General features: G+C 35.4%; 2 protein-coding genes across 2 annotated transcripts; both read right to left on the minus strand.

Moving 5' to 3' along the window:
- Positions 1 to 31,632: 31,632 nt before the first annotated feature.
- On the minus strand, positions 31,633 to 104,670 carry LOC120634562 (tyrosine-protein kinase Dnt). Its single transcript, XM_039905264.1, has 14 exons — positions 104,607 to 104,670; positions 104,155 to 104,384; positions 66,874 to 67,001; positions 62,412 to 62,518; positions 60,474 to 60,604; positions 50,823 to 51,009; positions 46,354 to 46,481; positions 43,755 to 43,870; positions 37,981 to 38,158; positions 37,569 to 37,731; positions 36,423 to 36,566; positions 35,672 to 35,831; positions 35,243 to 35,379; positions 31,633 to 31,798 (listed from the first exon to the last, which is right to left on the minus strand). The coding sequence occupies exons 2-14, from the start codon at positions 104,261 to 104,263 to the stop codon at positions 31,687 to 31,689; spliced, it is 1,800 nt and encodes a 599-aa protein (XP_039761198.1). The 5' UTR covers positions 104,264 to 104,384; positions 104,607 to 104,670; the 3' UTR covers positions 31,633 to 31,686.
- Positions 104,671 to 112,238: 7,568 nt separating this feature from the next.
- LOC120630186 lies at positions 112,239 to 114,027 on the minus strand. The gene is made up of 2 exons (XM_039899329.1): positions 113,184 to 114,027; positions 112,239 to 112,258 (listed from the first exon to the last, which is right to left on the minus strand). Exons 1-2 carry the CDS (start codon positions 114,025 to 114,027, stop codon positions 112,239 to 112,241), a joined length of 864 nt encoding a protein of 287 aa, XP_039755263.1.
- Between the last annotated feature and the right edge of the window lie 30,152 nt (positions 114,028 to 144,179).

Below are 144,179 nucleotides of genomic sequence, written 5' to 3' on the forward strand. Positions count from 1 at the left end.
CATAACACAAGCTACGCTTACTTTGGGGCTAGATGGCGATGTGTGCATTGTCGTAGTATATCTATTTATTTATTTATTATTATGAACTCTCAGATGTACAGGATTCCTCACGATGCTTTCTTTCTTAACGCAAGTGATATTTAAATAAGCTATCAACTAAACCTGAACAATAAACGCAACTGATTAAAACATTGAAATATTAAGTTTAAAACCATTTTAAAAAAATACGTGTGAGCCGTCACGGGACGCCTGGCAGATGTGAAACATCAATTATGTTTTCGGTAAGTTATCGCAGATATTGCACGATGAAAAGATAAAGCATTACAAATTTGTTCCACAAATAAAAAAAAATACACCCAAATGGATAACTACTCCTTTTGACTGTTTTATTCCAAAATTAATTTTCATTTTTTATTGTTACATACGAAATACAAAAATTCAATAATATAACGTGGCGATGCGTCGCCGAGGCCTGTGGCGCCACGCCAAAAACGTTTACCCTCCGCCTATAGATGTTTAACATCAAAACATTGGCTTTCTGATAAATAAATTAAATTAAGTGAAAAAAGATCCATCTCACTTTTCCCTCATTCTGTTGCTAAAAAGAGGAGATCAGACGAAGTCATTATTTTGCCAACAGATGGCAGCACAATCGATTACGACGCCTGGGAACGAGGAGCGCAATTTGCGATCCGATCACCCGTGAAATCTACTGAAATGAATAAAACTATTCGAGAAGACTCGAATAGCTCGATTTTTATCTCCCGATCCTCGAGTCGACGGCTCGCGACGATGATTGATTTCATATATTTTCCGCTGTCAGAATATTTCCAGACGCTGGGTCAAGATTGCTTTTATTGGAAACATGTGTAGGTACTATTGATTGACGCGATATAATTATTGTACGTCCTTTTCTATACTTATTAATTAAATTAATTTACTTTCTTGAAATGGGGATGGGATGAAAGTTTTCGACAATTTTACACTATTTGTCTAATGTTAACCGATCTCAATAATTACTTTTGTATTGTGTAGGTTATAGTTTGGAGATAAAAGCAGAAGGGCAGAAGGGCAGCTGTCCTCAGCGGACAGCAGCAAACCTCTCATTTAAGTTAACGATAATGAATACCACACAAATCTGACATGTGTTGCCACATTTATAAGGAACAGTTGTGCTAGACTATAAAAATGTTAGAAATTTCCTTGGTTTTAACATACGAATCAACTAACAATGCGATTTTGATTCTTCCTTTAACGATTACTATTTCCTGTGTTAGTAAAAGAAGCTGAGAACTGATGGTTACCAAATTATCTTTCAAACACATTCATTTACTGACTTGAGTTAACGTCGCTTACCCAGCGCTATTGACTAATAAGTAGTACTGCATTATTAATTCAGTCATTTGTTAAAGGGAAGTCAAAGTATTTTAAAATAGGCAAATAATATCTTAATAAATGGGAGTAGGTCCTCGGAAGGGGCATTTGCGATTGGCAATGATGACGTGATTGAATGTTTTGCAATAGTGAGAGATAAAAGCTCCAAGATCAAAAACGTCCTCAGTCATTTGATTTAATATGTTGAAATACTATTCGTACTTAATATCTGTAGTTATAGGTTTGTATACTTGTTACTTCTAAGCTAAGACGCCGGCAAACAATTTCCGGCAAAGCCGCAGAGCACATCTAGTTATAAATATCGATAAGGAAGTCCGTCTATTTGTTTGTTTATTTGTAACCTAGGTTCCGCTCAACCAGTTTCTTGATGAGATTTGGCACATACCTACACCTATATAGCTCTTATCTAGTTTACTTTTCTACCGGAATTAATTGGGCAAGGTTCCCGGGGCTATTTTAAAATAGTTTTTTTTACCTTTTTTTGAAATATAAAACTTTTTAATCTCTATTCCGACAAAACTAAGGTTGAAACCTTTTAAAGAGATAAAAATAAATAAATAAAAGAACGACGAAATTGCGTTAAATTGCTATTTAATAAAGTAAGTTGGATGAGGCAGTTCACAGGAAACATTACTGTATTCCATGATCCACATAAGACAACTTCCGAGGAAACTATCTTGAAATATACTAAGTTATTCCGTCCAGGCTTATACTTGCCTTAGCCTTAGGCGATAGAAGCTTTTAAACGCTGACACGACCCATTATAAACTTGGCCGTGTGAATACCTGAGGCGTATGCCGTATCATGTTTAAATGTCAATAGCAAACTTGTTACTTAAGTTTAATGGACTTGGGCGATTAACTAGACTACATTCTCAACTGTAACTATCGAACTTAGGTACAACAATGGGTTCTAAGTATATCTAGTTCGACATCGATAGAGATAGTCTACAGCAGGAACGGCGACATATTGTATAAACTACGAGTCAGCTTTATTAACCCCCGGCTCAAAACGAGTGGTTATACGCTTGACGTATCTGTGTGTGTGTGTGTGTGTGTGTGTGTGTGTGTGTGTGTGTGTGTGTGTTGTGTGTGTGTGTGTGTGTGTGTGTGAGTGTGCGTGAGTGTGCGTGTATTTGTGTGTGTTGGTGCGTATCAGAGGGAAGGGCTTCACTAGTAGAATAATGTAATGAACTGTATTGAAAGTCGTGGGTAAAAACCCTAAATTTAAATACTATTTATGTAATGAGTGTAGACAATACGTCTTGATAAATCAACGAAGCCTAGCGTTTATTTACAACATTTATTTATTAGCAACACTTTATTTATCTTACAAGCTTAACTAATTCTAAAAACAAAGAAAACGAAAACTAATAATTAGCATAACTAATAAATACATAGTTGACTTTTAAACTCACCCAGTGTTAAATATTTTGTCTAGTACATATCCTATTAATCAAAGATTTGTAAGAATAATGAAACCTGAAAATTCGGTAGCACATTTTTATTAAAGTTACATTCAATTAGTACTTAGCGTAATGCGTTTAAAGTCAGTGCAATTTCCTGAACATTAAATTCGCATAAAACAACACGGCGCAATATCGTTTCAATTACGTGTATAGACTACACACCTACCGAGTCCTTTCTATCCAATTAGGATTAGAGGTTTGGTGCTACTACGAGCGGGCGCGTATAACCGCATCGGGTCAGACTATGAACTATTTAGCTCATAATCGATCAATCAATCAATCAATGGCCTGTACGTCCTGAGAGACGGTCCAAACACTGTCTAAGCGACACTTCTTTGTATGACTAAATAAGACGAAGCGCGAGCGACATTTACGGCCGGCGCAATCTGAAGATTCCGTGGTATGCCTTTTATCCTTTTTTGAGCACCAAGCCAAGCTTCCTCGCAGATACGGCATCCCTCATTAATGCTCTTGCGCCATTAATCTTTTCCTTCCGCAAGCCTCTCCCAATGTCTACGGTCGATGTTGAATTCAGTCATGTCCCCCTTGGCGCAGTCTTTTAACCTTAAGCGAGGTCCGCCCACTGGTCTTTTAGCATGCGCCACCTCACCAAGAAGAACCTGCCGAGGCAAACGAGAAGGTTCCATCCGGTGTACATGACCTAACCAGCGCAAGCGTCTTTTTTTTTAGCTCACAAGAAATGGCTCATTTCTGGCATCACCCACGGTGTAATGTATCACAAGAGGTGTAATGTATCGCAAGATTCTTTTTTGCTCTTACACGCATGACCCCAGGTTTTGACCGCAAAGGTAACGCTCTATTAAAGAGGCTTTCTTAGCCTTTCATCGTTTTTAGCCATCTCAGCTGCGGCTTCCAGTCTTGATGATATATCTCCGTGATAATCAATTTAAACTATTTATAAACTAACGTATTAACTTCCTTGTATCTTTAAATATTAAGTGTCAATATTTTGCCTACTACATTATCTGAATGTTAACTTCGTTGTGGTAAAGCTACATATATAAATCCAACTAGCAATCACAATAATTATAATAACTTGGTATATTTTGTACTTTGGCATTTGGAAAGAAGTTTGCTTTTCAATAGCAATAATTTGGCCATTGTTCACTTAACCGTAAAAACCGTCTGTGTAAAATTCTTGATAATAATAATTCTTTCTTGTTTTTCTCATTTCTTCGATATTATAAATTGCGATTAATATAGTATAATGAATTACCTCTGGTACCTATTCATTATGTTTAGCAGTGTTGATTCAACAATTTCACGCGTCTCGTCAGAGCAGCCGACAGCGCAGTGCTCGGGCGGCGCAACCATATATCGCGGCATCTGAGTTCGAATCCTGACGCTTTGTATGAACTTTTTATATTTTTATTTTTCCTTTTTAATTCTCCCGTTTAGTGGAGGTGGAGAGGGGTCACGGTCATTTTAGCGATCAGCTGTCTAATGAGACAGGTCGTGCATATAAGGTACATTCGTACAGGTCGTGCATTGTTTGTGGCCATTTTGTAGTATCAAGTAATAAGGATTGTTATAATTTTGCAATGAGCACATACCTAACACTGTTTTAAGTTCGTGTTCTCCAAAAGGGGGTAAGTTGTACAATATTGTAATTTAGATTAGAATCTTTGATTCAGCTCGGCATAGTTATAATGTTCTTTCTTGTTGTCGTAGCTTGAAGATATGCCCCTTTTAACCATGATTCAATAAATACGTGAGACCCTGAGATCCGCTAGCCGAGGTCCACCGGTTTTGGCAGAGTTCCCAGCCTGGAGCGAATACTCTCCTGGCGTCCAATTAATTAGTTTTACATTACTTATAAGATAGACATAGGTTTAGTTTGTAATTAATTTGTAATTAGTACAATAAAGAAATATTATGGTAACTTGATGTTGAATTTAATAAAAAAAACCCGTAACAAAATAGCGCCCAACGTTAAAACTAAAGGGTTTATTAAATTAAAGTTAGCATTTAATATAACGTTATTAATATTATTGATTGATATACCTACCTACGTACATAACAGCAACGCGTCGGATCGCTTACCCGCGTATAATTGTGTTTACTAGCATTGCGCAATAAAGTACTTTCTTTTAATAAATTATATATATTCATATAATTTTGTAAATTTATTTAAGTTATTTTATAAAATTGTAAGTACCCTAGTAGATATAACTAACAAGCAATTAGTTCTTCGGATATTGAATTCGGATATAAGATTAGCAATTTTACCTAAGATTGCTACGATTGCTATTCAAATCAATAGTGGTTACAGGTGGACATTAATATTGTCACCTAACTTTACTGTTATACCTACTAATTCGTTAATTTTAGTTTAACTTTAGATGTTTTAGGATAAGTATTTTTTGAAATAGGTACCTAGTGCCTCGTTAACTAATTACCTTCTTGCTTGACTAATTTTTTTGTGAATTACATAAATATTCGTCAAGTTACTTAGTAGTTAAGCCAGTAAGACTTTTGTAATTTAAGAAGTTTTCAATTTAGGGTCTTGTCCTTTAAGTTTTTTTTCTCTCTTACTATTACTTCCTCTCGTATTTGTTTTTAGTGACTAAGCTTGTAACCGTGTGATTCCTTTCCACCATGGATCCTCAATTCTTGTTAAAAGATGAAGTAGAATTTGAACTCGCATGTCGGGGTTATACGCAGCCAGGTTTAGTCTCTGCCTTAAAAAATATCCTTAAAAGAATGTTAGAGGCCGAAAGTTTAATGGAAGTTTCTTATGAGGTGAAACCACCTCAGTCATCTGTTAAAAATCCTAGTGCAGAGTTAGATGTGTGTACGGATAAAATAGGCAACATTATGCGTTATGTATCCGAGTTGAATGAGAAACCAGATAAACTACTTTATAAGCGCTTAGTTTCGCGGTTATTTCATTTGGTAAATAGATTGAAATTTGTGACACCTGTAGACCAAATGGGAAAAGATAAGAAAAACGCTCTGCTGGATAATGCCGTCATATTGTTAAAGGATTTAGAGGGAAAGGATGACATAGAAGATAATGAGGATATAACTCCTGAAATGATAGCAGCATTACATAATTCCATAGGTGAAGATAGTAAGAAAATCTTAAGCAGAATAGATGATCAAGCTACTAAAGGGAAAGTAGATTTACCTGCCACTTCTAAAACAATGCATAATACGGACACAGAACAGATTAATGTCACTAAACGTGACGTAGGAGTGAGAAGAGTCAGCTTTGCACAGGATGATTTTGACATCGCCACTTTCCATAATTTAAGATCGTCTCCATCAAAATTATTAAATTCTACCACTATTGAGGAAATTCAGTCGGGACGTAAGCATAAGTTAGTACCAATTAGTCAGTGGGGAGTACACTTTTATGGCGACAATAAGTTTAGTGTCAACGCTTTCATTGAAAGGGTAGAGGAGCTGAGGGATGCTAGAAATGCAACCGATGAGGATTTATGGCGACATGCAATTGACTTTTTTAAAGGTAATGCTTTAATTTGGTTCCGAGCGAATAGAATGTTTGTCGGTAATTGGAATGAATTAGTTTTATTATTAAAGCGAACCTTCCAATCACCCTATTATCAAGAAGAATTACTGACAGAAGCTAAAGCCAGGACACAAGGCAAAAATGAGCCAGTGCTTATCTTCATTGCAGTTATGCAAAATATGTTTAACAGGCTTCCTAACCCAATCTTAGAATCAGAGAAGCTAATGATAATAGTGAAAAACTTACAACCGTACTATCAAAGGGCTGTATGTAGGGATACTTTCACGTCTCTCTTAGACTTAGTTAATGTCCTGCGCATTATTGAAAGAACGAAAGTCAATTGTGACAATTTCCAGGAACCAAAAGTGGTTGTTAACTCACTAGAACCAGATTTAGCGTACAAATCAAATTCAGATATTGCAAGTGAACCAAAAGAGGTGTGTGAACTTAAAAATAAAATGGATATATCTAATATAAACATGAGGTGCTGGAATTGCCGTGAAACAGGTCATTTGTTCCGGTCATGTCCAATACCAAAACAGCGTTTATTTTGCTATCGTTGTGGCCGTTTTGGTATAACGTTGAAAGATTGCTCGTGTAAGGGAAACGCCAGCGGGGAGAGTTCAAAACCTGCCAACTGAACCCATCCCTGAGCAATAAGAGTGAAGAGTGGCAGGAATGGTTGGATTTCGTAAATACTTTCATGTCTAAGGAAGTAGTATCTGCCATGACATTTAAAAAAGAAAATGATAACAGGTCTTATATACGTATAAATATTTTAAATTATCTTTGTAATGGTTTATTAGATTCGGGAGCAACTTGCACCGTCGTAAATCACAAATTTGCTGACACTCTAAAACATCTTGGTGTGAAAATACAGAAAATGAAATCTATGCACATTGCCACGGCAGATGGTGCTAGCCATTGTGTTACGGAGAGTTTTGATGTACCGGTAGTATTTAATGAGCAGTTTCACTATATCAATATGCTCCTCATGCCTAACTTGTCGCAACAATTAATATTAGGTAAAGATTTTTTTGATGTATTTGGTATTTCATTTCAATTTAAAGGAGAAATTTTGAATAGAATGCCAGTAATTAATTCCATTGACGATAAGACGGCGTCATTAATAAGTAAAGAAGAGTTAAATAAAGAAGAACAAGAAAAACTGATAGTCATTATTAATGAAATAAAGAAATGTATAGGTTCAGGTTTGGGTAGAACGAAGATTATCAGACACACTATAGATACAGGTAATAGTAAACCATTACATCAAAAACAGTATAATTTTTCTCCAGTAAAAAAAAAGGAAATAGAACGGGAATTGGACGACATGTTAGAAAAGGATGTGGTTGAACCTTCTCATAGCCCCTGGTGTTCCCCTATCGTAATGGTAAAAAAGGCTGATGGTAGTAATAGACTTTGTTTAGATAGCAGACAACTAAATAAAGTTACTAAACGAGATACGTATCCACTTCCTAGGGTTTCCACTATATTAGACAACCTTCGCAATGCTAGATTTCTCAGTACCATTGACTTGAAATCAGCCTTTTGGCAGGTGGAACTTGAGGATACTAGCAAGGAAAAAACCGCTTTTGCAGTGCCGGGCAGGGGTCTTTTTCACTTCAAAGTAATGCCCTTTGGGTTAGTAAATGCGTCTCAAACCCAACAGAGATTAATGGACATTATATTCCACGTGCTTGATGGGAAAGTTTGGACATACCTTGATGATATTGTCATTTGTTCAGAAACCTTTAAGGAGCATTTAGAAATTTTAAGACAGGTTACGAATATTCTTAAGGATGCCGGTCTAACAATAAATGTAGATAAATGTATGTTTGCGAGATCTAGTTTACGCTTTTTGGGCTTTATTGTTGACAAAGAAGGGTTGCGCACGGATCCTGAGAAGGTTTCGGCTATAATGAACTTTCCAAGACCCAAAAATATTACTGAATTAAAAAGATTTATAGGAATTGCTAGCTGGTACCGAAGGTTTGTCAAAAATTTTTCTCTAATAGCGGCTCCTCTGCATGACCTAACAAAAGGTAAACAAAGAAAAAAGTTTATTTGGTCAAAAGAAGCAGATAAAGCATTTCTTAATCTTAAAACGCTACTCACCTCGACACCGGTAATTTCTTGCCCGGATTTTGACAAACCATTCATCGTACAGTGTGATGCTTCAAGTAAGGGAATCGGGGCGGTTTTATGTCAAAAAGTCAACAATGTTGACCAGCCAATATCTTATTTAAGCAGAAAGTTAAGTGATCGTGAACAAATGTATTCTACGTCAGAACGGGAACTTTTGAGTATAGTCTATGCGATCGAAAAATTTAGACCTTATATAGAGGGCACTCATTTTACTGTTGTTACGGATCACAGTGCACTCAAAACATTAAACAACATGAAAGATCCACATGGTAGATTAGGGCGCTGGGCTATGAAGTTGCAGCAATTTAGTTTTGACATAATTCACAGACCAGGCAAAAGTAACGTTGTGCCAGATGCTTTGTCTAGGGCTGTTAATGCATTGGCAATAACAGATGAAAGTAATATACAAATTTTAGATAAGCATAAGGATGATTGGTATAAAAATAAAATCGCAAGAATCGAAAGCGGGCAGGATGTTAGTCATGACTGGCAGATTAAAGATGGGTTATTGTATAAAAAAATTCGTTTGAAACAATATCCTGACAAAATGAACGATTGGAAATTAGTTATACCAAAGTCTTTGCGAACCGATATTTTAAAATACTATCATGATGATGTTAAATCAGGTCATTTTGGTATACGTAAAACATTATTCAGGATAAAACAACATTATTTTTGGCCCGACATGCTAAGAGAAGTCAGACAATACATCGGGAAGTGTGACACATGCGCGAAGGTGAAAGTATCACAAAGATTACCTTTAGGTCATATGGGTCAACATAGAATAGTTACTGGTCCGTGGCAGGTCATATCTTTGGACTTAATGGGTCCATTTCCTAAAAGTAAAAATTTTAATACGATGCTTTTAGTAATAACGTGTTTATTTAGTAAGTTTACATTATTATTTCCTCTAAGAACGGGCAAAGCGGATAAAATCTGCGAAATTTTAGAGAAACAATTTCTATTATTTGGTCGCGTTTCAGCTATAATTTGCGATAACGGCAAGCAATTTGACTCACATTTATTTAGAGATCTTGCACATAAATATAACAGTCAAATTTGGTACACCCCTAATTATCATCCTCAGAGCAATCCCACGGAACGTGTCAACAGAGTTGTTGGTACTATGATAGCTTCTTACATTAGTTCTAAAAAACATAATGAATGGGATAAACATTTACAAGAATTCGCTCATGCCATACGGACGTCAGTTCATGAAACTACAGAACACACCCCGTCATTTTTATTTTTTGGCCGAGAAACATCATTTCCATTTAAACTTACAAGTTCGGTCTGCACACAATCTCATGTTCATGACATGCCACTCCTCGTTGACACTAAAGAATATCTATCAAAACTGAAGTCTCAACATGAGGTGTATAAAGTGGTGGAACAGAGGCTAAAAACAGCCCATCAGAAAAGTCTCAAGTGTTATAATGAAAAACGTCGAGAAGCAAACTTTAAGGTTGGAGATGTAGTATGGAGAAGGACTAAATTTCTGTCCAAAGCTGGAACGAAATTCATGGCTAAGTTAGCACCGAAATTTGAAAAGGCAATAATAGCTAAGAAATTATCTGATAACGTTTTCCATTTAAATAATGTTTTTGGCAAATCTATTGGTGTTTGGCATGCAAAGGATTTGAAGGCATCGGGACGTGACGACGATGAGAAGAAATAAAAATACATCTTTTATAAGTTATATTTTTTTTCTTCCTTAGGTTGGGGGAATATAATGAATTACCTCTGGTACCTATTCATTATGTTTAGCAGTGTTGATTCAACAATTTCACGCGTCTCGTCAGAGCAGCCGACAGCGCAGTGCTCGGGCGGCGCAACCATATATCGCGGCATCTGAGTTCGAATCCTGACGCTTTGTATGAACTTTTTATATTTTTATTTTTCCTTTTTAATTCTCCCGTTTAGTGGAGGTGGAGAGGGGTCACGGTCATTTTAGCGATCAGCTGTCTAATGAGACAGGTCGTGCATATAAGGTACATTCGTACAGGTCGTGCATTGTTTGTGGCCATTTTGTAGTATCAAGTAATAAGGATTGTTATAATTTTGCAATGAGCACATACCTAACACTGTTTTAAGTTCGTGTTCTCCAAAAGGGGGTAAGTTGTACAATATTGTAATTTAGATTAGAATCTTTGATTCAGCTCGGCATAGTTATAATGTTCTTTCTTGTTGTCGTAGCTTGAAGATATGCCCCTTTTAACCATGATTCAATAAATACGTGAGACCCTGAGATCCGCTAGCCGAGGTCCACCGGTTTTGGCAGAGTTCCCAGCCTGGAGCGAATACTCTCCTGGCGTCCAATTAATTAGTTTTACATTACTTATAAGATAGACATAGGTTTAGTTTGTAATTAATTTGTAATTAGTACAATAAAGAAATATTATGGTAACTTGATGTTGAATTTAATAAAAAAAACCCGTAACAATAGTTAAAAACTCAAAGCTCTCAATCGATTGATCGACGACCTAGAGATTTGCACGTAATAAAGCGCCACACATTAACCTGAGGTGTTAAACCTTATTTTCCTGTAATTAAACCGGCAACCAAGCCCATCACACCTGACCAGGCGACTGGAATAAGCATGGAATAATATCGTTTGCGATATTTTCCGCGAAACCTTGGTGATTGTAGCAGTTGGTTGTACTCAGTGAAAATGAGGACTAAATTTTAGGTCTAAATTCGATTCTTTTTCTTATGCGTTCAGCTTGAAAACGCACCACGCCTCTAATGGGATCCGATCAACAGAATAATGCTCCGTATTAGTGGGCTTTTTGAGAGGTGTCCGTGATTGGTTTTTAATTACTTATTTGTAGGAAGTCGTGCGTGCCGGTCCTGTCGGTACATAGTTTTATAGGGGAGTTTATGGTTTCCACTTTTTCTTGCCATCTTTCATTTATATTACATGATGTAATTAAACTATTACCAGAAAACTGTGCGGTACTAAATTTAGATAACGGTCTTATAAAAGGTCTTTTATAATAGGCACTTATTGATGACTAACTATGACTGCTTTTTGAAAAATAATGAAAATTACGGAAAAGTTGTTAGTATTATTGCGCCAAAATATTCAAACATCTTTTACAAATATTATGTAAGTGACTGGTATAGATAATTTTTTGTAACGCTTCCGTGGGAAATCAGCATCATAAAAATTTATAAAAGCTTACCTTAGTTTAGCCTTGATGTCTAGAAAGACCGAGTATCTTTCATCTTCTAAAGCAAACATTTCAATATTTATTTTCCTTAATTAAATAGCTACAAAAAAATACATTTCCCGAACCTACAACTAACAAACACGAGCAATACATTTAACGGCCTACCCGTTTGTCAAAGGAAACACCCATTGGATTTAATTTGTCGCGTATTTACATAATAAATGAGCGTCTCCGCCTCGATGCGGTGTAATCCGGTTTGGAGCGGCTCAAACTGGTTTAAACCGGTTTTATCCATCATTTAAAGCGACTTGATTCTCGATCGGGACGCAATTTGCATGTAATTCAGGTGTTAAGACGATAATAGTTTGAAAATGAAGTCATTTTAGATGACTTAGCATACTAATACGTTCTTAATACCCGTATTAAGGTTATATTCGTCCTGAATTTACTAGAATTAGTTATTTTAGCATTTAACAAACCAGCTGTTGTTGCTTGCGACTTCGTCTGAGCTTTTTCGGTTTTTGTAAAGTTCCTTTTATTTTCCGGGCTAAAATACTTCTCGTGTCGCCAGTATTTACTGGTGGTTACCATGTTTGACAATGAGCAGTGGAAGTTTGTAACCAGTTGAGTAACATTTTGCACTTGTCTATTGGATTTCAGCTAAGTTACGGTGCAGCTCTTTCTATTCGTCGTTTTTCTACGGTAAATGGTAACGGTGAAAATGGAATATGTAGTTCCTGAGCATAGGCAGACGACCTTGCAATGGTGCTCCAGGCATATTTTTATTCTGTTCTACTTACAGATACTATAAAGATGATAGATATACAATCAGATATCAACTTTTATAGATAACAAGCGTTGCAGCAGGCGTCCTTATATATAAATATAAATATACTACGACGATACACACATCGCCACCTAACCCCAAAGTAAGCGTAGCTAAAGCGTAAGGTGCTTAGATGACTGATGAATATTTTTATGAATAATTTACATAAATACTTATAAAATACAGATAAACGCCCAGACACTGAAAAACATTCATGTTCATCACACAAACATTTTTCACTTGTGGGAATCGAACCCACGGCCTTGGACTCAGAAAGCAGGGTCGCTGCCCACTGCGCCAATATGAGTGAACAAGACAGGCAATTATTACAGAGAAATGCAGACGGATATTCAAACGTGCCACAAACACTAGTAACGACTACAATTGCTTTCCCAAGAGCTATAAGTAAAAAGAAGTGCAAAACGTTATTTTCTCACACAAACACTCATATAAAATAGAACAGTCTACCAAAGAACTTCAACAAGAACTAGTTAAGTAACTTCAGTAACAGAACTAACTTAGCGCTCCTCTAGCTTTTCGAAGTTATGTGCGTTTCAAGCAATCAATATCACGTGCTCTAACGTTGACCTGCATGGTTTGCATTAAGGGACATTATGCAACACTCAAGTCCTTCAATCTGCACTTGGAGAGTATGATGGACTACGGCTTCAACCTTTCTCATTCTGAGAGGAGAGATTGAGTGGGACGGTGATGGGTTGATGGTGATGATGATGATGATGATGAAGTTGGATGATGACTTAATATATAAGTAAGGCACCCAACATTAAGGAGACATTCTGTACTGACACACTTCGACTCATTCTCTAGTAAGACTAGAATTGTTTGGTTTTAGATGGTCATAATTGGAAACTTTGGGATCCTTTCTTTTTGGAAAAGTATCAGCCTAATTAAGCGGTAATAGCGCATTGGGTAGCATGTCGACTTTAGTTTAGGGGGGCCGAGTTCGAATCCCAGTGATTTTTTGTAAAGTGATGTGCGTTTTTTATTTTTTTTTTTATCTCTTTTAAAGAGCTGAGTCACTAAAGCTAAAGCACGTAAGACTATGTAGCTGTTCTTGGTCGACAATAACTACCCTACAAACTAGCTTATTCTACGTCTACCTATATGTATCTTAAATCTATTATATAAATATTTCGCGGCCCCAATACACATCTGCAAACATTTTATTCTGAACCTCGATACGGACACGAACGTTTTAAGTTATTAAAATATTACTTGCTTCAACGGTGAAGGAAAATATCGTGAGGAAACCTGCATAACTATCCTAACTTTACTATATATGTTTGATTTTAAACGCAACCATCTTAAAATAAAACCACACTCATACACATAATGTTTACTTATGGTACCTGAACATGTCCTCACTGCGCTGATCTTTCAGTGCAAAGATAGGGTACATCAGACATATTAGGGCACACGAGCGAAGCCCTTTTTACAATGCAACTAGTGTGAAGTGACCGTAGCCGAAACGGCTAGGGATATTATAGGTTATTCATTTATACTGAATTATGCATTTAAATTAAAGCCAAAACTGTAATTTTTTGCCTGTTTATATCTAGGCCGCACATCGCGCTGAGACAACTGAATGAATTGAAATGAAACTTTGCACGATTTAAGGTCATACTGAATTTAGACTGGGAGGAGTAACTGAAAATATTCTTATTCTATATTTTTAACATGCATCTACTTTAACGCGATAAGACTTTTCACTTGGTTAGAACTTAGAGTTGTTAAAAATCGTAGACGAATGTAATTCATGCCCATTTTCACGATGTTCATAGATGGCATCATTAGTCATTACAAATATCAGCAATGGTCAAAAACTTGTTCGTGCCAATGGAATCTTGGGTACTAATTAATCAACCAAAATTTCGCCCACCCTGCACTTGCACTATATTACAAAGCTTTCAGCCAAACCAATCTCACATAATAGAGAAATCCCAGACTAGAAATCACTGGCGGCACAGTAAACCGAACTCCGTCTTCCCCCGGGCCATGTAAGAAAGTGATAATCGAATCGGGACATTACAGTGCCTATAACAGAATCGTTAAATCCCCATCAAGTTTTGGTTCGCTTCCCGACCCAACACTTACCCGAATTCAATTAAACTTTAACCGAGTACTCGTAAACAAAACTATTATCACGCCAGCAATAAGCAATCAGGGTTTTTCTCTTGAAGGGGAGAAGCTATACGGAACTCATCCGTCCGACAAAGTACCGGACCATCGAATGAAGAAATATATAGAATACAAAATGAATGTGCATCATAGATATATTATTGCGGTATCATATTAACTGATTACTGCTTGTCAGGTTTCGTTAAAATGCTTTCTAAAATATGATTATTTAGTAAGTGCCAGTCAAATTTATATACATTTGTTTTATAAATTTAGTAAACGAAAATGTTACAATAATAAAAGAGTAATTGTAGCACTGTTTCGTGATAAAAAAAAATTGTTTGGCATGTGTATGCCAAACAATTTTTTTTCTCCTGAGCTAAATAATATTTAGTTGGACTTTGAATGCAAGCTTAAAATGAATATTCAGAACATTGGTTTTGACTTTAATATGTGTTGAATTACTGTGATTTAACGATTTCATACTTTTTAATTTATAACTTCTCCATCGTTTATTAATGTATCTTATATTTGAGTATTAAAAAAAGTATATGTGAACAACATTAAGACACATTTAAATATCACAATAATTATATTGTGATATTTAAATGTGTCTTAATAATTGGTATAAACTTTTGAACATTATGTCTTCCACGAGGCGTGCTTCTCAATGCGTGCTGGCGACTTAATCTAAATTCTATTGTTTAGATAATAAAGCGTTATTTGGGACGGTTCTGACGACGATCTCTATTATGGTAAAGTGCTTTATTTTCGTTTCTTTGACAAAAAAAAGTAAACAAGTGTTCTTGCTGGAACTAGTCTTCCTAAAGGACTCTCTCCACTTATACTTAGTTGAGGAAAATCGAATAATGTCGTGTACCTTATTCTACTTCTCACTTATATGTACCTACTAGATTTGCACTTCGCCCCCGTAAAGTACGTCGCAACTTACTGCTACATAGTTTACAAATACCTCAATAAATCAGATACCATACGTAAAGTTTTTTCAAACGTACTGGAAGTGACAAATATACAAACCTATGATATTAAGTACAGATAGTATTTATATATTTAAACAAATGAATAAGAATTGGCGAATAATATTACTGTTTACTCTGTGCACCATACGCTGCGAAGATGGTGCAGAGGGAAAAAAAATATTTTGAATGCAAGTGTGTCTCACCCAGATCTCGCACTTGGATTTCATCTTGCGTTATTCATAAAAAGAAAAACCTTTATTCGAGATAAAGAAAATTATACGATCAAAGAGTGAGAAAAGAGAAAAAGAAGAAAGAAAAAAGAAAAAGTAGTTTAAAAGAGTATTCTTATCATTTAATAAATCTTTGCTTAATATTTTTATTTAAAAAAAATTTAGATAAGGCTATAAGTAGAACGCGTAAAAAATCTAGAACAATAACAATTTTCTTGTATTTCGTTTATCAAATAAAAGAAAATGGGACGAAGCCGCCATCAAACAATAAATTAATGTCGTCGGGTAACGTTACGAAATAAGAGAAGTTTGAGTGTCTATTCTCAAATGTTTGGTGACCTAGCAACGTTTGATCTTGCAGTGCTGAACGATTGCTTTCACGGGGCTTCGAAGAGCGCGATTTGTTTCAAAGATAAGCTTTGCCTGCGGCTGCGCCCGCGTGTCCTATTTGTATGTACCATTTTTCCTTCCTTGCATCCTTGCATCACCTTATTCAGGATGTACATTTGATGGGTTAAATATCGCACCCAATCGGTTAAATAACACTCTTAGGATATATTTCCATTAAAAGGTAAATGTTTGTTGATTTGGCAAATGCCCACCATTTTGAATATTATTGATAGAGCAATGTTTGGCTTAAATATTGAACCGATAAAGTATGACTGAATTTGGCAACACTATATTTTATCCTGTAGCTCGACATAAGTTACTGATTAACCGGTAAAAGTACCTAGGACTTCCGCCAGGATTCAAAAAAATATGATTGTTACGTGCGGATTAAAAAAAATCCATAGGTATACCTTGCATCCTGGAGAAACGCAAAAACTAAAAGGAACGCAGACGAAGTCACGCAATAGTTGGTACTAAATTATTGTAAATATTTTTAAATCCGCTGATTTAAGAACCCCATCAGAAACCTCTCGCAGCCCTCGTTTCAAATGTAGGCATATTACAACGCCTTGGTAACGCATCGATTGTTCTCAGTTACATTGTGTACTCTTATACCTGTATAGAAATCTTTTGTTTTCAAAACATAAAGGTGCCAATAAAAAAAAATGACTTTTAAAATTCAACGCTATCACTTTGGTAAAATTTACTGCTGTGAGAGTGTAAGTGAAATTATAATATAACTACTAACAAATAAAAAAAAGCTTGACGAGAACATCAGTTTCAGATCTATGCCAAATCCACACAAACAATAACACCTTTTATTACTCCGTTGCCTAAATAAAACCTAATTTAGGTTCCAGCTTTTATATCTCCTTATTTGAAACTATTTTAGTCATAATAAAATAATTATTTTACTAAGGGCTCTTGTCTGGCAGTAGGCTTCGGTTGAGGCTGGTTACCTCACTTTCGACAAAGACGAGCCGCAAAATAATTAAGTGTTCTGGTACGATCTCGCACAGAAACTGATTTGGGGTATGTGTATAATATAACTGCCAAAACCCCTACCCCTTTACCATCTTAGACTTCATCATAGTTTATCACCAGGTGAGATTTCAGTCAAAGCCTAGCTTGTAGTGGAATAATAATAAAAAAAAAAAAAACCAAAAACGAAAAAACCCGTGCCTCGTTGGTGTAGTGGTTAGCATGTTGCAGTCAGAACGATCTTGATCGTATCCGAAACCGAAGGGTGCTTTGAAAAGCAGTTAGCTGACGTATCCTATCGTCTCCGCGGGTACTAAAGCAGGCGTTACTTTGCGGAATTCCATGATAGATTATGAAAATTATGCTTCATTTGCTATACTACGCGGAAAGCAGGAGAATCTGTATGCTGTACTTTATAAAAAAATGTTAGGTTTAACATCTCCTGAGGATGCTCCAGTGTCCGAGCGAAACGTGCGTAGAAGTACATTGCCGAAGCTCTGTTTTGTGTGGAGTATAAAGATAGAAGAAATTATAAATGGCACCATACAGATTCACCTGCTTTTCGTGGCTTTTCTCTTGCAATATCTGTTCAGTTTTGACCCGATCATTCACTAGACCTACGAGATAGTTCTAGTAGTTTCTAAAATACGTATCCACGTGTACACAAAGTGTGTTGATTTAGCATCTAAGCGCAACGCGGTTACACAAAGCGTAAAGGCTTTATCGAGCACGGCGTAATTTACGAAGGTAGTTTTTTCCCGTGGTCGCCGGAACGCATCATAAATTCACCATCGACTCTATGAACCGATACGCCCACTATCGTAAAATGCACATTGCACAGTCTGTTTGTCTATAAATTTTACAGTATACCGTGTGTGCTCCTGATTTCAGTCTGGGGTGAAATTGAGGTAAGAGTCATAGGGTTATTATTATGGGGGAGATAATAATAAAACGTACAAACGATGTCTAACAAACACACTATTGGGTAAATAATTTGTTGCAGAATGTGGGGATGGACTTAAATAATACTCTTATTAAGTCCATCCCCACATTCTGCAACTAATGATTTACACAATGTGTGTGTGTGTGTTTGTTTAACCCACACTTTTGCGTTTGTAATATTTGCTATACTTTTAGCACTAAATAAATAAATAAATACTTATACTAAGATAACACAAATGTGTTATGGGTACTAAGATGACTAACGATTTTTTTATGAATAATATAATATATATATACAGGCAGACACTGAAACATATTCATGTTCATCACACAAACATTTTCCAGTTGTGGGAATCGAATCCACAGCGTTGGACGCAGAAATCGGCGTCGCTGCCCACTGCGCCAATCGGCCGTCTATATATTGTGTTATTTAACTATTTACATATAGTCTACCAATCCGCATTTGGCCAGCGTGGTAGATAACGGCCTAAACAGTTCTCATTCTGAGAGTAGACACGTGCCCAGTAGGGTAATGGATTAATGACGATGGTCATATGCCAATATCAACTGTCATATGCTTATTATGTCCTAAATTTTTTATTGATTTACCTAATTATTATCTTTTCCTCTCTTATTAAACTCCTGATCATTGGTTGATATCGCCAGAGACAAGTGTAAATTGTAATGCCCAGATCGTTTCTTGTTCACGTCATTCCTTTTGTAACTGTATAAATAAATACATAAATCGCTGACCCGGCCCGGGAATCGAATCTAAGACTCGTAAAACTTTGAAGTGCATTCACACGTAATATAATCATGTTAGTGAAGCGGTATTAATAACAATGACGATAAATCCCATTTGTGACACATCGAAATGGCGTCACATCTTAAGACAACATGAGCTAATAACGCGTCGCGGTGACAAATGTTCGGTGGCCCGCCATTAAACGTTAAACGGGATTGATGGGCTCGCCTTAGGACGCTCTCATAAATTTTACGACTTGCAAGGGGCAATGACCTCGGAACCATATTGTACGTTAAGTTGGATTTTTTTCATGATATTACTGTAAAAAATGTTGATATACTGTTAGAGTTATTGACTTTTCGTCATTTCAATTTAAGATTAATAATAAAAAATACGTATTGTAAAATGCCCATTAATGGGACCTAATAGGCTTACCGTGATAGTGTTAAATGTCCGATCTCCTTCTACTTCCTTAGAGAGGTAACTAAATTTGTGTTTTTCAATCGTCAACATGCAATCTCTTTTTGCTACATTTGGTCGATATCGGTGCAGCTATTGAACCAAACATAGCATAGGAAAGTAGCTGACACACTTTTTTATTTATAATATTTGTATGCATAACAATCTATGAACAATTTAAAAGCGCTATTCATCTTTCTTCGATCATCGGTCAATTGTTCTAAATTATTTCAATTGTTTGCCAAACATACCTCATAAAACTTTAAAACCAAATTTATACTATCTTTTATAAGCTTGGTTAGCTTTAGATCTTCAGGACACCTACACTCAACATAAGATTATCTACGAGCGACGTAGCTTCTCTACGCACAATTATACATCGGCCTACGAACGCCGTAGCTAATGAGTTGAGATAAACTAGTATTTGAGATATAAGTAGGTCTGAAATAGTAACCTCGCACAATGAGAAGGGGTTAAGGCCGTAGTCCGCCACGCTTAACCACAGCGGATTGGTGGGCTTTGAATAGTAACTCTAAATTAGAGGTTCTAATTTAGAATATAATATATAGAAAACCTCTAATTTAGAAAAGTTAGAACTGAGTGCTTGTGTTCAAACTCTGCCCCCTTACAGTGAAGTCGAAATTTTATCCTCTGTATATCCTCAATACAATAATGTATTTTCATGTCTATTTAAAAAGTTGTGAAATAAATGAAAACTAATTAATTACCAGCAATCAAAATATAGGAGTACAGCTCTTCATTATCTTCCGTGTTTCCTTCAAAGTTTATTTAAGATAATACAACAAAACGCAAACGAACAGACGTAGACGCAAAGACAGAGCTCCCGATGTTTTAATTGTAACTTCGCAACAGTTTCCCAACTTCGTTCTGAACTTCGGAGAGGCAATAATGAAATATTGTGCGAAAGTTTTACAATGAACATGTATCTTTTGTTTACGTATTGTCTGTACGTGTAGAGTATTATATATATTTGTTTTGTCTGTCTCGTTATAAATAATTCTAGTTATTAAATATTACAGCAATGCACCGGGTTTCCAACCTTATTAACTATGCCCTGTCGCACACAAAAATATTAATTTTTTGTGATGAGTGTTTAATCGCTTTTATGGTGTATTACAACAGCGTTGCGTTGGTGGATGTCATAAATCTATCTATTCATCTATATAATAATTAAAAATTTGATAAAACTTAACTAGTCCAAAACGATTTAGTTTTAATCTTCCACATAACCGCGAGCTATTATAAGAATCATTTCCCTACAACATTAGGTAACATATTCAGAGGGCACATTGGTGATCTAATGTTATGAGACAATAATAAATATATTTATTATCTTTCTAACTACCATAATTACTACCAAATTGTACTCTCTTGATTGTATTTATATCTTTGTTACTACTTTTTGTTTCTTTGGTGTACAATAAAAGTGTATTCATTCATTCATTCATTCATAATTATTAGTAAATATTAATTAATGTATTTAAAAAAGTATTACCCACAACAACATTCTATGGTATAGAATGCTTTGTACTGATTACCTTAACGACTCGAGAGACTCTCATTCGACCACCCCAGAGGTGTCAGGGAGTAAAATGCGGGAAGAAAGTTGAAATGTAAGTATCATTCAAGTTCTATCCTTGAAACTTGGTATCTGAGCTTTTGGTTAAAAAATAAAGTTAAATAGTGTTTGAAATTCCGTTATTTTTTAAGATATTTCTCATATTATATCTTTAAAAGTTGGTAGTTTTGCTGTCAATTAAAATAAACAATTGTGTTTGTTGCGCAGTATAAAAATGCCTCCCAACGTTACAATAGAGTATAAAATGTCTAGAGAAAGATGTCTAAAGAAATTATACGCGGATAAGGTTCTGTTCTTTGCTAGTTTTTTTATAAGGTCAGTAATTGCAGATTTGAGTAAATAAAACCACATTACATTGTACGGTTATTCTGTAACTCTATTCCGTAGCTCATAAAGCCACAGTGAAGTCATAAATGCTTTTACGATGGAAACACGAGCGGTCTCGTCGACGAGCTTGCAAGACTCTGTATGTCCACTTTATGGGACGCTATAGCAATATCACGGAAGCTGTGTTAAATTTAACGACGAGAACGTATTGAAAACTAAACTCTATTTTGTTCACATTTCGCTATTTATTGGTGTGTAAAATATAATCTTTTGATAGGAGCAGGGTACTACTGCAGGGTATACTCTCTATTAAATTATTTTAGGGACACATTCTTATCAATTTTTCATGTAAAAATTTAAATGTCTTGCTTGAAAAGATATCAAAGTTTACTCACAAAACACAAAGTCCCAGAAAACGAATTAAGAATTTTGAGTTCTTTGGTCCAGCGGCGTGCACTTCATACATGCACAAAAGCACTGCCTACCCAAAAATTTATAAATAACTAGTACAAGAGAGGATTTTTGCCGTTTTATGCAATTTTCCTGCTGTGTGCATACCCTGGTAAGAAACCCAGTGCACGCCAATGCTTTGGTCCCATAGTGCTTCCTCATAGTTCCAGTTACAATTCTTGGCTAGCGCTTGCTTAACCATACCTATTGATTTATTTGCACTCTCTAGAACTTAATAAGGTTTTTTTTTATAGTAATAATTGACGGAACAAGATGGACCACCTTATGGTAAACGGAATACCATCGCCTTTAAAAAAAACACTTTGCAGGGCATGCAAGGAATAACTTCTACACAGTGCCCTGAAGCGTATGTGTTAAGCCTCATTTTTCAATAACAACGGTGACCATACCATTCACACCGGAATACAGTATTGCAACAACTCTGCTTTGCGATAGAAATAAACATCGGGGAAGTACTTTCCTCTGTGTCACAAAAACCTACATAGTAGCATATTGAATAAACCTAGTTCTTAGGTTAATTACCTATATGATACATCCGACCTTAAGTCAATCTTCATGAGTAATTTATTAACCTTAGTATACTCACCTATGTTCTCCTGGTATGCTATTAAAACTTTAACGAGAAATATACGACTGATTTTGTCGCCAATCGTTACGACTGCGTTTTATGTCACTCCAGTAATGTCACTAAATCTGTGTGCGTGTGTGTACATGTGGTGATGATTGTTGGAACATATAATCAATATACCTGTTCGATATCTTAGTTTTAAACCTTAATTGGAAGTTCAATCCAAAACCGATCTTAATTAAATTTGGCACACATGTAGCTCGCATCCTTGAGATGGGCATTGAGTAGCGTAACATAACTCATATTGCGTCAACCAATGGACCTCCACTCCTGAACATAGGTGTTTTGTAGGGATTTCCAAACACCTGAGCCGCTTGGGTCAAGCGTCTCACTGCGACTCGCTTGATGTCATCTCGTCGGGGGTCTACCAACGCTGCGTTTAAAAGTGCGAGTTTTCCATTCCAGCACCTTAGAATCACAACGTTCAACGGTGATGATAGTTTACTAACATATTATGTTAAGAAATTTCTGTACGAACATGACCTAATTATATTTTATAGTTGTTTAAATATAATTAGGTTAAACCTAACCTAACCTTTCGTTCGCTGAACCTAACACATTTTATTTATACATAACATTGCATACAAAAAACTGTACATAATCAATAACTGAGAAGGTTAAAATATTCTACCACTACTCTTATATTAGCCAAGTTTTAAGTTTAAGTTTGCTTTATGAGTATCAACCTTAGGGTACAGATCAAAGACTGGCCACTGGTATTTGGACATTTTGTATGATTACCAACCAAACTGAGATCAGAGAGACCAAAAAAGGTACTGTTTTAAACGGCAGACCAATCAAAATAATCAGATTACGTGAGCCGCTGAGCGTCACAGCCGAATAAAGCTTTGTCTATATCAATTTAATTAAATTACAATGCGAATTGGACGGGCAAGGGTGACGAGAGAGTTTGATTTGGTTGTTTCCAAATTTTCGCATCGCAACGGGTTATGCGTCTAAATCCGTTTTTCTACTTCGCTTGCTTTTAATTTTATATCCATACTGCATCGTTGGTTTGATTGTTTTTTTATTCCACTTTAGCTTAGCTGTTATTCTTTCCGCAATAAAAGATAATGTATCTGCCAAACAAAATATCCACTACGTATCGCATTTGCAACCCTAGAGCATTGGTGTCTTCTGTGGTCTCTTAAGTGGGAGATTCCGGGTTTAATCTCCAGAAGGAAAAATTTGGTAAGTTATATTTTTAGAATATTCTGTTCTGGTCATTCCGGTGTAGAGCTCCAAATGGGTCAAGTTACTACCCTGCGGTAAAAGTCGATTTAATATCCCACTGATGGGCACAGGGCTCCGGTTCTCTCCTCAATATCAGTAGACGTAGGGTTTTGGAGCTTAGACCTGTTCCGATGCGGGTAGGCTTTCAAGATCATTCACGTTAGTTTTATAATACCCAGGACCGATAGCTTATCACCAAGTTTTTCCTGACCTAGTTCTTGGCTCTACCAGGTAATGGAAGGAATGGATGGAACCCAGTAATCATTAGACCAACGAGGCGGTTTGCAAAAGTGTATGTCGAGTTTTCTTGAATTCTTATTAAAACAGGAACAAATTTTAAGTGAGGCACGCATTTACACTATTTTAGTACGTTTCCATCTTAGACTGCGTGGCCCATCTTAGACTATAGATACTTGTCAACCTATCGACTTTCTTATAATGTATTTTATGTCCTACAAAATTTTCCTTCTGAAGAATAAGGTACGAGTAAGTTAAACAAATACGCTTACCTTTTTACACCTGTCCGTCTAGCATGCATGCTTACAGGCATGTACTTCCTCTTCTTCGTTTACTCTTCATGAGTGTTATTTTTTTTTTAATTGAAAAAGTTTATAAATATTTTTTTATTTATGTAAAAAGTTATTTTTACTTTTTTAAATAACTGTTGTTTAATGATTTTCTTTATTATAATGGGAAACGCAATGAGAGAAAGTCAACCTTATCAAAAAGGTCAAAGAAGAATCTTAGACTATCTAAGTAAACCATTAAACGTGACATCGAAAAAAAAAACTGTCTGGCAAAATCTTATTTATCGTGTAAACGTCTACACTTTTTGCAAACAAGTCGCCCGAGACATTATTTATCTCAACTCACTTAAGAGTCGACCCTCGAAGCGTTGAGGTGAAAGTAATCGCCGTATCAAAGCGAAATTTGTCAAAAACACGGCTCCGGTCGAACTTCCGTCAATTCTCTCCAATTAATAACTCTACTCTATCGCATTTGTGTTAAGGGAAATTGCATATTTCCTTCTCATTCTTGTCCCCTTGTTTGAGGAGCCCCGTCGAGATGGAATATTGCCACTTTGTCGCACGGCCTCCCGCCGGCTGTTTGTACACAGAGAGATTGCAATTTTTCTAGCGTTGACGCAGGAAAATACGTTTTCGGAAATTTTCAAAGTTCCACAAAGCGAAGAAAATAGCTCCTAGCTTAGTGAATTGCTGGTTTAACGAACTTGGCTCGTTGCGAAATTTTCATCGCACTCGTTGTACCAAAGGATATACGCGATTGCTTTTTTCTGCAGCGTTTTAATTCCTTTCACATGTTGAGGGGTTTATGGCCTTTTGCTTATTTTTTTTGGCAAAAAGCGGGCAAGTTAAAAGTAGGTTTAGATAGATTTTGGTGGAAAAGAATTAATATTGGAATGGACTTTTTGACTGGGACACGTACGATGCAAAAGAAAAAAAATCGCAGCTCTAAGCGGAACAAAGTTATATTTTTAGCAAAGATATAAAATTATCTTCATACCTTATTTAACACCAGGGCTTCCACGGTGGAAGCTCTTAACGTCACATTTGAAAAACAATTTATTAAAAAATATATGTATAAGACCCAAACTCAACGAAATTCCAATGGCCTAAATAATATCGAATGAAAGAAGAATCATACAATTTGGCAAAAAAATTGATGTAGGTTAACAAAAACGTATATCTTATTGTGATTCTTCTTATTTAAAAATATACTCTTGTAATAAATCCATGAATCAGCAGTTTATGAGGTCATTCGTATCAAAATATAATGGCATTGAGAGACGATCTTTTACTTAGAATCCATAGGAACGTGTAGGTACGCCATGCTACATCGTTGCCGAAATATTAGAGAATTCTAACTCAAAGTATCCGAACAAGTTACATGGCAAAATTTTTGCTTTTCATAATGTGTATTAAACTGAGTTATAAAATAAATTGAGTTTTGTATTGATAATATAACATACGGGTGTATTCTGTAGCATTGTCTACTTCACGGGAAGCCAGGTCATACTTTATGCAATATCAAATAGTCTGTCTGCGACGTCGCCTCTACGAGACAGCGCCGACATAAAAAGGACCCTTTTTGTAGTTTAATAAAGTAATACAGTTGTTTATGAAGGTACTTTCAGTAGAGGCATTTTCAACAGACCTTCAAAATCGGCGAGTTTTCTTTGTTTTTACTGCGATGGTGTTATACGTTGATACTGTAGATTTTGTAGTTCGACTAGGTGACACTTAAAATAGTCGCAAGTAGCATAAATGATCAAATGTAATTTTATAACAAAAACGTCATTAAAGGAAACCACCCAACAAATATACTCACTTTTGCGTTCATAATAATATTAGTTAGGATCACGTTCTTTAGAATTGAGCTATAAAATGTATTCAAAAGTGTATATTTAAAAAAAAAGAAAATTGCATAGGTGCGTAAATGACAGGTGTCAGGTGTCAGGTGTATATCAAACTTGCAGAACTTTCAATATGCGGAATACTTTCCGCACTTGAATCAAAAAGACCAAGTTTTTTTTTTTTGAAAAAGGTTGGGATAAATGAAACATTTGATTGTAAAATAACATCTTGTTTCATCCTTATAATCCACAGAAGCTATATTGCGTACATAATACATACATTCACTTAATATTTATGATTATAAAATACAGTTAGAACCCGCTTAGCACGATTTTGATTGTTGCATTTATAATATATTAATACTTGATATTTTGTTGATATTAAAGGGGCCATAGCCTTTAATTTAATAGGCAAACGTCTTAGTCAGTTTTTTTCTGAGTTTGAGAATTTTTTTAAAAATTTAAGTTATTCTGAATGTTGTAAAAAAGTATACTTTGGATTACTACTAAAGACTAGTATTTTTCTGCTCACAAGATTTAGTTTAATTGTTTTTTAAGGTTTGAGAACTTTTTCGTTAATTATTTTAACAATAATCAAGCAAAGTTTCTTTAGTCAGAAGAAGCTTATAGAAAAAATGCATATAACATACAATCCATAATATCGTGTTAAGAGAATTCTAAATGTTAGCTTATAGACACGTAACGTATAACATATAATTACAATCATCTGGCACTCACAGTCAAATTGTCGGACATAATATTTATTCTTCACTCACTCCTATCGTTTTCAATTTGAAACGAAACAATTATGTTATTATTACATTAGTTCATTATGATATTAAAATACATTTATTTTTTATTGCAATACGGTAGAATATGCATATATTTGTATACACACAAATAATTCCACGATGCAAATGTTTCAGTAAGATAAACTTTTAAGATTACGGACTACTTACTATCCTGGATATATTACTGACAATTGAGTTTTACCTACCTTAGCCTACCAATAAAATAGTTTGATACAAACACATTCAAAATTAATCAATGAATCAAATTAAAAAATATATTTTATACACATAATAATATGCTATTGAAACCTATATTTTGCACCATATAAAAGATATATTTCACAAAAATATTAATATCTTACGAAATTTATAATTTGGGATACCTTCATTACCTACTTATATTTTATAGAACAATATTATTTTATCATTACCATATTTTAATAGGTAGCATATAGCGCATATTTTCTGGGCATAGTAATAAAATACATAATATGAAATTTCTAGTTAGTTATTTTAGGTAATATTAATATTGGAGACGAATCTACCGCTACTGTCCACCTTCGGAAGGCAAGAGCTAATTAAGTAAACCGGATTCGTGCACTAACCTGACCAGGTCCTGACGGATTTCGTTCATCTGCATAGCACACATTCGCTGGCAACACAAATACACCTCACAAGATCAAACGGGCCCCGCAGCAGCACTCGCGATGTCATCACATCCGAGAAAGTGGCTATTCGCAAACGGACACCGTTGTCGTACGCCCGATCGCGAAAGGGTCCAACAAAAACTCAAACCGCGTTTATAAGAATACTGACGCTTCATAAAAATAGGAGGATAGTTGGATAGTAAATTAAATGGACAGTTGACCGAATTAATTCCAAATAGAAGCCAAAAGTTAGCGTTAAATAATATTTCATTTTCTTATTTTGTTGGCATATAAAGCGAACATGGAACGTAAATAAGAAAATAATACTTCACAATTACTACATTTTAATGTAACCCGTTGTTGACGGTATAAACAAATAAAAAAATACTTTTTATCCGTCTTAAATTAAGATCAAGATATAATCTACCGACACGATGAGTGTTCTAGTTCAGGAGGTCAAATTCTACACATAAAATGGCCACCTACATAAGCTAATAGAAATAATGTAACTGTTTTAGACAGAGATCAAACCAGTTCAAAAATAGAGGAAGGTCTATACAAAGAAGTTATTAAAATACGTGACAGTAGAAAATTCATCAAATCTATATATTGCATAACTTTTATTTATAATACCGGCTGAGTAATGAAATTAGTTCATAAGTAGTAGAATTTAATATTACCGAATTCATTCAATCCATGAATGTTATTGAGCAAGAAATGGTGTAGGTACTTTAATACTATAAGGAATAAACAATGTAAGAACATTGTACAATATCCCTATTGTACCCTTTATTAGGAATTATAATAAAGCTTATGAACAGCAGTATCAATAAGTAGGAAGTTGTATAATATTTGATAAGAGTATTTGATATTGTAACATGAAGTATTCAAATGAAAGTCAATGAATTTAGCTAATGGCTTCAGTGATTATAATAATTCGATATTTTTTTACAAATTGTGATACAAGGTGTATGAAGAAAAAAAGGAATATATAAATATGAATTATAATAAAGAAGACTAAAAGCAACAGTAACATTAATACTTAATTGAAAACACAAAACTTAAGTAGAAACTGAATCCATTATCACTGCTGCGACAGATTATATGTATCTAAGGTGCAAAAGGATTATCTTTAAGGACTTTAAGCGACTCGTGATTTATCTTTGGTATCAATTGATTAGTTTATGATTATATTGACTTAGATTCCTTAACAAAATTGTACTTATGTACTGTACTACTTAATTCTTTGGTTGATACTAATTTTAAACACATTGAATATTAAATAGAACCTAGATTTAGATATAGATAGCGCTTCTAGCGATCTATGGCAAATACTAGATTAAAATATTAAGTAAATAGAGTTTATAGTAGACATGAAAGTACGTACATTTTAAACACCAATTTTACATGAAACATATGTATCTTAAAACTAAAGCGCAGGAGAGCGCAAATAAATAAATTAACCGTTAAAAATAATAGTTCTAACATTCGCATGAAATGCCTAGGAGTTTAACACCCTGTATAATCCATAACGCATTAAAATATGACACGCACGTCCTCAACTCAACTAAAGATTACAGTATTATATATTAGTACGTTTAGTGCTAGCGAAAACATACCGACGCGCGACGATTAGATGATAAATACAAAAGAAGAATTAAAGAGAAAAAATTAAATCCAAAAAACATTTTTGAATGAACATTTAACAAAATATAACACAGTTAATGTCGTAAAGTCTAACAATAATGATAAACACTAAAGTTTCTGTGCATGACTTATTTATTTATTATAAAACATACAGTATTCTCTAAAAAGGTATTATTTTGATGAGCAAACAAAACTTAATGTGCTTAACGAAAAACATATCAGCCTATTGGAGTAAGCGTATAATTATTTCATATTGTATAAATTTATGATAAGATGTTTACTGAAAAACAACCAAAGTTTTTTATTGATTTAGCAGCAGATGAAAAAACAGAGACAGAAATAAAATAACTTTAGAATATGAAGATGAAAGATTACACGCGCTACACATATAAATTCGAAATCGATTGAAAATTAACTTACAACTACCATTCTCCATTATAAAGTTACGAGTCACCGCATGAATCAATAATATTAGATAAAAACGATTTAATTTTAGCAGCAAAATTATTTACAATTTTGTCTACAAAGCACTTTTTAGTTCACAAGAGTTTTATAAAAAAATCGTCCGTATATTTTCAAATGGATGAACTTACTCTCTGTAATTGTAAATAACGTTTAAATTCCAAACGTAATAACATTTGCCACTTATAATGTACTATTAAGTACGAATTACTTTATGTTGAGAGCATTCAATTGATTGTAATTCCGTGCATTGCATTAGTAAACAAATTTTTACCATATTAAGGGTATTGTTGAAATATTTCATAACTCAACAATAAACAGAATTTAAATTACTTTGCTATGTATATAAACTTGTAACATCAAATATTTACAATATTCACTATTTTGTCTGTAGTTCATTTACATAAATACGTAAAATATGACAATATTATTTATTATGCTTATAATCTGTGGTTAATAGACAATTATTTACGATCATGGTTTATATCGAAATATGGTCTTAAGAGATTATTCTATTTCTAACTAAAAATTATGTCTTCTGAAGTAGTAAGTTAAAGATAAGTTTATGAGTTTAATCTGATTAATGATTAGTATATTATATACAATAAGTCAGAAAAGGAAATAAATAATCTATCAAAACCAATTCAACATTCAAACCATGACTAACTACTGTTTTGGTGTTGATCCTTTTGCTGGCCTGGACGGACTTGAATGTCCTCAGGAACTCTAATCTAGCTTATAATTAACTTACTAAATAACATCCTCACTGTATTGACACTATTATATTTAACCCCGTAGTACTTAATCTCTTCAAAAATTAATTCCGTTTGCATCGACTTTGTATGTACATATCGTTAAGTCGCCTTATTATTTATTTTCTACAAATTATATAACTCGTGCCCTTTTCACTAACAACGAACAAAGCAATGCCGAAATAAGTAACGCCTCATCTTAGGATCTTCCGAGGCATACATCTACCTCAAAGCAATAGTTATCACTTAAGTTGGTGACACGTTTTCTTTCATAGACACCGCCTAAATCATTAGGCATTCGATTTAGGTAATTCCTTGGTTTCGTGAAAACGGGCATTAATTAAATAAATGTTGTATGTACACCTACCTATACTTATTAAATAATATTAATCTAGATACTGTAAAAAACAATTAAGATAATAATAAAGCTGTGGGGAATTTCGCTTCTGTGATTTTTATACATAATTAGATATTTTATCTTCTCTTCTCCTCCAATTCATCACTGTTTTCCTAATGCTACAATTTTGATCAAAAACGGTTTTATTGTTTCTTAGAAATTAATCATTGCAATTTTAACTCAGAACTCCATGGACTATTTTTAAGACTTTATTATTATTGCATTTCGTATAAATTATACTTTTTTTTAGCGATTTAGCAGGTAATAAAAAAATTTAAAAGTTTAAATTTTTTCACTTTTGTTTATAGAAAATTCTAAGAATTCATTTGAAATATATAATTTTAACTTCTATCTAATGTAATAAATTTTAGATACGACATCAGTTAAATACTTTTTTATCCTACTTACTTTAACCATCTCACTTTTAAATTTAAAAATACATACATTATCGTGCTCTTAAGAAATTATTTAAACATAATTAATTTCTTTTACACCATTTGACTATCTTGAAACTTTTACTCATTGGTATCAATATTTTATTTTATTGGACGTTAAAAATAATGTTTTCAATTGAAGTAACTTTATGTTCCTCTTTTCTTTTTCTACTTTCAGCTTTCTTTGATTGCTTTTTAAAAGACTACACATCAAAGCATAAAACTGGTACGACGGGCATGTTCAAATACTTTGTCAATAATTGTAAGCTGCTTTTAATCGCCGGCTTTGGCATGTAGTCTTTCTTACATTGTATCATTATGTATAATTAAATGAATTTTATATCATTATAAATAAGTATGGTAGGCACATTGGTATCTTCTAAAATAAGAGGAATAAATATAGTAAAGCAATAAGAAGATAAATTGCCTTTTATAATAGGAAATTACTATAGATCAGTTGTGAAATAGTGAGAGATATGAAATTGAAAAGTCTTGGAAAAAACAGTGAGCGTGCTAAAAATAAAAGGAGAATCGTTAGAAAGTTCTGAGCATTAAATGTATGTACTCAGAGTTTGTCTAAAATCATGGAGAGCAGCCAAAAGTTGTGGAGCAGTTGGCCGGGCTGAGGGAGATGTTGTCCAACACCACGACATTAGTCCATACCTGACAGAATAAGATTGCTTTAATTTTAATGAAAAAAGGTTATATATTATACCATAGAAATATACTAGGGTTAATATACTAATATTATATACATCAGTTATAGCTGTTAAATAAGCATAAAAATCATAGCCTTCAAAAAGTGAGGTATTAAAAGCAGTTAAGATCAGCGTACACAGGGGACATATACAGATTACAATGTTTTGTGAATATAAACTCAATATACACATTCTGTGTATTACTGAGCATTGGCTCACTGGTGCACATCCAGCAGTTATCTTAAGGAATTTCAAAATGTCAAGTGTGTTCTTCAGAAGGACTGCAATTCATGGTGGGTCCTTAATTTTTGTACACAATAATATAACTTGTAAGGAGCGAAAAGACATAGTTAGTCTTTCTGTTGAACGCACTGTAGAACTATCTTGTGTGGAGCTGGAGCGATTTATAAACGTGTGTGTATATCGTCCCCCCTCAGGTGATTTTAGCCTTTTTGAGGATGTAATGGAAGATGTGCTTAAGCGATTGTCTGTATCCACAAAAAAAGCAATATGTAGTATGCGGGGATTTTAATGTTGATATTTTACTTAGTAATGCAACTACGACTAGGTTGCTAAACTTATTTAAATGTTTTAATTTAAATTATGCTTTTAGTGAACCTACTAGAATCACAGCAACCTCAGCATCGTGTTTAGATACTATTTTTCTCAACTGTGATATCTTAGGTAAATCGATAATAACCAACTTAAGATCAGATCATTGTGGCCAACAAATTACTGTTTTGAATAATATAAACAAAGATAAACATATCGTCAAGTGTAGGCCGATAACTAAGAGCAAATTGACGCGATTCAAAGGTGAAATATCATCCAAAATTCCTGCCCTTGTCTTTAAGAACGGTCATCCTGACAGCATTTATGGTACGCTCTTTAATATCATAGAAAATGAATTTAACAAAATATTCAATTTCAAACATATAGATTTCAATAAAAAAATAAAGTTTAGCGATTGGGCAACTATTGGCATATACAAAAGTAGAGATAATTTGTATGAGCTCTATAGTGAAAAACAATATAACCATACTCCAGCTTTCCTACAACACGTAAAAATGTACTCTAAAACGTTTAAGAACGTTTGCTTTCATGCTAAGTCGCTATACTTTAAGGATCAAATCATAAAATCGGATAACAAAGTACAAACAACCTGGAAAATTGTTAATAATGAAACTGGGAAAGCTAAATCTCGCAACGTAAACTTTGAATTAATTATTAATGATAATAAAGTTACCGCTGACAGTGAGGTTGCAAGTACCTTTGAAAACTTTTTTCAGAGTGTTCCTATTTTGTTGACTGATTCACTTAATTCTTCACCTACTGCAGCTCAGAGTTTATTGAGGAACAACGTTAATGAGTGCAACGTTTTATTTAATTTTAAACATATATCTGCATATGATATAATAAAGAATTTTAAGTTGTTGAAACAGAAAAAAACCGGTGATTTATGGGGTATGTCTGTAATGGTAATATCTAACATTATAGACGTTATTGCCCCTTACTTAGCCATACTTTTTAATGAATGTGTTGATAGAGGTACTTTTCCAAATTTAATGAAACATAGTAAACTTATACCTCTATTTAAATCTGGCAATAAAAACGACATTAACAATTACAGACCCATTTCAATCTTACCAGCTCTTAGTAAGGTCTTTGAAAAAATTATATTAAATCAACTTTTGAATCACTTCAATGTAAATAACTTACTACATCCGGAGCAGTACGGTTTTACTAAAGGTCGTAGCACCACGGATGCAGGCGCTAAACTTTTAAAACATGTGTACGATGCCTGGGAACGTTCGCAGAATGCCATTGGTGTTTTTTGTGATCTATCCAAAGCATTCGATTGTGTCGATCATAAAACCTTGCTTCCTAAACTAGCCCATTATGGTATCAAAAACGTTGCACTAAATTTGGTTGCCTCTTATCTCAGTGACAGAACCCAAAGGGTTTGCATAAAAGACATTAAGTCGCAGGGGTCGGCTACGTCAATGGGTGTCCCACAGGGTTCAATCTTGGGTCCCTTTCTATTTTTGGTGTATATAAATGATCTACCACACCATGTCAGTGAAACCTGTGACATTGTACTGTTTGCTGATGATACATCTCTAATTTTTAAAACTGACAGAGGTAGAGACAACTCTGACGATGTAAGCCGTGCTATGTCGCATGTGTCGCACTGGTTTACTGTCAATAATTTACTTTTAAATGCAAAAAAAACTAAGTGTGTGGAATTTATTTTACCAAATGTAAAGAAAGTTAATAAAAATATAATAATAAATGGAGAATCACTAAAAATGGAAGATTCCACAGTTTTTCTGGGCATGACCTTGGATTGTAAGCTTCAGTGGGGTACCCATATATATATATTCAGTGGGGTATATAGATACACTAGCAGGTAAACTAAGCTCGGCTGCCTACGCCGTCAGGAAAATTAGACAGATTACTGACGTAGAAACAGCATGACTTGTTTACTTCGCGTACTTTCATAGTGTGATGTCTTACGGGATCTTATTATGGGGCAAAGCTGCTGATATTGAAACTATATTCATATTGCAGAAAAGAGCTGTACGGTCAATATATAAACTTAAATCACGTGAATCCCTCCGTGAAAAATTTAAAGAAATTGGTATACTTACGGTAGCCTCACAATACATTTATAACAATATAGTATTTGTAAGACAACATATTAGTCTTTATAAACAAAAAGTGGATATAAACAGTCGACTTACAAGAAATGGTCATAAATTAGTGACATCTGCATATCGTCTGCGAAAGGTGCAGAAGTCATTTGTGGGATTGAGTATACGCTTTTATAATATGATTCCTAAGGTAATTTTTGTCTAATTTCTACCAATCCATAAGTTTAAAGAATGTGTTAAAACACATTTATTACAGCGAGGTTATTATACAATTGATGAGTTTCTTAATGACAAGGTTGCTTGGAAGCATCCGGCTCCGCTTTCATCTCTCACAAGATAGAAAAATGAATGTTAAAATATAAACTGAAAATTTTTGATGTTGGAAAAGAGCAACTGCTGAGTTTCTTGCCGGCTTCTTCTCGGTAGAATCTGCCTTCCGAACCGGTGGTAGAGTCACTACACACGGACAGACTTGACGTTTCAAAAGTGCTTGTATTAGGCCTACTTGAAATAAATGAATTTTGAATTTTGAATTTTGAATTTTTGAATTTTGAGATCGGCCCGTGGATCCAGAAAACCCCTTTGATGCCTTCGAACTTTAAACGTTTAAATCTGTATGTTGTTACTACTTGTTAATATGAATTTGGTGAGCATCTTTGACTTTGTCTTGCACTAGCTCTATAGTGATCATTGACCGTTAGTTTTCTATTAAACAAATTTTTGAAGTGTAGAAATCTAGTGGAAGAAAATCTTACAGTTCATCAGGACAATTGTGGGGTTGCGAGGGCCTGTACCCTCCATTCAGGAAGGCTCCAACATCCGCTGCATCCAATTCTGCTAAAGGTGATGCGCCTAGTGTTGCTAGCTCCCACAAGGTTATTCCTAACGACCACTGTACAAATAATGAAAAATTTGGAAACATTGAAAGTAAAACCCAATCATTTATCCAAAAATAAAACTTGATTTAAGATGATTGTAAAACTAAATGCCACATTTGAAATTTATAAAGAGTTTCCAACCTCATTCAAATTTATATATAACATTTTCCATAAAACTAGCAAGGTCATCGTACATTTTGCATAGAATTCTCAATAGATAATCAGAAAAAACACTAATTAAATTTTGGCTGTAACAGAGTAAAAATATAAATCATAGTAACAAAAATAAATCTGGCAATAACTTACTACATCTGACGCGGTCGTGTACTGATTCTGAAGCAAGGATTCGGGAGCCATCCACTTGACTGGTCTGTTCTCATTGTCACCAAGACAGTGGTAGTCATCAGGAAACAGATCTCTTGACAAACCATTATCTGCCACCTTCAGTCTTAATTTCTCGTCCACTCTGTTGTGAGATTGAATTACTTACTTATGTATTTTTGTGTAATATTTTCCGGAAGAATGAAAAAAAAGAACTTTTGCTATGGCCATACACAAAGCATGCCGATAATGCTCCGATATAAACAAACGTTTGATCTGATATGTTCTGTAGGTATAGAATTGCTTTAATTCAGTTATATTATGTAGCTAAATATAAGGTTAATATTTTAATTGATCTCATATTCCACAATAAAGCATATCGTCTGTTTCAGTTAAAGAATAAGTGCTGGTCTTACACTTGAAAAGAGTTCGAGTTCATTACAGAACAAATAAGTAAAAAAGTTGGTCGGTAGATTTGAATTATATGGGAAACTAAGAATATTTTTTTGAGATTTTAATTTCAAATCTAGACCTTCGACCAATTTCAATAAGGCGATATCAGCGACTTCATAACCATCATCATGTTAACACATCACGCTGGCCTAGTGCGGATTACAGTACTTGTGTGAGAACCTGCCAGCTACTTAGTAATAAAATTAATTGGTACTGAAGTTTTATAACAAAAGGTTTACCTACGATTTTCTAAAATCGCTTAATCTTATTATATTCTACTTACATGCAATTTCTGGCTGCAATATCCGCATGCACCAAACGTTGTACGTGTAAATACGCCAGGCCGCAAGCAACTTGTGCACCTAAATCTACCAATTCCCTAGTGGCCGGTGCCGCTTGATGGCCCAGCCGGCATGATGTTAGGAACCTGTATTTATGTGTTTAAATTTTGGATGGATTATTTTCTGCATAAGAGTAAATATATAATCTTAATTTTACTTAAGTAAATTAAATCAAAAATACTCTAATGAGACGGACTGGACTTGCACGAATCCGTCTCTGAAACCTGTTGTACTAGTTTAGGTAGATTTAAAACTAGCTAGCAGTTAAGATATTTTTACTTTAAATTTTCCTACAAAAAAAAATAGAAAAACATTCTACAACATTTAAAAGAATTACGAAATACTGTTGAAGGGTGCATAAGTATATTTCATAAGAAATCACCCTGTAAAAATATTAAGGTCAAAAGAAGCATATTTAAGTCAGAGATAGTGTAATATATAAATAATGTGCCTCTACTGCCTCTGAAGAATTGACTGTACGATTGGGTTTTCAGAAACTGAAAAAAAACTGTAAATTAAGTAACAGCAGAAGTATAATTAGTCCATCTTTTAAATAACACTTTTAATTATAATAATTATTATAGTAAACTAAAATCAAATTAAAAACTTTAAAATGGATACGTCGAAACTTTGGAATAGAGTACTGCATAATTATATTATAATGTGGTCACAGAGTGGTTTTTGTCCATCGCGTACAAATTCTATATCATTACGGGATTTTCGATCAGATTTATAATATTGTTCAGGGACGATGATTTTGCAATTACCACCTCATTTGGTCATTATTTATGGCTTATTGGAATAGCGAAATTAAATGAAATTGTTCGAAATTTAAAAGTACATGAGTACGGTTCGTGTCGTCAACTATTTACGTCCTAAATGCATGTGTGATCGCTGCATGGATAACTACAAAGGTGATTCGTACGTTATCTTCCATTTATTTATAGTCTGCAAATTTGACATCATGGAATTTAATTTTGTTATTCCCTGAGCTCACGAGGTTATTCTAATACCCAGTCTTGTCATTTTCTTTAGGTTTTGATAGATCTTAATATCTGTAAAAGTAATTTGAGTTAGATCTTACTTACCTCTTGAGATTAGATGAATGTGATACACAGCAATACACAAGCAAAGGTTTGCGAGCTTCTTCTGCGCAAGCAGCTATTGGTGCAAGAACATTTGCGTGAATTAAACCACAAAGTCGCAGTCCTTCGGCTACTAGTAATGCTGCTTGCATCGCGGACGCTGCTTCTAAATGTATAATACAAAAAAAAATATAAATTAGAGTAGCATTCATTTTTATTGAAATTTTTAATAATTGCAAAAATAAATACAGATTGTGAGTTGGTTTTAATTAAGTATTCAATTATCTTAGTAACTAAACTATGTTACTCAAGTTCCATTACATCATCATTTTTGATAAATACTTCCAAGTTTTATGAGCTTTCTTAGTAATTATATATATTGTTACACATTCTAAGGTGTAATGTATTGACTCACCTGAAACAGTCTTAACTAAAACTTCTTCATATGTGTCCCCTCGTTTAAAGACCCCCTTGTAGACCCTCCCGAAGGTGCCTTCATGAACCAAGATCTCAAGGCGAATGTTCGACCTTGTTGTATTGAGGTAACGGAGCTGTTCCGCTGGATCTGTGATCCGATCCTTGGGCACAGTTTGCTTGTGGAAAAACATAATTAAAAATTACTAAAATTTCCAATAAAACATCAGTCATTAATCTTGTCGCACCATACCAAAATACATATCATCGGTAAGTATTTTGATCTTTGGCTAGGCTTTGGCAGTGGCTAAGTTACCGCCATACCAAGACTTGCCTTGGATAGCCCAGCAACAACCAAGCGTCTATGATTTAACGCTTGATTCAGAAAGTCAATGATTTTGATGAATTAATTAATTGATTTATATTTATTGTTTTTCTATAACAAATTAATTTATTACGGCATTCACTATTAAGGAGATATTCCGGTTTACTGGCTACGGCACATTTTAAAACTGCAGCTGTTTATAGACTCAAGAGACCCACGGCAATGCAGTTTTCTGGACTTATGCCAGAGTCAATTTCATTGCGCTGAGGTTTTTATTTTTTGTTCTATCTAACGATAAAATGTATAATATAATAACGGTTAACCACTGGTAATTTCCCAAATAAATTTATTTTTTGTCAAAAAATTATTTCACGCTTTTTAGTACCCTCCCAAAAGTACCCACTTATGCAATTATCTAAATTATAATAGGCAAATATCAACTGCTCACAACCTTTTGCAAGATATTGCTTTTCCCGAGGGTGTCAATGGTTGAGGAGTTCTCCCAGCACTTCACCATCAGCTTTTTATTGTAATCAGCATAAATTGCGTAGCAGGCATACACCATAATAGCAAAAAAAGCGCAACCCGTCTTATACTAATTATTGTACTTTTTGAAAGAAGATGCATGAGTTACAAAATACTCGAATTGGTATAGGTATACCTTTAATATTTGAAGAGTTCCCTCGATTATTCCAGAATACCTCCAATAAATGATCACGAAATTAAAAAGGGACCACCTCTGAAGTACGTAGACTACGTACGAAACAAAAAAGAATAGCCATACGAAATTGTTTTTAAGTATTTTGTGTTTCTCATTTTTAAACTTTACATTACTATTTTTACAACAACAAAGCAAGAAACTGAAAGGAGTAGTTTTTATAATGGTCCAACGAGTGGTAAAGGTTTAAAGTATTAGTAGGTATGATAGTTCAATTAGAACTTAACTAATTTAAAAGGGCTAAAAGTAGTGCTATTTTTAAAAAGGTTGGATGAAACTATTTGTAAGCCCGTTAAATTTATTTTGTTGAGAGGTATAAGAACATAGAAAACAAATTAGCACCAATATAATTTTTTTTAAATTTTATTTTCAATAAAAGTCCAATTAATAAGAAGCAAATGGCAAGAAAAGGGTATCCATTTACACTCTCTACGTTCGTTAAAGTCCTGTCTAAAGGACACTAATTCATATTTCCTGAAGACTTTCAACGACGCGATAAATTTACGAACAAAAGGGGTTGCAAATTAAAAATGCCGCTCCTTGCCATGCCTAATAATCAAAAGACATCAATATGCTAGAAGAGACCAGGAAATAAATAATGTGAGCTAAAAAATTTGTAAGCGGTGATAGCTATTTATGCCTGTAAAACTAGTTTCGTGGACAGACTGACAAGATAAGAAATCTTCAAGCTCCATGAAATGATTTAACTGTTGGACTATTTTGACTAAAATAAGCGATTCGGACAAGATTTCCAATGTAAATAAAAATATTCTTAAATATAAGTAAACATACCACAACAATACACACATCGCCATCTAGCCCCAAAGAAAGCGTAGCATGTGTTATGGGTACTAAGATGGCTCATGAATATTTTTAGGAATAATATACATAAATTCAAATAATATACAGATAAACATTCATGTTAATAACACAAATCTGCGCCAATCGGCCGTCATATATAATTATTAAATAATTATGATCAACGCTTTAACGGCCCGGGTTTTACTTCCACAATCAATAGGGTTAACGCCGCAGTCCACAATAATAGCCATGAGTGGATTGATAGATTTTACGAGCCTTTGAGAACATTATGGGGAACTCTCAGGAGTGCAGGTTTCCTCACGATGTGCCCTTTCACCGTCGAAGTTAGAGGTGCATTGGCCCATCCAGTTTATTTACTTTAATAAAAACGCACATTACTCCGAAAATTCAAAGTTGCATGCTGGGGTTCGAACTCAATCGTACCAAAAGCGAGGCCGCCTACCACTAGGCCACTGGTTGGAAGGAATTTGCAATATTAACGAGTATTAAAAAAAAATTTTAACGAAAATCTTAATCCTTCCAGTATATTTTGAGAGCAAGGCCAAGAAGATTGCTAATTGCATTACGTTTGTATCACCTGAAGGGGTGGCTGCATCTCGCTCAAATTGGATCCCTAATGAGGTAAAGGGCTCATTTTCTGCGCAATTCAATCTTGCACGGCGCTCAAAAAGTTTCAAGAAATTGGCCTTTGCTGGATAAAAGATACAAAAATGTCTATTCCAGAAATATAATATGCTACAATTGCCATTTACAATAGTTTTTGTATGACGAAGATTGTTGTAAAATAATTACACTAAATTAATTTAAACATAGTTTAAACCTTGTGATTTATGCCACGTGGTGACGGCAGATCAGAATGCAGTGGTCACCACCCCTCCTCTTCCCACGAGTTTGGGTTGAGACGGCTATGGGAATATAACGGAGTACGGGCAGCAGCGTTTTCTGTGCTACTACTAAAATCTACTACGATCAACAACCCAAGCCCAGTGGGATTTTGATGATGAGATATTTATAATTTAGTTCGTGGCTATAACCCATAAATCGGCCTGCACAGATCTTTAAAAAAAATGGTTCAGAAAAAGATTGCATTAATTCTGCACGCGGTGAAAGCAATCGGGAATCGTTTCTGCGGACGTTACCAATGTTGGGCATTATACCAAAACCGATTTTTTTGGGACAGAAAACAATTATATATTACAACAATAGCTCTTAAATTTAACAAAAAGAAAAAAAATGAGGTTAATATGTAATCCACAACACTATCCACATTATATTAGGAGCAGTAGGGCGATACGATGTAGATACAAGTAACACTTACTATGACAGATAATATTAATTGTAGGTACCTAAAGTACGTAATCAAATATTTAAATTAGCTCTTGTAGCTATTAGCATTAACTTGATGCAAAAAATCTATAGTGCTACTAAAGAAGAAACAAAACAAAAAAAAAACAACAACGGAATAAAAAACCAATTGATTGATTGATATAAAAGAAAGGAAAGAAAGAGAACACACATTTAACTTAGAAGACTAAATGACTAATCAGAGAAAATAATAATATTAATAAATATTATTAATTTGATTTGGACAATCCTTTTTATAATTTTTCTTATTCATTTGGTTTTTCATAGATCCTGAATTCTGGGGACAGTTATAGGGTACTCTGTAGCAAAACAACATTCGATTCCCGTTTAAAAAAAACTGAAAACATGTAGACGAAGTTGACGAAGTTTCGAACAACAGCTTGTCCTTCTTGTTGTTTGCTTTATGCAAAACAGACAGAAGCCGCATAATTGATAATCCAGCCTAAGGTAAAGCGCACTCGCCTGGAAGATGCTTTCCGAATGGAGGATATTATTTGAATAATAAGTGCAGGGGAAACTGGTAGCAAATTCTAGATGATTCAGCGGAGCGAAGAATTTGTACGTGTTCGTGAAATAAGTACTTCGCAGATCTGACCCACGGCTCCTGATTTAAATTCGCGCAATATTTAATTTTCCCTGACATTACGATATTGATAACTGAAAAATATTGTGATATTCTTGACGTTGAATAATCTAAATATTAATTACAGGTTCACAAAACGTCGTACCGCAGTCTAGAACTCTAAGGAAACCCTTAGATGAGTAAAAGATCTAATGATTTTTGTTTGTTATTCTTACTGTTTACAAACCAAATTCTAAACTTCCTCGATTCGGAAATTTCATTTGGCCTGGAACATAATATACCTACTCCTTATCAATATCGCTTCACTTTATACTCTTTATTAGTTTCTAGATATAAAGTGATTATTTTTTATTAAATATAATAAATAATATAATAATAAATATAATAAATATACTACGACAATACACACATCGCCATCTAGCCCCAAAGTAAGCGTAGCTTGTGTTATAGGTACTAAGATGCCTGATGAATATTTTTATGAATTATATATATATAAATACTTAGAATAATACATATTAACACCCAGACACTGAAAAACATTCATGCTCATCACACAAACATTTTCCAGTAGTGGGAATCGAACCTTGGAACACGGCCTTGGACTCAGAAAGCAGGGTCGCTGCAAACTGCGCCAATCGGCCGTCAAAAAAATATTAAATTAATAGTAAATGTCTTGTTGATAAAAAAATCATGTACATACGTTTATCACAATAATATAGTTAGTTATGTTGTAGCATGTCTTCAGTTACCACAGACTATGTGGTTCAATTTATTTGCGTCGATCTACATCAGACAGAAGTAGGTTGTAATTTATTACAGGAATAGAGGAAAGCTTGGTCGGTAATTGTGGCTCTTAAAGTACCTGTTTTTGTAGGTTGGACATAACTCAGGAACCAGATTAATTAAGGTAACTTATAATGTTGTTCGGAATAGTTAACGGATTCATTTTCATTTTGGAGATCGCGGGTGTTGATCGACACCTTCCAAATCCCGAAATCCGAAATCTAAACTAACAAGGAACAGTGAACTAAAAAGTAGTCAAAAGAGCTCCTCATATTTAGCTCCTTTGGCTACGTTTTAGTTCATTGTTATAAAAGATAAAGCATTATCAGCCTCAACGTTAGTCTAGACTTTAGCTTACTAGACTACGAATCCCGATTCGTGTGTAGTGATTAAATAAACATTCTCAGATCTAGTCCGGAGTTACGAAGTTGGTACTGTCTATCCCCATACGTCTAACCTAGAAGCTGTGTTTCTTCCTTTTTTCTTGCGAAACGGTGATCGTAAAAAAATCTTGGTCTTACTATTTAGCTATTTTATTTGCTCTGTTTTGTGCATTTCCATCTACTATTACAAGGCATCCTTTATAAATGTTTTAATAATATAATATTATTTTTTAATATAGTAACCTGACACACTCATTAATTCATTACTTTTACTTTGCATCTAAAATTATATTTATACTATAACTGTTTTATACTGGCGTTTGGTTGCTTTGCTAGGGCCTGAATAAAGGACGATATTTGGTTTTAAAATATTAATGTTCCTGTAAACCACTTTTTTGGATTTCATGCTTTTCGATAACCAAACAAATTAACACCCTTTTGCATTAAAATATTAGTATGGAAGTATTAGTTTAAGTAATTAAAATATCACGCGCTTGAAGCACGCGGTAAAGGAAAACATCGTGAGGAAACGTGCGTGCCTGAGAGTTTTCAGTTATGATCAGAAAGGTGTGTGAAGTCCACCAATCCGTACTGGGCCAGCGTGGTGGACTACGGCCTTTACTCCTTTTAATTGGGAGGAGACTCGAGCCCTGTATTTGGCTGTTATCAAGATGATAATGGAACTATGAATAGTACTAAAAGTTATGTTTTTCTTTTTGTGCTTATAGTAATTGTTTTTTAGTATTTTAATGTTTTTTTTTACAATAGGCTTATATATTTGGTGATTTCTACTAACCTGTGAAACGTGTGTTAAATTAGAAGCTGCGTAGTAAGAAACTCTTGATTCTGGTTTGGCGTAGATGTGCTCACCGATGTGTGTCGTTGCGTACGGCGACGGTGACCTTCTACTCCCTAAAATAAAATATTATTTTAAAATGGATTTCCAATAGCAAAATTGTAATGCGGGCTCCATTATAACCTACTATACTGCTAACTAAATTCCCATTGATACAAAACATTACCTTTGAATTACGCTGATTATAAAAGTTACTAGTATCATTATAGAACGTAAGAACCTAAGACCGCCATCCGAATCCTTCTTCAGATCAGCTAAACAATACCATATTACTACATTATCACCATTGTCACGGAAGTATGCCATATTTCAACACCAGGTGCAAATTTCAGGTATAGTAGATTATGCATCAAGTTTGGTTTTATTGCATTTTACAGTCGAGGGTATAAGACGGGTGAGCTTAAAGCGAACGCGCTAAGAAGGTACGCGTTTTATATATATTGTATATTGTATAGAAGTTTTTATAAATAAGTCTCAAATATATTGTTCGGTTAGATTAAAATAGGTCCATCTTCATACATATAACTTGCAGTAAGGTACAAAGTTAGCTTAATCGAGACATCATAAATAAAACACAGGTGTGGTAATGTTAAATTAAACACGAGTGTCTAATATCTCGGATTATAAGCATTGCATTTTTAGTTTTCTAAACCCTTACGTATTTCCCAATCTAAGGCAACGTTCAGGATATTAAGTGGGTCGAAATACAATTTTCACTTTAAAATGGTTACACGTATATTTCTCGGTATCTTTTTAGTTCATCAATATAACAAGGCAATAGTAGTGTAATATTGTGCATTTATTCCAACATTACACACATTTTTAATGTAATTTATTCGTAGATATGGAAAAAGTAAGGAATTTATGAAAAATAGAATAGAATAGAAAATTTATTGCAACACAACACAATAGGAAAATTACAAGGGAAACAGTAATAGTACTTAGTGCTAGGGTGCAAAGGCGGCCTTGTCACTAAAAGCGATCTTTCAAAGGCAACCTGAGCGTACGAAGCCGATAAAAACGTGGAAAGTGGTTGGTAGTATGTGACAAAAAAATTAAATTAACTTACATGAACATACATACTATATTTACATAATAACTACAAAAATACCGATATAAATTTATATATACTATAAGAGATATTTATGATATATATTTATGCTATTATAAACGTACATAATACTCAATTACATCTAATAAGTGATAATTTTTTAAACGATGATTAAACAGGTTAATAAAGGAATGGTTTCGGAAAAATATTATGGAACCTACATATATTTAATTCTGCTATCTGCTTTAACCACACAAATAAACTACTGTACAAATGAAAATAGATTATTTCGACTGAAATTGTTCTCAAATGAATAATAGACCGAACTACGCTGTTGGAAGCGATAAAGGGGCAATACAAAAATTTAATTCGTACCCGTTTTAATATCGATAAAAGGATAGTCCGGAGGCATATTGTGCAATCATTCATTATTCATAATCAGCTTTTTGAATTGCGCTAGTGAAAATTCTCTCTTTCATGACGATTTAAAAAAAAATATTAAAATGGTAAAATTTCGAATAACTTTAAAGTTGATTGAAACGCATACAATTATTATTATATTGATATATTTTTGGCTGCAGCTTAACTTGCGTAACGGTTTCAATAATATAATTTCCCATTTATATGTGTACTTATATTTGTTTCAAAGAGAGGAATTCAAAATATATATATGACAATTTTTCAATCCATTCAAAGTAGGTTACAGTCTTTGGACTTAAGTCCAAATAGATTATTCAAATGAGCACTTCCAGCTTTTCTTTTAACAAATTTAAATTTTGAAGCAATTTAACGACTCAGCGAAAGCATCAGTCTATTTATATTCCAAATAAATAAATATACTACAAAAATAGCGTAGCTTGTGTTATGGGAACTAAGATGAGTAATGAATATTTTTATGAATAATATACACAAATACTTAGAATATACACATAAAAACCCAGCACTGAAAAACATTCATGCTCATTACACAAAAATTTTGCAGTAGTGGGAATCGAATACGCCCTGGACTCAGAAAGCATGGTCGCTGCAAACTGCGCCAATCGACCGTTCACCATTCAAGTCACTGCAAGGCTGGGTACAGGAAAGGTTGGTCTAAAACCATATATCAACCATACTGCTCCAATGCGAGTGTTTCGGCTTAGTCAATAAATATTAAATGCGTATCATACGTATACCCACCTACCATAAGCAAAGCGTCAAACATTAATAATAGGCACAACAGTGTAAAAAAATAAACTCAAACTTCGCTAAATAAAATCTAAAGCTATCAGGATTTCGATTTTGAATGCATCTGGTTTCATAGAATGCCCATAACAAACTTAGCCAGTAATTATTTTTGTTATCACCATCTCAGTGTCACTTAATTGTATTAAAACTATGAAAGATGGACCTAGTTAGAGTAATAACTCATATAAAAGCTTTTGAATCGTTTCTGGAATGCTTTAACAATGATAGATTTAAAAATTTAAAAAGATATTAGGTACTTACCAAATGGAAACTTGTGTAAACTGGCTATAGTGGCGTAGGATCCTGTGGAGCTGGGCGGCCGGCCAAGGGTGTCTAGACGTAACAGCACGTTCTGATGGCTACCATATGCCGCGGTTGTATATGATGTACTGAAAAAAGGGATCGGTGATAGCGCATTGGGTAGGAGCTCGACCGCACTTTCAGGGGGGGTGAGTTCGAATCCCAGTACGCAAATCTAACTTTTCTAAGTATTGTGCGTTTTAAGCCATTAAAATATCACTTGCTTTAACGGTGAAGGAAAACGTCGTGAGGAAACCTGCATACCTGAGAGTTCTCCATAATGTCCACCAATCCGCACTGGGCCAGCGTGGTGGACTACGGCCTTAACCAGTTCTCATTTTGGGTAGAGACTTGTGCCCTGTACTGGGCCATTAATGGGTTGATATGATGACGATGATAATGACACTTATTGGGTAGAAGTACAAAGACTTCGGTCAGGAACCTTATAAGAAAGCTCAAGGAAAATAATTGGCCGGCCTAGGAGAGTTCTAAACACGATCTCTACGTCATCATCACTGACCCATTGCTGGCCTACAGGACACGCCTCCTCTCTCAGAATGAAAAACTGTTTCGCCGTAGTCCACCACGCTGGCCAGGTAGGGATTGGTATACGCATATACCGATATTGGTGTATGGGTATTGGTAGGGGTTAGATTTCCAAACTAGAAAGCGTCTTAAATTTTCCCTCAGGATGTCTGATTTCTGATTTCTTTGCAAAAAAGTCTACAACAATAAAGATAAATAGCTCATGCTCAAGTAAGAAATACATTTATTTTAATTAAGAGAGAGCGGTAATTAGTTGGTCCTGAGATATGAAGTACCTAACTGGTTGCAAGTTATAAATGTGTCAAATTCGTAAAAATCGGTGTAGTAGTGAATTTAATATCGGTAACAAACAAAAAAACTTTGTCATTTATAGTATTAGTAGTTTATAGCAATGGAAGTAGAATTAAGGTATGTGTAAATATATATTTTACAATATTAAACACGAAATATAATATCTTTAACCACGGATATACCTACGCGAATTTTTTTTTAAGTAGCGTGCAAAAGAAAAACGATACGCGAAACCTTTTAAGGTTTGAGATTAGATTCCAAATCCAGACAAGCCACCGCAGAGGTTTGGTATTGCGCTATCGCTAGGTATGGAAATAAAAAGGAATAGCCCGTCTATAATATATTGCTTTGTGTAAATTTTTACTTTAAATTTTTTTGTTAAATGCGACTTTGTTGGCTTACTTTTAGTTAATTGTAGAACTACGGTCAATTTCGATAAAAAACATTATTAAAATTTGGTCAAACACATACTTGTCCAAATTATAAACTCTTCCATTTCATCCCAACATATTCTCTTTCCAAGATTTTGGTAAGCAAATACTAAAAATAATAAAAGAGTATTTTTCGCTTCTTGCATAATTTTAAAGGCATTTATTTACTCTCTTATTTTTAAGTGATAAAAAAATAACTTGTTTTAGCGATCTTAATTTAGTAAAACCTTAATCAGGATGAAGATCCTAATGTTACCTTTCTTTGTTTTTTATTTTATTTTATTTTAACCTTATTAAACCAAAAACTGTTAAGCCTGTGTGGAATGGTGCCATAAATGTTTTCTGGCGACACAAGGGCTGCCTCATTTTTTACGTAAAGTAACATTTATAAGATAAGAAATATTAGAACTCAATAAAGTTTTTTAATTTATACATAGAATTATAGGCACAAGTTATTAAAACACCAAAAGTTTGCTTATCCGATTATTGAGTGTCTACAAACCATTTTTCATTGCGGAACACTAAAGCGGTGCGCAATTAAACGTCACACGATAATTTATTATCTATCGATAGAGCCTTTAGTATCATCCATCAAGCAGAGTCGACCAATAATGGTTATACCGGTAATACCAACCGTATGTTATACGATATTATAATGTTTCACCGAACTTTACTCGGTTAGTTTACCGACTATTTCCTCAATTAACCAAATAAAGCGACCTTAGTACTAAGTTATATAAAAGATAAGACTGTAAGCTTAGTAAAGTAAGCTCATTTTCAGAGTAGGGCGCATTTAGAATCCTCGTAGCGTGTTAAGAAGTCGTTTTTCGTTAGTATCACTAACATGTGAAAAGCCACCATTGCGTAATGGAGCAGCATGGTGGTTCGATTTCTTTTTTGAAAAAGGCCTGTGCAAGATTAATTGGATTGGGTCGGAAAGTGTCCGACTTTCTCCAAGAGTTAGCATCAACTTTTGTGTTTTTGATAATTTGAAGTAAACATATGTTATACGCTATGAAAATTAAGCTTAATTTGCTGTACTCAACGAACAGCAGGAGAATCTGTATGGTGTAATTTATAATTTCTTCAATCCGTATACTCCACACCAAACAGATCCTCGGTAATGTACCCTCTACGCACGTTTCGCTCCGAAACCGAAGCATCCTCAGGAGATGTTGACTTTACAATAAATAATTGTTAAGTCACTTCATTTTAACAATTATTCATTGATTCTTACAGCATCATGCTAATGATGACGTAAGTTTAAAGCCAATAAATCATAAAGTTCTTGAAACTGGCCTATTAAAACTTTCATAAATTTTATTTTTAAACATTAAACGGTTACGGGACCTTCGTGAAAATAATCCATTAATTATTTAATATTCGACAGTGCTTCGTTTTGAAGACAATTCTGGCCGAATATCTTATAATTCATTTGTAAAAGTTGAAAAGTGAAAAATTTCATTAAAACTCTTTTGTTTCTCAGAAATAATAATATGTTTAACTCACTCTCCTCCTCTCCTTTTAAATTAAAATAATGAATCCCTATATAAGTTACTTATTCTTATATAAAGTATTTATATGGATACAGTCCACTGTTGGACTAAAGTCCTTCCGCAGTCCCAAGGGAAGGGTTTGTCCACAATAACAATAACCAACAAATATTTCTAAATAATCCTACTAATATTATAAATTTGTAAAGATGGATGGATGGACATTTGAAAGTCTTGCACGGAAAACTAATGAACTAATTAGTCTGAAATTTGGAATAGAGATAGAATATATTCTGAAATAACATACTACATATCCCGGAAAAAATTCAATTCTCTCGGGATTCATGAAAAACCAAAAAAAAACGCCGACGAAGCCGAGGGTAACTGTTATAGAAATGTATCATAAAAATAATAAAAATGCGAAATATTTTCTCAACGGAGTACATTTTAACTTTGACGCGCGTACAGTATTGTAGATGTTCAAAAACTAGAGCAGTAGGTAAATCTGTTTTATGAAAATTTTATTTTAACGGCGGCGTCATTATTTTGGCTGAAGCTTTACAGACGTGGAAACCGCACCCATGCTATAAGTTGAATTAAATATATTTTTGAGTGAAATAAAAACTTATTTCACCTTTAACTGCTTGGTGAACAATATACTTACGAGTTAAAGCGAAACGACGAAATTTTTTTAATAATGAGCGTGAATATTTCTCATTATCAATGAAAATAAATATTTACAAAATGTACTAAAACACACTTCGTTAGTTTTATCCATCCATAATGTAAATAATCCATCTAGTGCGGATTGGGGGACTCCACACACCTTTGAGAACATTATGTAGAACTCTCAGGCATGCCGGTTTCCTTCACCGTTGAAGCAAGTGATATTTGAATCACTTCAAACGCACATAATTTAGAAAAGGTGCAGGCTGGGATTCGAACTCGGCCCCCCGAAAGTGAAGTCGAGCTCCTACTCACTGGGCTATCACCGCTTATAACTGGAACTTCTTTGCTATATCTTATGCAAATCGGTCCAAAATGGCCGCCGCCACAAAATGGCGGATTACATATTTTTTCGATGTCCCTCAATATGGTTATCACATTAAATAACTTGACTAGTAGAATATTATAAACTATATTGAATTTCGGGGGTTTTTTAAATTTTAAATTTATATACTACTAGCTTTTACTCGCGGCTTCGCTCGCGTATTAATTTGATAAACTGCCAGGAGGAATAGGACAATGAATACAGAACCACACATAACATATGTGGTGTCGTGAACATTGTAATGTGTGGCGCAATGTAAAAAAATATTTTTTCTTTCTTTCTTTTCTTTCTTTCTAGAACAGTGCACTATTTCAGGACGTTTGAAAGCATGAGCGCGAGCGAAAGCGTGAGCGTAAGCGTAATCTTACCTTCCCAAAGGAACTTCTCTTTTTTCCGTGATAAAAAGTACACTCACTCTCCGGCCCATAAACTATTTCTATGCAAAAATCCACATCAGTCCGTTTATCTGTTGCTGCGATATTGATGGACAAACAAACACAGTGTCGCATTTATAATATTAGTATGGATTTAAGCATACGAAGATTCGAAGCCACTATTGTCTTGGTCAAAAAATTATACTGTTGTACTGTTAATGCTTGAACGCGTAAAATTACTTACTGTATCGAATCATGGTGCCGCGCCTTGTTTCCTCTTTTATACAGAGTGCCGGCGGCAGCGGCACCTGCGAGCAGAGCCAAAGCGGCAGCGGCACAACCTCCAGCCGCAAATAGCACCCCACCTGTACTTCTGTTAGCATCGCCAGCTAGTCTTGCTGTATCGTTGTGCGTAACGATTGTTGATAGGCCTGTCAAAGAAATAAATGTTTAAAGCTATGTCAATATAATAAGTCAAGTGGTCCAGTGCGTAGGAATTCGATGCCGAGTTTGAATCCCAGCAAGCATTTCTAATATTTCTAAATACCATTTGCTTCATCGGTGAAGCCGGCCTCCATTACGTGGGATACAAGGATAAAAAACGGGACACTATTGTTAAGATCCGTCCGTCTGCCTGCCCGACTGTAACCAGCCTGTATTTCATGAACCCTGATAGTTGGACAGCTGAAAAAAATAGTTTACAAAATAAAAAGCCGGTTTTTTTTTTAAATGAAGCGTTCAAGCGCAAGTTGTAGAATAAAATCACGTTAATAAGCGCCTATTATTTCTTTTTAATTCAGAACGTATTCGCAGAGCACCCCCGCAATATTAAGTGAAGCCCAGTAAATGAAATATTAGGCATAATAGAAAAACTTTCAAGGTATGGAGGGAGACGCGGGGTGTAACAGCAACGTTCCAGGTAGGTATTATTAAATACCGTCTTGTGTTCAAACTGAGCGGAAAACTTTACAAATTGAAGATTAGATTAAGTAGGTAGGCGTATTCAATGAGAATTTTATTGGCTTTGTAATACTACCTTTTATTAAGTACGTAATATAAAACTTTTTAACGCAATTTATTTATTTATTTACTTAGGAAAACCAACAGCTGATACATTTTTGTTCTTCGAGTATTTACGTTGTAAGCTAAGTGAATGTTTAGCTTATTACAGATTTTAACGTTCACAAATAATTTCAAAATTAATTATGTCATAGTTACATTTGCTCGAGACAATTTACCTATATATATTTTAATAAAACTGCATTATAAAATGTATCACTAAAAATATTGTACGAACTAATTAAAAAGGTTAAAAATGAAAATAAAAATGTTAAAAATAAAAATAAAAATTATTTTTTTAGTATCAAAGTACATATTTGATTGTAATCGGTAATTCACGTGTTTTCGGAGTGAGAACTTCGCGTTGAGCACTTTTTGGGTGAACGAAAATCATAATACTCGCGTCATCGTCACCGAACGCTCTCCATGAGCTATGTGCATGCTGTGTTTATAGATAGATTTAGTAAGTACATAGATTTAGTTTAGATTAGATTTTCAGCGGTTAGCAATGTGGCTTTAAGCTGGATGTTACCGATTCGAATTTTATTTGGTCTGGTCAAGTGGGAGGCTTCGGCCACCACCCTACCAAAAAAGGCGTCACTGAAGCGAAGTCAAAGTCAAAAATATCTTTATTCAAGTAGGCCCAAAGGTGGCACTTTCGATGCGTACATTACATGAGTATTACACGATAGTGAGATGATGGCGATAACCATATTCGTAAACTTAAAACTAAAGCTCCAAACGCGTCCTGGTCTAAGAAGAAGCCCACAACAAACTTAGCCGGGTGACAGCGTTCTGGTTTAATGCCGCGAAGAAACCGATTAAGGGTCCATATAACTGCTATACCCCTAACAGGTTAGTCGACTACCATCTTAGAGTGTAGTCAAGAGAGAGCAAGACTGTAGCAAGTGAGATTGCAGGTCTTAATTGTAATGGAATAAAAAAATCTGACTTTTTGGCTAGCCCTGTACGAATCCCTACTTTAAACCAGAAAAGTTCTTTACACCGGTGTTAAGCAGTATACTAGCAAATGTTGTGAAATTTCTCTAGCATATTTTATAGAACTTCTGCGATAAATAATACCATCAAAGTTTTAAATACGGCAATACAAACTTGTACCGTGTGGAATTTCTCATTTTCGAAACTAAAATTGTTAGCGCGTCCCCGTTAGAAAAGTTATAAGCGCAATTAAAACATGCTTTTCATATTACGAGCCAAACTTCTGATCTAACTGGGTTAATAGTAAAACTGATGAGTTCGTTTTTTTGTTTGTTTGGACACGCTAATCTTCGGAACTAGTCACCTGCCACGAGATGCTAAGTAGTAGCCGATTATGGCTATGGTTTAATGGTCATTGTGGCTAATTTTGAAAAACTGCCCCATGCTAATTGGAAGTATGTATTGTATTATTTTTTCAGAAATGAAAGGTCTTGTTGTTTTATATGCAAATTATATTTTAAAAAAAATATTTCTCCTGAAAAGCGCTCACCAGGTGTAATGGCCGTACTTGTCACGGGCAAATTAGAGCTTTACTAAGTACTTGTTCCATAGCTAAATAAGAGACTTTGATACCTATTGATTTGAATTTGAATTTTGGAGGTCAAAAAATTCTTGACATACGCAGTGATTTCGAAGTTCGAGCGGTACAAAACTATGTTTATATAGACGTGACGTCATAATTTCTAATTCCGCATTTCGCTTGTCATAGTGGACCGCTAGATTTTGAAGTTTTATTTATTGAAAAAAATACCAAACTTACTAAGACTAAAAATACATTTTTTATAAAACATTTTTCATAATCTTAGACTTATAATTATACTATCTTTTTCAGGGATCCTTTGTGCCCTAACTGGCGCAATTGGCTTAGCTTTGATGGTATAGTGGGCATTCTGGCTGATTATCAGTCAGTGAGTTCCATATACCCCGTACTTCGTACCGTTGGCTACGAAGTTAAGTCTCCGGATGAGATATAGAAATAAATAAATAAATAATAAATAAATAAATATAGTACCTACGAAAATACACACATCGTCATCTAGCCCCAAAGTAAGCTTAGCTTCTATTATGGGTGCTAAGTTGACTAATGAATATTTTTTTTATGAATAACGTACATAAATACCATTAGAATACATATAAACACCCAGGACACTGAAAAACATTTCTGTTCATCACACAAACATTGTAGTGGAATAAAAATAAGACATCCAATTATTTTCCAATCTTCTTACAATTGCCGCTCATACTTGGATACATTTGTAACGTGAATTTGATAAAAGGCACAATAAACTTGACGCTGTGGGGAGAACGTAAATTTCCAAGTCAAATAAAAGTACAATAGAACAATCGATACTTCCTTGTAAACACATTAAAGAGGGGCGCGGAGTACACCCTCATAATACGTCTTCATCCCTTGCAAAATATCCTGTTGCACCATTGATATTAAAAAATGTGAAATACTGTAGCGTCAAAGTTTCGCTTAAGTATCTATATAATTCCGTTCTTTCATAATGTACGCGTATTTAGACTTAACTCTTCGTGTATAGATGACGCTGCTTTACCGGGTAGGTACGACGACGTTGTAGTATGTAGTATGAGGAGTCCGTTAGTATGTAGTATGAAAAAAAAGGAAAATTATATCTATATAAATGAAAATGAATTACTGTTCGTTAATCTCACTTTAGCTCAAGAATGGCTAGACAGAGGCTAATTTAGTGAAATATTCGTGGAAGTCTAGGTAAGGTTTAAACGGGGAGAAAAATACTAAACAAGCTAGAAAAATAGAAGCTGGCCTGATTTTGATGAAATTTTTTGTGGGTTTCAATGCGTTCCTGCAATGTCCCGATGCTTTAAAGGGACTACGTCTTCTGGGTTCGCTAGTTATATATAAAGTTACCACCTACCTCTTTTCTATGTTTTTTCCTTTTACGCCATTGGTTGCCTGGAAGTAATCGCTATGTAGCGATAAGGCACCAAATTGTACTCTCTTGATATGTATTTATATCTCTGTAACTAATTTTTTTCTTTGGTGTACAATAAAAGTGTATTCATTCATTCATTCAAAGTTATCTCTTTTCCGTAACTACGTCCGCGTTTGTATATATTTTTATTACCTCGTATACTTTACCAGGGTAAAACGTACGTTATGCCCTGGATGCAACCTTTATCCAAATTTTCTACAGAAAGGGAATATTTTAATACGGATGATCAGTGAGGCAGTGACTTTTCGATCAAAAGCAGAGTACAACCTTACCCCCTTTGAACTGAAACGTGACTGTTATTTCACCAACAAAAACATTGAATTGTGAGTATTAAACAGATTGTCGGTCTTAAAAATATGGCAAAACAAAACATCAAGCCTGTCTTTAACGAGAGGCATATGAGCAAGAAGAAGATGATGGATTTCTAATAAACTGCATATCTTTGCTTTAGGATATCAATGTGTTACGTCTACTGAATCGTCTACATGCTAATAAAGAATCAGAGGGAGTGATTTGTTCAAGTAAACTCGTAACCGTTCATCTGTGAAAGAACCAAACGTTTTTTGGGGCCCCCCATTTTGTATTGTAAAGATAAAACGAAAATAATATGTATCTATGAATTGAAAAGGAATTTTCTTTGAAAAACATTTTGTTTATTATAAAATAAAAGGGATTTTTCTAAAAATATAGCCTTCAGTTATAAATTTATTTTATTTGTTAATAATATATACAGTCAAACCTGGATAAGCGAGAGTTCAAGGGAGCACAATCTCATTCTCGCTTATAGAGGTTTCTTACTAACCCGAGTTTCTCTCTAATGCAGGTACATGGGTAGCGTTTCTCTCTTATAGAGGTACGCAGCAATAACAAGACATATATTCATGCACTATGTAATTTTATTTTATTTAGAACTTATTTACATTAAAAAAATCCGTGAATTTCGTTTGGGTTTCTGTTTTTGTATTTTGAATGTTTTTCTCTAACTCATAAATTTTGTCGAATATTGCTTGCTCGACTGTCGCTTATAGAGGTATAGATAAGTAGCAGTCTCACTTACGGAGGTCCGTGAGGGAAGACGACTCTCTCTTACAAAGGTTTCTGTTTCTCTCTAATAGAGGTTTTGGGAGCTTAAAATGACGGGTCCTGGCTATTACTCTCACTTATAGAGTTTTCTCACTTACCCAGGTTTGACTGTATAAAGTATGTAGAATATAACCTGTATGGTTTCATAATAAGTATTCTCTACTATAAGACACGAGGTATTGGGTTAGAAAACGAAAAAAGTACATTAAAAAAAATGTGTCAGGTTATTCAAACCCGAAATTTCCAGAACCTGCAGTAAAGTATCGTTGCTTTAGCTCACCAACCCGCAGAAGATTGGCGTGGAGAGTTTAAGTTGTATATCCTTCATATCAGAGAGATATCCCATAATCTATATTTATTTATTTAATAATCGGGAATTGGAAAAGTGCACGTAGCAATTTCCGGTACTAAAATGAGTGATGAATATTGTTATGAATAATATACATTTTTATTCATTTGAAATTAATACAAACACATTAAAAGTAAGCCAAAGAATACAGATGACACACACATAAATACATAGATACTTAAAATATACAGATAAATACCCAAACACTGAAAAACAATAATGTTCGTCACAGAATCGAAATCGAACCGAAAGCACAGCCTTCGACTGTCAGTCGGATTGTCCAATAGTAATAATAACTTTTACCTCCCTCTCCAACCTCAAGGCCAACTAGCTCATTAGGATTCCAGTAAAATATTATCGAAAAATTATATGCTCCGAAAATGATAGTGGCTTGACTAATGATCTTTCGCAAAAACTTTTACTTTACCCGCTCATATTCCAACCGACCTTCACCTCCCAATAGTAGGATATAAACATGAGCTTTTTGCAAAGGAAAAAGCGTAAATCGTCTTTTGCCGACATTAGCGTATAGTATATTATATTCGATAAGGGTGTTGGCAAGTGATGGAAAACTCCGTAACGAAAACTTCTATGCAAGAGAGCTCTTCGTAACGTTGTTTTTTATGGTAATAATTTAAGGACCAGATGGTTCACCTGATGATGGATGGATGGATAGATGGATGGCTGGATGGATGGATAGATGGATGGATGGATGGATGGATGGATGGATGGATGGATGGATGAATGGATGGATGGATGGATGGATGGATGGATGGATGGATGGATGGATGGATGGATGGATGGATGGATGGTAAGTAAAAAACTAAAGCTTATAAAAATAGCTTCATATGGCATGAAAGGAACACGTCCAGCAACATGCCGTCCGGTATCCTGTATTGACGGCAGATTGGCGCAGTTTGCAGCGACCCTGCTTTCTGAGCCCAAGGCCGTGGGTTCGATTCCCACTACTGGAAAATGTTTTTGTGATGAGCATGAATGTTTTTCAGTGTCTGGGTGTTTATATGTATATTCTAAGTATTTATGTATATTATTCATGAAAATATTCATCATATTTTAGTACCCATAAGACAAGCTATGATAACTTTGGGGCTAGATGGCGATGTGTTTATTGTCGTAGTATATTTATTTATTTATTATTTTTTTTATCCATTAATTTGTGACGTAGCACCTTAAGCGTCATGTGCCTGTAACTGCATCGGAACCATGCATTTCAGACTTAAGGAATCAGGAATACAGCATTTGAATAATGCTGCTTAGCGGCATAAATATGCATAGAAATAGAACTTCCCTGGGCGAGCTCTGTAACAAAAAGCTCTACATTTGCTACTGCTACTAGCGAGGTGGACTATGGCCAGTGGCGTGCATAAAGAGTATGTCCAGGGTATGCAGATGATATAAAATAAAGAAAATCTTTAATAAGAGTTATAAAAAACTTAAGTATAGGCATTGTAAGAGTTATCAAAAGCCTACCCTCAAGTATTTATAACTCATACTGCAGATTTTCTTCATCTTTTGTGATCTGCATACCCTCTATGCACGCCACTGACTGTGGCTTAAACCCTTCTTATTTTTGGAGGAGACCCGAGCCCGGATAAAGAGCTGAAAATGGTGACTTTTTTTTTTATATTGGGAGGGAAATCTTCAAAGATACCCGACCTCAGGGAAGATCGGGTTATGTGGGATTTTTACCAACTAAAACCACCTCGGTGGCCATCCTCGGCACATATTTGGGAGGCTCCGGGATCTCCTATGAACGCACCGGTGAACATGGTGACATGCCCTCAGTATTATCAACTCATTATCGCCTTTACTTCTGTGAAAGTTTCTTAGCGAGGACTATCGTTGGTATGTTCCCAAGTGCACTGCTTAAAAACGCAATGCGGCTTGCGGATTCGAATGATTTCGGTATCTTTGCGCAGTGGAATTCTTTTGACTTTTTTCTTGCCATGACTTCAGTTACGGAAAAGTTCTACGAAGTTATTTCAAGGAGCGAGAATCTAGCCAATCTAGTTTTCTTTCATGTAATTTGACTAATTCATTGCTAGTATTCGACCTGGACTAAGATATAATAAAAATGCTGAGCTTAAAAGCATATTTTTATATGTTTATTTATATACATATATCATTGACTGACGTTTGTTACGTTGGTAAGTAGGTTTGTGAATGCATGGACAATGTGGGATGCATGTATGAATCTACTGCGCTTAGGAATCCCTACTAATATTATAAATGTCAATGTAAGTTTGTTTGTTGCGCTTTCACCAATTAACCGATCCTCATGAAACTTTGTACACATATTCTTGGAAGTGTTAGAAGTATAAAAAAAAAGATTAGTCATGTTAATGAGCGACAGAGGAAAATTTTAACCATCGATGGAAAGCTCAATCACGTAAAGATGCAGATCCTTACGTTGTCTCGCCGTTCGATGGAAAAGGTGAGGGAGGAACAAGATCAAACAGTTCTACTAGAATAAAGCGGCCCTCCCGTTGGGAGATACCTTTATTCTAGTAGTGGACTGTTCCAGGCTACTTATTTTATGAATTAATGGTGAAATAAAAATAAATCACTAGTCGAATTCCAATATTACTGCAAGTTCCGATAATATGAAAACACATCAAACCGGCAAACTAGTTTGTATGTGCAAAATTGAACGCTTTGCCAGTATTAAAACATCGTAAATATTTATTGAAATTTTTCTTGAAAAGTAAATCGACTACGCTATCAGATGACGTCACTTTGATACGACACGGTAACGTACAGTCGACCGTAAAAAAATCATGTATCCAGCAGTTCTATATTATGGGCTATATATATTCGATATACTACTGATGGTGTTCCGTGTTGGGTAACAATAAAAAATACAATAACGCATGCTTTTGTATTTTTATAACAATGCATTTTAATGCCGACCGCCAAACTGAATCACATGTGCAGTAAAAGCCATGTAAAAATCAGTTTAGTTCCCAAGATTACTTTGGACATTAATGCAGTCGGGTAGTATTTAATAGTAAAACGCTTTATAGTACAATAAAAGGTAACGTAGACAGAGCTCGATAAATGACTTAAAGATATCACATGGTATCACTTCTTCATTTTCAATCGCGGGTCTCCTTCAAGAATGAGAATGGGGTCGTAGTCCACGCTGGCTAAATGCGGATTGGTGAGTGACAAACTTCTTTATTATTTTTTTTTTATAAATGCAACGGTCGCTAATTGAAGTAAACTCTTTTTCAATTAAATATAAAATTGAAAAATAACCTTTAATAAGCGAAATAATTGAGTCTCGTTTGATGACTCAATATTCATTAATTTTCGTTTTATCTATTTCATTAAAAATTGCGATTTAATTACATATTTTGATATAGGAATAAGATAAAAATGCAAGCAATAAAATGAGATGCTTTGTTTTTATTGGCTTCTTTCTGACGGGGATATAAAATATGAATTGAGTCAGATCAAACATAATGCAAAGTTTTCTCATATTTTATTACACACGAAGTCGCAGCAGTACTCGGAATAAAGTGGCTTTTAAAAAGTTAACTCCAGATGCCATGCACGGAGATGTGAATATTTTGACAATTCGATTTGTCAGTTTTATTCGTAGCCAAGTGTACGCCAGTTATTCTGAATAAACAGGATGATAGAAACCCTCTTATTGAACGAACGGCAAATGCGAGTCGGTGAATTTATTGTTATTATTATTGCTACAGCCGAAGTGTTCGGGAAAACTTTGGTTTTATATTGCTTTATGTGTTTTTAGTGTACCTATTGGTAGTTAAAAGATATAGGAGGGGAAGTATTACCTCCTATAAGTTTTGTCATTTTTCAAATTGCGCAGATAAGATAACGGCGATATTATTTCCTATTTGAATACATTAGTATCTATGATGATATACGGTAATGGTTATGTTATGCCAGGCGTACGGGAACCTAATTCCCGTACGCCTTGGCCGGCGACCATGTCCTATTTTCTTGTTTTTCATTTTCTATAAAATATACAGGTAATGTTGATTATTTACAACTTTGTTGCGTAGGGACACCCGCGGGATTGCAATAGTATGTCTGCTAACTAACAAGCGGCCGCATCGCATTATGTTAAATTTATTTCAGCGTAGCGGATTCCAATGGCGAGTTTTTAATCGTGATGCGATACCTTTTTTTTCCACGCTTCCTATGAGAATTATTTACAAGACATATGATGGAGAGCTCGTGCTACAAATCGGCTGAGTATAATGTAACTTTTAGACTAATATACTTATTATAGTGTTAACACCTTTTTATTCTGCACCTTGCTGCGGCCCCTTCTCTATGACATATAAGTATATACTTAATCTTTATATTGTAAGTTATTTTAACCGTTCTTCTTAACTTCATGTCAGTGGAGGCCGTAATGTGGCAGACTTACCTTTCAAGCAAATTTTGTTTCTTTTGAAAGTCAACCGTACATCCTTATGCATTCGATCAGGCGCCGAAATGTTTAGCTGCATTGTCACCAAGATTTCTGCACTTCTGGATCCCGTACACGGTAGCCGAACTCTGAACAAAACCAAGTACATAATATTTATATCCGTACACGGTAGCCGGACTCTGTACAAATATTAAGTACAAAATTATTTATAGCGTCAAAAATCAAGTAGTTACAGAATAATTCATAGCCTTTACCCGCAGCTCTGTCGATAGACAACTGTAAACTCTCTCATTCCTTCAAGAGTAGGAAATAGGTGATTATTTTTCGAAACCCAACTGGCCCACTATTATAGGGCACGAATCTCTCCTTTCAATTGTAAGATTAAGTCCGCAGTACGCCACGATGGCTATGTGCGGATTGTGTGCGTGAGTGCGGATACTTCTGATAAACGACTAAGACACCGGAAGTTATCTTTGCATCGTTCGAGCCCATGTAGGACTGCAGTATATCGATAATGCAGTCGTATTTACCCACTATTTTACTCACTTTATAAAATTACTGTAACCCTTTATACTTTATTATTTTTATACTTGACAGTAAATTTTTAACAATTAACTGCCAAAGTAGACCACTGCATGGCCTTTAAAATTAATTCTCGGGAATAAAAAATGGCAAAGCATTCAAAAAAGTTTATTTTATCTGTACCTATACGTTATTTAAGTGGTAATTTTCCGGTTAGCAAGAATTGGTGCAGTCAATGTTTTGTGAAGGAGTTACATAAATATAAACTTTCTCATTAATTATGTTCGGATACTCTTTGAAATAACATATCACTTATATTTTTAAGGTAATAAATGATTATAATTTACTTAAAATACGAAATGACTACAGAGAGTACATGTTATGATGTAAGAATGAGAAGGGAAATTAGTTCGTATTTTACCTTAAGCAATGTTACACCCATACAAATCTTAATAACAGTAGGCATTTTATTAGTAACATTTTTATGGTTACGCCTTAACACATTAAATGGCATTCGCAATTTATGCCCATAGAAGTCTAGCTTGGGCTAGGTAAAAATAGTTGGCTAGTGCAAAATATACTATTTATATTGGGAAGAATTTAAATCAATGCTTTAACTCATGAAATCATCGCTAAAACTTAGGTATCTCAACGATCATTGAAACTTTTACCGCATATACTTTAGTAAAGTATTTGATTTGCAGTAACGTGATAAACGACTAAGACACCAGAAGGTATCTCTGCATCGTTTGCGTCCATGTTAGACTGGAGTGTATCGATAATGCAGTCGTATTTATATCGAAATATCCACTAACTGAATGTCAAGAAAATTGGTTGTTAATCACATACAATTCTAATTGGTTCTTGAAAACTATCTATTAATTAAATATTAATTAATAGCGTGTTTGAAAAATCATTATCAATTTAATAAAATATCTGTCAAATATGGATTTATAGTTATCTAAAGATTAATTATTTAACCAGTTTATAAATTTACTGTAACAATCGCCTTGCAATCATCTCGAAACCAAGATTTAAAGTTGGATAGAAGCAGGCGTTACTTTGCGGAAATCCATAATTTATTATGAAAATTAAACTTAATTTGCCTGCTGTGCAGCAGGAGAATCTGTATGCTGTAATTTATAATTTCTTTAATCCTTATACTTCACACCAAACAGATCTACGACAATGTACCCTCTACGCACGTTTCGCTCTAAAACCGGAGCATCTTCAGGAGATGTTGACTTAACAATTATTCATTGTAAAGTCTTATAAATTACAATATATAGATTCCCCTGCTGTTCGCGAAGTGTAGCAAATTAAGCTTAGTTTTCATAAAATTTAAAGGACGATATTGGATTCCAGACTATTGATTATAAAGGGGAAACTTGACCTTGAATGAGTGTTCCTTACCTAAAGGTCTGAAGCGTCGTAGGCACGTAACCCCGCTCGGAGATATTGACTTGCGGCGGCAGCATGGCGCCCCGGCTCTCGTAGTCTATCCCCATCACGTACGGCAACTGGACGGAATAACAATCAAAACTTGTATGAATAACGCATACTTCACATAGCTCTCGATTCATTAAGATGGGCGTGATCTCTCTCATTAAGAAATAAAATAAACGAATGAAATATCAAACAAAGCTTTAAGAAATTTATAAAGGATTATGATTAAGTTTCTATTTATTTATTAGTGTTCTAACAGCGTTACACATTTTGGTTAAGGGATTATCTTATTACTAAAATAAGGCCAAATCAAGATTACAAATCTCAACTGTGACACTCAAGTCATCGGTGCAAGTACAAAATATACAAAACAATCAGTTACGATATTCACAACAGCATGTACTCGTATGAGTGTGAGTGGGTGCAGTGGCGTGCACAAAGGGTATACACAGGGTATGCAGATTATATACAATGAAGAACATCTCCAGTACGAGTTATAAAAAGCTTATGGATAGGCATTGTTAAAGTTATAAAAAGCCTACCCTTAGGTATTTATAACTAGTATTGGGGATTTTCGTCGTTTTATATCATCTGCATACCCTTTGCATACCCTCTATGCACGCCACTAAGTGGGTGCATAGAGTGTGCTTACGACCAAATCATAATATTTTGGATAAAATATGTCCGTCGAGCGCAAACCGGTCTTTGAGATGCATGCGCAAGGTTGTCGCAGCGAGTAAAGTTAACCGATGTTACTATAAATTATCTTTGCATTTATAGGTAGATAGGTAGTTTTTTTTTATTCCACTATAAGGTACCCTTTGACTGCAATCTTACCGGTAGTAAGTAATAATGCAGTCTAAGATGGTAGCGGGCTAACCTGTTGGGGGGATGGTAGTCAAACCCCTAATCGGTTTCCACGCGACATCGCACCGGCAAACTAAATCGCTTAAGGGCACGTCTTATTTGTTGTTGTTACGAAAAAAAAACTTTATAATGAAGTTGTAAACCGATACAAAAGAAACAGAACTTAAATTATAACAAAACAGAAATGTACGAGGCAATTATCAAAAAGTCAAAGTCAGATATCTCTTTATTCAAATAGGCACATAGATGGCACTTTTGATGCGTTGATTACATACAAAATGTGTAAATAGTAGTGAGCAGTGATGGCGATAACTACATTCGTAAACTTCAAATTAAAGCTACTAATAGCGGTGCTAATATATTGCTAAAGATTTTTTTGTATTGCTGAACAGAACATGAGTGGATGTCAGCACGAGTAGTTCGGAATAGCTTGCAGGAGCACGCTATGTGAGCGCGGAAATTCGTTCGGCTTATATACATCTTGCCAACAAACGGTTTAAAGTTACGCGCATTTTTACGTGGATCAGTAAATTTAATTTAGGCTAAAATATTAGATTGATTACTACTAATTTCGGGCGTCAAACGAGTTATATTACTTTTTACAGACCCTTGTTAACCTTTACCAAATGTACTTACTTGAATTTACAATCAATATCCATACTTATCATAAATCATCTGCTTGCTTTTAACTATGTTCAGCTCAACAGCGATACATCATCATATCAACCGATTACCGGCCCACTATCCCATTACAGGACACGGGTATACTCTCACAGTGAGAAGGGTCTAGGACGTAGTCCACCATGCTGGCCCAGTGTGCATTGGTGGACTCCACACACCTTTGAGAACATTATGGGAAACTTTCAAGCATGCTGGTTTCCTCAAGATTATTTACTTCACCGTTGAAGCAAGTGATATTTTAATTGGTTAAAACGCTCATAACTTAATAAGTTAGAGGTGTGTGAGACAAAATTAAGCCGAAGTTCTAACCTCTAGGCTATCGCCGCTATAAGTAATTCCGTGATGCAATTAAATACAAAAGCTTGCACCCTCGAGAAAGGCATAGAATTCTTGGTTATTCCGAAATAATACGGATCAAATAATAAATTTATGTTATTGGATAAAAGAAAACATTGCTTTGCAGAAATCCATGATATATTATGAAAATTAAGCTTAATTTGCTATAGTAAGCGAAACGCAGGAGAATCTGTATGGTGTAATTTATAATTTCTTCAATCCTTATACTCCACACCAAACAGATTTTCGGAAATGCACCTTCTACGCACGTTTCGCTCCGAAACCGGAGCATCCTCAGGAGATGTTGACTTTACAATGAAGTAGTAATTGTTGTTGTGTTCTTAACACTTAAAGCTTAGCTTCACTGCTTAAATATTGAAGAAACTTTCTGAAAGAAAAGCTTGCATCCTAGAGAGAAACCTAGGAATGTATCTAGGGAAGATTAACGTTTGACGTGGTATTTAGAAAAAGAACGATAATAACGAGGAATAAATAACAATGTAAATAACTTTGAAGAAGTCGCGAGACACTAATAAATACTTGCGACATAGGTAATCATTTGCGACACTGCAGAACCGTATATACCTAGTATGTCGCAGCAATATGGCGGGTCTAGATTACCCATCACGTACAGCTCAGTGCACGGAATTACAAGCAACGCAGTGAATAATCCCCTACGTGAGTCCCCAAGCATTTAGCTGCAAAATAATATGGACGTTAGAAAATTTTCCATTGAAACTTCGTGCTTTTGTTATATATGTATCTTTATGTATGTTGGTGTGTGTCTATGTGTTATTTTTGTTGTTTCCTCCTGAAACCGTCAGTTTTCCAGGGAAAAACTGTCCAATGTATATTTTTAGAATTAGCTAGCTATCTATGGAAAATTTAATAATTTTAAGTAATTAAAATATCACTTGCTTTAACGGTGAAGGAAAACATGAAGAAACCTGCATGCCTGAGAGTTCTACATAATATTCTCAAAGGTGTGGGGAGTCCACCAATCCGCACTGGGCCAGCGTGGTGGACTACGGCCTTAACCCCTTCTAATTGTGGGAGGAGACCAGTGCTCTTTAGTGGACGGGTAATGGATGATATGACGATGATGATAATGCAAAATTTCATTAGAATACGTGCATAGTAAACAAAGAATTACTAAAAGTTTAATAATGAATTTGAGAGGTATACCCGCCAAGTGGTGGGCTTCTTCTGAGACGGGCGCATTAGGAACCCACCTAACATTAGTTTCAAGTTAGCGATTATGTTAACGAGTTATCACCATCATCTCTCTACAATGTAAAATTCCATACGTACGCATCAAAATGATTTACTAATCTTATTACAATTTAACTTAACATTACGACTGTTTAAATCAAAACTTAACTTAAAAAAAATTAAGGTTCGATTCGATATGTATTTTCACTTTGCATATTCACGCTTATTTCATTTGGTTCGTAAGCTCAAATTGAAGATCCATTATAGACTATTTAAGTAGCTTTAAATTTAAATTAATTAAGATCAAAAAACATGTTTGGTTAAAAATTGGTTTTCTACTCTTTCTTTGTGTTTATTTATGTACACATCCACACCTCTTTTTTTTTAATTGAACAAATTGCCAATAATCACGAACGATTGTGTACTAGGATCTCATAAATATTTAAATGATAATGTTGGTTCAATATTGATGCCGTACTTTCATGCTACAACAATAATTTATGTTAACACACATATTATTCTATGCTAACGACCGTTTTGTTCTGTAATTACAAACAACAATCGTATCTAAATGCGTTGCTTAAACAATCTATCGAATAAATCGCTCAGTAAACACTGCTACGCAAACGAAATAAAGCTTCAGAATTTCATTGAAAAACGAAGACTTAATCTGGTCTTTTGTTATGTAAAATTAAATCGCTTTAAAGCCAAATTGGAAAGTGCGGAAACAACATCGAACAATTAAAGTTGCTATTTGGAACAGTATTCGGTGAATGGAAGACTAATTCAATGCTATATAGACAGATATTAAACATTATAACGAATAAAGTGGTGATATCTCAGGGGGTAGCGCTTCGCCTCCCTTTCGGGTAGACCGAGTTCGATCCCCAGCACGCACCTCAAACTTTTCGGAGTTATGTGCGTTTTTAATTTAAGCAATTAAAATATCACTTGCTTTAACAATTATGGAATACATGGACATATTTCTCATTCTTTGAAAACCTTTTACACACCTTTGGAAACATTACAGGTAACTCTTAGGCATACAGATTTCCTCACGATGTTAACCTTCACCGTTAAAGCAAGTGATATTTTAGATTCCTTAAATCGCTCCCTCCGAAAGATTTGTCGAAGCTCTAACCACTACGTCGTCACTGCTTTTATCATAACACTATGTACAACTATTCCTACGTTTTACCACATTTATTTATACGGGGGCTATAGGCTTCACTTGTCATTAACATGTGTATATAAACTTCTCCGCAAAACTGCCTGCGTCATGCACTTGTATTTTAATCTGCTACTTTATAATCTAGAAAAATAAAAAGTTTACCGGTCTTCTGCCAAGGGCCTGCCACATAAACTCCAAGTCAGCTATATGAGCCGGTACAGGAACTATGAAGCCAGTGGCGTAGGTGTTTACCACGCCTTCCCGAACATAGTACAACTCAGCGTCTAAGCCTAGAACAATAGAAAACTTGTTATTAGATTCACACACACATACAAAAGAATAACAGTGATAGTAATGTACTTTTTTATAATATTAAATGATGAACCAAGCAGCTGGCCCACCTTATTGTTAACGAAAAACCATCGCATATAGCCAGGGCAACACTTCGCATGCAAAGAACATTCCGACGTTCCGCTCCGATTCCATCAAGCTGAGGGATAGGTGTTAAGCCATAATACAGAAGTCATTTGTGGGATTATACTACTATGATTCCTAAGGTAACTTTGCTCTTCAAACCGGAACACAGGATTGCAATAATGCTACTTACACAAATACTTTGCATCAGAAATAGACATGCTAGTTGTGGGACTTTCCCGGACGAGCTCTGTGACAAAAAGCTCTACTACTACTACTACTACTATATGTCCGGTATATATTCATCATCATCATCACTAACAACTTATTACCAGCTCTCTATTTGGCGTAAATCTCGCGATCACTGCTGTCAAATGACCACTTTTCCGCACAATAAATAAACAAAAGTGACGTCACGAAAAGTGGCCGAAGTTCTAAACTCGGTCCAATACTAAAACTAAATTATAACTACTTGTGACATGAGTACCATCTCATCAATATTTCAAACGAGTTCGTAAAAAAAAATTGCATTATTCTAATTTTGGAAATGGGTAAAATAAATTTAAACCAAACGTACCAAACACTATAGGTATAGAGGTCGAAATTGTTTAGCAAAGTGCATGCAATTTTAACTTGGGAAAAAGACGATTGAATGCATCCGCACCTCCCCAGATGGTAGTTCGATTCCCGTGGGGCGAAGTGCGTCAAATTATCCAACTAACTCCATTTGCTAAGCCAAAAAAGAAAAGAGTGCTCTACCGAACAATTTTCGGTACATTGTTCAACACAATCGCTACGTGAGTCGCTTTAGGGGGTAAATTTTTTTAGGAGAAATGGTCATTGTAGGTCTTTTTATTATCAAAGTAGTTATCCAGTGGAGTGTGAGCATTCTAGTCATAGCCTCTATATAATATGACAAGCCTGTGACCGGTAGAAGAATTTAATATCAGCATACTATACAAAATAGCAAATGTGTCATATATTTTATATTTAATTTATACATTAAAAATGGAAACTATAAAAAATATGCGGTCATAAACAAATCCCCATGTAGAATATCCGTTTCAAGAGTGTTCGTCTAAATACAAGCTTGGAGTATTAAAATCGCTATGATAAAAAAAGGTTAAAAATTAAAATGGCGGATCATCCAATCAGCGTTCATTTGGAGGCGGCAAAGCGGACGCGACAGTCAAACGGACTGAATATGAAGTGGCACTTTGCACAATTGATGAATCACTACCCCTACTTTGAACATGCACATATAGCTTTTAGGGTTGACAACTGAGGAAAAATAAATTTATAGGGACATGGATCGATTCCTTAAATTATCTTACTGAAATGAAATCAACCAAAATTAATTACCATTTGAGTCATTTAACTGTTATTTAATTTATTTACTTTTGTTTTTCTTTGGTTAGGTTGTTATTTTTTTAAATAGATACTCAATTTAACCAACGAAATAACAACGTTTCAAGCAAACTACACTATAACATCATATTTTGTCGTGTTACCAAAATTATCTTTCGCGAAGATTTGCTAAATATATTCATTACTAATTTTTCCAATATGAAGCTTATATTTTTATTTTATATTGTTGATTTCACTAACACCTTCAAAATATTGACCAGTGGGAGCTTAATAAAAAACAATATATGTACATTTTCCTATGCTTGACAACCCTAAACAGCACGCACCCTCCAGCACCATTCTCCCTTATACTTTCAGACAATATAGACGTCGGACACCCTAGACATCCCTGTAGCCACTTTGAGTGCGTCGCTGTTTATCTGTTTACTATACGAGTACGCATCTGTTTATGGGGGATACATTTTAATAGATAATCTATTTATTAAGTGCAAACTTTTTTAGGTACGTTGAGCACCGTCATCGTCACCGCACGCTTTTCATGAGCTATGTGTATACCTTTTTTTTTTCCTGTTGACGGGGGGGAAATCTCCTGATTACGAGATACCCGAATTGTAAATAATTGGGTTATGTGGGATTTCTACCCACTAAAACCCCCTCGGTGGCCGGCCTCAGCACATGAAGGGAGGCTCCGGGATCTCCTAAGAACGCACCGGTGCCTCCTGTGTAAGACACCCTTTGGGCACGTCCCGGGAAAAACACTTGCACACTTTCCCAAATTAATTTTTCTGGAAGAGTGGACGGTCAATTCCCCCACTCAGACCGCTTCTGACCCCAAATTCCCTTCGCCTGGAACAATTAAGTGCGCGGATCTAGCTGGTTGCTATCGTGACCTCGGCGCTTTCTTCTCCGGGCAGGATTAGTTCTCTCTAGATCCCGATCTGCAGCCTCCTTTTTCAACATAACGGTTTCACAGAAGGAGGCCGCTGCCTTCCAAGCTCTGTCTTTCGCCAGCATTGCCGCTATGACAGCTGGTGGAGAAAGGTCGAGCTATGTGTATACCTACTGTGTATATTTGTACATAGATGTAGTGTTCACTTCTAACGGCAGTCCCTAAAGATTGCCGGATTTTTTAATTCACGCCACTTCTGATGTTGACATAGTTTAAGAATAAGAATCTTTAGGGACATTCCTAATCAAGTTTATTAATTTCATCTTCTGCATATCAAGTCCACGGGTTAGGCAAATTTCAAAGCTATTATAATCAGGTGTCAATCATAGAGTATAATCAGGTGATTCTGAAATAGGGTAGGTACCCTAGTACTGTTTGCCAGGCTTTGAAGATAATTATCACTGTAGGTTCTTTTTAATGTGACGTTAAGAAAGTTATAATGTCTGGGAAAGTACAAATTAGTCACAATTCAAATTACGACCTTCTGGATGGGAACTAGAAGAATATCCTGATAGAAAACTCTGCGCCAGTGATTTATTAAAATAACGGTCAAAATTGAGAGCTGACTATAGCTGAGTCTATGAACATTCTTAGAACCTTAAGTCTGTTTACATGTAGTGACTCTACTACCGCTGAAATTCACAAACAAAACCAAAGTTCAGGTATCCAAAATTCAGTCATCTTTAGAGGCATTTTAAGATGGTATATGAACACTTATACTAATAACGATTATTTCAGATAAATAAATAAATGTACTACGACAACACACAAAGTAAGCGTAGCTTGTGTTATGGGTACTTAGATGACTGATGAATATTTTTATGAATAATATACATGAATACTTAGAATATACATATAAACACGCAGACATTGAAAAACATTCATGCTCATCACACAAAAAAATTCCAGTAGTTGGAATCGAACCCACGGCCTTGGACTCAGAAAGCAAGGGCGCTGCCCACTGTGGTAGTAAGGCGTCAATTCATAAAATTCATTAGCTTATAACAATTATCTTATTATGTATTTTATAAATTAAAATTAACATCGTAACTCCAAACATATCTCCTAATTAAGTTCACTCACTCATTCACCAAGTACCTTCTTGGGTACTTGATGTACGAGAGAGTACCAAGCCAATGCAAAGGGATTTTCGCATTTATTGCTTAATATATTCAAAATACTAATGCCTATTTCTTAAGTCCGCTTTTTTTTAATTCTTTGAATTTTACTACCAGCGCCTGAAGTTAATAATAAATGGAGTCTAAAATCTCCAATCGACTGATTGGATTTAGTAGTTATAATATTAGTAAAACTATATTCATATTGCAGAAAAGAGCTGTACGGTCAATATATAAACTTAAATCACGTGAATCCCTCCGTGAAAAATTTACAGAAATAAGTATCCTTACGGTAGCCTCACAATATATTTAAAACAATATAGTATTTGTAAGACAACACATTAGTCTTTATAAACAAAAAGTGGATATAAACAGTCCACTTACAAGAAATGGGCATAAATTAGTGACATCTGCATATCGTTTGCAAAAGGTGCAGAAGTCATTTGTGGGTCCAAAATTACCTTAGGAATCAGATTATAAAAGCGTGAGTATACGCTTTTAATCGCTGTAATTTTGGACCTATCAATCAATGCATAAGTTTAAAGAATGTGTTAAAACACATTTATTACACCGTGGTTATTATACAATTGATGAATTTCTTAATGACAAGGTTGCTTGGAAGCATCCGGCTCCGCTTTCATCTCTCACAAGATAGAAAAATGAATTTTAAAATGTTAAATGTAAATTGTTGATGTTGGAAAAGAGCAACTGCTGAGTTTCTTGCCGGCTTCTTCTCGGTAGAATCTGCCTTCCGAACCGGTGGTAGAGTCACTACACACAGACAGATTTGACGTTTCAAAAGTGCTTATATTGAAAGTCCTACTTCCTCACAATGAATAGGGTTTAGTGCGATCTAAACCCTACTCATTGTGAGAGGAGACCTGTGTCCAGTAGTGGGCCACTAATGGGTTAATAGTGATGATGGTGATGATCCTTATCTTCAGAAAAGAGTGGGAAAGAGAGAGTTTTATTAACTCCAATCTGCCATCTGATGATTTTGGATTTAATTAATCATATTTATTTATCGTGTAGATACGCGAACAAAAAGATTTAAGTATTTGTAAGCGTATACATACGAGTATATGTTATTAAACTATTAGGCAAAATAATGTTTATTCGAGTTTAAACACGAGTGCCACATTTAAGTGGGAAAAATACTAAACAATGTTAATGTAAATAATATAATATAAAAAGACTTTTGAGCGTAATAAAACTCGTAAAGCTCAGAAAACTCAAGAAAATAATTAAATAACCTCTCAAGATACCAGAAGAGACTCTTAATATTCCTTGCCTGAGTACCATGAGAAAATTTTAATTCGTTTTAATTGTTGTGTTATACAGAAAAAGTAAAAGGTTTTTTTTTACAATGTAGGCAGTATATACGTTAAGTAAACGTGTAGGCAGTAAACGTAAGTATTATACGTTTTACATAAAAAAGTAGATTTTTATCAGCTTATTTAAAAATTTAAATTGATTTCAACCCACCTTTTTAAGGAATTTCCACAATAAGACAGTATATTTGATGTAATTTTTTTGCGACTTGTAAAGTTTCACAGTAATTTTGTTAGAGCTCTCTTAATTATGTGGTTGGTCGATGTTTGTCTTGCCTGCACTTGCCCAATATTAAGTACAAGTGGATCGAATGATATTCACGATTCTTTCACAGTTTTTTTTTTATATCCGCGGGAACCTTTTTAATAAAAAGTGTCAAAGGTGAGTCAAAGTAAAATATTTCTTTATTCGAATTAACCCATTGATGGCTTCTTTGATGGGTACATCAATAAAAAAAAAAACGTGATAGTGGCAATAACGACATTTGAAATCTGAAAACTAAAAATACGAGGGTTCCCAACACTTCATGGTCTAGGAATAAGCCGAAAACAAACTTAGCCGAGTATTCTTATTGCTATCGCCATATATCATTGTCATTTAAAATTATTAAAAAAACAACCTTAGTTTTCAGCTACCTCGTAGTATGAGGTCGAATCATGAAAAATTTCATTTTGTTTAAAGATACAAAATCGAAAAAAAAAAATCTAATTTATTAATATAAAAACCATTTATCACAGACTAACATGGGCCACAGGTCTAACATGTTAGGGGTATGGCATTCTACGCAACATCGTACCTGATCTCTAAGTCGAATGGTGGCATGCTTATAGTAGGGTGGTACGACTGATGCCTCTGACCAGACAATATAAATACGTAAATATATTACGACAATACATACATTACCATCTAGCCACAAAATAAGCGAAACTTTTGCTATTGGTACTAAATAATAATGTACATAAATACTTATAATATACAGATAAACATCCAGCAGTAAAAACATCTATGTTCATCACCCATTTTTTTCCAGTATTACAGATAATCGAACCCACAGCCTTGGACAAAGAAAGCAGGGTCTGCTTTGGGCACCTCCCACTGCGCCACTTGGCCGACAAATATATATGAAGATTATACAATTAAAGAATTATTTTGAATGCTTTAAAAATTATTAAATTCTCATTTTAAAAAACTCCGCGCAAGATAATTAAAAATCTTAACAAATCTTACGAAAGACAACAAAAACATTACCCCATAAAATAGAATATGTATCCTTTGAAACAATCACGTTCTAATTATATGGGAACGTACTAACGAACAGATGAGCATCCCCGGGGCGATTCCTTTGTTGCGAGCGCGCGAATATGCACCTCGTTACAAGATTCAATCTAGGAACTTGTTAATGAGATCCCCTTACTACTACAGAAAACGCGCCCTCTGTACTATGGATATACGGTTATATTAAAATCACAGTAACGTTATGTCGCTCGACAAAATGTTTGTATTGACGTGTTATCACAGGGCTAATTTTCGAAACTTCGAAATACAAAACAAACTGCTTTATACACAAAATTTACATGTAGATACGTTAATAATATTTTACTGAAATAAAACTTTACAGGCATTAGTACTCTGAGACTTATCTTTGAAACCGAAAACTTAATATTTTTTGTGTAAACTACTGCCATTCTTTTTACTTAATGAAATCAGATATAGCCCTAACATCACATGCAAAATAAATATCTTGTGACTCCTGACACTTTTTTAGGTACGCGTCGCGTAGCTTAGATACTATGCGCGTGTCGGTCTTTTGTCTTCAATAGGGTTGTCACAAGTAAGAACATGGAATGTTTTGAATCCGTTTGTATGGAAATATACTCGTATTTCGTAATTCTTTTACTCTTTGTATAGGTTATTGTAATTTCGACAATATAATATCGAACTTTCAAAAAAAAAAACCATCTTTAAAAACTCATTGCCAGTCGCTCCATTTACTCGATACGTTAAGTTCATTATATTTATTAATTTTACTTGATTTTAATTTTGATCTGATTTCGGGAAAGCCTAGTGGTTAGGATTCATTTTTGGAGGGTGCAATTCTAATTGTACGCACCTCTAACTTTCTAAGTTATGTGCGTTTTAAGCAATCTCTTACATGCACGAGTGTTCTCCATAATGTTTTCATAGGCGATTATAATGCGATAATAATTCATAGAAAATATCAAAATTCCAAGACTGGGATACAGAGCCGGCATCGAATTCGAATAGTCGGACTAAGCTAAGAATTTGCGAGTAATTGCCGGACGACGCGTCGCTAGTTAGGTCTAACGTGTACCCTCATTTAGTGTGTTGATTTTTTATACATTTTCTATAGCATATTTGCTCGTTAGCTACGGCTTAACGTTATCGAGTCGTGTAGGCTTTAGTAGCTGAGAGTTATGTCACGTATAGTAATAGTGGGTAAACAACAGTCACACACCGGGTTTTATTATAATAGACTTTTATAACATTGTTTGGCTGGTTACTAACGTTTTGTTTTCATTCACAGAAATTACTAAAGAAGTATGCACGCACAATTTTATTAAAGACCAGACCCGAGGATTTCATTAAATAGTATGATAAGAAAACAAAAATAGAATATCTTAGCCGATAAAGTAGTAGAAAGTTTAGTGTTTATTATTGTTGCGTGTATATTTGGCTAATTCTGACATTTTCGGATTTTGGACATAAAGAATATGAAAATACATACAAGCTGCCTTTTATTACGCCGATTTTCAGTAAACATAACATGGCATCACCGACGTTTTATTAAGGTACTGAAAAGCAACGGTATATTATCTACCATATGCCTCAAAACAGAGCTTTGGTGACCAATTGACCACTTTTATTGCCAAATTGTACTTTTGTACCACAGTTTTCTTTTGTTTGTTTATTATAATATGTTTTTATTGTTTTGATTTATGTAAATAATTGTTATTGATTGTGGTAAATAATAAATAAATAAACAATAAACTATACTACGACAATACACACATCGCCACCTAGCCCCAAAGTAAGCGTAGCTTGTGTTATGGGTGATGACTGATGATATTTATATGAATAATATTTAAGGGTTCGATTCCCACAACTGGAAAATGTTTGTGTGATGAACATGAATGTTTTTCAGTGTCTGGGTATTTATCTGTATATTATAAGTAATTATGTGTATTATATTTATAGAAATATTCATCAGTCATCTTAGTACCCATAACACAAGCTACGCTTACTTTGGGGCTATGTGGCGATGTGTGTAATGTCGTAGTATATTTATTTATATTTATATACATAAATACTTATACTATACATATAAATATCCAGACACTGAAAAACATTCATGTATATCACACAAAAATTCTCCAGTGTCCAACCCACGGCCTTGGCTTTAGAAAGCAGGGCCGCTGCCCACTTCGCCAATCGGCCGTCAAAAAAAGACTTTATTTTTCATTCATATGAAAACTATAGAAACACCTTGCTCAAGCCTTTAAATTCTCGATTAGCATGATATTATGAAAATTGTGAGAAGTTAAATCAAAATATGAATTGATAACAAAAAAAACCAGCTTAGTTTGGTACGGGTTCTTCTTAGACCTTTTGGAATCCACCTTTAGTTTTTAGGTAACGAAAGTAGTCATCACCATTACGATAATTTTTACCAATGTTATAAATACGGAAGTGTGTTTGAATGTTTTTTTATTTTCCTTCACGCCGTAGCTAAGCAACCAATCAAGTTTGTTTTTGGCACAGAAAAAACGGAGAGTAACCTAAGCTACTTTTTATTCCAAGAAAACAAACGTTCTCACGGGATTTATAAAAAAACTATACTGAACGTGGACGGAGAACGTATTCAACAGCTAGTCGTAACATATACATATATATGAACGCTTCGTAAGTGCCTGTGACAGGTTAACATGAATAAAACATATTTTAATTTGAATCTGTATGCAGGACTACACGTGTTATAGTTACAGCAGTAATAGACCTCTAAAAGGTCCGGATTTCAGAGCCGTGAAGACCGAAGTGTCCATAATACACTTTAACAGCTAGTGACACGCACTCCGGTTTCAGTGTAATGAGCCATTATACGTAATTACGGACAATGCGGCTCCACTGAGCCCGTAATTTGGGTCGTTTTACTGAGCACTAGTCCGCGCTTATAATAGTCAATGCATTAATAGAGTACGTTTACATTATTTACTGGTTTTAAAGTTATAAGTCCCTAGTTACTGTCTTATACACAATTAAAAACGTAAAAATTATGTAGTTATTTCTATATGAAATTTCGTAAATTTCTTCACTCTCAGTAGGTAGAAAAACTCGATGAGCTGAAACATTTTCATAACCTGACATCATTACATCATCACATCGAACCATTTCAGGGCACGGGTCACCTCCCACAATGAGAAGGGGCTAGACCTTAGTTCACCACGCTGGCCCAATGCGGATTAGTGGACTACACACGCCTGTGAGAACATTATGGAGAACTCGCAGGCCTCGCCGTTGAAGAAAGTGATATTTTAATAACTTAAAACTCACATAACTAAGGAATTCGAACTCGGCCCCACGCAAGTGTAGCCAAAGTCCTAACCTCTGGGCTATCAACGCTTCGTTTTATATTTTTATCCAATTACAAATAATAATTCGTATCATAAAGAAAAGTTAATATAATATTGAAAATAAAAATTATGTATTTGAAAAAAAGTGTCATAAATATGTCAATAATAGTTTGAAAAAAATCAACTAAAAAAAAAAAATTAAAACTACGAGTTTGGATTCGATAGATCGCCGCATAAGAATAAACATCGTGTTTTATTGTTTATTTTTTACTTTCGTGTTCGTGTGTGTGCTATGTTTAAAAAACGTGTAATATGCATGTTGTTAGTGCTCTTAAATAAATAAATAAACTTCGGAGGCAGTACAAACATCTGTATAGTTTACAGAACTGAGGGTATTTCATAGAGTACGTTTTGTTTTCAAGTATTTGGTCTTTTATGCTAAGAACAACGAGATGCTAAGTTGCATGAATGAATGAATGAATGAGTATACTTCCAATGTACACCACAAGAAGTACATATAACAGAAAAGCAAAAGCGAAACCTTTTGGCCGCCTTATCGTTACATAGCGATCTCTTCCAGGCAACCAATGGCAAATAAAAGCAAATACAGAAAATAGGTTAGGTGGTACATATATACATAATATACCCGTAGAAAAATATTTCATTATTATTATTTATTTTCTATCATTTGACACTGCAAAGGTCTGGAATGCCCCTCCATCTTCCCCGATCCCTATAATCTGGGTACCTTAAAATCAAGAGTGAATAGGCATCTTCGAGGCAAGCGCGACCTATCTTAGGCTGCATCATCACTTACCATCAGGTATGATTGCAATCAAGCGCGAGTCTGTATACCCGACTATCGTATTAATATTATAAATATGAAAGTGTGGATGTTTGTTACTCAATCACGCTGAACGGATTTGGATGAAATTTGGCATGCATGTAGCCTTTGACATGGACAAGAACTTAGGCTACCTTTTATCCCGGGAAATAAGAGAGTTCCCATGAGAATAAAAAATCTGAATCTACTCGAACGAAGTCGCGGGTATCAGCTAGTTTAAAATCATATAAAAACAATGCTTAGTATAATAGACGTCATTCTGTTGATAAACCATTGTGATAAGAAGCCACACCATTATATTTCTTAAATAATATGTTTAAATAAATACACCGGCCATAAAATTAAAATAAATGAACCCTTTATTGGAAATAGTCCTGAAAATTAAGGAGGATTGCATATCAAATATTCACGGCCAAAATATAATCACGTCTCGAATAAACAAGTCTGGGCTAAACATGACCCTCAACAAAAGCCATCCTAGACATCATATACAACTGTATCTTTGCATACCGTTATTCCAAGATAAGCCTTTATTGCCCCGCTAGTTTATTTATTCGGCAAAGTTTCAGGGGCATTTATTAAAATGGCGATAACCGTGTATTTATTGTTTCACTCTTTGTTAAATACGAGCGAATGCTTACCGCATTTGAATATACCATTTTGAAGTTTATCTAATTTGTTTCGGTGGACGTGACAAAAGCTGAAAATTTTGTATGCAAATAATATATTTTTTTAACTGTATCCGAATAGAATGAAGCTGCCTACTGAAAGAGCAAGTCAGTTTATTTCAACTTCGTACCCTAGCCGGCAAAAAATGTCTGTAACGAAAATGCGTGGAGTAAGATTTTTATGTATAGCCACTCCTTTAGCGATAAAGAAGGAGAAGAAGAGACACTTTATTGCACGTATGATAAAGAAAGAGTAAGGAGTATACAGTAAACAATGTAGACATGCAAAGGCGGCCTTATTGCTGCAAGCAATCTCTTACAGGCAACCTTTGTCGAAAGGACTTACAGCAAGAGAACGGGATAGTGCCAAGAGTGTTGCAATATATCTACCAGATAGGAACTGCGTTTCTATCTGGTGTCTCATAACACAACACGTTTTTTTTAATAAGTTCATCTTATATGTTTTTTTTTTCTTCACAATGTTTCTTTAATTATATAATACGGTTTCAATGAACCAACTCTATAATACAGCCTAAGAAGTGTTTCGACGCCAGTAATTTTCAATTACAGTTCACAAGACGGCGCAAAATAAAGGATTTATCTCCGAAAATGAGGCCCAAAGCAAATTGAAATTTATCGTGACGATAACGGAGTTCGGTAGGCCCCATAAATTCTGCGGTTAGCCATTTTATATTTTTGACATTTTGATGAAGTATCCTCAGAAAGGGGATAATTTTATCTTTAACTTTAGTAATGATCTTAATCTTGTAATGAATGAATACACTTTTGTATACGAAAGTTAAGAAAACAGAAAAACAAACAGACAAACTTTATATATAATCATTTGTTAAGTGGTAGTGGTGCTATGGACAGCCTAGTAAAGCAGTGGGCAGCAACCCTGCTTTCTGAGTCCAGTGCCGTGGGAAAAAAATCATGTCCATCACAGAAACGTTTTCATTTTCCAGTTGTGGGGAATCGCCACAACTGGAAAATGTTTATGTGACGAACATGAATGTTTTCCAGTGTCTGAGTGTTTATCTGTATATTATAAGTATTTATGTATATTATATTCATAAAAATATTCATCAGCTATCTTAATACCCATATCACAAGCTTCGCTTACTTTGCGGCTAGATGGCGAAGTGTGTATTGTCGTAGTATATTTAAATTTTTGGCCTTTGGTAGTAGAAGACATTTTATGTCTCTTGAGGAGCTCCTCCGGGTAAAGTACTTGCCATGCTTATTTCTGCCGCCAAGTAGCTTTATGTCCCTATTTTCTAAGCAATGGTTGCCGGTGTAATTAAAAAAAAACTTCGTAAAAAATAATTGCAAAAAAAAAAGTCCCACTTTGAAAATCTCCTATCTACTTGTTTTTTTTAAATTATCGCCTCTTCCTGTGAAAACCTTTGTAAAGTTTTCCCATCGTTAGGAGGAAATTATCAAAATTAAAGCCCTTTTGATGTTCACACAGTCGGAAATATATCATAAATAATAATTCTGGATGAAAATAAATTCTACACTGTTTATAATTTGTTTATAAACTTAAGTCATTACAATAAAACAAATCAAAAACTTTTTTTTAAATATCACTACGAGTTAGCCCTTGTCTGCCTGAAGAATCTTACCTGAAGCCTCTCACCGGACCAGACCAGAGAAAATTCAGAAATTATAAATTTCCAAATTGACCCTGCACGGGATCGAAAACGGGACTTCCCAATCAAATCACATCATCAACCGCAGGTCGACAAAAACAGTTTTTAGTTAGAATCAACTTTAAGTTGCAGTTAGTAGTTAATGATAGGAACCAGGTCCTCAGTCGAATATTCTGATATTTTTTTTTGTATAAAATTGACGGACCAAGCAATTCATCATCGTCATCATCATCATATCAACTGATAGACGTGCATAGGTCTTTATAAGAAACTTCCTTGGTTTTGTGCCGCTTGTGTCCAGCGGGTCCCTGCGACGCGCTTGATGTCATCTGTCCACCTCGTCAGCGGTCGACCAAAGCTGCACTTACCAGTGTGGAGCCGCCATTCCAGCACATTGGGACGCCAATGTCCATCCGTTCTCCGAAGTATGTGCCCCGCCCATTGCCACTTCAGCTTTGCGATTCGTTGAGCTATGTCGGTAACTGTGGTTCTTCTACGGATCTCCTCATTTCTGATTTCAACACGCAGAGTTACTGATACGCTGATGGACAGTACTAGAAAGCCACCAAGCAATTGCTAAGTGGGAAACCGAGTTGACGGCCGATTGGCGCAGTGGGCAGCGACCCTGCTTTCTGAGTCCAAGGCCGTGGGTTCGATTCCCACAACTGGAAAATGTTTGTGTGAAGAACATGAATGTTGTTCAGTGTCTGTGTGTATATATGTATATTAGAAGTATTTATGTATATTAATCATAAAAATATTCATCAGTTATCTTAGTACCCATAACACAAGCAACGCTTATTTTGGGACTAGATGGCGGTGTGTGTATTGTCGTAGTATATTTATTTATTTATTATTTATTATTAAAACCATCGCTTACAAATCGAGCAACACTTTGCAGGGACACTTCCGCCGCCCTTTGCCCATCGACCCGTAGTGTAGGTGTTAAGCCTCATGTGCCCGTAATAACACCGGCAACCACGCCTTTCAAACCGAAACCTAATGCTGCAGAACTTGCTACAACCCCAGACAAACTCCGTCACAAAAGCTACTACAACAGAGGCACAAAAAAAACTTGGCATCAGAAATAGGTTGGTAGTAAAGGTTGGTAGGTAGGTAGTACATCTCCGGGCAAGCTGTATCACATAAACTGTTTCTAATAATATACTTATTAATTTAAAATAAACAAACACCCTCGACTGTCAATATAGTGTAGGTACTTATTCATCTAGTCAGGTTCTTTCATTTGATATTTGCTCCTGCTTTTTGAGTCAAAGGCCGTGGCTTCGATTCCCACAACTTTAAAATGTTGGTGTGATGAACATTTAATGTTTTTCTGTGTCTGGGTGTTTATCTGTGTATTATAAGTATTTATGTATACATTATTAATAAAAATATTCATCAGTCATCCTAGTACCCATAATACAAGCTGTGCTTACTTTGGGGCTAGATGGCAATGTGTGTATTGTCGTAGTATATATTTATATATATTTATATTTAGGGAGATGTGAAAAAAATTACGTAATTCGTAATTTTGTGTTGGCGGCCATCTCGGATTTCAAATTTGTCATAGTGTTTAATTCTATTAGTCAAGCCCTTTCATATGATACCTATATTGAGGGAGTTGAGATAAATTATGTAATCCAGTATTTTGTGGTGGCGGCCATCTTGGGTTGATAATAGTCCTCAGACATGAAAGGATTTTGAAAGAATTTCCGCCAGTATATATACCTACCTACTTTTTTTACTAATATCTCAACGATGTGTGACACACACGTAAACCTTTATAATTGTAATGAAACCCGCTAAGGGTGTTGGACGCAAGAACGCTTCAAACTCCATGGATTATTCATAACGCGTGTATTATGCTTTCTTTTAATTTCTTAAATGACTCAACGCTTTCCACGACGAGGCGGTGTTAGCGGCTTAATTTTGTTAAGTAATTAGATTTCCCTTTTAATATGCTGATGAAGGTATTTTGTATGTGCATACATAGTCGCGGTTATTTAGGCTACGGAGCGTAATTTTTGCGAGTTACGTGTCTAATAACAGTATGTACAGTATTTTTGACGACCTTCCTGGTGAAGCGTTGAACGCTGTGGTTTTAAGTGGGAGGTTCGATTCGTTCGAGTAAGCTGCGCGAGATCGCTGTCAAGGACGAACTTGTAATAGGGTAAAAAATATTTCAAGAAAATAAATTAAACCAGTGTCTAATGATGGTTAGCACTGTGTTCTCATAAGTGGGAAGTCCCGGGTTCGATCCAAAGCAGGAGCAATGTGGAAATTTATAATTTCTGAACTGAAATCTGGTGGAAGGTTCGGTGTGGCTAGTTACCCCCTACCCAAGCAGAAGCAATTTTGGAATTTATAATTTCTGAACTCTAGTCTGGTGGAAGGTTAGGTGTGGCTAGTTACCCCCTACCCAACCAGGAGCAATTTGGAGATTTATAATTTCTGAACTCTGGTCTGGTGGAAGGTTCGGTGTGGCTAGTTACCCCCTACCCAAGCAGAAGCAATTTTGGAATTTATAATTTCTGAACTCTGGTCTGGTGGAAGGTTCGGTGTGGCTATTTACCCCCTACCCAACCAGGAGCAATTTAGAGATTTATAATTTCTGAACTCTGGTCTGGTGGAAGGTTCGTCGTGGCTAGTTACCCCCTACCCAAGGAGAAGCAATTTTGGAAATTTATAATTTCTGAACTCTGGTCTGGTGGAAGGTTCGTTGTGGCTAGTTACCCCCTACCCGAGCAGGAGCAATGTGGAAATTTATAATTTCTGAACTCTGGTCTGGTGGAAGGTTCGGTGTGGCTAGTTACCCCTACCCAAGCAGGAGCAATTTGGAGATTTATAATTTCTGAACTCTGGTCTGGTGGAAGGTTCGGTGTAGCTAGTTACCCCCTACCCAAGCAGGAGCAATGTGGAAATTTATAATTTCTGAATTCTGGTCTCGTGGGAGGTTCGGTGTGGCTAGTTGCACCCCTATGGATAAAGAGGAACCGCGATGCGATTTAGAGTTCCAATACGATCACCTCGCCTCGTATATTGATTAGGGTTATGAAGTTAAGATCATCTAAGAGAAACCGGTGTCCGTACCTTCTACAAGGTAGTACAAATGGCCAAGTACAGGACCCGATGGAGAGACATCATATATCACAAGATTACTCGCCATAGTATTGATTACGATCCTCATTCATGAGCGACCGACTAAAGAGAGAGAGAGATGGGGTTAATATTTAAAACAACACTGTCTTTTTATTTATGTCGTAACAATAATGCCCGAACCAATATAAACTTAAAAAACAAACTATTTAAAGGAGTGGAAATTCGCTTTAAAAGTTAGTCCATCTGTCCTCTTATGCCTTTACTTTAACAAAACTTAAATATTTAAATTTTGAAGTCTGATTTAGCATTTCAATCATTCATCAATCAATCAACATGATAAAACGCTAACAAACCGTTAAATACAAACCATTCATAAAGTTAATATTACTGAATACATACTCACGCCTTATGCCGCGGCAAATTTACTCTCCACTTCAATTCTTAATTAAACTACGAACTTAAACACAAAACAATCCAATGTGAAAATCTCGCTTTAGAATCGCGACCCCGTTTGAAATGAAACAAATGGTGTCATGAAAATTAAAATTAAACCACCGTGTAGGTACAAGGAACCGCAAATTACATTCCACAAAGAGTCGTGGGAGCTACGGCGTGTTCACGACAAGTGCGCCATTAGTCAAATCTTGTGACCGAGCAAAAACATTATTAGAACCCGCCGCAATATTACAATTGTTGTCGTGCAACTACATTTGATGTTGAATTGTTTATGAAAGCTTTCATATACCGCAAGTAACAGACAGTTGTAATTTGCAGTATAAGCTACTGAAGTAGATATTCCAAATTATTTAATTAACTGCTTTTATGTTAATCTAGCAAATAAATAAACACAAAGAACCACAAACAAGAAACACAAATTATATTCAACAAAGAGTCTTAGGAGCTACCGAGATTACGCAAAGTGCGTCATTAAAAAAAACTTATGACCAAGAAAATATATTAGGAGAAACTGCCGCAATATTACAATTAGTGTTGTCGCCATATAGTTTCACGACAACAATTGTAATATTGCATTTGAAACTTTCATAAACCGCAAGTAACATACAGTTATTATTTGCAGTAAACTACTAAAGTATATACTCAAACTAATAGAATTAACTGCTTCAATGTAAATCTATCAAAGAACCACAAAGGAACCACAAACAAGGAACCACAAATTATATTCAACAAAAAGTTTTGGAAGCGTCCTCTGTGCAGAAACCTTGTACCTACTGCGATCAACAACCCGTCTGCCCAGCTTGTTGGTTATGAAAAACCCCTCCCGTTAGGAGAGGCTTTAGTCCATTAGTGGAGTGTATAGGCTATTGATTATACAACACAAAGCGATTCGCAGATTGTCTCTGGACATATGTCCAGCGAAAGACAAGTATGGACCAAAACACTAGAGACCTATTTTCAGCAGTTTATGACTGCCTTCCATAAGTAGGGAATGCTAAACATTTTATTAACTTAACCGTTAAATAAGTAAATATCCATAAATTAATATGCTCAATCAACCAATAAGATGCCTTCACGACATCAAATACTGTACGTGCTTTTATTTGCCCGAATTTGTTCCGGCTCGCCGCACAGTACCCGATCCCGACGATCAACAAATAAACAAACTCTCCCTCTTTGGCCTCGACATTTGCCAAAGTCGTCTATTAATCTCGATGATATTACCCGATATTGATATTCCATCGGATTTCCGCTTAATTTTCTAATAAAAGAACGTAACATTCCGGCTTTGGGGGTAACAATGACATTACTTCAGGGTTAAGTGGATTTTGCACGCAAGAAAACTCATTTGCAACAAGTGGCTGTAACCAAAAATACATGTTATATTATTACTTGAACGTGAAGCTTATGCAATTGCTTACATCAGCAGGTATATATTCAAATTAAAGAGTGAGTTTGCAATAATCCAACCAAACTTTGGATAGAAGCAGGCATTACTTTGCGGAATACCATGAAATATTATGAATACTAGCTGACCTGGTCAGCTATTATTACCGGAAAACACAAATAAAATGACATTTTCTAAAAATGAATCCAAGCTAGATCGATTTATCGCCCCCGTAACCCCCTGTATACCAAATTTCATGAAAATCGTTGGAGCCGATTCCGAGATTCCAATTATATATATACAAGAATTGCTCGTTTAAAGATATAAGATTAAGCTTAATTTGCTATATTCCGCGAAAAGCAAGAGAATCTGTATGGTGTAAAAACTGTTACAACAATTATGACGAATTATTCAATGTATAGTCAACATCTTCTGAGGATGCTCCGGTTTCGGAGCGAAACGTGCGTATAGGGTACATTGCCGTCTGTTTGCTGTGGAGTATAAGGATTGAAGAAATTATAAATTACACAATACAGATTCTCTTGCGTTTCGTTATCGTCTGATTGTTTTTTTTTACCATCTATGATTTCGTTTTTTAAGTCTTTGTCGCTAAAGCTATAACAATTCACGGCAGAAGCCTCTCATAAGACAATCAAAATGAAACGAAATAATACATATGTAATGGAGCTTGGGTAAAATCAATGTAATGGAGTAATTTCCATAGCAAAAAAAAAAAAAAAAAAAAAAAAAAAAAAAAAAAAAATTGAAATATTGAAAAATAAAAGCAGTCTTAAAGGCTCATCATACTATGTGAAAGAAGACTTTCCCCCAAAAATAGTAGAACTGAGGAAGAATCTGCAGGCGCAAGTAGATAAACTTAGAGAAGAAGGTAAATACGCCATAATCAAGTACGACAAAATTGTTATCCTTGAAAAACGATACCTTACCAACAAAGATCAAAGAAAACGGACTTTTTCACCATCGCCAAGGGCTACACAGAAGCATATCAATTCCACGCAATCTACCAAAAAAACCAAACATACAATGAACAGTTACTTTGCTCCAAAGAATGTAAGAATCAATTCATTAGAAGACTCCTCTGTATCCAATTTTGACACTAATACTATCATTTAGCAACCAGCATCGCCCCCTCTCACTCTCCCAATACGGCCGGTCCCCGAGGGAGGTACAGACCAAAACCCTCCAGAGAATGACATTTTAAGTGACTCTACGAGTAACCTTTTTTACATCGCAACATATAACGTACGAACTCTGTCAAGCAATAACCGTTTACTGGAACTTCTTGACTCTCTAAAAAACACTAAATACGATGTAATTGGACTGTCAGAAGTAAGGCGTCTCGGTAGCTCAATACATGAATTCGAAGACTTCATTTTATATTACATAGGTGAAACGCCAGGATTATACGGTGTAGGGTTTATAATAAAAAAATATCTGAAATCATGCATTGAATGCTTTATTGGTCTATCAGAAAGAGTGGCTCTAGTAAACCTAAATCTTCAAAACTTCCGAATTTCTATCATACAAGTCTATGCTCCTACGGAAACATCAAACGATGAAGTTGTAGAGCAATTTTATTCTACTATCGACAAAGCGTTAAAACTGTCGGGTAAAAACATAATAGTTATGGGAGACTTCAATGCGAAAGTAGGTCAACCTAAACCAGAAGAAAATATGATAATGAAGAATTATGGCTTCGGAGTTAGAAACAGTAGAGGCGAAAGGTTGGTTGATTTTGCTTATGAGAATAAACTGGCTATCATGAATACGTTTTTCAGGAAGAACAGCAAACAGAGGTGGACCTGGCGGTCTCCAAGTGGTAGCACCAGAAATGAATTAGATTATATTTTAACTAATCTGCATAAAAACGTTACAAATATGAACGTGATAAATTTAGCTTTTCCTTCTGATCACAGGTTTGTAAGGGCTACAATAAGTCTACAAAAAATCAGAAGTCGTATAAAGTGCCAACAACTTAAAGAGTGCGCTTGAATCGGAAGAAGAAATATTAAGTTACCGAGAAATATTCAAAACCACTATAGAATACCTTATTCACCCGCACAAAAACGATTCCGTTGAGGAATATTATAGAAAAATAACTGGTGTCATTGAAAATTGTTTGAAACAAGCAAAAAGGCCCAGCGCGCGAAAACGGAATTGCTCTGTTATATCTGATAGCACAAGAAAATTAATCCATCGCAAACATGAGCTACTTGCGATTAAGCCAAAAACACGTTCAATGAAGAATGAACTGCGAGCTCTTTTCAAACTCATAAGCAGACATATAAGAAATGACTATAAAAAACATCGATTGCATGTAATTCAAAAACATTTAAATACCACGGGAAGCCTCAAAAAAGCTTTCAAAAAATTAAATGATCACAAAACATGGATTGAAGGACTTCATGGACAAGCAACGATTTTTCGAAAAAGGTCAGAAATACTCAACGCTGCAACATCTTTTTACAAAGACCTTTACAGTGAACATGCTAGGCCTCGCAAACTCGAACTAGAGGACCTGCATTATGATAAAGAGACTACTCCCGTGGACGAGTCTGAAATATTAAACGTAATAAAAAAGTTAAAATTAGAGAAGAGTCCAGGCCCTGACAATATTACCAACGAGGCTTTAAAAGCAGCGAGTGACTATCTTGCAACACCTTTATCACAGTTATTTAACATGGTTATGAACTCTGGCGTTACACCTAAACAATGGTCGCAATCGAAAATTATTCTACTATACAAGAAAGGCGATCCTAAAAATATGAGCAACTACAGGCCAATAAGTCTCCTTCCCTCTCTTTACAAAGTTTTTGCATCAATATTAGAGAAAAGGATAAGCATTTCGTTGGAAAAATACCAACCAATCGAACAAGCCGGATTTAGAAAAGGTTTTTCTACTGTGGACCATATTCACTCAGTCGAGATGATAGTAGAGAAGTACCAGGAATTCCGAAAACCACTCTACATGGTCTTTATAGACTATAAAAAAGCTTTTGATACCGTCTGTCACTCGTCGATATGGGAAGCTCTACAATCACAGGGTGTAGAGAGAAGATACATCAATGTTTTGAAGCATCTATACAAAGACTGTACTAGCAGAGTAAAACTGGAGCGAACTGGGCCACCCATTCCTATAAAAAGAGGCGCGAGACAAGGCGACCCGTGCTCTCCTAGAATTTTTATAGCGGTACTCGAAATGGTGTTTCGGAAACTGAATTGGCAAAAGTTAGGACTAAATATAAATGGTAAATACCTCAGCCATCTGAGATTTGCTGACGATATAGTGTTGTTCTCAGAAAACAGCAAAGAGCTCAATCTAATGCTACAATCATTACAACTAGCAAGTAGAGACGTTGGGTTGGAGCTTAATCTCAGCAAAACCAAAATCATGACAAATTCTTTTGAGTCCCCTATTTACCTTGGAAGTGAACCTATACAATATGTTGACAGCTATATCTACCTAGGAAAGCAAATATCTTTTAAAAGTCAGAGTAACGATTTAGAAGTAGACCGAAGAATTAAAGGCGGCTGGAACAAGTACTGGAGCTTAAAAGAAGTTTTAAAAAGCTGCATGCCAATTAAAGTAAAATCAAAGGTTTTGGATACATGTTTGTTGCCGTCAATCGCTTATGCTTGCCAAACCTGGAAATACACCTATCGCATAAAAAATAAAATCAAATTTTGTCAAAGGAGTATGGAGAGAAGTGTGATGAAAATAAAAAGAATTCAAAAAATCCGCCATGATGTCATACGACAAAAGACGATGGTAACAGATGCCCTTCATTACTCCCAAAGATTAAAATGGCGATGGGCAGGCCACATAGCTAGGATGGTTGACGACCGTTGGACATTAAGGCTGACGTCATGGCCAGGTCCTGCAGGCCATAGAAAGGTAGGCAGACCGAATGCAAGATGGTCTGACGATATCGTTAAAGTTGCCGGCATAAACTGGATGCAAATAGCCAAGGATAGAGACCGGTGGTCATCTCTGGAGGAGGCCTTTACCCTCGCATGAGAGGGGTTCCTGCTAGAAGTTATATAACACCAGATAACACTTATTAATTGAATCACTTGTTATTTTATTTTATTTTTTTTATTTTTTTATTTTTTCTGTTTATTTTTGTATTGTTGATGTTATCAGTATGTTGTAAGCAAGAATTAAAAGGCTTTTTTATTTTTATTTTTATTTTTATTTTTTATTTTTTTATTTTTATTTTTTATTTTTTTATTTTTTATTTTTATTTTTATTTTTATTTTAAATAGAAAAATATTTTTTTTTATTGTATTCATTTTAACTATCAGCTTCTGCAAATTAACGCTTGCTTCTATCCTTAATATTTAACGTGCATGCACAGTAAACAAAGCAATATTTCCATCAGTAGAAAGCACTTTGGGTGGGTCAAGTTAGGTAACATGTGTTGCTTACGCGTGGCGTAAATGTAAACAGTTTGCACCTCGTTAAATTTAGCGTAACGATCGAGAGTGTTTACTTTGAAAATTGACTCCTTTTAAATTAATCAGCACTGTTTATTTTTAAACAATAGGGTAAGGCTAAATTTCATACTACAGACTGGTTTCGCGAATACTTTACAGAGTTTTTGTTAAGATTCATCAGTATCTTAATCTACATCCCACTTCTGAACATCTCTTACAGGAAAGAGACAAAGCTTGGACATGGCATGCTGCTCCAATGCGGGTGGGCGGGCATTAGCGATTATAATCACATTTTCGTGATTATAATCGGAATAGACGGCTTAATTATTCTACCGCCAGGATAGTGCTGAGAAATTCTTGACATATAAATCTAGTGCATACTCAAATTTTAAGACCAACCTATGTATCGAACCCAGAACCGTTGTACATTTCAAATGTATGTATTTGTGTTATTTGAAATGGTGATCCCCGGGGGACATTTAATGTTTGAATTTTTTCACACTTTCTTTCTTACTCTTAACCACCAGATGACTTCCTTGACAATGGCAAACTTTTAGTGGATTATAAAAAAAAAACTCAAAAGGCAGTTCAGTTTTAGAAATATCTTTACAAATAAATAATAAATATACTACGACAATACACGCATCGCCAAATATCCCCAAAGTAAGCGTATCTTGTGTTATGGGTACTAAGATGACTTATGAATATTTTTATGAGTAATATACGTAAATACTTAAAATATACAGATAAACACCCGGAAACTGAAACACATTCATATTCATCACAGAAATATTTTCCAGTTGTGGGAATGGAACCGACAGCCTTGGACTCATAAAGCAGGGTCGATGCCCGCTGCACCAATCAGCCGTCAAAATAATTCAATTCTATATAATCAAAATAATTGAATTCATTATTAAGTCTTGCTATTTTTCCAGAGATGGTGTAATAGAGTAGTTTTTTTTTGAAATCCCAGAACATTATATTCCCTGTTCCATGTTCATACAGAAAAACAACCAAATAGGTACATTGATAATTCGTGTTGTCAAATCAAACGACCCCCAGTGGGCAAGGTGTACGCTCCAAAAATGATAAGAGCGATAAACGCATCCATATATTTCACGGGCTATTTTGCGCTCGTGTATTTTGACGCCATTTTTGCTAACGAAGGACTATTGGGATGCATTATCTCCTTTCGCTGATTAATGCGACGCCATGATTTTATATTTGAATTATTTGAATGGGAATTATAAATGCTGGATTGTGGTTATAATGGATATATATTACGGTGGTATACAGTCGATTGGTTGGTCGAAATCGAAAATTCTAAGCGATTTTCCGTGTTGCGGATGTAATAAATTACATTAGTTATTATTCATAATCATCATTTGATTGGTGATTACAAATAATACTTATATATAATTCTACACACACTGTATAGCATTTCTATCCTCTTGTATATCATTATACATTTTGTTTTGTTTGTATACGTACCTTCCTTTTGCTGTAATTTGTTAAGTTTATTTTAATAGTATTACACGGAAGACTTCGGCGATAAATTGATACCACTTTGTTTCTTACCGAAATAAACTTTTTTTTCCTTAACCTTAGAATAGAATAGAAAAACTTTATTGCAACACAACACAATAGGAAAAATACAAGGAAAACAGTAATAGTTCTTTGGGCTAGGGTGCAAAGGCGGCCTTATCACTAAAAGTGATCTTTTAAAGGCAATCTGAGCGTACCAAGCCGATAAAAAAGTGGAAACTGGGTGGTGATGGTGACTTACTATAGGGCGTTGGTTTCCTCTCTGATAATTTGAAATATTTAGCTCCTATAAAGCGGTGATTGGTAAAGTTCTAACTCTAAGAAATTAATGGAGTACTCCAAGGCAAGCAGGTTCCTCACTATATTTTCATATAAAAACGAACATAACTTCGAGGTGGTGCCAGAGATCAAAATTTGTCCACCCAATTGGGAGGCAGAAGTGTGAAGAACGAGGCTATCACCGAATTTGTTTTCATAGTACATAATATGTATTTTAGTTATAGTACTGTAGCCAACTAGGGTTCGCTACAAATATAATGAGTAGTAAAGTAGTATGTCCAAAAATTATGAGAAATTAAAAATGTACATTCTAGAACAAATTAATTAAAGAATATACGTAGTCATTACACAGAATTCGTTGGAGACTACAATTTGTGTTATCCACTACAATCAAACCTACAATGGTCTTAACAGTGCTATAAATTCTACAAATAATCGCTACAGCTTGGCATTTTTTATAGTATTAACAACGGCAACCAGGCCCTTCAGACCGGAACAGCATTAAAACAATGCTGCTTAGCGGCAGAAATAAGCATGGTGGTTGAACTTCCCCAGACGAGCTCTATCACTTAAAACTCTACTACTACCTAAAGCATCTTTGATATTAAGTAAGGCTTATTCTTGCGTAGATATTTAAACTACAGCATGTTTTATATAAACTCCGTAAGACTTATGATGTTGTTTTGTTGAAATTAGGACAAAATATGTACCAAAATAGTGAGAGATAGCTGAGCATCGATATTTTAACTACAGCGCGTTATAAATATAGCCTCATAATGTCGCCACGGTCTATAAATCATAAAACCCGTCAGCTGTCACAATATGAGACGCAACAAATCACAATAGTTAATGAAGTTAACCGGAGCCCAACCAATTTGTATCGACTAGCACCCACTCAATAACACGTCGCTATAAGTTACTCCGAGTTGGGGTACGTATCAATCTGTCGAACTGGTGCCCAATTAAAAAGCAACGAAAAACGTGCTGAGCTGACGAGCATTATTCATATTCTCGTGTGTCGGCTGATGCTGGAGCCGACCATATAATATATTATGGTGTAAAAGAAATTATTAAGAAAGTTGCGTCCATGAAACGTTTTAGTTACGATTATTATAAGTTTACTATACTCCCTACGTAACGAAATTGTTTGGGAAATCTCTTTTGCTATTCCGAACGAGGTATCCAATCATATCAACCTATTACCGGCTGACTACGGGTCTCTTCGTACAATGAGAAGGGTTTAGGATTGCGGATTGGTGGACTTCACACGCGTTTGTTTTCCTTCACCGTTGAAGCAAGTGAGAGGTGAGTGCTAAGATTTGCACTCGAAAGTCCTAACCATTGGGCTATGTTACAGTAAATTTATAAAGTGGCTAAATAATTAAACTTTTGATAACTATAAATTCATATTTGCCAGATATTTATGTTCATGACATTGACTTGGTGGGTAATTTGATATAAATACGACTGCATTATCTATCACCGCAGTCCTACATGGACTCGAACGATTTATCAGCTATCACCGCTTCAATATCTTTGTAACAAAGTGTATTTACTTTAGGAAGTGTTTTTTTTGGAATCATCAATAAATTCCGAAGAGGCCTTGCTCTTGACAACAAACTTGTCTAGTGAAAAGCAACGCAGGATATGCTTATATTATCACTATTTTCTGTTACCAATTAGATAAGCCTGAGCCATGGGAGAAACCGTTGCCTATACATAAAGCAACAGTTCGCAGGACATGCAAGGAATACTCCTAAAACTTATCAACCTGAGGTGTTGGCGTTAATTCTTATGTACCTGTCTGTTATTGAACACATCTATGCTGCATCTTTTTCACAAAACGAGCTCTATCATAGTCAATAGTATTTCAAAAATTTTAATATTATACGTCGCATATTAATTATTAAATAATAAATTATATCATGCAAGTGTATATGAATTCATTATAATATTATTCTATAATTACAAATAACTAAAGTCAATCTTCACAATATTTTACTTTACAAAAATTCACCAAAAAAAAAAAGGTAGATCTAATATTACCTTCGGTATCATGTTATAAAAAATATACCCATTCCCACAAAGGTTTCTGTACTTTTCTTTTATTATCTGGTGCATCTCTTATACAACCTGGTATACTATTAAATATAATATATAAAAAGCTCTATTACTACTGTACTCTTGTCTTGAAGATACTCAAGGTATACATAACAGAAAGCAATAACACCGGAGTCTATCAGTCTTTAATAGTTCTTCCAGTTAGAAAGCATTAGAATCAGATCACACAATTTGAAGGAACTGTTTTTTAAACGGTAAACCAATTAAAATAAAATGCAAAAAAGTGTTCCAAAAACGGCGCCCTCGGAAAATAATGTCAACCGCAAAAAAGCCACAGACTGTCACAACATGAGGCCCAACAAATCGGAATAGTTAATGAAGTCGGGAGTCAAACCAATTTGTATCGACTACACACCCGCTCCATCATACGTTGTGATGTATTACGGACCGTATACATTGCAATCTGTCAGCCTGGTGTCCAATTAAAAGGCAACGTAAAACGCGCTAAATTGTCGGACATTATTAAAATTCTCCGGTGTCAGTTACTGAACGCCAGTAGCGCTATAAGGAAATTCGTGCAATATTACCTACAGCGGTCCGGCCATTACAAACTGGCAAGTTCAAGAGACGATCAAATTAAATTTATTTTAAAGAGAATTCAGTTGAAGATTTTATGATGCCCTACCAATATTATAGATGCAAATAATTTTCCCTCTGCTACTTCTTTATATTTCAGTGACTGTTAATATTCTCGTCATTTATATAGTTAAGTAGTATAGTTACAAATAATACGTTTAGCATTTTTTTAAATAAGATATTATTTGTTTTATATTGGATAGAAGCAGGCGTTACTTTACGGATCTCCATGATATATTACGAAAATTATGCTTAATTTGCTAAACTACGACGCGACAAGCAGAAGAAGCTGCATGGTGTAATTTATAATTACTTCAATCTTTATAGTCCACTCCGTATCCACACGTGTTTGGAAGCCTCAAAGGCTTCCAAGAAACAATTAAAATTATATTGGATTAACAAGCAATGTCCACGACATTGAGTTTGTGGTTATCTCTATCCCTACTAATATTATAAATGTCAATGTAAGTTTGTTTGTTGCGCTTTCATGCAAAAACTACTTAACCGATCCTCATAAAACTTTTCATATTTTTGGAAGTGTTAGAAGAAATAAAGGATACTTTTTATACAACATTAAGCTCGGTTCCTTTGGGAGAGGGGATGAAAGTGTTTGCCGATTTTGCACCATAACCCCGACAAATTATAACCGATTTAAATAATTATTTTTGTACTATAGAGGTTATAACATATGTAATTATGCCCAAACTGTGGTTGGAGATAGAGGACAGAACTCCTCAGCGGACAGCAGCAAACCCCTCATTTAACTAAGCGATACTGAATTCTTGAATTTTTTTTAGAACTACAACTAAATTTAATGCCATATCAAAAAACAAAATCAAACGCAGACGAAGTCGCGAACAACAGCTAGTTTTGGTTAAATACGACCGGCTGATTGGCGCAGTTTGCAGCGACCCTGTTTTCTGAGCCCAAGGCCGTGGGTTCGATTCCCACTACTGGAAAATGTTTGTGTGATGAGCATGAATTTTTTTCAGTGTCTGGGTGTTTATATGTATATTCTAAGTATTTATGTATATTATTCATAAAAAATTATACATCAGTCATCTTAGTACCCATAACACAAGCTACGCTTACTTTGGGGCTAGATGGCGGTGTGTGTATTGTTGTAGTATATTTAAAAAAAAAAATTTAAATACGGGTGCATTTTCGATACACTGCAGTCCTACATGGACTCGTACGATGCAAAGATACCTCCCGGTGTCTTAGTCGGTGTCACTTGCGGTGTTGCTCCAATAATACTTCATGGTGTTTTAGTCAGTTTATTATAAATAAGCGGTGATAGCCCAGTTGGTAGAACTTCGACTTCAATTTCGGGGGGCCGAATACGAATCTAACTTTTCTGAGTTATGCAAAAAACATCACTTGCTGCAATTGTGAAAACATTACAAACACCTATGATGTTCTCAAAGGTGTTTGAAATCCACCAATCCGCACTGGGCCGGCGTGGTGGACTACGGCCTTAACCCTTTCTCATGGTAAGAGACCCGTGCCCTGCAGTGGGCCAGTGGTGGGTTAATTTGATGATGATGATGAATTATAATTACTAAATATGAATGGAGCATATAGAGAGAGTTTACTCTTTTGAAGTCGTAATATGTTAGCATATACATTTACGGACATACTTAGCAATTTTTTATAAGGTTTCAATAGGGTTTTAATCTTTTTTTAGCTAGTGGGGTAGTTAAGTTATCGGGTTTCATTAAAATATTAAGGGTGCAAAAATATCGTTTTACACAAGTTTACGTGACTTTGTTCTCACATGGTCTGGTGGTCATACCGCCAGGGGTTTAAGCGTACTGGTACGATGCCACGAGAAAACGATGAATGGTATATCTATTCTAATATAAATGCTGAAGAATACTTTTTTGTTTGTGAAACAAAACGCACTAAACCTTAAACCTACGGATATGTAAAATCTTTTCTGTATTTGTTAGACTTACAGACAGACATAGAATATACCCTGATATATTCAAATTCTGCAACGACTCTTATGATACGCGAAAGTAAAGAAATAGCGCGGTAGGGTAATGTGACTCAGTGGGTCGGTTTATATTGTGTACAATATCCACATTTATCCGATATAAACATTTATTGTATGGGACAAAACACTTACCAAAGGTTGACGTTTAGCTACCTATAGTCTATACTAATTTGATGAAGAATAAAGATTAGTTTGTTTGTATGTATGTAATTAATTAAATCTGAAACTACTGAACCGATTTTAATATGATTTAAGACTTAACGTCAACTAACTTAATGGAACGTCAAAGCTAAATACTATGCATTAAATAACTGTCTTAAGAAGATCTAGAATAATCGACAGAACCATCTCTTTTAAATTATGAACGGTATATGCGCTTTGAATGTCGAAAGTATTTTATTAATAAGTAATATAATATAAGTGGTAATATTTTGACTTTTAAAAGTCGGCTAATACTATTCCAAAATTGAATAACGTTACGCCACTTAGGTAGTTTTTAATAAACAGTCACACCCTCGATATTTAGAACATTATAAACATAAAAAAACATTGAATATTTGAGCACTATCGTAAAGATTTTGACTTTTAAAAGTCGGCTAATACTATTTCAAAATTGAATAACGTTACGCCACTTAGGTAGTTTTTAATAAACAGTCACACCCGCGATATCTAGAACATTATAAACATAAAAAAACATTGAATATTTAAGCACTATCGTAAAGGTGTATAGCATCACGAGATGCATTAAACCGTCGCAAAGTCGCAGTCAAATTAATTGGTCTCTATATTAAAAAAAATAATCTAGGTCAGTCCAAGATGACTTTGGATTTGGATTTTTTGATTAAGCCTCCCAAACTCGATGACTCATCGGACCCTACTTTCTAGGAAGCAAACAAAATTAAAAGAAATATGATAATGGTTTCAGTACATGAGATTAATTGATTTTGTTCCCCGATAATACTTTCTCCACAGTCTGATGTTCGCGTCTTTACTTCACCCCAACAAGTGGTTAATATCCAGCTAGGAAATGACCTAATAAATACTTCCTATGGTAGAAATACACTATTCATTACTCATTCGTAGTTATAAGTGGCCAATATATTTTATAGCCTCCCATATTGATATTATAAATGTGAAAGTGTGATTATTTTGTTGTTTGTTTCCAATCCACGAACCTCACAGTGTGACTCCAGTCATAATTCCGAAATATCAATTAAATCATCAATTAAATTATTTCGTCTTAAACATGACTTTTGAAACTCTCCAACTGTAAAAAAACTATATTATTTGACGTTGATTGTAGATTAAAATTACGTTTTGCTCTATAGCACCTAAACGTGAGACAGTGAAGAATTCCGTTGACGGACTAGACATTTATTTTATGGGTAAATTGAATAATCAAATAAAAAGAATCCCCTTCCCGAATATAGTATCATGAAGAAACTACAGGAAAAATAATAAAAATTAAAAAAAAATCAAACTCAAAATTCATTTATTTCAAATAGGCCTACTTTATAAGTACTTTTGAAACGACAAGTATGTAATACCATCACTAAAGTACCTACACAGTTATTAAAAAAATCAGAAATGCATGATCTACAGACATAGTTTTTCGGGTCCGTGTTTAAAATTAGTCGGGCAATGTTATTATTCAAACTCGCACTAGTTATCAACGCAACTTTAAAAAACTTTAACCTGTCTGTACTTAAAAGGTTTTTATCGACACGGAGAAACATCAAGGAGATCGTAGTATAAGAAGAAAAAGACTACATCTTTCTCTAGAACAAAGAGTTCTAAATAGGATTCATGATAAAATGAGTTAATAATCTATTGAAAGTTTTATTTTATACTTTATGTATTTCTTAGTAAAAATGCGCCTGAGAAATTGTAAGGAAAAGGTATTTTTATATTTTCGTTCAGTTTATTTTATAGTGTTACCTTAGCTATTTTACACGAGATCGTTTGTGTTTTTCTTCTAATACTTCGAGAGCAGTTCGTCGGGCTAAAAAGCACCTATCCAATGTACGTTTCCAAATAACAAGGTATGAATATGTAAACTTTCGTCAAGATATATTGCTGAAACCGTTCATAAGTAGCAATCGTTGCGTTTAGTAAAAGTTATAATTTAGTTCCCGAATAAATAAAAAGTTTCTCTCAGGTCCGTATCTAGGATGCAAAATATGTCTATGCCAAAATTTATTAAGATCGGCGCAGCGTTCGAGCCGAGCATACGGTGAAAACATTCAAACGAAAGCACATACTCTCACATAAATAATAAATGAATGAATACACTTTTATTGTACACCACATAAACATATAGAAGAATTGTAAATAAAAATTTAACGAAAAGTATACAATTTGGCGGCCTTATCGCACATAATATACATAGCGATCATATTCAGGCAACCAAAGGCGTTAAACACAGCTCAAGAAGAGAGGCAGATGGTGCATATAAAAAATATATATAATATATAATAAACTTACAATAATATTATGGTCTATAAATCAATGTATTTGATTTTTCTTGAGCTAGTAGCACTGACGCACTGACTAACATGATGAGAAGTTACATTACCAACATTGCATTTCGTAATTCAATTTTGTAATTTACTTTTCGTCTAGTTTTATTGCTGAAGCTGTGCATGGTAGCATTTATGTTTCAAAGTACTTATTCGGAATAAGTAGGTACTCCTATGTCCGTATCTAGGATGCGTAATATCTCTATGCCAAAATGTATTAAAATGGATACTTAAATTTTCATTTTCTTATTTATGTGATTTGACAGGACTTATTAAAGTTAGATCACAATTCTAGATTCACGTGAATCTGCAGTGGTTTAGAATGTTGCACCTATGCCTTGTGTTCAAATGTGCGGTGCCAGTAATTATAAATAATAATAAAAAATAAATATACTACGACAATACACACATCGCCATATAGCCCCAAAGTAAGCGTAGCTTGTGTTATAGGTACATCTGAATATAATACTTATAATATACTGATAAACACCCAGACACTGAAAAACATGTATGTTCATCACACAAACCTTTTCTAGTTCTGGGAATCGAACCCACGGCCTTGGACGCAGAAAGCAGGGTCGCTGCCCATTGCGCCAACCGTCTGTCTAAAACCCAGTTGAATAAAGGTTTGCGGTATTTCATGTCCTGTTGTCGATTTAAACCAAAGTTAACTTTTTAAAATAAGATTCTTATTTAATCAACTTAATAAACTCAACTAGACTAAAAAAATAACAGATGCATAAGACGGTAAAACTTTTAAAAAGTTGTCAAAGTTTAACGTTATATACAATGGTAGATATCCAGTAACTTACTCGTAGATATGGCGTTAGTTTACCTGAAAACTAACACTAATACTACAGATCGGATGATACATATATAGTAATGTTTGTTAAGAGTAAGAGAGGAGTAAGACAATAAAGTCGAGATTTCAACAGTTTCCCAACACCCGATATCTTATTTAGCGGGAATTAGATGCAGCAAACAAATCCCATGTGCAAGTGGGTATGTCTCACCCCCACGCTGGCGGGCCGCGATAAGACTGCTCCCGAATTGATGTTTGAACTGCCATTAATTCCCCCAACTCCGACAGATGTCGCGTTAGTCTATTATTTTTGTCACATACCAATTTTCTATTTTGTTTTGCGAGTGATTTATAATTTTGGCATCTTATCAGATGATTGGTAACTTTTAATTTATCCGTCTAGGCTAAATTTAAAGTTTGTTAGAGTGTAGGCAATACTACACTCTAACATACTTTTTAAAACGTACACTATCCTCATCCGTCTATATCGTCGTTAGGCTGTACCTATTATTCCCGTTGGAATAAAAAATCTTTTCTTGGAATCCTTTTGAAATGGTATACTAAATAGTAACTAGAAGTAACTAAACAGCTTGCTTTTCTTAATAATTTTAACGCCACTGCTAGTACGATCTAGTGTGCTGCACGTAGTCTATACCTTTTTTTCCACACAACGGAGGAGGTAGCAATAAAGCTTTTCCACCACACCTAGTCTATCCTAACGATAGAAGTTCAATCTGAGAAATGCCATAAAAGTATCAGAGATGACTCATGCTTCTTGTCTTTTGATTTAATGTAGGTTTACTCGTATTTGGCAGATGTCCGATTTTATTCGTTTCCGAGTCGATTTCAATTTACCAGGAGTCCATATTTTGGCAAAGTTGAATGAATAAATGTTTCCCCTCTTATTATAAGAAGCACCTACTCATCGCCCTGTTACATTATGAGTATGGAACATATTTTCAGAATAACTTAAGCCACGAGAGTGTTCCGAAGAGTTGTTTGCTTTGATACCTCCTTCCCTGTTCTCTGACCGCACCTCACGCCGTAGAAATAAATTCCACCCTCATCATCTGGATACCTACTGTTCGAAATACCACATCATTTCTACCGCGCACTTGCAATTTATGGAACAATCTCCCATCTGATGTGTTTCCTCAAAAATACAATCTAGGGTTATTCAAGGGGCGGATAAACAAATTCCTTTAAAGCCGGCAACGCATCGGTGGCTCCTCTGGTGCTGCAGATGTTTAAGGGCGGCGAATCACTTATCATAAGGTGACCCACTTGCTCGTTTGTCCGCTATTAATATAAAAAAAGCCCTCCTCTTCCTCGACTAAGACGGCCAGTAGCGTCCTCTTTGTTACTACTACCATTTAATGCTATTACCAACCAGTTGTGTACGTATGAGGAACCCCTCCTGTTGGGAGAGGCCGCATTTATAATATTAGTGAGTATTTTTGTCTCGCCCGTCATATTATTACATCTCATTGAACTCGACGGCGTGAGGTTGCGTATGCATTGCAGTTCCAAACGGTTCCTTTAACTCTAATAAGATCCCGATTCAACGTCGCGGACTCCCTAAAGTAATAAACCACTGGTACTGTGTGGCTACGTTTTCATTCCACGTAGCGACCCGAATAATTTATAAGAAGGACGGATACAAGTGGCTGTACAGAATACAGTCTCGTAATTTACTCCTATTTGTAAAGCAATCTTGTTTCCTTTTTAACTAGTTTGTATAAAAACCATTATCTATAAACCGTAGTTTTTTTAAAAACGTACACGTTTTATATACGTACACGTCCGTAAGCTAAGTATACAGGTTTATACTTAGCTTACGTACAGTTGATTTTTGTATATCCAAGTAAATGATAAGCATAATAATTTATACCTATTGTGCAGATGTAATGTAACTTGTACCTATTTTATTAATAAACTATAAGTACAGCGAAATAAACAACAATTTTATGCTGACTATATCAGCATAAAATTGTTGTTTATTTCGAGGAAAACTAGAATCTGATTGAAATAGAGTTATATTCCACACCTCAGGCTCTAAGATTACCTAGTTGTATCATGTATGCTAGGTGAAAGCGTACTTTAACTTTTCTTTTGTCATAGATAAAAAAAGCAAACTGTTAAGTAGATTAAATTTAATTACAATGCAAGGATATTTTCGCAATTCTATTGTGTTCAAGAAACTACTTACAAATGTAAAGATAGTTATATATGATAAACTAGTATTAAATAATCCAAAGCCGTGTCGTGCAACAGTGGAAATAATGTCAATTGCGTATAGGAAATACGTCGAATTTGTAGAACAAATATAAATGGTTGAGGGTAGATCGGGGGTAGATAATTACATTTTTTGATCTTCGGGGGATGACGTCACACGGAGTGTCAAGTCTTTGTGCTAGTGTTTTGATAGTGTCAAAGATAGTGGACGTGGGTAAACAATATATTGATATGTTGCGGAGAGTCTACGTTCAGAACTGTTTTGTTAAGTCGTCACAAAATAAGCTATTTTATTTATAGGTATGTTCATTATTACTCTATACCTACATGTTTTTTTGTCATTCTATGACTATAAAAGATTTTGTATAGACATATTGACGGACAACGGCTCAAACGGCTGGACATAAAAGTTTGAAATTTTAAGCTAAAATTATCTTAGCATCCTAGAGGTATACCAACAAAGAATTTTCTCTTAAGTTTACAGGAGATAAAAGTCTGACATTTTCAAATCATATCTTAAATTTAGTATTTCAGTCTAAAAAACTTTAGAAAAGTGTGTCAATTTAAATTTATGTGCGTAACTTTGCTATTTTGACTATTTTTTTCTCTACAAAAATTAAATAATAGTTTTAAGTTTAAGATGGCTACTGGATATCTTGTTGGAAAAGTTACATTGGCAGCTAGTTTTGCGAAACAATAGTTTCCGAATAGTTAGATAATAGAAAAATCCTACTGGTAGGCAATTTAGTTTTCTTTTACTAGAACAAAACCGGTTTTCTTTTCAGTTTCTTTAAATTCACAACCATGCTCCAGGGAGCATGCCGTTAGAAAATAACTCCCGAACTTGTGACGTTTATGCGATTTTTACCGTCGTACGTAGGAAAATTATATTCAAAAGCAATTGCCTTTACGACAACTCGCTTATATTCGTAGCTATGTACTTTTAGTATAAGAACGCTCCCCGTTATTATTCTATGATATTCCTAACCTGGTTGTTGTTGGACAAAATTTGGATATCTACAACCTTTGAATAAAAATCTTTATTGAGTATTGCTACAAAGCTTATTACTTAAAGTTTTTAAAATCTTGATTAACTCTTCTTGAGTTACTCCGAACTCAACTCAACTCGCGAATTACAGAACTATACTCGGATTATGTCTCTGCGTGTCTTTTCTAACTACGCGGGAGATATTAGAGTGCAAATGTGTGTGCACCAAAAAAGGTGTTCTCTCTAAGTCTCTATTCCCTTGCTCTTTTAGTCCGATGGGACGGAAGCTTAACGTACTCTTCAAAGCACGGGATCGCCTATGCAAATTTAATAACCGCCAATTTCAAAACTCCCCGTAGGTACGTAAGATTTATTTTGTATATTATTCATAAACATATTCGTCAGTCATCGTAGTACCCACATGCTACGCTTACTTTGGGGCTAGATGCGTGTAATGTGTTATTTATTCGTCGTATATAATTGTATATATGTTATTTATTCGTCGTATATAATTGTATATATGTTATAAATCAAACCCTGGACCTGGATTTGCAGTCAAACATGCTCACCAATAGACCGATGAGCCATACCTTACATCAAACACCGAGTATACACGATTTGAGAAGATAAATTGCAATATATTAACGAAATTCTGCTCGTAATGCAAAATATATGCAGAAATAGCTCGTAATCTTCGAGACAGACTAAGGATAACATAATTATTTTATCATCTTTTATCTCTCACGTTCACGATTCCCTTAGAATTAAAATAATGAAAAACGCGGATGAAATCGCGGATATCAGTTAGTTTGCTATAATTCACTAAAATCTCTGCTTGTTGGTCCGGGCTATTTTAAAACTGCTGAACCCATTTCGAAGGGGCTTCGTATGTATTAGTAAAATTCTTCGAATGTGTAAGTAAAAAAAATCACAAAGAGTAACATAAGCTACGTTTTGCTTTGGAAAAATACTAAAATCCCTAAGAGACTCTAATGGGTTTGGAAGGTTGTCCAAAAGAACCAAGTTTTTAAAAGTAGGGAAATTTCAATTTAGAAAATCAGTTCCTTTTATATTGTTGTTCTCCACTAAGAAATCGTTTTATGTGGAAATAGGGATACGAAGATCGTGTGAATGTCCTATGCTTTTGAAATTATTATATCATTAAAATCTGCTATTACAATTATTTAGATACGAATAGGTAGTAGCAGAAAATGTAGTAGAATAGGTATAAAATAACCACACACTTTTGTTTTTAAAACAACCTGTAGAGTTCAGAAGGAAATTTTTACGAGAAATTTTACGTATTAGAAAATCGGACGCGAAAGTAACTAAGTAGATCTTTATCAATAATGTGCTAGAGAAAAATAAACTTATAGCTTAAAGCGTCTAAAATCAAAACTATAGCGAAATATTGTAACGTCTACATTACATAACTAACTTTAGTTCGCGCGAATTCTTCCACGTATGGTATTGTTCTTTTTTTAAACTTATGAAAATAAATGCATTTAAATAAAGATAAAGAAATATATAGCTTGAGTTATTATTTATTGTGAACCTTAAAACACGAAAACCTGTCAATAATTTTTCTAAATTCTTCTAGCCATCAAGCCTTGACTGTAATCTCACCGGGTGGTAAGTAATGAGGCAATCTAATATGATATCGGACTAACCTAAGACATGACAGTTCTATTAACCCATACCTTATCGGGTTCTACACTACATCGCTAATTCGCTCTTTGCCGGTAGGGTGTGTATGTACATAGTACATTAGCCACGTTGGATGCCTCAAAGACTAGAAATAATTAATAAATTAAAAACGCCCAAATTATCGGCGACGAACCTCGAGACCGCCAAGTTATAAAACAACAGTGCTGATCGCTGAGCCATGCTGGTAATCCATTACTAAGTATTATTTTCTTGTTGTATATTGCTGACCTGTTTTTTTTAAACCGATTGACGTTTGTCTTTTTTTTTTTTACAAAAAAATAATTTCCGGACTAGTGGAAGGGAAAAAGAATACCTTAATAAGTAATAAAACTTACCCAATAATTTCATAACTTCTGCCTGGCTGATAAGCACGTTGAGATGGCCCGTTGCCAGGGGCAACGCGAGCCAGACCGCCCAAACGATAACGAGCCTTTTGGACGCCATTATACACTGTTCGATTATTTTAGTTTCACTTTCGAATACATTTTCACATCGTCCACTCGAAACTAACTATGTAGTCTCCATTTTTTTTATCAGTCCAAAGTCGATTTAATACCTGTGCAGCCTAAACAAAACTTATATTGAAATAAAATCTAATCTTATATAATGAAATAACAATTAAAAAGGAACAAAATACATGTCAATTTAAATTCAACATGTTTTATTCAGTTAAGTTAAAAAAAAACGAATATTAAATGGTTATTATCCAAATAATTTAATTAAAATATTTAAGACAAGTTTTATAAAACAATAAACAAGTTAAATTGTTTTTAAAAAGTAAACTAACTAAAACCTCGTCGGAACGCGTAATTCGAATTCGGAACCGTTCGAATTTCGAACGTGAAGCGCGCGCTTCGCGTCCGTTCGCGCCGCACTGCCGTCGCCGCCGTTTGGATACACTGAGCCAACAAGTTAGTTTCTGACATGCGCACTTAACCCCAGCCCTCTCGGATAAACTATGAATAATATGGGTATGAACTATGGCAAGCATGAAAATTTCATATTAAAGTTTCAATATCATTTTATTTCGTCAGTAATTTCTGATTAAAAAACGGTGAAAGACAAGAACAATTTAATATTTATGTTGTACCCACAGAGTATTATAAACTGTGTGACATAATTAACATCATCATAATCACTGAAATCACTTTTACATATTCGGTTTTAAATTAATTTTTCAGGTACAATAATTGGCCCAGATTACAACAAAAATAATTAGTAATATTTTTTATTTTACTTTTTCCCTTTAAAAAGCAAGTTTTAAACAAAAGTAAATAATTATAAAAAAAATTACCGCATCAGAAACTGTAACTTATTCATAATAAAAGTTCTGCAAACAATGTTACTTTTGTTTTATTAAGATCTAAAGCATGCTTGCTATATTTTCGCAGCACATGTCTGAAATAGTTTCAAAAAAAAGATCGTCGTCAGATCGTCTTGAAGAAATCTACCAGAGATTCCTTCAAAATTCTTGTCATAACTTCTTCACTCGATGGACGGCCCATTATTATAACAATGTCTGCAAGTAAACAGAATTATATCAATTTTATTTTTGTAACAAGTCAATCATTATCCTTATAACCAATTGCATGGTATCTATTGGTACCAAAAGACAGAAAGAGGTAGGAAAGTATCTTACCGGAAACAGACGATTGATTGATTTTCTCGAGTGATTCTTACCGTAGACAGACCGGCAGGTTGATTACGTATCTCGCAACAGGCTAGCGACAGGCATAAATCTTGCAATCACTGCTGTGAAACGTCACTTTTCCATAAAATAAATAAACAAAAGTGAGCCATAAATCAAAAGAAGAAGAAGAAGAAACAAAAGTGACGTTTGACAGTAGTGATTGTAATCACCCTGCGGAAGTATCAAAAAAGTAGAGACATATTTATATGTTAAAAAATTATATACCGATTAAGATATATATAGAAGAAAGATTATTGTTATGCTATTTGCTCTTTTGCAATAATAAGACATAATTAATAAAAATTCAATATCGTACATTTAAAACAAAAACGTGTACAATAAATTCGAAATTCAAAAATCTCGCAAGCACTGTAGCTCGAAACTCAGCGTCACAGCTTCATTATTCAATAGACGTTCCTTTTTTAAAACATAAAAAAATAAGCAAGCGAAAAGTTTGCGACGACACGACGTGCATACTCCACGCCCGCGTGAGTTTCTACAATTTTCCGTAAGAGCGCGCTTTCGAGCGTAGGTGCATCCGTAGCGAATATGGTAGCGAATACATAATGCGAAATATGCTAGTAATTATGTTTTTGAAACTTAAATTCAATATGAAATGCAAGTACGTTTGAAACGGCAAATAGAAATATCATGAATAAGACAGTATTTATACTCGAGTTGTTTTGTATGAGAAACGTTTTGAAAATGTTATATTCACGGTTTTATTTCGAGGACTTTATTTTTAATTGAAGAGAATTTAAAGCAGAGTTCTAATTAGAATAATTTTTTTCTCTTATAAATAATTTAAAGTAGTTAATTAGAGCCTGCTAATTCGCTTTGGAGCAACGACAGATTATAATTTTATAATATCCTCTGTTGTATGAAATAGAAGATATGTACACGCGCAGTTGTACATATCTTCTTTTTCATACGACAGAAGAAATCGAGTTGTATAAGTCTAGTTAGATTTATATAACTCGATTAGACTTAGATTATTATACATCAGTTGATGTATATATATAGTACAATATTATATTTACTAATGGTGTATTTTCTTTAACATAATTTTGTATATTTAAGTATATGTTAAGCTTGCACTTGACGCTACATAATATATCATGCACAGCGGAGAGCAATAAAAAAATGGGGAATAAGTTTGGGCGCGCTTGCCTATAAAATGTATATTTACTCGCCTTCTTCTGAAGTAGCAGGAAACGCAGATACCTGAAAAGCATTTCACACCTTAGCGGTTCCTAACAAATGTTTATCTATGCGTATTTTTTTTATAAGTCAAAATTTATTATTGTTCTACCTAGTTTCCATCCCTTATAACCTCTCCTCTGGCTAGGGCTACTCGTTTTCATAAATCAGTTTTAATTATAGCAAAGTAGAAACTCTGCGAATATATAAATAAACTAAGTACGAGTATATTAAAATAATTGGCAGAAGGAAAGTATAACGCAGTTTTATTCTTGTTTATGAAGCAGAGCTATCCATCATTGTCGTTGCTCTAGCTTAATTACTTATACATTCACCGCAAGCTGGAAGGTAATAGTTGGTAACTTGCTTTATTTGGAACTTAAAATGCACGTATTTATTTCTTCACAAACACGTATTTTCTTCGCTATACGATTTAAACTACCATCAATCCAAAGTTGTTTTTTTAAAAGTGTGTATATTTGCGACCACAGGACCGATCTCCGATGAAATTTGCAAAGATATAGTATCCTGACGCATATAAAAAATCTTCCCCATGAATAAAGCTATCCGGTCCAGCACAGACACGGGTGTCACATCATGAGAAGGCCAAGTGCTAGACTTTGCGCCTTTGGGAACATTATGGAGAACTCTCAGGCATGCAGGCTACACCATATTTTATTTCACCTTTAAGCAAGTGAATTATTATAATTGCTGTAGTCTGAAGAGGCCGAGTAAATACCACTAAGCTATCACGGATTTCTATGCATCTATTAGATTTTTTAATTTCATTAAAATCTACTTGTTTTTTTGACTTAACTGCTTATTTTCATTATCGATATTAAATAAATAAATAATTTGAATATAATTCATATATTTTTGCGTTCTGATTATAACTGTAATTTCTTTTTTAATGTTTTTATTTCATATGATATGATTGTGAGTTGCACGGATTAATGGTAAATTAGGTAATACACTGTTTCAATAAAAAAAGCACATCGTAACATCTGATTATCTACGTGTATTTATGCAAAAAATCTTATTATTATTATATACAATTATTCCGTCCATAACCCATTTTACCAAAGATTTCTGTAGAAAGTTGTGGATATACCCAGCTAACTAGTGAAAAACTAAACTTCCGTTTATTAAGCCAGTTCATTCGTCAGTGCCGAGGTTCTGCGATTACTTATACATTCAAAACAAGCGGTAAACGTTCTAGGATGTTGTATGATGCATGAGGTTAAAGGAGGAACCGTATTGTTTTCAATGTACGGAAGAAAATTCATGAATGAATTACTTATTGAATTCCATGACCCAGATTTTCAGCCCGCAGGACTACAATGCCTAGCACCGAATAGCCCAATTGATATAATGATTATGAAAAATTGTTGCCGATTCTCTCTTCATTCGATAGTCTTGCGGTACATGATATTACTTATATAAATGTGGTTTAAGAAGTTGGATAGAAGCAGGCGTTACTTTGCGGAATGTCAGTCTTAACAATTATTCATTGTAAAAACAACATCTCCTGAGGATGCTCCGGTTTCGGAGCGAAACGTGCGTAGAGGGTATATTACCGAAGATCTGTTTGGTGTGGAGTATAAGGATTGAAGAAATTATAAATTACACCACACAGATTCTCCTGCTTTTCGCGGAGTATAGCAAATTAAGCTTAATTTTGATAAAAAGTTTAAGAAGTTTATTTTCTCAAAAGAATTTACAATTTCACTCTATGTCTCAAACCCAATACCCAATATTTTTATGTAGGTAATATTAAAACTACAAACAACGGCATGTACAAAACAATCGGAAATTATATAAAAAAGAATATAATTTATAAATAATTCGTACTGTTATACATAGCCAGCACCGCACAGGACCTTTGTAATTGACATAACCAGAGGTTTTGTCAATCACAAAGGTTTAAAGTTTTTTTTTTTAAATAATGAAGTTTTGTTATATTTCTAATGTAGTTAGGTAATTGATTATACTTCGAAGCTTATGTTTTTCTTACCGTAATTTGTTCGTGGTTTGTTTAAGCAAATGTTATTAGCACTACGAAGTTGTAATCCGCGTTCCTTTTTAGTTTATTAAATAAATAGCGTAATATGATTTCTAAGGCAATTTAAGAACATACCGATGCTTAAAGCAGCTGGCAGCTTTCACCTCTTACAAGGTAGAAAAATTATGAAAAAAGGTTGGTTTATAATCGTTGCTCTTTCCCGACATCAATAGGTTGGAACGGTGCCGCCTTCTTTTATCATCATCATCATCAACATCATCATCATATCAACCCATTACCGAACCACTATAGGGCACAGGTCTCCTCCTACATTGAGAAGGGGGTAAGGCCGAACATTATGGAGAACTCTCATGCAGATTTCCTAATGCAGTTTTCCTTAACCGTTGAAGCATGTGATACTTTAATTGCTTACGCACACAACTTAAAAAAGTTAGAGGTGCCTGCTAGGATTCGAACTCGGCACCCCGAATGTGAAGATATAGTCCTAGCAGTGGGCTATCAACGCTTTAAAAAAAATAATATCTAAATTAGTAACTACAAAATGTGCCCATCAAATGACTATGATTTTAAATTTAAGTCAAAGGAAATGCTTGTCTTTTGTGTATTAAAATTACAGAATATAAAATAAGGGTTCAATCTATAATTCGATGGCATCTTTTCAAGTTTCCAAATTAATTTCACAACAACGAGCTACTGAATAAGCACGCTGCAAAATTACAATTATATAGGAAGAATCTTTATCTGGGCAGTGACGCGTAGTTCAGCTGCAGTGGTTCGTCGAATGTGGATCAGTCTTAAATACAAATAAAATACAATTTAAATCCGTAATGTTATTATTCAAAATTCGAAATGCGTTGTGACCCCCTTGAATTGTAGGAAAAGTGTGTTAAAAATTGAAAGGCTTTCCTCGATGGAGTCTAAAGGGAATTAATTGAGTTTGTCTCAAGGGAGCGGCTCTTCCGTTTTGCATTAGACCCATTCGCGCATCGCTAATAAAATTATCTCCTCTTTTATGTAACGGCAGAGCAAATATTATATTTAGATCCAGAGTTTGTGTTTTATGACATTTATATAGCGTATAGTAACGTGTGTGTAGTTTCCGTGTTGTGAATGCAGATGTCACCAACTAGCTAAGGGGATAAATCTAGCGGAGAATGGACCGAAGCGTCCTCTATGTTACTACCACCATATACTGCGATTACCAATCCGTCTGTCCAGCTTGGTGACAATGGGCAAATCTTGACGTTGGAGGAGGCCTTTAGTCCAGTTTTGGACTGGTATAGGCTATTGATGAATATAGCCTTATAGAACCTGAAAAAATGTTGATAGCCCAGTATTCAATGCCTGGCCTAATACTTTATACCTTTTTTTAATTAATGATAGGCCAGCGCTTGACGACAATCATGCCCGTTACAAAGCAATGATGAGGTCTAGGTTGGAACACGCTTGCCTAGAAAAAGTCTATTCAATCATGACTTGAACGTACTCAAATTATACGTGGCAGGAAATACAGTAGCCGGAAGGACGTTCCATGACTTGAGCTTTTTAAAGAAAGACAGCGGAAAAAACCTACATACCTGAGAGTTCTCCAGCACGGCTAGCATGGGCAGGAGACAATTATATCCCCGGGAAAAGGATGTAAATTTATCTTCTCATAAGTGGAAATAATATCCAAATAATATATGGGTAATAAATAGTAAAGGGGGGTAAATTTCTCCGATCCTTGTTCCAGTGACTTAGCAGGTGGGCAGGTTAATTATATCCCTTGTCAGGACATATAATCGGGGGGGATATAATTTTTATCTCCCGCCCGTGCTAGCCCTGCATGATGTGTTAAGTCCTACTAATACGCACTGGGCCAATAAAGCCCTGATATATCCTACTCTCTAATGACTGAGGAGTAGGATATTTCTGGGATTTAATGGGCTTTATAGTAGTGACTATAGATACTCTGCATCTGTCAACAATTTAGTATATTTTCCATATAGACTTAATAGCCTTTACCTTAAACAATGGCTATGATTTTTTCATTCAAAACTCAGGATTTTACAATTTAAAAGAGAGTATAGAGACCCTTACCGCTATCCAACTCAACTAATATTGCAAACCAAATACATTATCTCATATTTCGCCAGGCCTGTGTAAATATTGGCGGTTCGAGCCGTAAATCTCCTGTTACCAGAGGTACTTCGGCCCGGATGGCATTACTTGGCCAAATAAACGGATATTCGTAAAATGTTATGGAGATTTTGATATGCCTAGTAGAAGTATTATTAATTATTTTCATTGGAGGAAAAGATTTTGAGCTTTGTCCTTCAACGCTGCTCGAGCCCATTTTGAAAAAATAAATTTACACTTTGAAAAGCAATGATATCATCTTACCCACAGGACATCTATTGCATGACATACTTTGTCGAACAGTGGACGTCCTTTTATCCCGCAACGCAAAAACTACGGGGTGTTATAAGTTTGACGTGCAGTGGCGTGCATAGAGGGTATGTACAGGGCACGCAGATGATATAAAATGAAGATAATCTCCAGTACGAGTTTAAAAAAAAACTTTATTATAGGCATTGTAAGAGTTATAAAAAGCCTACCCTTAAGTATTTATAACTCGTACTGGAGATTTTCTTCATTTTATATCATCTGCATATCCTGTGCATACCCTCTATGCACGCCACTGTTGACGTGCCTGTCTGTGTGTGTATGTGTCTGTGGCATCGTTACTTCAAAACGGATGAATCGATTTTGATTTAATTTATTTTGTTTGAAAGGTAAATTTATCGGGAGTGTTCTTAGCTATATTTGATTAAAATTCGGTCCAAGATGGCTGCTGCCACAAAATGGCGGATTGCATATTTTTTAACAAACAATGTGTTATCAACTGAAGGGGGTAGATTAGTAAAATATATACATTGTGCCAAATTTCAAATACAAGATGGCGATCACCACAAAAAAGCGGAAAACATTTTTTTTACGACAGACGAGTGCTGTGGCAGTTGGCGTTAGAAGTTTAAACTGATAGACAGTGTCGAACCGTAACCGTAAACGAAACAGTATGTATGTCAGATAGAAGCCAAGCTTGGTTAAGATCGTTTGTTAGAGGCAGTTATTTCGAAATAACAGACAAGCACTTTAATTTTATACAATTGTAGGTATTGATATGAAACAATTGCTTATGCACATGCGAGGAAATACATATGCATAAGTATTTAAGCCTGACCATAAATAAGCGTTTATTAAAAACGCACACGGGCTGCAAAATATGAAAGAGTTCGAATATTGTTCCAATAAAGTAGACAAAGCAAATTGCTCGGTGCGGTTCCGTTTATTTCACTCGACAATACGAGCTAAATAGTGTGGCTGCTATCCTAGTAACTACCCTTAGCGTGAGACCGTAAACCGTAATACGTAAAAAACTGTTTTTGGGCATCGAAACATTTTAACGTTTTGACTAATTTGGAACATAATACATTCGGCTCTAATGATATTTATTTAACTCACGTTCACGGTTCGGCTACGAACTCTGGACAAATGCACTTAAATTTTTTAAGCATCATTCACCAGTATAATTTTCCTTACACTTCATAAAATCGAATGGTTTATAAATGAAATTATTTTAAACTTTGTAGTTTTTCGTTACGCAAAAATGATTTAACGTAATATAAACATGGCCATCCTAATCTGTTTCTAAATGCAGGTTGTCAAAAAGTATTCTAAGTTTCTTGGGAACTATTTGTTTTCTTTGCATAAAAAGAAGCGTATGTTATTCTCGGTCTTTTCAAGTAACTCAAGCTAATTGGTTGCTTAGTTAAATTTGGCATAAAGTTGCAAGCTGGCATAAAGAAATGACATACAAATCTAGTGCATTTATAATATTAGTAATATTAATATTTTTAATATTTTTTGTTTATTGTTCAATAAAACATAGGTAAAATTTACATTACATCTGAACAATAGGTATAACTTCTTCTTCTTCTTCTGGGCAGTTTCCGCACGTAAGCGCTTCGCTTGTTGTACGTGAAATTTCCCAATGTTGCTCGCTACTCCAGCCATCCAAGCTCGTTCCAGAATTCTGTCCTCTGTCTCGCCCAGGTTGCTGAGGATTTCTGGGATAGTGGCTGGTGATCCCAGGTAGATCTCGCGTTGCTCTGTCACGCCCGTGCACTCCAGCATCACGTGCGTAGGTGTTTCATTCTTCTCCATGCATGCTCTGCAAAGAGGACTGTCGGTGACACCTATAATGGAAAGATGTCTGTTTAAGGAGCTATGTCCTGTTATGAGTCCCACCACCTTCCTAAGTTTGCTTCTATCCAGGCGGAGTAGTTTGTTAGTTAGGTGTTGGTTTAGGTTAGGGAAAGCTATTTTGGTTTGTTTACAATCTTTTGCATTGGCCCAAAGTAGGGAATGCTCCCTATGTGTTTGTTCATGTAGCCATGTTTTGTACTCACTGAACGGAATCGGTACGATCGGTTCTGGTCCTACTACCTTCAGTGTTTTGGCTTGGCGAGCTAGTGAGTCCGCCGCTTCGTTGCCTGGGTTCCCGTCATGCCCTTTGACCCACCTTAGGGTGATGTCATTAGAGGCAGCGAGTGTTTCCAGGGCGTTGTGGCAGTCGTATATGAGATTAGAGGTTGTGCTGCTGCTGGCCAGGGAACGGAGAACCGTTTGGCTGTCAGAGTTTATGATTATTTTATTGTTCATTACCTTTCTGTTTGTCATCGCTATGGCTGCAGTGGTGATGCCGACGCACTCTGCTTGGAAGACAGAATTGTTCTTACCAAGTGGGTAGCTGATCCTCATGTTTAGCTCCGGGCATACTATACCGGATCCTGTGCCTGTTTTGCTTTTGGAACCGTCCGTGTATACTTCGATGGTGTTTTGTTCTGTTTTACTACTTTGTTCTTTTCCTATGTTTATTTTGTATTGCATGTCTAATATGTAGCGTTTGCTAATTTTGTCGCATTTCCACTCTAGTTGTGGTTGTCTTTTGTACGCCTCTTCCAGGATTTTGGTGTGTGCTGTGCTGGTGTTCTTCCAGAGTCCTGAGGCTTTGAGTCTCAGGGCTGCAAGTGTAGCCTCCTTTTTGATATATAAGTGGAGCGGCGGGATGTCCAGTATGGTTTCAAGCGCCGTTGTTGGTGTCGTGCTCATGCCGCCAGTGATGGCTAGGCACGCTTGTCGTTGAAGTTTTTGTAGTTCTAGCTGGGTGGTTATGAGTTCTGTTCTTGGCCACCATATGAGTGCAGCATATGCCAGAGTATTCCTTACTACTGCTAGGTAAAGCCAGTTCATTATTTTAGGTTTTAGTCCCCAAGTTTTACCTAGCATGCGTTTACATTGGTGTAGTATAATAGTTGCTTTGTTTGTTTTGTCTTCTATGTGTCTTTTTCAGCTGAGCTTACTGTCCAAGGTGACTCCTAGGTATTTTACTTCATTAGACAGGGTGAGGCTCGTGTTGAACAGGGTGGGTAATTTTGGTATGTCCGGTTTCCTTTTGTTAGTGAAGAGAACCAGCTCTGTTTTCTTAGGGTTTACTGAAAGATCGTTTTCCTTACACCATCTTTCAATTAATCGCAGAGCTCTTTGCATGATTTCGCATAGCGTGCATTCTAGTTTACCGCTGATGAGAATAACAATATCATCTGCGTACCCTATAGTGTAAAATCCACTTGTGTTGAGCTTTGTTATAAGGTATAACTTATATTAATGTTATAATTTACACGGATATACAAAAGTAAGGATATGCATACAACCAAAAAAACATTTTCTCCATAAAAAAATTTGTTTTTCGTCTAAAAATAAGCTAAAATTTTAATAAATAAAAAAAGTGAACACGACTGAATCAGACAGAAAAAACGAAACAGGTTCCATATTGCTGCCGGAACGCGTGCAAAGCAAATTGCGCCGGCTTGCGGCTTTTCATACTGTATACTCATATTAAGAACAGTTGTTCGGGCGGACAATACGTACGCTAAAATTGAGTTGTGATTGAACTACATATGCACGCAGCCATAGGGATTTATGAAGTGGATTATTACCGTACTTCAATTAAAGGGTTGTTGGCTCATAAAAGCGACGGTCGTCCACATAGGTACCTTCGAAAGATTTTAATATAACCCCCTATAGCATATCTCAATTGGCTCCTTGCGATTCGTTTAATGTCACCTGTCCACCAGTGTGGGAGGCCTGCCAACGCTAACTAACGGAATCAAGGTCGCCACACCAGCAACTTGTGCTTTAATCATACTCGTTAATTCTTATGTAAGTACTGGTTAAATCGCGTATTGCAGCTTTTTGGTTTCGTAGTCTAGATTCGACGACATACTCAATGCTTCAAGTGGCCGTAGAATCGCACTATATAGGACTGCATCGAGTGATCGCTGCTGCGTCGAATCTGTGCATCGCTTTAATAGTGAGTATATTTTCCCCGTTTTGTATTTTAATTTTATGATGTTTTTAACGACCTCCAAAAACGTTGTATAAGTTTGGCGTGTCTGTGTGTGTTTTTATTTGTTAGAAAGGTGAATTAATCGGGAGTGTTCTTAGCTCTGTTTAATGAAGATAGGTCCAAGATGGCCGCCACCAGAAAAATGGTGAATTACATTTATTTATTTTGTCGGGGGTCATTAAATTTTTACTTTTTATTTATATTAATTATCACATGATTGGATTGAATATAATACATTCTGAATAAAGACATAATATTGTTACTATATTTATCGACGTAGAGCTTTTTTTTTCGGTGGACTAACCTGTTGGGTATTATGGTAGTATTACCCCTAATTGGTTTCTTCGCGACATCGCACCGGAACACTAAATCGCTTAGCGGCACGTCTTTGACGGCATGGTGGTAACTAACCACGGCCAAATCCTCCCACCAGACCAGACCAGAGAAAAATCAGAAATTATAAGTTCCCAAATTACCCCCTGCCGGGAATTGAACCCGGGACCTTCTGGTTCTTCTTCTTCTTCTTCTTCTCTCTGGGCAGTTTCCGCACGTAAGCGCTTCGCTTGTTGTACGTGAAATTTCCCATTGTTGTTCGCTACTCCAGCCATCCAAGCTCGTTCCAGAATCCCAGCATGCCGCCCAGGTTGCTGAGGACTTCTGGGATAGTGGCTGGTGATCCCAGGTAGATCTCGCGTTGCTCTGTCACGCCGGTGCACTCCAGCATCACGTGCGTAGGTGTTTCATTCGCCTCCATGCATGCAAGCGCTCACCGTTGTGCCTGGGACGTTGTCGATGATAGCTGATAATAGCATTAATTTTGAAATATCAACAGTGAGCTTCAAATATCTACTAAAACTCCCTACGTTATAGTTTTATTTATATTATAAACAAAAATGTAACTTTATGTATTTTCAGTTCATAGTCAACGTGAAATAGCACTTAAGAGCGTGATTATTAATAGGCACGGCTTTACATAATTCCCGAATATTTATTACATTACCTAATTAGCTATTCTTGCGCGTAGGATCGTTTATTACGCATTACGTTTGATAGATAGTCTATTGTTATAGCCTTTAACGTTAAAAGCGTTATTTTTAGCTACCTCAGTGGTCGATGGCAGTCGAAGATGATAGGGAGCTTACCTGTTGCGACAGTTAACATTAATCCGAACGCTTAGTCGCTTGTCATAACCTCTGTGCCGTTCAGTATAACGGCCAAAGCTGTCGAATAAACCAGACCAGAGAAAACTAGAAAATATAATTTTTCGAAATTGAACCGGTCGGGGAGCTGTAACCTCAACTTAAGGCCACAGTGATCATCACGGCGCAAAGGTAATCGAAACTGTCATCAATAAATAAATAATAGATAAATAAATATGCAACGACAATACACACATCGCCATCTAGCCCCAAATTAAGCGTAGCTTGTGTTATGGTTACTAAGTTGACTGATAAATATTTTTATAAATACAATTCATAAATAAATAGCAATATACATATAAACACCCAGACACTTAAAAACATTCATGCTCATCACACAAACATTTTCCAGCCGTGGGAATCGAACCCGCGGCCTTGGACTCAGAAAGCAGGGTCGCCCTGCGCCAATCGGCCGTCAAAGATTGTCCTTATGCGAGCTCATACTACACATCCGTTCCGTATAAATCGCTCCATCACAGATTATCATAAAGATGTCCACTCGATATTCTGAGAATGTTTGTTATGTGTAAGCAAAGAGGTCCTAAGCAAACCAGACACAATCCCACTGAAGATAGTGCCCGGAATAGCAATAGTGATTGCTTGTAAATACGAAGCAAGTATTTTTATTCCTGTAATGCTCCCAAGCTAGGTTAAAACGAAATTGTATTGTAAACTTTATAGACACTATTTTTTATTTCATTCTTTGTTACTATGTTTGTAATATTATTTGCATGGAATAAAACTCTAAGAAAGATTATATTTGTTGCCCGCGACTTCGTCTGCGTTTGATTTTGTTTTTAAAGTATTCAGTATCGCTAAGCCTTAAATAAGGGGTCTGCTGCTGTCCGCTGATGAGTTCTGTCCTCTATCTCCAATCACATTTATCAGATCTACACAAAGTTTGGGCAAAATTAAACGCATATTTTAACCTCTATAGTACAATAATAATTATTTGAATCGGTTATAATTTGTCGAAATTATGGTGTTAAATCGTCAAACACTTTCATCCCCTCTCCCAAGAGAACCGAGATTAATGTCGGGATAAAAAGTATTCTATATTACTTGTAACACTTCCAAGAATATGTGTACATAGTTTCATGAGGATCGGTTAAGTAGTTTTTGCGTGAAAGCGTAACAAACAAAATTACATTGGCATTTATAATATTAGTAGGGATAGGGATAAGTATAATAAGTAGAGCTTTTTTTGATAGGGCTCGTCCGGGAATGTATCTACTATCGCAAAGCTTATTTTGTACGACTTGTTACTTGCATGCCCTGCGAAGAACAACAGAGCAACTGTTTATCGGTGAGGATTTTCTACCTTTTATTTCTTTGTTTGAATACTTCATTGCATACACACATTTTAAACAAAGTTAACATATATTATACAGAAGATCATCTTTGTATCATCAGGAGGGTCAACAATTGTTTATGAAAAAAAAGGTTTTGTTGTGTTATTTATAAAGAAAATATAAAAAAATCTAATCTTTCAAAGATTTATTAAACGAACTAAACTAAACCTCAAGTGCCTTTAACTACACCGGCTATCACGCCTATTAGAGCGGAACACAGCATTGCAAAAATGCTGCATAGCGGCATTATATATAATCTATAAATAATCATAATCATGGCAATAGTAAGTCCCCGGAGGAGCTCTGTAAAGCTCTACTGGTACTAAAATCTTCTTAAATTCAAATTCAAATTAATTTATTTCAAGTAGGTTTACTTTAAAAGCACTTTTGAAATGTCAAGTATGTATTTCACCACTAGTATCCAGAGTGCGGCTTGGGATTCAACTCCAATAGTCCAACAACATAGACCAACTGGGCAATGTATACCTCCGAGTATCTTGAATGAGATTGGAGCAAAAAGAGATCTTCGCAAACTGTGGCAGCAAAACAGGTGCCCTGATACAAAAAAATTATTTAACCATAAAATAAAAAAACTTAAACAAATCCTTGATCAAGATCGAAACGCTACTTTTCAGGTATATCTCAAGGATCTTGATGCCACCTCAGCTACTGACTACTCCTTGTGGAAAGCAACAAGAAACATCAAACGACCTACAACAATTTCCCCGCCATTGAGAAAAGCGGACGATTGCTGGGCACGTAGTGACCAAGAGAAAGCTTACACGTTTGCTGAGCATCTATCAAATGTTTTCGAACCTCATCCCTATGAGGGCCCAGCAGAACACGAGAAGAAAGTAACCGAATATCTGAAAGAAATAGAAACAGAAGACACTACGTCAATGAAATTTACAACGAAAGAGGTCAGAAGAGTAATACAAAAGGCAAAATCAAAGAAATCCCCAGGATATGACCTCATTACAAATAAAACTCTGCAAGAGCTACCTGACTCTGGAATAACAATGATTACAGCAATTTATAACGCCATAGTTAGACTCCAATTTATTCCACCGCAATGGAAAACTGCACAAATAATTATGTTAATAAAACCAGATAAAAAGCCTGAAGACCCAAAATCATATCGACCAATAAGCCTGATACCTATACCATCAAAGATACTCGAAACATTAATACTACAACGTATTATGCCATTAGTGGAACAGCATGGACTGATACCCGACCACCAATTTGGATTTCGTCAAAGACACGCGACTGTAGACCAAGTGCACAGGTTAATAGGCGAAATAGACAAGTCTTTTGAATCTAAAAGGTATTGCGCGAGTGTCTTTCTTGATATATCGCAGGCCTTCGACAGAGTATGGCATGAAGGATTATTATTTAAAATAAAATCGTTTTTTCCCTACAACATTTATAAGATCCTCAAATCCTTCTTAGAGAATAAATATTTCTTGGTAAATCACGGAGAGGCTTTCTCGGGTCTTTGCAATATTAATGCGGGAGTTCCCCAGGGTAGCGTCCTGGGTCCGCTACTCTATCTGATTTACACGTCTGACCTACCAACATCAGACTGTGTAACAACTGGAACCTTTGCCGACGACACCGCAATTTTGTCCTCTCACGAGGATCCAACAGAGGCGTCAAAAATCCTACAAGAAGGAATAAACGATATCTCAACATGGCTTAAGAAATGGCGAATCAAGGCTAATGAAACGAAGTCAATAAATGTCAACTTCACCTTAAAAAAGGGTATATGCCCACCAGTAAAGCTATAACGTCGAAATTCCACGAGCAGATCATGTTAGATACTTGGGTTTACACCTTGACAAGCGACTTACATGGCAAAAGCACATCTTTACCAAACGCAAACAGCTGGGACTGCAAATACGGAAGTACTATTGGTTAATTGGTCGCCGTTCGCAACTATCAGTGAACAACAAACTTCTTTTGTACAATGTTATGCTTAAACCAATCTGGACTTATGGTATCCAATTGTGGGGGACCGCCTCTCAATCCAACATTGAAATCGTGCAGAGATTCCAGAATAAAATGCTACGAATGGTAACCGACGCTCCATGGTACGTGACAAACGAACAGCTGCATCACGACCTTCAAGTATATACTGTCAAACAAGAAATTCTGCGTCATACGAAAACCTACAAAGAAAGAATCATAAACCACCCAAATCGCTTAGCGAAAGTCTTGATGGATGAAACTCGCGCATCTCGTCGACTTAAACGGAAAATGCCCCAAGACATACTTAAACAATAAAGTAAAGTAGGATGTGACCCTAGTCGCATTCCGAGCATGTCATGACAAGTCCCGACCTACCAACTACTTAATGTCCCCCAGTATGTGACAGATCGTAGTGAATAAAAAGACAAAAAAAAAAAAAAAAAAAAAAGTATGTATGTTTGTAGTGACTCTACCACCGGTTCGGAAAGCAGATTCTACCGAGAGGAGCTGGCAGGAAACTCAGTAGTTCCGTAGCTCCTTTCCAACATCAACATTTACAGTCATTTTTCTATATTGCGGGAGATGAGAGCGAAGCTGGCAGCTTCAATCAAATGTATAGTAACCTCGCTGTTTTAGATGTGTTTTTACTAAATGTATGTATTGGTAGGTCAAAAATTACCTTAGGGATCATGTTGTAAAAGCGTATACTCAACCCCACAAAGGAGTTCTGCACCTTTCGCAGATGATATGCAGATATAACTAATTTATGTCCATTACTGGTAAGTCGATTGTTAATATCAGCATTTTGTCTATAAAGAGTAATATTTTTTACAAACATCACTGCGTCTCGGGGGTTGTTTAAGTAATCTCCGTCCATTACTCCTAACGTCGCCCTAGTGCGCTATTTCAACCAAGTCAATTATTGTGGCAATCCATTATGAATTTGAAACAATTCTAATTGAAGTAGCTTGACCCAATGGAAAGGCAAAGCCATTGATCGCCATTGTAAATGTTGACTGTATAGTATAATGGCTTCAGTCTTAATGTATGGTCTAAATAATCAGTCACGTGTTAATCTTATATATATATATATTTCTTGTGTGCGTGTGTATGTCACTGAACTCCTCCTAGACGGCTGGACCGATTTGAATGTTTTTTTTTGTATACGTTTGAGTGGCACCCTGGATGGTTTAGATTTACAAATAGCCCGACAGATGGCGCTGGATCCGCTAGTGTATGTTATAAGTATTTATGTTTAGATTTTAGAGGAACGTGCAGTGTCCAAATAAACTCATGTGAGTTTCAGGATGCAAAAAATACAAATTTTAGTAGTTTCTGTAATAAATAAATTAGAAAAAAAAAATGTATATTATTCATACATTATCCTGTCGGTTCCGAAATTTTTCATATGCATTTTAAATTTATAAAATTGTTCACTCAGTTAGTTAGTTATCTTAGTACACATAAAACAAGCTACGCTTTCTTTGGGACTAGATGTGTGTATTGTCATAATATATTTAAAAAAAAAGAAAAATGGTTCTGCCAAATAAATTGGGGCACTGCTAAATAATAGCTCTACACAATCCTATAAAAATGGCAACTACCGACTGCTTATTTTGAGGACGACAATAGTCAAGGCAAATAGTCAAATATTTCTTTATTCAAATAGGCACATAGATGGCACTTTTCACGCGTTGATTATATACAAAATGTGGACATAGCAGTGTGTAGTGATGGCGATAACTACATTCGTAAACTTTAAACTAAAGCTACGAGGGTTCCAAACGCGCCCTGGTCTAAGAAGAAGCCCACAAAAAACTAAGCCGAGTGTTCATTTTGTTATCACTATCTCACATTTTCATTACAAAATATTTATATAGCAACCTGGTTAGAGCAATTTTTGTTGAACTCTCTGAACAGCGAGACACCGTGAGCGGTGGCATCCTTATGTGGTTGATATTCCATCAACACGCACGAAACGTTTTTTATCCACGTTTCTGATACGTGCCGCTAAGATGTGGAACGACCTCCCGGCAACTGTGTTTCCTGCCACGTATAATTTGAGTACCTTCAAGGCTAGAGTGAATAGACTTTTTCTAGGCAAGCGTGCTCCAACCTAGACTTCATCATTGCTTTCTAACGGGCATGATTGTCGTCAAGCGCTGGCCTATCGTTAATATAAAAAAAATCTCCACTCATGGCTTAATACAGCAAAAAAAAATGAGATGAACGTCTTTCCTACCGGGACCTACGTCTTTTCGTTTAAATGCCTACACACGTGTTGCATCCGGGGCCTATAATACCATTACTTAGCAAAGAACTCGTCATTAAACTGAATACAAGCTTCAATCAACAACCACATAAGCTGCACAATAAATATGAATACAGAATTTAACTCACATGTGATCCACCAATCAGCGTTCCCCCACTCCTCCATTACGATGCCGTCACTATCAGGTAGCGGTTACCTAAATCAGATTGCATTTTGCGGGGAAGCGTCTAAACAGAATATCGAATGGGTTTCTACCATAAATTATAGAGCATAGCATTTTAGTTGCATACAAACAAAACCACAATTAAAAGGAATAATAAATAAAGAATGGAGTTATATATGTTATATCCGACGCCACCGCAGGCTTTTCCCCGACATCTGTATGTTTTTATCCTTTTTTTTAAGCTGCATCCCATTCTATTTGTGATGTCACAAAAAATAGATTTGGGCCCGATAAAAAAGGACCTATAACAGACTAAACGTTTTGTTAGATGTTGATAAATGAGATGTTGATTATTAATCTTTTGTTTTGGTGCTGACGTCATATGAAGTGCGACGTGTGAAAACATATTTATCGAAGTGAAAACTTCTTTACAGGCGCGTTGAGCAATTTTTGGGTGAACAAAAATCATGGAAGAACGCTTTCCATTAGCTAAATATATACTGTGTACCTATGTATAATAAGATAATAATATTTTTTGTAATGTACAGCTGTAACTGACTTATTATACGTTTTGGCTAGCTGTAAGTATACTAAGGATGTTAATAAATAAATGTGTGTGTGTTTTTAGGTGAACAAAAAGCGTGAAACTCCCATCATCGTCACAGCACGCTCCCCATAAGCTACTGTGTTTATATGTACATAGATTAAATATCCACTTCTATCGGCAAGCCCAAAAATTGCAGTTCACGTTTTAAAAAAAAAAAGGGTGTCTGGCGTCGAACGGCTCAAAATTGAAGCGACAATTTTTTTAATCTGAAACTGTAGCACGATCTTTTATATTGTCTAACATAGCGATTCTTGGCTTCGGTATCTTTTCTCGCCCTCTGCTTTCACGGTTTATTATTCTATAAGTTTATAATATAACGATATGCATCTAGTTAACTAGCTGTATTAAGCCACGTATTCTGTAGGATAAAAATGTTTCAGCGACAATTTATTAAACTGTTTTAGGTAAAATAACGTGGATTTTTCTAAAAGGACCAGAGTGAGACGTCAGCGAAGTAGTAGCGAAAATGTGACATGTTATAAACATCTAAAATTTTCCAATCAATTATTACAGATATAAATTACCGGTAGATGATTCTTGGAGATGTCTCTAAAATAGCTCAAAGTTTGTATTAAGCGAAAGCTTATAGAAAAGTCCTATTACAGTATAAATGACGTATGACAAAAAAAACTTGGGCGCGAATTAATTGCTCTAACTAGTTTGCTTCTTCAATACTTTCACTTCTCACTACTATGTACACATTTTGTATGTAACGGACGCATCGAAAGTGCCATCTATGTGCCAGTTCGAATAAAGAAATATTTGACTTGAATTGACTTTTATAAATGATTCTTACTGATACATGTAGCTTTTTTATCAGCAAACTCGGTCACTAAACGTGTTTTGTTCTGGCCCCACTCGGTCACATTTTTAGGGATAGTTCAGAAAATATTCTTTTATTGTTCACATCAGTAGCAGCGACCTCTGTGCTACTTTTACCATCCACAACGATTAGCAATCCCTCTGCCCGGCGTGGTTATCATATCTTGCAAACACTCTTGCTCGAAGTAATCTTTAGTCCAGCTGTGGACTTTGATATCTTAGAGATGTCTCTAGAAAAGTCCTATTATATATATAAAGGATAACTTAAACGATGACAAAGCTTAGGTGCGAGTTTCGATCTAACAAGTATGCTTCTTAAATATTTTCATATGATAGTGTGAGATAGTGATAACAAAAAGAACACCGCTGTGGACTGTTATAGGCTATTGATGATATTTCACAGATCCATGAACATACAGATGTTCATGGATCTGTAATCATGTGTATGTGCTTTTGTTAATATTTCACAGGAAATATTAACAAAAGCATATAAGAGTATGTTCATTTATATTTGTTATTCCACCACAAAAATACAAAAAACTCATACATTGCGTTGTAAATATGCTGAAGATTAAATTACTTGTTCTTTTATAATGTTAGAACATTAAAACAACAGGTATTTAAATCTGGTTTCGGTCGTATAAATTTTTTTACGTGAATTATTATGATGTTTAGTAATGAATACGTGGCTTTAATTGGTCTGCTTAGCATTTTATATACAAAGGCGACTGAAACTTTGAATATTCCGCTCGAAAATGCGACAGTACAATAACAAAGTCGTAAATTCCGCGATTATACAATCTACTGCATTAAAATTCTAAAACTCGATCGTGTGAAGTACCGATCTACAAATTTTGTCGCTGGATCTTTTTTCTAGCCACGCACTTTAAACAAGTGCAAATATTATAACATATTGTGATTTATATTATACTGTAGGAATAACTGAAGTGTCATAGTGTAGTTGCAGCCGCTGTGGTCTATTAACTGGGAGGTGCAATCTAGTAAAGCTTTTTGTGACAGAGCTCGTCCGGGGAAATACTACCGCGAAGCAACTTTGCTATTTTCCGGTCTGATGGAAGTGGTTGCCGGTGTTATAGCAGGCACATGTGGCTTAATACTTGTGACCAGGGTAGGCATAAAGCAAAAAGATGGCTTAAAATGGTAAAATCCTCCTCCTGTACGAATTATATCTAAAAATATAGGGTATGCATTGCTTTTACGCATGTATACACCACTGCATACGCCTTAGGTTGATGGACACAGGGCGAGACTTTGTAGGGCGTGTTTCTATTGGATAGAAGCCATAGTGTAATGTCGTATGGGATCTTGTTATGAGGCAGAGCTGCTGGTATAGAAACGATATTTATACTACAGAAAATAGCTGTGCGATCGATATATAAACTTAGATCACGCGAATCCCGTAGTAGCCTTGCAATATATATATAGTAATATATATCTTTATTAACCAATACATAAGTAATTATAAACAAAAAGTTGATGTAAACAGTCGACTAACTAGAAACGGACATAAATTAGTGATATCTGCATATCGTCTGAGAAAAGTACAGAAATCCTTTGTGGGGATGAGTATATGCTTTAATAACATGATACCGAAGGTAATATTAGATCTACCTTTACCAAAGTTTAAACAATATATTAAAACACATTTCACAAATCGGGGTTACTACACGATGGATGAATTCCTTAACGACAAGGCTTCTTGGAAGCAGGCCACTCCGCTCTCATCTCTCACAAAAACAGAAAAATTCTAAAGATTGTTAAACTTTAAAATGATGTTGGAAAAGAGCAATCTGCTGAGTTTCTTGCCGGCTCTTCTCAGTGGAATCTGCCTTCCAAACCGGTGGTAGGGTCACTACAAACAGACTGACTTGACGTTTCAAAAGTGCTTATTAATTAGGCCTACTTGAAATAAATTAATTTTGAATTATTTTTTTTTGAAGCAGGCGTTACTTTGGATAATTCCATGACAAATTATGAAAATTAAGCTTAATTTGCTATACTCCAAAATCAGGAGAATCTGTATGTCAACATCTACTGGGGAAGCTCCGGCTTCGGAAAGTGCGTAGCGGGTACATTGCCGAAGATCGGTTTGGTGTGGAATATAAGGATTAAAGCAATTATAAATTACACCATACAGATTCTCCTGCTCTTCCCGGAGTATGGCAAATTAAGGTTAATTTTCATACTTGCTCTTGCCCGTGTTTCTTGCTTGCCTTGAATTGTTGCTCAGTTTTCTACTAACCAACCAGTGGGCCATATGCTTAGTTCTATGAAGAAAATAAAAACACATAAAATCTCCTTAGATTTCATGATAAAAGAACACTGTTAAGCAAAACAAAATTAAGAAACAAATACCAGTTTCAACTCGTGAATTGTTTTCTATAACTATCCGGAGTTATCCGAACACTGCCTTAGCTGGCGCAAGTTCTAATCTACATCGTTTGATAGTAACTGTTGACTTGAAAGTTGCACAACTCGTAGATAAGTTTACCTCGCCTTGTACCGACCGAGCACGTGCACGTATTGACGATAAAGTGTAAATTGTCAAATGCACTTCAGCTAAGGTGAACTTAACGTTCGACATTGTGGAAATGTAAAATTTTATCTCTCAATTTACTTTGAGGATTATGTTTTAAAGTATATTCATCGTCATCATCATCACAAAAACCCATTACTCCTCAATAAATCAAATGTAATGACAAAAATGTAAGATGGGAATAAATAAATAAATTAAATACACGTTATTGTAAACAAAGCATTAAAGAAATACACAAATAAAATAAAGAAGAAAAGGTACAAAAGGCGGCCTTATCCCTTAAAAGCGCCCTTAAAAGGCCACCAAATTAAATTGAGTACATGAAGTTAAGAAGGAGGGTGAGGTTAGGTTAAAATACAAAAATAAAATAAAAAAATACATATAATATAAAAAAAATATAATAGAATATTTATATACAATAAATATAATATAAAATATACAATATATACCTATATATTGTATCTCCTCCCATAATAATAGAGGTGAGGGCCGTAGTCCATCACGCCAGCCCATTGCGGATTGGTGGACTCCACACACGTTTGAGACCATTCTGCCGAACTTTCAATTGCAGTCGGCATGCAGGTTTCCCCATGATGTTTTCCTTCACCGTTGGAGCAACTGATATTTTAATTACTTAGAATTCACATAACTTAGAAAAGTTAGAGGTGCGTGCTGGGATTAGAATTTAGCCCCGAGCTCCTACCCAATGCGCTATCACCGCTTCCGTTAAAGTATATTATATCCACAATACAGTATATTATATAACATATAGAATCCTCATTCAGCCATTATTATATGTATATATGCAAATATATATGTTTATTTATATACACCACATACCTCCCTTCTTGAGCTGTGTACTACGCCTTTGGTTGCCTGAAAGAAATCGCTATGTAGCGATAAGGCCGCCAAATTGTATACTTTTTGTTTAATTTTTATTTATATTTTTTCTATATGTTTATGTGGTGTACAATAAAAGTGTATTCATTAATTCATTCATTCATAATTGCATGCAGTGCATTGTGTCCAAAACAGTGAAAACGCCCCGCGCACGTCTCACTTCACACCCGCGGAATATTGTTAGCTCACAAACTTTTCCCATTATGCCAGTTTTATGGTCAACTGATAAATGGAATTGACTAACCGCCTGTTCGAGAAAGTGGAGTGGTTTTTTGTGGCTTAAATACGAGTCGTGTTAAACGTTATTTATTATTATTATTAAACTCTTTATTTGTATACCACAACATTAAAATATATAAAAATATAATAAAAACAGAAACATATCGAAAGAAGTAGAATACAAAAGGCGGCCTTATCGCTTAATAGCGATCTCTGCCAGGCAACCTTTGAATTAGGAAAAAAAAGAAGAGAATAGACTGGTGGTGGTACATATTTTAAAATACATACATGCGAATTACTACATACTAATACATAAACTAGTGTACACAAAAATATCAAAGTACATAATATAATTAATAATTAAATATAAAAATAAACTAATATATATAATAACAACACTTGCATATTTAAATACTTTAACATACAATAAATGAGTAAGTATAAACAAGCTATTAATAGTCGTTGACAATATAATGGTTCAATTTCAAAGTCAACTTCAAAGTCAAGGTCAAAGTCAAAAGTATCTTTATTCAAGTACACGGTGGCACTTTTGATGCGTACAGAACAATTACGCGGTAGTGAGATGATGGCGATAACCACATTCGTAAACTTAAAACTAAAGCTACGAGGGTTCCAAACACGTCCTGGTCTAAGAAGAAGCCCACAACAAACTTAGCCGGGTGTTTTTTTTTTTGTTTTCACGATCTCACAATGTCATTTAAAATTATTAGAAGAGCAACCTATCTGTACATTCTTAATTCTGTGATTATATCCTTGGTTGGGCCAAGAATTATTGAAGGTATTGTTTATTTCCCATTAAAATGGTTACCGGCCCGGAGTTACAAAATTGGTGGTACCTAACCCCCATACCTCGGAGAGCTCGCTAAGCAGTCGGTCCCGATTATTATGACTTACTTGTGGTAATTGACTTTAAAGCCCACCATTCCGCATTTGAGTAGCGTGGTGGTTATATGCTCTTAAACCGTCTCTCATATTAGAGAAGAGGCCTGTGCCCAGCAGCGGGTCGTTTAAAGGCTGCGGATGATGATAAACAACTAGCTGTTGCCAGCATTCTCCGTCCACGTTTAATAACGGTTTTTTTAAAAACCTCGAGGAAACGATTTGCTTTCCTGAAATAAGTTATATTTATAGCCCTTTACACTCATTACAATTCTTACATATTTTGCGGCAGTGTACGATGAACTAAAGAATAAAAAAGTTATGTAATATTTCCATCTTCCACACTGTAACCTCATTTCTGAGTTAGGGAAAAACTTTACATAATAAATACCTCTTACAATCCACTACCGGCACTAAATAATCATGCGACACATTCCCTGGCACATAATTCACTGCTTAGCGCGTCGTTATAAAGCCGTAAACCTAGAAACTTCAGTTAATATTGGCGATTATACTGTGGTACAAATAACTAACCGAGCGATAGCGATAACCCCTAGTTTATCAGGATTAGATAGAATTCACGCTTTGACCGTCCTTCCGTCTATCTGTCTGTCAGGCTCCGTAAAGGAAATTCAAATGTCCATAATCAAGGATATAGAAGAGTTTGAATAACAATTTTTGAATTAATTAATTTAATTAATTGTTGAATTGTTAGTTATACAATACAAAAAATAAATGAACACAAATTTATTTTACACCATGTGTGTGTGTTCTTTACGTTCCTAGTGCAGTTGTGAACCATGTGATCTTATAACAGGGAGGTCCTAAGTTCGATCCCACCCTACCGACAAAAATGTGTTTCAGTATGATGCCGTGTGGACCATAGGAAATGGATTTAATATAAATGTAATACCTCTTACAGGTTAGCCCGCTACGATCTAGACTGCTTCTTCACTTACCATCATTTGAGATTGCAGTCAAGGGCTAATAGTGAAATAAAAAAAATCATATCATACCATTCGTACATTGGCATTCTAAGTCTTAAGGAAGGTCAGAATATGATGGTCTTTTTCAAGGACATCAAAGACTTTTGCTTGCAACGATACGGGACGGGATACATGGACAAGGTACGGGTCTCCTTTCACAATGAGTAGAGGCTTCTAACGTCTTTTAGTACATTAAGGAGAACTCTCAGGCATGCAGGTTTCCTTGCGATGTTTCTCTTCACTTCAGACGATCGTATCTCCGGCAAGCTAGAAATTCGTGTCGATCGAAATTAGTCGCCGTGAAAGGGAGGCCACAGTTTTAACTACTGGACTATCATTGCCTTTGAATCCGCTATCTCTTATACTTAATACCATACAATTTTTTGATCAAACGATGTACTGTCATGCAAATAACCATTGGTCAAAGCTCTAGCATGATGTTCATACATAAACCCTTTACTTTATTATGTTTCCTAAACTTTTCTACAGCTTTAATTAAATTAATAGGAAAGGACCATTGATTATTTTGATGACTACTAAATCAAGCGGCCATTTTTAATTTTGTCAGTAATCCTTAAGCCGCGTATACGACGCGTTATAGTTTATTTTGACAAATTGAGATTGATTAGGGATTTAATGAAGTAATTACGGTCTAAATATTTATGCAATTTCTAAATAACATAAGTCATATTTACTCATGTGAAGATTAATGGTAAATTATTGCTACTTTTTTCTGTAGAACCACTGCCATGGTTGTTAGTTTTCAGTAACGCTCAAATTTATGAGGATATCATAATGATGACGTTTGGTTGACAATATAAAATCATAGTTTACGCTAACGCTTCGTGAGATAACGTTTCGTGAAAACTGACAGTAATCTACGCTGTGGGTGTCGATTTCACGATTTTGATGTTTAATAAAATTGTATTTGAAATTGTTTTTTTTTAAATTACAAGATGGCATAAATGAATAAATTCCTATTTTGTCAATTTAACAACATGGGTGTCGTTTTCATAGTCGAATATTATATTATATAAAATCCAAAACGGCCGAACCGCCAATTTGTTAAAGATAAAAAAGTGGCTTAATTAGGTGACAAGGATAATTTCTATGAAGGAGAAACACAGCTTTTCTGACAAGTGTCATTTTAGATACTAGCTCAAATCTTACGTAAGGCGTCGAAATAAAGAATCAATCAAAAAGCAACGCAACGCTTTGAATTAAAATTGTTAGATAAGCGAGATGTAACGCACTTCTGCCCCTTTTCACTAAACCAAGGAATCACCTAAATAGAATGCCTAAAGTCTATGGCGACGTCTATAGAAATAAAAGTTTCACCAACTCTTAGGTGATAACTATATGTGAAAAGTTAATGTGTGCCTAGGAATCTCCCTACTTTATGCGTTACTTATTAAGATATTGCCTTGTTCGTCGTTACTGAAAATGGCCATTAGTCTATTTTTAACAACCCTTAAAGTTTTTCAGTCCAACAAGTTTGCGATGGTTATCCTGATATAACTGCTTAAGTCTGAATGCGTTGCAGGACTACTCGAGTGTTATCTACTCCGCGGATGCGACCGACTGTGAAACTGAATGAGTTCTTATCATAAAAATAGTGCATTTATAAATTTTTCCGTTTAATCAAATCCGTCTGGATCTCTGGAGGTTAATAATCTTAGAATTATCTTAGAGGGCAGCTTAGCATTTACTGTATTTAATCTATTTATTCTTTATCTATATTTCGAAATAATTTACATTAATTTCAGCACGGGTCTTCTCCCACAATGAGAAGGGGTTAAGGCCCTAGTCCGCCAAGCTGGCCCAGTGCGGATTTGTAGACTCCACACCCCGGTCAAAATATTATCGAGAACTCTCAGCCATGCAGGTTTCCTCACGTTGTTTTCTTTCACCGTTGAAGTACTAAGTGATATATTAATAACTTAAAACGAACATAGCTTAGAAAAATTAAGGGACATTTATTTATAAATTAGTACATTGGGAAGTGGCCTTCATATTTACATAGCGAATAATAAATCTTGTGGATGTAACGTCTCATATAATTATGGTCAAACATCACTTTAGGTAAGTTCGTATTAACATTAATATTTATTGAATCTATGTTTTGTATATTTTATATTAACAGTAGTTGCATTGTATTATATATTTCTTCGGAGCCTTCTTAAATCATTTGTATTATTTTATTGTAGATATATGTACTAGAAAATTCTTCGAACGCAGTGTAGGGTTCCTTTCGACTAAGTAAAGCGATTTTACTTTGAAAGCGTCCGGTATTAACTAATTGCGATAGGGCACAAGTAAAAGAGTATGTCACAAGGCCCTACAAGCCCTATCAAAATCCAACAGAGTACCCCTAAAATGGATACGAGGTCACAACGGAAACAGAGGAAACGACGCAGCCGACGAATTAGCGCGGCAGGCAGCATCACTAAGGGTACGTACGCCCATACCCTTCACTGAATACAAAACATGGCTCCACAAACAGACGCAAGCATCACACTCGGTGCTATGGTCTAAAACAAAAGAGTGCAAACACACGAAGGAGGCCGTACCAGTTCTCAACCCACGACTAACAACAAAATTACTGCAACGATCTAAACGAAGGACAGTTGTAGGTATGATAACAGGGCACTGCCCACTAAACAAACACCTTTCCATTTTAGGTATAACTGACAGCCCTCTCTGCAGAGCATGCATGGAAACGGAGGAAACACCGATACACGTAATGCTCCAATGCAACGGAGTAGCAGAACAACGCGCAGCACACCTTGGCTCCTCAGCAACACTCCATGAAGCACTCGGCGACCTGGGCGGCCTGCTAAGCTTTTGGAGCGAGCTCGGCTGGCTGGAGTGATCCAGCGGGGAGCCGCGTCAGTGGCCATACGTACAACGGACGGTCCCAGACCAACCAAGTGCGGAAAAGGCCCAGGAACAGAAGAAGAAGAAGAAGAAGAAGTAAAAGAGTAGGTGGTAGGTATCAAGCCGTAGACGGATACCTATTGGTTATTGGTAATCTATAGTTATAATATAACTGTAACTAGAAGATTTCTGTATATTTTGAAAATTTTGACCGCGAGATGCTTTATAATCCACACTGAGTCCAGAACAGGTTTATATTTCATTTTTGTCTGCCTGTCTGTCTGAATAGATTTAAAGAAAATTTTGTATAGTGGTAGCTGATACTCCGGGTCAACATATAGGGAGCTTTATATCCCGATAAACAATGTTTCCTTACGAGAAATGGGATAATTTTGACGTGGCAACGTCTTATAAATTGGTTTGCCGGGTGACACTTCAAGAAACTGCGTTACGCTCCGCTCACGTTATGCGCTCACAATGAGAGCGAGTGAGAGGCACACGCCCGCCTAAGAGCGAGAGAGACAGACATAAAAAGTGAAAGGCACGCGTCCCTTTGTAGTAAACGCTGTTTCATTGTACGCAAATGTATTGCAAGTTTTTGTATGTATATTTGTATATAAATACGTATGTATGTGTAAAGGTAAAAATAAAATTTCGTTAATATGAAATTCAGTGCGAGATTCTTTGTATAAATTAATGTTTTAAATATAATTCTTTGTATAAATAAATGTTTTAAATTGTTACTATTATTTCATCCTTCTTCCTACTATGAATGAATATTCACATTAAAATTATTTTACCACTCAAAGTCGTTGTCACGTAAAACTTTCGCCCGTATACCGACTTTACAGGCAACCAATTTTTTTTTACCAAATTTACTTCATATCTCCGTTAAATTTGAATATTGTCGGATATAATGAACATAACTCTCCACAAATAACAGCAAGACAAATGGGACAACGATCGAAAGCATACGTACCATCCTACTAATATTATAAATGCGAAAGTTTATGGATCGATGTATGTATGTTTGTATCAACTAAAATAATGACAATTTACTTACTCAGTATACCACGTTAAATAATAGTAAGTACGTAGCTAGCCACGATGATCTTCTTCTTCTTCTGGGCAGTTTCCGCACGTAAGCGCTTCGCTTGTTGTACGTGAATAGCCACGATGATATTAGCACCAGATCTATTCTAGCTTCTCGATTGACTCATATGCGGACGAAGTCTAGAGGGCCCGCCAGTATTTAATTATAATTAATTTAATTTAGACCATAAGTTAATATAAGCAAAGTATTAATATACGGAAAAATATAATTTTTCAATAAAATATTGTTTTCGTGTAAGTACGTACGTTTATGTATGTACCTACTTCTACAGTGGCGTGCACTGGGTTTCTTACCAGGGTATGCATACAGCAGGAAAATTGCATAAAATGGAAAAAAAAAAAAAAAATCCTACTCTTATACGGGCTATATTTAAATTTTAGGGTATGCAGTGCTTTTGTGCATGTATGAAGTGCACGCCACTGAACTCCTAAAAGAGAACTGTTCGCTTAGGTCGTTAGGATATAGTACTTTGAAAGTTTGAATCCTGCATAATACTTGCGGCGCGAATTCACCAGTGCTCTTATAACCTTATCTTAGCCTGGAGGAAAGTGGAACTGTTATAAATGGCCAAGTCCACTCCTGTTATTTTGCGGCAACAAAAACGATGATGGGCCAACATTGTGGCTTGTACAGCTACATTGTGCAGTTAATGGAGCCGTAAATTAGACTTTACTTGGCAACTTAGAGAGCTATTACCGCTTTTAAACCTAACTTAGCTAACGCCGCTACAATGATATAGGCCGTTAACTGTGTAATATATTGTTAGAGCATAAATCAATGGTTTATCCACTGCGTTTTATCTAATACTCACGGGCGGTGGTAAATATTAATGTGAGCTAAAAGGTACATAAAGCTCGTTGTCGAAAATCCACTATACGCTTTCTTTCTCATCGTCATCGTATCATCCTATTACCGGCCCACTACAGGGCACGGGTCCTGCCACAATGAAAACAGGTTAAGGCCGTGTTCCACCACACTGGCCCAGTGCGGATTGGTATACTCCACACACCTTTGAGAACATTACGGAGAACTCTCAGGCATGCATGCTTCCTCACGCTGTTTTCTTACACCGTTGAAGCTAGTGATATTTTAATTACTTACACACACATAACGATGTGCGTGCTAGGATTCGAACTCGGCCCCCGAAAGTGAAGTCGGGAGAAGAAGGGAGTATGGTCTTAGCGGCATGTCTCGGTCATCAGACCAGATAAGAGAGAAAATTCAGAAATTATGAATTCCCAAATTTCCCTCGCCGCGTATCGAACCCGGAGCCTCCTACTTAAATTTACAGCACCCACCGTTGCGCCAGAGAGGTCGTCATAACAAATATGTACCTAGGTATATTTTATAAATAATAAATAAATAAATATACTACGACAATACACACATCGCCATCTAGCCCCAAAGTAAGCGTAGCTTGTGTTATGGGTACTAAGATGACTGATGAATATTTTTATGAATTATATATACATAAATACTTAGAAAATACATATAAACACCCAGACACTGAACAACACTTAATGCTCATCACACAAACATTTTCCAGTTGTGGGAATCGAACCCACGGCCTTGGACTCAGAAAGCAGGGTCGCTGCCAACTGCGCCAGTCGGCCGTCAAAACAAGTTCACGCAACAAGTTTCGCACGTTAAACATTAATAGGAAAATAGGTATAAGCACAGTGCAAGCGTATAGAACACGCGCAAGGCTAAGGAAGTCATAATACCGAATCCAAGCATATGCAAATAATGTAAGACATTATATAACATAAAAGACTGTGCTGTCACATACCCACCTTACACGCGGATATGATATCCTAGTTGAATCTTGCTTCGGGAATATGAATAACAACTTAAAAATCTACATTTTCACGTTGAGGCAACGTCTCGTGCAGTCGCGGAAGTTGAAGCCGGGACGTTAAAATTTCAAAATGCAGTCGCCCAGGATGATTCCCACTTTCAAACTTCCCGTATGTATTCATGGTATCCGGCTCAACGGTGTAGAAAAGTGAAAACATTTTCAACACTACGATCCTATCTTTTGGTTTGGTTTAAGTTGCAAGCTTAGAGCGTTTTTTTTTTTACAAGTTAGCCTCACCTGGCAATCTCACCTGCTGTAAAGTCATGATGCAGTCTGAGATGGTAGCGGTTAACTTATCAGGGTTACGGCAGTTTTAATAAACCCATACCCCTAATCGGTTTTTATGCGACATGAGAATGCTAAATCACTTGGCGGCAGGGCTTTGTCGGCAGGGATGCAACCAGCTACGACTTAAACCTCCCACCAGACAAGATTCAAAGACAACAAGCTAACGTTCGAGGATTGTATCAACTACACGATGCCTTTAACCGTTACGGACTCCATACGGTTCAGCTTCACTTCATTCCAGGGTCACACAGGGACAGGGGACAGGGTCGATTTCTTCTCTTCCGCTGTACTTTTTTTAATCTTCACTGTATCTTGAACTGTACTACCCATATCTTCTCTAGATTGCCTATTTATATACAGTGACAATGAAAGTAATACAGAATTAGTTGATGAAAATCTAAATATTAAGTTCTAAATTGAAATTGTACATTTTGTACATTCTCGAAGATCTCTCAAATAATGTCACATAAGGCATACCTATTATTTTCCTTTCTGTCATATTTTATAGATTAACAGTACATGACCTAAGCCTGCTAGTCAACCGAAGTAACCATGCCCTAAACTCTAGATAATTCCACATTGTTTACCTTAATTACGTTACAATTATATAATATTTTATGCTTAACTTGCTGTCAAGGATAAAAATTTGATCACGTATCACGCAGATATATTACGAGGTTAGCTTTTTCTGCCAAGTGCCTTTAAGTTATTTTATGAGGCGTTAGAGGATATGGCATTAGGCAAGTAAAGGTAATACAAATAAAATAAAATGAATTAAATTTGAATTGAAATTGTCCAATGCGAATTGGCGGGCTCATTTTTCATCAAACATAAATAACCCGCTTTTCTCTTATACTTTACTCCAAAAATAATACAAGAATGTCGAGCGACACAAGCAAATATTCTATCGGAGATGCTGTTTGATCGGTGAGACAGGTTTGCCGACAAATATCTGCAAAAAAGGCTTTGTCAACACCCCTGTAAGAACACGAACCAGGAATGTTTTAATATATTCCCGTGTTGAATATATCACGAACTTTTGCTTTAAGGAAATCCACTATTTACGTACTAATGTTTGGGTTTATTTTAAGCTGAGGGAGCTCTACGCGAGTACTTTTCAACGTAGAAATGGATAAAATACGCGAGTACCTAAACCAACGTGAACGTAATAAAATTAATTTAAAAAAAACACGTCATCTGTACACTGTGCTACTTTTTCGCCAAACCGCCGCCAATTTTTTTCTCTAAAAATTTATACCGAGTATTATTTGAGATGATGTAAGGTTTCTAACAAGATGGGGTCTTGTCAGTATCTTTACAAAAAATCAGTTCGGGCACTTAGATTTAACTGTGGAATAAAAAAACAGACATACATACATACGTATAATATTGTTTATATTTATTTAAGCAATGACTTATTAATTTTATGGGTATATGTATATGTGCACAACCAAACTATTTTCTGTATTTGTTTTCTTCGCCATTCGCCTGGAAGAAATCTCTATGAAGCGATAAGGCCGCCAAGTTGCATACGTTGTTTTGTTATACTTTTCTTTTCTTTATGCATTTTTTGTGGTGTCCAATAAAAGTATATTCATTCATTCAATCATACGTACATAAGCAGTGGCGTGCATAGCGGGTACTCACAGGGTATGCAGATGATAGGAAATGAAGCAAATCTCCAGTACGAGTTATAAAAAACTTAGGGATAGGCGTTGTAAGAGATATGAAAAGCCTACCCTTAAGTATTTATAACTCATACTGGAGATTTTATTCATTTTTTTATCATCTGCATACCCTGTGCATACCCCCTATGCACGCCACTGTACATAAGGTATGTACGTATACGACATAGAAACATAATATGAGACTACTTTTTGGCCAGTTTCTATATCATAATTTACGCTCACATTTTCATATTAAGCTGACCCACTTAATAAATAGGTTCAGGAGATAAATAGTGTGCCCGTATGATAAAAATTGGTTAGAAAATATCTCAAGTTTCAATTAAAAATCTACCTAGATATTTCAATGATATAAAAAATTACTTGTGCAAATAATTTAATACACGTGAAACTGGCGCAGTCTCTTGGCCTACATACGGGCATGATTGCGAACTTGGCACAGATTCAACTGAGATTACTGCAGGCAGGTAAGCGTACATCCATTTCATACGTTGCGTATACCTGAAAATGTTGTGACGATCATACGAATAATAAAATCGTTTACGCAGACAGAAGAAAAGAAGTACATTTTGTTAGCTGTCGCCCGAGTAACTGCGCACGCAATTGTTTCGTATTTTTGTAATTTCCGTGGAAAATATTTGATTTCCTGGGTAATATTATATCCCTACTAATATTATTAATGTGAATGTAAGTTTGTTTGTTACGCTTTCACGCAAAAACTACTGAACCGATCTTCGTGAAACTTTTTATAAATATTTTTGGAGGTATTAGAAATAACAAAGTATACTTTTCATTGATAAAAATATTACGTAAGATAAAAAATATTTGTGAATAAATCCTTAAATTTCATATATGAATATAGGTGTAGACTATGTAGCAGTACGCTGCCTCCCAAAATTACGCGTGCGAAGCCGCAGAGCACATCTAGTTTGTTTATAACTTTAGAATGTCAACATCGATTAAGTGGTTAAGCCCTGCATATATAACACATTTTCATCATGATACATTCCAGTGGTTGAGCTGAAAATAGGTAACAAATAAATAAATTAACAAACAAGCAGACTCCAGTTCACATAAGTAATATGAAAATAAATGTATACAATAAAATATATATAGCTTTACAATTGTTATACTATTGAATGCCTGATAGCTATTAAGCTATCACTGCTCTGTGCAACAAACTGCAGAAGATATTTTTATAATTACCAGTATTAAAGATAGAAATAAAGTATATATATTATATCATCATCATCACATCAACCGATAGACGTCCACTGCTGGACGTAGGTCTTTTGTAGGGAGTTCCAAGTTCCACGGTTCTGTGCCGCTTGGATCCAGCTACCTGCGACGCGCTTAATGTCGTATGTCCACCTAGTTGGGGGCCAACCAACGCTGCGCTTACCAGTTCGGGGCTGCCATTCCAGCACCTTGGGACCCCAACGTCCATCCTTTCTCCGAACTATGTGCCCGGCCCATTGCCACTTCAGCTTCGCGACTCGTTGAGCTATGTCGGTAACTCTGGTTCTTCTACGAATCTCGACATTTTTGATTTGATCGCGTAGAGATACTCCGAGCATAGCTCTCTCCATCGCCCGCTGAGTGACAGAGCCATAGGTTATCATCATTATATATATTATATATAAACATTAAATATGGAATACTACTACACTAATAAATTGGATTTGACTCAAAACAATTTTTTTTTTAAATTATATTAACCAAAATAAACTGCTATAGCTGTTTAGTATAAAGCTATGGAGGATAAACTATAGAAATACAAACTCGACAGTTTTATTTGCGTATAGATAGTAAAAGCGGACAGCAGAGTAGAGATAAGTGGCGTAGTGGGAACAATATAATCGAATCCGAGATCGGAAAATGTGATGGGCTCAATACGCAAGGTTTTTAAGTTTTGATTAAGGGGTACCAACGTAAAAATATTGTTCAAATCTTACACCAGGCGCAAGTGTGATTATGGATACTTCAGCCATTTATGGCATGGCTATGGTACGAACCAAAAATAAAAACTCAGCAGTAGGAAACAAATGTAATTTTCAAAATATTATTGCCACACTTGCAGGCTTTCATTTTTGTCTTGCGCTTTCTTAATCAAATCCCTTATGTTTTTCATGCAGGCAGTGATTTAACAGTGCAAGAACAAAGATGGGACATATAAATACTACAAACAATAATTGCTAGTGACGTTCCCGGCGCTTATAAATTGAACCTTAATCTCAGGCAATTACAGTTCATTTCTGATTTTGAATCAGTAGTGCGAATCATCATCCTCAGTCTTCTAGTTTTCCAGTGTTTTCCGGGCCTCCTCTTTCATCAACGGATGGACAAAGAGTGTAAACTCTCCAAGCAGATTCCAATCTTGTTTTGATACATGGCTTAACGCGTTCTTCGAGGCACAAGAGTAGACAACGTAAATAACCAGCTAGCTCCGTGCTGGTACTACTGTTACTGAAGAATTACTCGTCAGTAAAACGCTACACATTATGAGCCGAATATGAAACCGCTGGACCTAAGCAGCACAAAACCTTAGTACTTGGATCTCCCTACAAACTTAGTAGGGGCCACGTCCAGCAGTGGACGGTCATTAGCAGACATTATGATAATGTCTGTGAATAAATAAATAAATCACACACATCGCCATCTAACCCCAAAGTAAGCGTACCCAATGTTATGGGTACAAATGTTGAATATTTTATATGAACATAATACCCATAAATACTTATAATATACAGATAAACACCCAGTCACTGAAAAACAAACATGTTCATCACACAAACATTTCCCAGCTGTGGGAATCGAACCCACGGCCTAGAGCTGAGGAAGCAGGGTCGCTGCCTACTGCGCCAGTCGGTCGTCGAATATTTATCTAAAACATGCACATGTTTTTGTACGCATTAAATTGACGCAGCCTCACGGCCTACATATAGCTGTGATTGCAGACGTGACATAGTTTCGGGCGAGATAACACAGCTGCAACAATAATAATTATGCGCGGAATACTGAATACACACGCAAATTAACTATCCTTATCCCTAACTGTATGTTTCTCACCCGTTCCCCCGCGACTTCGTCCTTGTAAAACTTTTAAAAGTTTCTGATACAAACTCTTCTCTGCTGTACTAGACAATTTACAACCACCCACCGCGTCGACTTGCCCGCCTACTTTTATCAAGAATTCGACTGTCAAATAATTTTGGGCTGGAATTTTATTTTTTAACGGCTAACCAAGACAATTTCTAACATTTCTTATTCAGTGCTATCACACTAATTCCTTTTAAATGTGGCAACACTCTGTATATATTCAGTATACGTTATAAAGTGCATTCCAAAAAAAAAAAAACTTTAATGTTCAGAACCGTTATAGTTTTATTATAAGTATAGATTACAAAAAACCAAAGATAGCCTTAAATAAAATAATGAATAATAAAACATGTATTTTAATTGTTTATTTGTCAACCTAAATACATATTTTCATTGAAATTTAATTTACATAAAAATTACGAATTTTCATATAAAATTTTATCCCTTTAGGAAAGATTATTCAAAAATTTAAGATATTTTGAAAGTTCTATAGATAAGCGGCTTCTAACGAAGAACCAAAAAAAACACAAACTCTTTAGCTTTATTTATATATTCAGATAAATAGATAGATAGAGGAGAGATGAAGACTCGCGAAGAACTGAATGCGATAGACTCGCGATATGAAGCTTGTGCGAGCTTCGACACTTCGTAGAGGACTACGGCGTAGAGGCGACTTATGCGTAATGTTAATAATTAATGAAAGATTTTTTTGAAGTCCAGGACCTAGTCCTTGAAGTGGATAAAAAATAAAAAAGCTTATTAATAATAATGTAATTGTAAATTTTATTACTATAAAAGGATCCGTCCTGTCTAACTGGCGGGAAAACTATAGGAGAAGCTGTTGAAAGTACAAGTTTTCAAATTTTGAGAATATATTCTTTCAGCACCCAAGAGGTGCTAGGTGGAGTAAGAAAAGTTTCTATAATTCTTCTTTTAAGGCTGCATCTTAATTTTGACCAAACAGTCGCATAGTCTTACTGAAGCCTAATGGTCTAAGCAACCCAAGAAAACTTGTGTGAAATTCCTTCTTTTTTAAAGCGAAATCCTTTAATTTGGAATTTTGAATTTCATCGGCTTGTGAGACTGTAGCTTGCTTGGTGGTTAATACTCCCTACTCACACTGAGAGGAGACTTATGCCCTGTAGTGGGCCGGTAATATGTTGGTAGTTATTGTATTTCACCATCGTAACGATCAGATCAGATCAGATCAGATCAGATCTACTCAAAGAGCAAGTGAAAGAAGCATCCTAAAAATTACAAAAATACACAAAGTACGAAGTGACAGAATAAGACAAAAAACAAAAGTAACCGATGCACTAAAACAAGCTCTAAAGCTTAAGTGGCAATGGGCCGGCCATATATCACGCTACGCAGATCATACGTTGACAATACAAACCACACGGTGGAAAGCACCCGATGGTAAAAGGGATGTTGGCAGACCAAGCAAACGGTGGGCTGATGATATCAAACGAGCTGCAGGGAACGATTGGATGGTGCAAGGCAAGGAAAGAAAAACATGGAAAAGGTTGGGGGAGGCCTTTACCCGAGAAGGGGCTCATATTTCCTAAGATAATCATAATAAAAGTTACCGACTAACCAAATTAAAAATGTAGATTTAAGGGTAAAATTGTGTACTAACTTAATAATAACATTTGTAAGTAATGTAAGAGATGTGAGAATAAAAAGGCTTTTTATTTATTATATTTTATAACGGTAAATTAATTTAGTAGTTCCTGAGCACACTGTCTGAAATGTTGCAAAAAGCCCTCACGGCTTCGGTTGCGGCTAGTTGCCAAAATACCAGCAAACTTGTATGACACGTTTATTAAACTATCTTATTTCAAAATGTTTCTTTTAAATAGCCCGTAAGGCTTCGGTTGTTACTAGTTACCGCAGTACCAGAAAAGTAATATTACTAGTTTATTAAACCATATTATATCTAAATGTATCTTGTCAAATGCCTTTGAGGATTCTTCTTCTTCTTAGGGTGCCGTCTCCTTACGAAGGTTGGCAATCATAAGGGCTATCTCTACCTTGGACACCGCTGCTCTAAATAATGATTTGGTGCTCTTTCCAAACCATTGTCGTAGGTTTTTGAGCCATGATATTCTTTTTCGGCCAGGCCTTCTTCGGCCTGCCACTTTACCTTGTACAATAAGCTGAAGAAGTTCATATTTTTTGGTGTTCCGCATCACATGACCAAAATATTCTAATTTTCTTTTTTTAATTGTTAAGAGTACCTCTACCTTTGAGGATTCGGTTAAAGCTAGTTATCACAGTACCAGTCAAATAATATGAAATGTTTTTTAAACCATCTTGATCCGAAATGTATCTTGTAAAAGTTCCTTGAGGTTTCGGTTGCGGCTGGTAACCATAGTACCATTAAAATTGTATTAAAAGTTTACTAACTATCTTATTCCGAAATGTATCTTGTAAAATGCCTTGGAGCCTTCGGACGCAGCTAGTTACCACTAAACCAGCAAATTACCATAACCAGACGCTTGAGCTATGTACTATGATACCGTTTTTTAACAATAGGCTAGGGAATCTTGAGAAGATTTAAAACATGACGGCCGACTGGCGCAGTGGGCAGCGACCCTGCTTTCTGAGTCCAAGGCCGTGGGTTCGATTCCCACAACTGGAAAATGTTTGTGTGATGAGCATAAGTATTTTTCATTGTCTGGGTGTTTATATTTATTTTCTAAGTATTTATGTATATATAATTCATAAAAATATTCATCAGTCATCTTAGTACCCATAACACAAGCTACGCTTACTTTGGGGCTAGGTGGCTATGTGTGTATTGTCGTAGTATATTTATTTATTATTTATTTATGTTGAAATTTATCGTGTATTCGTGCAAAATTTGCGGCCACTTAACGATCGAAGTGCGAACGAGCACGAATCAAAAGCCATAGAAATCAAAAATAGGAGCCGCGTCACCCCATCATATGTCAACCTGAAGGGCCGACCCGCTCCCGGCGGACCCAATGCAATTTAAAACCCATCAATAATGCCCTAATGGACAAACTTTCCGCCTTGCATCGCAATTAAACTAATGTGATTATTTCTTTAAGTGGCTGTGTATGACGACACTGTGACGTAGGAGGTATGTGTTATCAAGAAAGTAAATTTAAAGAAAAGAGCTTTGTTGCAATTCAAATGCAGTAAGTATCATATACACTATAAAGAATAATAAATATACTACGATAATACACACATCGCCATCTAGCCCCAAAGTAAGCGTAGCTTGTGTCAAACTGAGATGACTGATGTCATTACATAATATACATTAATACTTATAAAATACAGATAAACACCCAGACACTGAAAAACATTCATGTTCATCACACAAACATTTTCCAGTTGTGGGAATCGAACCCACGGCCTTGGACTCAGACAGCAGGGTCGCTGCCTACTGCGCCAATCGGCCGTCAAGTAAAGAATGACTTCGTGACAGTTTAGTGAAGCGGTAATAGTATAGTGGATCGGACTTCCGTCTATTTTTTTGTACGGAACGAGTTCGATTCTCACCTCTAATTTTTCGGAGTTATGAGCGTTTCAAACAATCAAATATAATTATAATAAAATAATAATAAATAAATAATAAAATCTTTTATTGGGATAAAAACAACACATAGCAATTAACATATAAAGTACGAGTTACACAAAAAAAAAACAAGTTATCATTAACAAATTAAACTTTTTAAAAATAAAAGAAAGGATCTTAAAATTAGGTTACAAAATAAATATGCTAAAAACAAACAAATATAGTTCCCTGTCGGCAGTGGCATATCTGTGGTGTTGTTCCTCCCAAACAGAGTATCGCCTCAGCGTTATGCCGTAGCAGTGGTTTTATGATCACTGCTTCAGCGCTGATTTTCAGGCGACCTCTCTCGACATCCCGGACCGGCCAAGAACTGCTATTTTGGTGGCAAGTGTATGCACTCTATGTCTACTAAATAATTTGGTTACTAAATAATTTGGTTAATTACATTTACGTTAACGATAAATCGTAAAGAAACTCCATGCTAGAGCGTTCTTCATAATGCTCTCGAAGGCGAGAAAAGTTTACCGATCAGTACTTGGCGATAAGCGTGGTGGATTATGGTCTAAACCCTTCTGAG

This window comes from Pararge aegeria, chromosome 2 (genome assembly GCF_905163445.1).
Source record: "Pararge aegeria chromosome 2, ilParAegt1.1, whole genome shotgun sequence".
NCBI classification, from domain to species: Eukaryota; Metazoa; Arthropoda; class Insecta; order Lepidoptera; family Nymphalidae; genus Pararge; species Pararge aegeria.

Bases quoted from the DNA above. Each gene is read 5' to 3' on its own strand.
- LOC120630186 (XM_039899329.1), bottom strand. From the start codon at position 114,027: ATGAACTGGCTTTACCTAGCAGTAGTAAGGAATACTCTGGCATATGCT. The intron at 112,259-113,183 runs GTGAGTACAAAA...GCATTTGTCCAG, and splicing joins GATCGTACCGATTCCGTTCA to AGTTCGTAGCCGAACCGTGA.
- LOC120634562 (XM_039905264.1), bottom strand. From the start codon at position 104,263: ATGGCGTCCAAAAGGCTCGTTATCGTTTGGGCGGTCTGGCTCGCGTTG. The intron at 46,482-50,822 runs GTAAGTAATTTT...CCCTTTTTTCAG, and splicing joins CGGCACCATGATTCGATACA to TACATCATATACAACCGCGG. The intron at 31,799-35,242 runs GTAAGATTTTCT...TTATTCTGTCAG, and splicing joins CACAATTGTCCTGATGAACT to GTATGGACTAATGTCGTGGT.